The following is a 123833-nucleotide window of genomic DNA, read 5'->3' as shown; positions in this document are numbered from 1 at the left end:
AATTGCATATTTGTTTTGCACGATTACAAAAATATCAGAGTAAGAAACAAATACGCTTAATGCTGAAACAAAGCTAGTTTCGAAATTGTATATTGCATAATATAAATGCATATTTCGAGTTTTTTTGGTTTTAGTGCATGTTTCTTCAATTCTATACGTTAAGATGCATATTTTTAGTAATTTTTCATTTTATCAATATTTTTAAAGTTTTTATTTAATTTAAATATTTAATATACAACCAAAATGATGTTGAATTTAAAATTATTTAAAATTTTTATCATATTAATATGGTTGTTGACTGTTCCCACAGGCATGTTTTTCCTAGAGACACGATTAGATTTATTTTCTGGTTATTAATTGTATTTATGTACAGATATTATTCACTGTATACGATATTATTAACCCGGGCCACGGGGACATCGGTTTCTGACATCAAAATTTAAACAAAATATATTCATACAAATAATCTTATTTTTTAATGCATAATAATATAGATAGTAATTTTAAAATACATATTTTTAATGCATATTTTGTACATTTTATTGTATGTTTGGTGATTTTTTTAGAGCTACAAGTCCTCTGCCCTAGTAATTAGTATAATACTATAACATTGAATATTGATGGGGCACTTATCATGTATGTAACCCTGTTTTGAAATTAGAAAATAAATCTGATTGGGTCCCTTTATGATGGTTATTAGCTATATTATAACATTATTAGTTCTAAATATAGTAAGAAATCAAACTACAATTTGCAATTACTCTAAAACAGTATAAATTGGATTATTCTGAATGTAAAATTTGCCATTACGTTGATTCATCGTTGGAGGTAACAATACATCTTCTTTGAAAAACGACTTCTTAAGAGGTTATAGATAGACAATTTTAACCACACATTAACAACAACAAAATATAATTAACATTTATTAAAATTACCGTTTAAGTCATTTTAATCATTAATTTATAATTGTATTAATATTAATGTAGTCAGAACAGTGTTACAGAAAAATTAACTTTAAAAACAAACATAAATTGTAAAAGGCTACAATATAAGTAAGAAAGGTGATAGCCATTATAACCCCCCCCCCTTTTAGCTGAAGCTTTCAAATTTCCAATGAATACAACTCGTTGGTACCAACTCTAAATAACCCATCTACATCGTAAGTTATAAGTTAAGACTTTAAGTTGTTATGGATGAAAAGCGTTTGGTCATTGTATACGACTTACACACACTCAACATGAATGACTTACATAAATAAACAAAAAATCACTTTCTATTCGATTCCGATTACATCTGACCGGATATTGTAACCCGTGACTACTATGATTATTGCATTACAATATGAAGGCACCTATATTAATACTCATAACAAGAAACGGATACGGATACCTATGATATTACAGATAGTTCCGTTGTGTGTAGATGTTCACGAATGCAAGATTACGTAATATACTGTACCTACCCAATAAACTAATAAATAATAATATAATTTATTACTATTAAATATTAGTTGGTAATAGGTATTACATTCATAATTCATAAAATAATATTATTATTCATTAAAAAGAAATCATTTCGGTGAATGGAATTTTAATGAATGCATATAATGTATGCGACGTACGACTGCGAGTACCTACCCATGTGACGCGCACCTATATACCACAATGCCCGAGCGAGAGTGATACAACTTTAAAATGAGTTACGTAATTATTTAATTTATAAGCGAAATCCGTTATGGAAAATATGATACATTTTATTAATAATGATATTTATACATTATATTATTATTAATTTAAGTTTAATGCACATTCGATGCGGTTTCTATGTTAATTTTTCACCCCTTTTCATTAATACCTTTCGCATTTATTCAAAATCTGATTTTTGAAATTTTCGATTGTAACTAACACTCTACGAGGTACTTATATGGCTATATCTACACCAAGATCATTTTTTAACATTCTTAAGCATTTAGGTTTTCGGTACTATACGTATCTACTTAATGAGTGTCCAGTGGAGATTTACAAGAATACACACTTCTGTTTTTTAAAGGAGAACCTCCCTTCTCTACAATAAAATATTCAGTCTCAGTGGATAATTTTTCATAACATTTAGACATAAGTATAGACTTATCAAAATGAAAATTCGAACGAGTAGTTTTTGAGTTATTTAACAATTACCTAGCTATTGATGTACCTACTATTTAGTAAGGATAATAGATCCATAGTAATGCAATTGGAAGATAATAATATGAAGCAATAATAGTTTGAAAATGTTAGTAATTAATATTATCTAAGAATAATTATAATTTTCAAAAATTATCCAAGCATATCATAACATATATTTTGTTTGTAAAATAATAATTTTTAAGAACTATTGTACTTATAGTATAAAAACATTTTTTATAGCAGAGAAACTATTCGTTCAAATTTTTAGTTAGATATTTAGATGCAACTAGGAACAATAGGATTTTTATGAATAAATCAATAACTGAGTTTTCTGGGAGCTTTTATGTGCAGCTTCTCTCAAGAATAACCCAGACTCGTAACCACTTTCTAAAATAAAACAATAGTTACTTTTCAAGACTTCTTAAAACTGTAAAAAAATTATTCAATGGTTAATTAATGTATGTTTAGATTTAGAACTATAGAACTATAGACCTGCGGTTCCAAACCTTTTTAGTTGTGCGGAACTGCGGACCACCAATTATGTAAAAAAAAACTTTTAGGCATAAGGTACCTACTATACTTACCTGATATACTATACTATACTTACCTAATGTACAGGTATAAAATATAAACACACACAGATAAGATGATAGATAAAATATCGACGTGTATAAAATTATACAAAAATCTGGATTTTGATGCCAATTAAAATGTGCTGACCCTTAAGGTTTAGAGACCAGTGTCCGAGGCCCAGTACCACATTGCCCGAGGTTCACAAGTGGACCTCGGCCCATGGGTTGAGAACCACTGCTATAGTCTATAGAGAAATATATTTTAGTATTTTCAACAACGAAGATGAGGAATTCGTTCAATCAGATTCAATATTATTATTGTGATTTCATCTGCCAATATATTATTTTATCAATTTAAAATACGATAGTAAATAATAAATATCCTTTCACTCCTAGGTCTTTATAAAACGATATTATTCCGTTGTCTCTGTTTTGTTATTATTGTGTATTTGTGTCACCATATTATTGTGTCCATGACTCAAAGTATAGAAGCTAGATTATATACTATGAACATGCAGTCATGCAGATGCTATTATTGGTATGTACTATTTAATGGTGTACGTTTTGGAATTTTATAGTCTAAAACAATTTTTTAAAACCATTTAAATTTGGTACCTAATTTAAATTCAATCAACTGAGTAAATAATTTATTCGAAATTCAAAATAGATAACTTTACTTTTTATAACAATCTTTAGAAAAATGTTTAAAAATATCTAACAATCAATTTTGTTATGTATAAAATATATCTATTCGGAAAAATTATAATTATTTCTCGTAATTGCTTTCGTATTGTATCTATTCAATTAACTTTTTATGACGTCAAGAAATTTCACCGAAACCCGACAAGCGAGCTAAGAAAGGCATATTATTACACATTGATCATCATAAATTGGGTTAGAGTAGTATATTAATATGAAATAATATAATATCCCTTTTCTCTGTATTTTTAATCTTCATTTAAATGTTTTTAAACTTCTACTTGAATGCTATAAAGTATATTTTGAAGCATAATGATCACTATTTATCATATAATAAATTGTTTATTATATTAAACTACTTATCTAATAAATAGTAAAAAAAAAAATGGAAATTATAAAAATTTAGTGTATTTCATTACCAATAACAATATTACATCAAACATATTTTTACAATACCTTTTAATTTTTATTATGTCTGATCTATTAATTTTAATTTTGATTCGACATTATATATTTATATACTATAACCTTTGCTCAATAGTATATATTTATACTAGTTTAGTACTATAGAATATAGTATTATTATGTTTTTGCCGTGTTGGCAAACTTTAAAATTAAACCTAGTATGGCTATATAAACTATTAATTGCATACATTACCTATTTTATTTTTATGACACTATTTAAATAATTACAACTTACTGAATATTAAAATACTGCAGTTGGTGAATATACATCGGTTATTGCTCATTTGAATTTAATGTTTAACTACCTAGTTAAAAATGTGTTAACTGCCAAGAATAGGAAAAAGAGAGTGAAACATGTGTTGGAATGTTAAATAGATGTAAAAAAAAAAACTTAATAAACCCCTTTTCCAATTTTTGTAGTAGAAAGTCAGTAACATCTAGATATAGATTTTTGGTAGCTTCTTTGATTTTTAGGACCTACCCAAAATACTAATATGTCGAGAAGGTATCATTATTGAGAAGAGTTAACGTTTCAATTGAGTACCTATACAATTTTGTGTTTATCTATTTGTGCCGAGTGTTCGAATTAACCTAATATTCAAAGTTATTTCATGAAACAAAAGTTTAAATTATGTATACAATATACATAATATGGTATATGAATTATGCAGTTGGTAACCAATAACTAATAGCCAATTAAAGGTACCTATATTGAATATAATATATAAATACAATATATTATTCTTATGTTATTATTGTTTATTTCTTATAGCCAGGTATCTTTTTTCCTTAAAAAATTGTTTTGAGTGTATAACGTTTGAAATTCGTGGCATGTTGGTTAGCATAGTCGTAGATGCTTACTACCACAGTAACCCACGACTCCCTCCTATTGATTATTATATCCAGATAGAGATATTATGTATGCCAATCTTAGAATACTTAAAGTCTTCCAAAATGAGAAAGAATGCATTTGAAATTTTTAATTATTGTATATTTTAATACATTTATTTCATTTTACTCTTATTGTATAATGCTATGATATTTTTTATCAAATTACGCATCTACTTATAAAGATCATAAATGAACGATTGCTGATGACAATTATTATAATTATGTTTTTTTTAAATAATAATGTCCATAATACATAGATACGAAATATTAAATAAAAAAGTTATTTTAAATAGTACAAATGTACAAAATTGAAATGAATTTTTTTAAATCATGATTTGTATTCAATTAATCATTTGAATTTTATATTAGCTAAAATACATTATATTTTTCTGCAGTAATAATATAACAACAAGCGATTTTCATTAAAAATTCTAATAATATATAAGTAATAAACAAAGTACATATTTGTATGTACCTACTTGTTGGTAGGTACCTATATAAATTTTATTTATTGAAATTAAATATGAATTAGTACATTGTTTTTTTTTTTAAGTTGCGTTTAAAAAAAACTGTGAGTATTCTTGAAAGTTCTGTAGCCTGTGAACTCCATATGCATTAGGCGTACAGTATAGGTAGCTAAAATAAACTAAAATGGAAAAAGTATCATCCTCTGTAAACTAGTGAACTATATGAGAATTTATATTACTCTCGTATTATGTAGATAATTTACTTAAACTAAGGGTTGAAGGATTTTTAAATACCCATCTATCATGATAGATTAAATTTATTGATTTAACTTTTGAAACACAATTAATAGTAGTTTGCAAATATATTTATAAATATACAAACTATAAAACTATAACAAAATATGTGTTTTAATTAAATTTATTTAAATAAAATATATAAATAAAATCAGTAATAACTTATAACAATAAGTCATTTAAAAATTAAAATTACTTAGTGTACATTACTTCGTGTACCTACGATTAAATTTGGCTTTTTATACTTTATACTATATTCGTGGTGATAGAAAATATGAAATATATTACGGTTTACCAATATAATACATTAGGTTAAGCCCGATAAAGTCATAAATACACAATATAACAATAATTAACAATCACTAAAGTATATAATATGTCTGCATATTATAAATATAAATATTTAATACATAGGATAACACATTTTTGCAGATGAACAAATAAGTTATTTATAAATAATTATACATACCTATTCCAAATAATGTAATATAATATATTTCTTAAATACTTATTATGACCACTATTTAATTTTAATATTACTTAGTTATTGTTATATTTAAATATAATACCAACTGGATACTATATAATATTATACTTATAAATATTTAACTATTTAATTATTTACTATTATAATAATTAAGAGGAAACTATGGTGCAAGTTACTATAGTGTTTTTAGAGTTAATTTTACTTTTCTAATTTTACGATTTGTGTATGGTCTTCCATTTGTATAATACACCGACCTTCTGTTTCTACTTAGAGGTTCAGTTTCTTTTTCATTTTTAGTAGCCTTGTTTTCTGTTTGTGCAGGTTGGATGAAAATTGGTTGATATGATCCATTTAATGATCTTTGGAAATCTATTATATCATCATTATTTCTCATTCTTACCACGTCATAATCGAGGTATCTGTAATACATAAAATTAAGTATTAATATTAATTGATTAAAATATGTATATTTTTATAATACAATTTCCTATTGTTATTATTTTTGATTTACAATATTAAGAGTTAATTACAAACGGATATTTATTTAATGTATTATGTTAACATTAAAATGTTCTTGTATCTAAACAAAAAACTGCCATACTGGTACGACCCGAAGGTTTCCCAAAGTATAAAATAAAATACATACATGGGTAAGATATGTGTAATTACGAAATTGCTTAGATCAAATATAGGTACAGATAATTCTTAAGCTAAAAATTCAAACTAAAAAAAAAAAATACATTGAAAGACAAACTACGCAAAGGATGTGTTACTTAAGTAAAGAAATTACAATAGGACAGTTTTTAAATAATATAGCAAAATGTGTAAAATAATATTTATTATAATTGTTGATAAATTGTATACATATATTATCTACTTTTATGCATTTATATTTTGTGTTAATTTTGATTGTTATTAAAATTTTCAATTTATTTGTTTTAAACATAATATAACAATTTAGCTGACCGATGAATGACGATTTATTTAAAGCTAAATAATATGAACATCATGAATATTTTAGGACTACTAAAATTTAAATTTTGAAGAGTACCAACTGGTATTCCACTTTTTAAATTTCTTTTGTAATAAATTCTATGTAGGTACCGTATAAATATTTCGACAATAACTGTTATTTCGAATTAATTATTAAAACCATAGCATTAACATTTTTAATATTATATCTGCCTGTATGATAAAATGCCATTAGTAATTTTTACTTCAATTTTAATCTTATTGATTTTTTTATACAATTCACTTGTCATCTTAACATTTGTATATTTTTATTGTTATTACGATTGACATTTAAATATTTGATATTTTATTCATTTCATAGACCATAATGTTGTCTAATGTATAATATTACATGTACACAATTTTATATTACGTCATATAAGTTACACATTTCTAAATAATGGAGTAGGTAGGTACACAATATTATATGAATTATATTATATACGTACGTCAGTTACGTGGGTTAATAGTTTCTATTCTACGAAAGCAATAATAACTGATTTTCAATTATATATAGAGCTAAACCGTCACATGATAACTGCATAATATTTAGTTTGATTGAAAATAGAAAATTGATGGAGGCGGATAGTTTATACAGGAAAAATACAAATTATTCCGAATGAAACACCGAACGTGTTTAAACAGTTATACTGATCAGTGGGCTGATATTTTTCCCGAGACTGTATTTATACACTCTCAATAATTTGCTTAACTAAGATATTTTATAACTTATAGAAAGCAATATAAACAGTAAGGTGTAACGGTAACCTATTAGTGCATCATGTATACATAAATTCAACGATGGTCCTATTCTAACGGATGGAAAGTGAAACGTGTCCTGTGTTGTTTAACCGTCAACAGCGTTTTCATTTCGATTTCAATGTCATGCTCTGTGTGTTATTTAATACTTTATTTAACCAAAATGTTCAGTCATGCTATCTGTCATTGGTGCTGTGGACGTATTTTAACGATTTCTCTGCGATTGTCCAGTTTAGAGGGAGTCAATATTATATCGTACACTTAAATATTTATTCAATTGATTATCCGGAAAAAGTGAAACCCCGTATTTATGTTTTGTACTTTTTCTTTTTATATTTTTCCTTCATCTCGTCAAAATATTAAACTATTGCGTGTGTTTTATTATTTCACTCGGGGAAATGCAAAACAAGACTATTACTATAGGTACACACATGCAATCAACCATGCGTTATTGTTCATATTACATGCGATTTATGAATGGTACAATTTTATGTGTGCTTGTAAATAAAGGTGTTGTAATTTTTCGGATTTCAATGAACTGTGGAGTTGAACTATATTTTTGTTGGGCATTATTGCAATTGTTAAGTGTTGTTTATTCTTACTCAATATTTTTGTAAACACGAAATACGGTTTTACATACCTACTACAAGTTTTTCTTCAATTCATCACGTTTATACGAAAATATTTATTAAATTTTGTATACAACATTTTGCTGTTGACTATTTAAATTACTATGTTGTAAGTTATAATAAACCAAGATACGATTTAAAATATTGTGCTATCGTCAAATTGGTTTATTTTTTGTTGTATATGTAAAATCGTATGAAACTATATGAATACAATTTTTAAGTTCTTTACCATCTTAGCTTAAATTCACGATATTATTAATTCTTATTCAAAAAATATTGGATCAACTAACCTTCCTACTGCTACTGCACCTAGCCCTAAAGCTGCTCCTCCGGCTACTAGACCCAATGCAGGCAACAAGATCGATGGCGTGGCTACCATACCAAGCTTTTCTTTGACCACATTAGTGAGTTCGCGGTTTCCGTTTCCGAAACCTAAATTTCCTGTTATCTTGTGTGTAGCTTCCACTAATGGATCGACTACCGGTCTCGTTAAATCGGACATCTTATCGAAACTTGTTCTCATTTTATTTTTCATTAGGGTCCAAAACGATGCTTCGTCGTTAACATAGTAGCTAGGGCCATATTTTCCCTGTTTTTCGGGTAAACTATAATGCGGTGTGTATTTCTTGGGAACTTTTACTCTTGATTCTTTTTCTAAGCCAGGTTCAAATGCGTAAGGACTCCTATCCGCGTGAATATCATGCCCAAAATATGAAAGTGCTTGCTGTCGTCTACCGTCTCTTTGGGTTTCTTCTACAGGAACAGGTGCAGGTTCATATTTTGCCGCTTGAACGCCCAACTCCGGATGAGCATACTGCAATACTGGGGTTCTTGCACTTTCTTCAAACGACAACCTTGATACTGTTTTTGGTGAATAGACAGCAGAATTTGGGAAAACACTTATACTTGGTGCATGTAACACACGAGCTTCCATTTTTGGCTCCAACATCCTGGATGTACGGCCATTTCCTAAAATGTTTCCGTTTATATTCTTTATGTACCCAAGGATCTTGTCTGTCATATATTTTTCGTCATACGAATCTCGTTGTGCCGTAAAATGTTGCTGTTCGTTGTTTAAAATAGGCTGAGTCTTTTCTGGCTCAGGTTTTTTTTTGTACACCTGCCAAACGCCATTGAACATTGGAGCAACTGGCTTATACTCTTCCTTCACCACGTGTTGGTTAGTTTTATTCGTATTTGGAACTAAAATACCGTTGATAACTCTTGCGTTTCTCCAAACCTGAGTGTCATTTTCATCATCGGGTTCTCGAACCCCGGTAATGACAGGTATGCCGTCGGAATCCACATGAAAAAGACTTCTAGCTTTTTTTTCTTCCTCTTCTTTTTGATTTTTAACATACACCGAATCAGATCGTATGACGACAGGATCTGGTACTCTAGGTGTATTTTCGTTACTAATTGACACCAACTGTAAGTCTGGTTTGGGTGCTGATTCTGTAAATTGTTGTCTACCATCACGTTTCTTTACAACTATGGTAGCGATGTCTCCCGTTCGAGTTTTCACTTCCAACGTTTCCATAGCATCAGGATCCAGATTTCTGGCTACTTTTATAGATGTTCTTGTCATTTGAACATTATTGTTATCGGAAGCACCATTAACAATAAGAGGTAATATAATAAACAGGAATGGTATTTTCCACATCTGCAAAAAAATGTAATATTATGTACCATTGATTAGTCTTAAACTATATTTCTGCATAATATATGTATTGAAATATATACATATTTATATGTATATATTTAAATTTATTTGACAGTTTTATGTTTTATAACGCATTTGAAATAATTTTAGGTCTATTTAAATTTGTATTCCATAATACGTATTTAAAAAAGCAGGTCAAACATTTAAATCTATTGAATATATTGAATATTATACATGCATAACATTTACAACACCATATAAGTTTGTGACACATGTTTAGTAGTACAAGTTATATTGTAGCTTTATCTATTATAGTACACTCATTGTCGAGGATTTAACTATGGAAAATTCAAAATATTGATAAATGTTAATTTGCTTAGAAAATTATATTTAATGCGTTTGTCCTCATTTTTTTTTTTTTTTTGCAATCGTTCTGAACAAAACAAAGTTAGAGCACACAGAATACTCTAAAGCTTTCCCATCAATACTCCAACATACTCGTACACATAGCCAATAAGGTAACACATATCTACTAGCTTCTACTATATACTCGTACGTGGAAACATGAACCATATACTTTTTTTTTAATGCTCAATTCATATATATAATTGTATATGATGAACTCGAGTCGGAAAGAAATAAAACACTATATGATTATTTCATTACACTTAAACGTTCCGAGTGCCATTGACCTTAGAATCGAAGTTTACTTTCCCTTCTGCAACACTTATTCTAGACAGGTCCCAACGGTGAAACGCACCGTTTCGTCTTCTATCTGATTAAATATATGAATGTTCCGGAATAGCATAGTAAAATTAAAAATGGAAATGATAAGAAGAATATATATTATTGAAAAGCAGACAAACTGAAAAATTGCTGTTGATAAAACAATTTTCATTAAGGCATTGGGCTTTTCAGTTCAATGTTTAAACCTAATGCCATTGTAAATATCAGTAGTTATCACGAGTTTCTCACACTTTCACTTATAGTTTACCGGATGCTTCTGCCAATGTCACGAACATTCGTGGTAATTGAAATTAAAAATAATGTATAGGTAGCGTGAAAACATACCACTAATCCATGAAACTGTGGTTCTAATCACGTTAACATATCATTTTTTATCAACTGAAGAACTCAAAAGTACATTTTTACTGTAATAATTGTTGTAAAAAGCAGTTTGTTATATAATTTAAATTTATAAATTTAAATTTTTTTATTTGTTAAAATAATTGATCATACAGACAGTTAAAATCATATATAAAATATATGCATTAAAATAAATATTATAGTATTTTAAAAATTTAAGAAATATAATATAGATTCGATAAGTGAAATTGTGAATTGTATATCATGTGAATCAATTAGAAATAGAGAGATAATTAAATGGAATATCAATAGGGTAGTAACATTAACTATTAAGTAAGGCAAAATAACATTTGAGTCTGGTTAAATGAATACTTATTTAATACATAGAAGAAAAAATACACATGTGAAAACTTAATAAAATTTGATCTCGTTATTTAATTTTTGTATGATTACATATAATTTTAAACCATTTAGTTTTTTTAATTTCCAAATCTAATTTGATAAATTACATCAAACAAGATGTGATTCTAGTTTGAATACGAAATAGGAATTATTTTTCTCTTCAAATAATTGTATTATATACTTGATGAAGTACGAAATAACTGACACGGATCATTATGGATGTGTGAGAAGTACAATAGGTTGGTATATCTATATATTGTCTGCAGCTTACATGGTTGAAACCAACAGCTAATCTTAATATATTATAATAATATTACCATCATGTTGAATAATTTTGGTGTTTCATTTTTATTTGTATGTTTCTATCATCAATATTATGGTAAAATTATAACAAGAAATGAATCATAATATTATTTTAATGTTGCAGTATGGTTGTTATTTAAATTCATCGTGTACTGAAATTTATTCTAAAAAAGAATCATATTATAACATGACATAAGTTAATATTATGAGAACATGATAATGTTAGTAACGGTCGTCGTAACGTTATACATTTATGTTGTATAGTTTATATTCAAGTAATACCTAATGATTTAAACATTATTTTTATCCTTTTTAAACAATTTGTATATCATAATAGGGATCCGTGTGATAGGTGTTCTTAAAAACCAATGTTTAAACGGGTTTTTGTTTCGACTGTAGCACCCTACGGTTTCTATATTCATCTTATTTTTTTGGGTCCAAACCGGTATTGTAAGACATTTAAATAATAGTCCATTGTTACATCGTTTACCCTTTTTAACCGTAACAATAATATTATAACTATGTGCCATCTACACCTATATATTTACTTTTATAATAGTATAATACTTTTATAAGGTATACTATAATATAATATCGTATATTTTTGTGTTGGTATATTATGTATTATATTATCTGAATAGTATGCATAAATAGCAGTTTTTCAAATAATGGTATTATTTTTATAAAAATTACGTTTTACAATTTTCTGTCTGCATAATAATATGTACCAATATAATATGGCTATATGACTATAATAAATAAATATAATGCTTTTATATGTAGGCTAAATCAACACGTGTGTCACATTATTAAGTGTAGGCATGACTACAGTAATCGCCATAATATCAATAATATCATAATGATATAATACGAGCATAACAGATAAATAATAAAGAAACAAAGAAATATGAATTTATTTTAATAAAGCATAATATATTGTAAATTTAGAATTAGTTGAATTTAATATGTACCAATGAATAAGTGTTGCTAACAATAGTTCGTTAAATTTGACTTTTTTTTACTAATGCCAATCTGATTTTTTAATGAAATTATTCCATAACAGCACGTAACTGCATTTTAAATGCTACACACGGCAATAAAATCATCTTTACGATAACATTTTACTAATGGATAAAATATCAAAAACTAAACTTACCGTTACAATTTGTTTTATTATCCTTTAAATGCACAAAACACTGTATTTAGTGAGCAAACTCTATCCTACAACGTAAAAAAGTGTACACTGGTTCAGTCTTATCGGGATTTTAGTTTGGTTTTGAAAAGTAAAAATATTCACATTTCACTTTCTACAAGCGGCGGTACCGTACTTACAACAAGCCACACAAGACTAACCCAATGTCGTAGTACTCTAGTCGGTACGCACCGATGCTTTCTTTCACTCATTAACTAATTTCCCCTGCTCTCGCTTGGAGTAGTCACTCGTATATCTATATATCTACTACATGATACTATTTGTGCATTGGTACACCTATTTGTACTTTTAGCCAGCCAATTCGATATGATTGTATGAATGAAATGTATAAATGTATTAGGTACAGGTGGGCACAGTATTATATTTGTGTTGGATGACGTATACCTCAACGTGTACCGTGACCAAACCTGTAGGTACGTCATATAAATATATTTTTTATTGACGTGATAAAAATAAATGCATAGACTTTGCAACTTTCTGGGGATTGTTCTAGTTGCACAACCAATTAAGTATGATTAACAAGCGTTCGGTGTGATGCTCGAAATGAAAGCAAAAGTCAAATTTAATTAAAAATTTTGGTTTATAAATCGTGTGATAAAACAATGATTATGATTAGGAAAGTGCAAGAAATTAAACATTTTAAATCTTATAAAATAGTCTCAAGCTATAAGCTGTATAGTTAGAACATTTATACGGAAGTTCAACGGTATTTTAGACCATATAATATACTAGTATTTATTTTTATAGGCAAAGGATTTTTTATGTATATTTTCTATAACAATAAAACATTTATTTTAAATTTGACCAAAAAATTAAGTTTTATTCTTTTTTATACTAAATTGTATTGCACATGGATAAGACGTTGAATACAATGGTTTGACTGTTTGAGCCAATATTCTATATTTTGTGGAATAAGTATCTATTTAAAGTTCTTTAAAACGAAAGGACCTTATATTCAACTCCCGAAAACGAAAACTTAATTTATCTAAACGATTGACGACATTAAGTTACATTAATGTACTGATATTTTAATTCTGAAAATAAATTTGGGTTTAGCAATAATATTAATGTAATTTGTTTAAATAACATTTTTTATAAACTTTTAATCATTTGATATTTTCATAAAAAAATCCAAATCAATTGATTCTATACTATGATATTATTGTATTGGACTTTGGTCAATAATATTGTATACATTGCAAATTTAATTATAAATTAGCTATATTCAATATACAATATTTTTTTTGCTTAAAAAATATTAATTTATTCAACGATTTGGAGTATCATCACTATCGTTTAAAATGATTTCCGATGATTGCAGTTTCTACGTTTGTGCATGTTTCTAAATGTCTAACATAATGGACAATACAGCGAAGACATTACGTTTTTATCGAAAGTGATATTGTAATATTCTTACAATTTAAAAATCCCGTATACATCCGACAGTTATTGTAAAAATACATAAAAAAGAACCTAAGAATATTCTTCAAAAACATATTTATCACCTTGTCTCACGCCGAAGAAAACATGTTTTCGTGATTTTGATGATTCCCGCCTTCCGCCCTGCATCTTCTTGCAATTGACGATTTCCACATAAAACTACTTACAAAGTGCGCGTAGTTGAGTGAATGTGTGACTATGTGTGCACGTGTATCATTGTTTATAGCATGTAAACTTGTAAGGCCTACATATAGTGCATTCACACTTCTGTTGAATCATTTGTAAACACGTGAAAGCTAAATTTTCAATGTAATACAAACAACTATAGGGTATAATATCAAAATGCACTATTTTTATAGTAGTTTTGAGAAACTATACAATACATAATATCTATTTTTATAGGTAGATTTATAGGATTTTTATACGCATATGATTACTGATCATACATTTAAACAGTCGTCCCTCGCCTTGTTAATCGCCCTAAATTTGTTATTTGTTTATTTATTACTGCATGTCTGCATAAAGATGAATGTGCTAATAGTTGTAAGACTCTTTGTATAGTTCTGCTATGATGATATTACATAATATTAAGTTTAGGTACATATTTATAATATAATACTAATTTGTATTAGATAATAATGGAATTTTATAAATTATTCTAGTAAGTTCTAATACTATGCCAATAACTGAAATATTATTTGTAAACAATTTCTAGAAATACTTTCTCTCATTTGTTATTTTATAAGATAAGTACTTACAGAGTCATATAAGGCGTCTACAGACTATAACTAATAAAAACAAACTACTCAAATTATTATAATTTGATACTTAGTTATTATTGTGTGATTGTTTTTCTCCTATTTTNGGCGAGAATGAGGGGTACTCCTGCTTCCTGTTTTTCTCTGTCAAATTGGCGGCATTCTGTGATGATATGTTTGATTGTGAGCTGGGTGCCGCAGCTTGTGCAGATAGGGGGGTCTTCCCTCTTCATCAGGTGTTGGTGAGTCAACGATGAGTGCCCAATTCGCATTCTGTTTTTTCTCCTATTTTAATTTGACAATATATTGAACACTTATTATTAATTACTATATCAACAATATAGTATGGGTAATTTTAAAATTTAAAAGACCAATAAGAATTGAAGAAGGATATAATTTAATTACAAAATATAAAAAATAGGCACAACAAATTTGAAAGAATATACTTATTCCTTTAATGATATATCAAATGTAATATTATATAAATAACTAATGAATCTTAAATTAATATTTCGAGTTCGTATGAGTAGGTGTTGTGTAATTGGAAAGTCAGTTAATCAATGTCTATACTCTATAGTCACGAGATTTCGGGTTATACCGCATATTTTTGTCACCGATTTTCCCATGCCATTAAGTATGGGCCAAATGCAATCGTTTATTGGAATAATAATTTTCTCGTTTGATAAATGGATTTTATATCAATGTACAGTTCAAATATTGTTAACTTTTTTAATATTTATATTTAAAATATCATAATAGTTATTTCAATATTTATACAAATATTATAAATCTTATGGAAGTTAGTTAATTAATTAGTTTACCTTATTATATCATTTGGAGATTGAAGAAAGCTGAAAGAGGAATTAGGAAACCATCATGGTTTAAAAGAAATTTACTTGCCTAAAAAGCCAATGAGAAGCCGTTTTGTACATGAACATAGATTCGTCGGTTAATGACTAATGAGCACTTATCGTTAACATAATGTTACATAGATGCAATTATAAGTATTTACAATCAACATTGAAGATTATGATGGAATTATTGAGTAGGCACATTATAGTCAACATATTAAATTATTAACTCTTTATTCTGTGTTTTCAACAAATGTTGCAATATTGCCGTGCATTAAACATATTATAACTGAATGTCTATATAATATACCTAACTATTTTATTATTATCATTGCGAACGAACAATCTCTAACAATTAATAATATAATATTTAATTTTTATTTTATACTACCTTTTTAAGGAAATTAACAAAAATTGATTTTTTGTTTCTTATGATTGCGATGATTTAATTTACTTGATTCATACATTTGAATTTGAAAAACTGACAAATTGTACTCTCTATTTTTATAATTATATTACAATTGAATTCTCATGCCGACCAAAAAACTCAACTAATCGATAGACAATCTATATAATACTATAACTAAAAACATTAAAAAACAAATTGTTGAAAAAAATATGCACAAAAGGTTAAAAAAAATATTTACTTAAAATATCGGACTAAAATAAAATTCAATTTTCATAACTTATTTTTGGTTTTGGTTAAAACTTTTTAAAAAAGCAAATTTAAACTACGTATGCTTCAAAAAAAACATGAATCAAACAATAAGCTTTAATCGTGTGCATATCTACAGCAAGTTAAATAATGATGATCTCTATGATTTTGCAACTTGTAGAAAGTTATTGCACCACCTCCAGCGAAATTCCAAGACGGCCAGTAGCCAAATAGCTTATGAATTCCTTAAATTACTCAAATCAGATTTAAATCATGATATAAAAAAGTTCGATGGGTTGCATGCGCGCACAACATAGAAATAAGTTACGTGTTACCTTACATGAAAAAATATGACAATCATAATAACATAACCAAAGTTAAAATAGGATTTAAAATTTTAAATACTTTAAAAACGAATTCATTATTTTGTATTATTTGTATTTACCACAAAAGTTTATTTTTCATACATAAGCTATAGAAAAATAATTAATAAATTATGATGATAATTAATGCGTGCATCTCATAACTAATATTGCTTTCAAAATCGTCATAAATTATTGATTATCTGCTTCAACATTATCTGTAGTATAATATATTGAACTAACAATTAGATTTTTGCACAAGAGTCAGAGAGAAAAAATAAATAGTTCACTGACGTCCTCTTACACTATTAGCGAGGGTCCAAAGAGACTATCAGATTTTGAGGGCTGGTCGCAGTGTTCTTCCGCCTCAAACGACAAACAACGTTTAGATGACACAATCAACGAATATAACGAATAAACATAAAAATAAAATATTTATCAAGTATTTTTAATAACTGCCCAGGTATCAAATTATAATTATTTTTAAACTATTTTATTTTATTTTATTTTTTGTACAAATTGACAAATGTTTAACTTTTTAACTTTTTTTATTACGTTATTATTCGAGAAAATCAATAAAAACTTACAATAATAATAGATGGCAACATTGCACAGAAAATCGTACGTAATCGTGTTGTTTTTGGAGTAATTTTGACAAATAATTGTTTGATCAAAATCGTACGGAATCGTGTTCCCAAAAAGGTAAAACGTACGGAATCGTGCTTTACCGAGTTGGTGAATTTGTTTTATAATTCAAGTATATTATTGACGGTGTCTAAAGTATTAACATACAAATTTAAATTAAGTCACGTTAGGTACCTACTACCTATGTATATAATTTATTCTAATAACTACAATAGATGGTATTTAATAATTGATTGTGCTGTTAAAATAATTATTATGAACCAGATAGTTAGTAAAAATTAAAACTCGCGTGTTTTTCGCCTGTCTGTGTTCATAATATTTTTCGCATATTTTGTAAGTTAAAAAGTAGTTGACCTTTAAAAATTAACATACTTTTAACTTATTTTACATGAAAGAGTGAGAAAAAAAATCAAATAATATCTTATATCGCATTTTATACATAACGTTTTCATTGTAGGAATTTCTTCGAAAAATAATTAAGAATAATAAAGTAGGTATTTAAGATAATTATATTCAGAAAGTTGTTTCTAGAATCCATCAGTTTTGGTATAATGGTATGTAATACATAACCATTCATATAACAATGGTAAAATGTAAAACTAAATGAAAAGACTTTACAGAATATTACAAAATTAACAACTTGTAATCTATAAAATACAAATCAATATAGTTTAGATTATAAGATACCTAGTACCTACCCTAACAAATGTATTTATACATATTATGCTCTTTTCATCCACGTGATCGTTCTTAGCGACCTAAATTAATATATTGACAAAGGACAAATGACGTTAGTTCAAGACTATCTTTAACTTTATTACATTGAAGGCATTCCGTAATAAATTAAATCATGATCTTAGAGGTCTTATTACGGGTATCTATTCTTGAACTGTCGAAGGAGACTATATGTAAATGAAGAAATCACTATAATACCCATTTCTAGAAACAGAAATACATAAACAATATTATGGCCGACAAGAAAATATTATAGGCAGGACGTGACGGAGATCCGAGTTACCGGAGTTTAGCACTGACTAAATATATAGTCATTATAGTAGCCACTCTTATCACTATCTCTCTTCTATATTTGAGAGCATAATATTTATCATTAAATAAATTAAATTTGTTCAATATTTTAAATTATGAGTAAAAATGAAATGTATAGGCTTTGCAAGGATGTACATCAACTGTTTTTCTAAGTCAGAGCATTGACTATTAAAAAATTAATGGAACGCACAACGTTAGGTTTTCAATTTAAACAGATTATTGTTTTTCGAATGCGATGATTTTCATTACTTTCAAATATTAAAAATAATATCGAAACACCATTTTTCACCAAAATGATTGAAGCGAGACGTGTGTTTACTTTCTGTATATCCTGCTCAACTTTTTCTTATTTTCCCTCGATGTTCGATGTTTTTTCCTACATTTATTTATAATAACTAAAGATGCAGGTAACTGACCTCTGTAAAATAAAATTAAGTATCCTTATTCAATTTTGATCAGTAGATGTACTTAAAAAATGTTATAAATTATATACTTTACTTATTTTATTAAAAAAAATATTTTTTAAAAACCAATACCAGTTTTAACTAATACGTATGATATTATTTTTTACTATGCTAAGATTAAAAATATAATAAATTCACAAAATAATTTTTTATTCCGTCGTTAGATAATTTGTATAACCTAATCAAATACTTTGTGTAAAAAGGGATGTACTGCTATTAGTTAAGTATTATATTACTATTGGACATGGGTAGTACGATTAACGCAGATATACTAACTACTAAGTATTATTTTAAAACTTTCAAAATAGGTATGTTTTATAAATTAAAATGCATAATTAAAGACTCGTGGTTAGTAAAAAAATATAATTTTTAATCTAGAATAATAGGATGATGAGACGACGTATACATTTTGGTGAATAGGTATTAAACGTTTTATTAAAAACATTCTAAAAAGTTTAACGTCGACCTTAATATTCACTTGCATACACATTGTACGCACTACGTATTATACAAAATATTAAATCATAACGCTAAATCTACAACGTCTGAAGAGAGAGGAATGTATAATCGCTGGAGAGTTATTTAATTTCGCAGTTAAGCGTGTCTGCACACGCTGCTCTTCGGTTTTACTTTTCCTCGCCCCTTACATTAAATACGTTATACTCCGTTAGATGTTTTATCGAATCACTCGACGGACGAAATCGAATTTATGTGCTGCATAATGAATATGTATACTGCAACAACCACATTGCGTTATGTGACTTTTAGTGTTATCAATACCTATATTGAAATTTGTGTCAAGTAAATATTATTTGGCTAAGAATTTGGATTGGACATTGTGTCATAATAATTTTACTATAGCAGCGTAAATAAGCAATTATATTTTGATTAGACAATGATACAGTTAGAGACGATCTTGATAGTTTACAAGAAAATATTTAATCTTATGACAGTTTGATGGCAATGCTGAATGATGCTATTGTTTTTTCGTCGATAATTTAGAGTTAGTTAACCTAGAGTTGAGTATTTCTCCATACATATTCTGTATTAATAACAGCCTTAATATGCTTTAGCACGAAAAAAATGTATATAATAGTGCAAAAATCATACACAATATTTTACGTCTATAGGTACAAGATAATAGCATAATATAATCTATAGACAATACAGTGTAATAAATGATCGATTTCTGCCAAATCATATAATATATGTAACAGTGTGGAAACCGCGACTTTTGAATTTTCATCCGGTTTAAATTTTATAGTAGAAAATATTGTACTTATCTACCGTTGATTAGAGTATATTATAAATGTATTATCAAACCATACTTATTTATTTAATCCAAGTATATGTGTAATATTAATCGTATGATGTCTATTCGTCCACGGGGATCGCTTCAAAAGCCACAAAAGAAAGCGATATCCGTAAAGTAAGAATGTGTCATCAACCACATTCTTAGACGAAAATCATCCAGCAGTTTTGGTTTGTTATTATTATTATTATTTATTTATGGCTATCGTAGAACGAAAGTTCGCCCAGGGCCAAGTCAACTTCCGATACCCAGCCATTAAAACGTGTCTGCATTCCGCGCATTAATGGAATTCTCGCGGTCTGATCGGTACACATAAAAATTGTGGTTACCGTGTTGATATTATAAAAATGTACCTATACATACACAAGCTACCAGGTATATTAAATTATTATTATTATTATTATTATTATTATTATTTCAGACATTATCTATATAGTATAATAAAATATGTATATACTATACATTATTATACATAACGACACTTGAACGCTACAGCGACGCCCAGCTTGTTCAATCACTGCAAACGAATACTTGACACGATTCCGGCTCTGCAGACGCGGCTGCTTTTGCGATTTCGACCATCGTCGGGCCATTGTCCGTGGTCCAGCTGAAAAGAATAAGACAATGATATGAGCCCATAACTTTATACTAATGATGTGTTTACCTATATTAAGAGCACGCCACACCCGCAAATATGTTGCTCCGTACAGCACAAAATCAAATTTACAAATTTAGTCGAACTAATTTTGCGTAGTTAGCTTCATTGCAATAGTAAATTTACTTATCATATAATTTAAAAGTAAGAACATAATCTATGTTTGTGCTTCGGTTTTTACCGTGTTTAAATTTTCAGGCGAGTTATGAATATGTAAAATATTTGAGAATGCTTGTAACTCGTAAAATAAATATCTCAAATATCGTAAAAAGCCGAATAAAAATACAAATAGTATTCTATATAAGCTGATTCACCCTAATATTAAAGCTAACAACAAAATATTTGATCAAATTTGTAATTTTTTACGTGAAATGAAAACAACATATTATTAAGCAGATGAGAGTGTGAGCCCTCAGTATTCCACAGATAACTTCAGACATGAAAATCGAGAAAACATGGTCGCCCATCATCGCAAAATTATTATTCAAGACGTATAATATTTCTGTTTTAATTCAATTACGCAGATCAATGGTAATAATACGTTAAATCGTTTAAAATAAAGTAGGTATCTTAGTAGGTACTTGGTACCTACCCAATTTATTTACACCTATTTGATTATACACCTATTATTATTATTATGAGAGGTTTTTGCAAGTATCACTTAATCAAAATGATCATAATTATTATTTTGTATTAATAGTATACCTACTGCAGGTCAATACATTTTTAATAAACAGTTATCAATTATTTACAGGGGTACTATATTAATAAGTTGTAAGTAGTGTACTATATGTATTAAAATTGTGATTCAGTTGATAATTGGTAACATAACACACCATACATACTGTGTAATAATATGCATGCGCTCTAATGTCATAGACTGTTTCGTACATTTTCGTAATCGACGGTAACAATATTATTTAGGTACATCGTAGTCGGTTGGTGTCTAAGCAATTTAAAACCGTTTAAATAATCTTACTTTAGTTTATAGTTTTGCTGTAGAGTTTCCAATTCACTATGAGAATAGTTGCTCTTTAAGGTGTTGCATATTTTCTTTTTCAAACAATCGTTCAAGTATCCGGGCAATTTGTCTTCCCCATTTGTTTTCCATTCCGTGTCCATCTTTCTCAACGCCCTATACCTTCCAGTAATAACATTTGGATGGTATACCGTCGAATTCTTTTGGAACCTATATGTAAAAAGAATAAAATACAAATATATTACTATTTAAAACGTATAGGTAATAATATAATAAACAAATAACAGCTCTGAACTTTTCTGAATTGAAACGTTTAACCATGGCCACGAGCCATGACCGCATACAGGAGGTTGATCAGACAAAGATGATTAGTCTGCGTATAAACTTAAAATACGCTGGAGCGTGGAAAATAATCGTATCAACTATATAATATCTATGCGCTCTAATTACGTATCAGAAGGATCTTGTAGCGAACTTGAATATTACTCTAATCTAAGCTATGTGTGTATTATAATATGTAGCTGCACCGCTGCACAGCTGCAGCAAGAAATGCGGTTGGTGTTCATCCAATTTTAGAAATATTTCCAAAAAACGTGTCTAATTAGTCGTTTTCACTTTTTAAAGACGCATAGTTCGATAAAAAAATATCTCTGGACAAGTGCACGCGCGCGGCATGAGCACGTTATTCGAATAGCTGAATTATTATGGATGTCTAATATAATAACATCGACCGTCGAACAAGTTTACTCGGTAGAGCATCTACATAATATGAGCACATGGCATATACACAACAAGTGCTAACGAGATGAAAAATAATATTAATTAATAAAAATAGTAATAATAATAATAATAATAATAATAATAGTAAACTCGCGACATGAAATAAGTATACAAATGAAACTACGAAATACGAATGTCTGCAGTAAGTTACAGCGATGACCTTTGTGCAACCGAAGATTTCTCTACAGGGCGCGGCAGCCGTAGCCACGAGACCCGCATCAGTGTGCACGCGAGTATGTACACTATACTGGGTGATTCACTAAGCATCGTCGCCCTATTTTTTCTGTCAATAATATAGTTATTCGAAATTTAATTTTTATGATTTTTTAATATACCTACTAACAGACCACATTTGAAAACTCCTGAGATTTTTGTACTGCTTTTTTGATTAATTCAACAAGGATTATAGCTTCATGACAATGGGTTTGGAAAATAGATTTTAACTATGATGATTTGAAAATTTTAGTAATTAATATTGATTTATCAACATTATTTGTAATTTACAAAAATGGTTCAAGTATAATAAATACTAGATCTAATATCACACCCATTTTATATTTGTGTAAAACCATTTTTAAAGACTTATCCTTATGTATTTTAATAACTGAGAAACTATACTTGACCAAATTTTGCAACAATATTTAAAAATTTTCTAAATAGTTTACATTGAAGATGGAGGGAGGAGAGGTTCTAATTTTTAAGATAAAAGTAGTATCCCCACAGAGTCTATTCTTCATAGCTGGTTGTACAGAAAAATCTCAAGAATTTTGAGAATGATATTTTATCTAAAAATTCCAAAAATCAGTTTGAGTAAATTCATTATTAATAGAAAAACCGGGGGCGAGTATGCTTGATGAATCACCGTATATATGACAGTTGAAAGGCAACGATTATTATTGTATGACGTGTGTACCTATATATACCATATTATAATATATTGTGTGCGGTTGACTCGCTTCTCGGTATATTATACGTATAGACTGACGAGTATTATTTTGTCGTTTTTTTTCAAATCCCATCTGTATGACAGCGTAATCCCACCAACCATACCGCGCGTGCACACACACACACACACACACACACACACACACACACACACACACACACGCACGCACGCACGCACGCACGCACGCACTAATGCACACCAAGCATTCATACGAAAGGAGAAGCTCCATGTGCGGACTACGGGTGCTGCGGTGTGTTATGTTATCGTCGTCAGCTCGTCGTGTGTGAATATTACATATATATATATATTTATATACGCGTAATACCGCGACTGCCGAGACGCTTTCACCCGCGCGAAACGTCGGCGTCGCGCGGAGTCTCCCGATTAGAGAGAACGGTTTACTCGGTCGTCGTCGTCGGGCTGTGCGATCTACCGTATAAGGACGCACTTTTCACCGGGTGCAGCGATTCCGCTATGACCACCTAGTACCTAGATTTCCCCTTTCCCCTCCCCGTTCCTCATATCGGAACCGCGGGCCCCGTGTATACGTCGTGTATTGTAAGTATTGGGTTGAATATAACGATATATATAGATGTATTAAATACCAATGATGACAGAGTAGTAAGACATAGAATAAGTAAAAATGGAGCCTATACCGGCTATTGCTCGAGATGCGGTTAAGTTGTTAGGTTTGGTTAGGTTGTCGAGTACCGCTTTCCACAGGAGAACGATATTACTCACAAAACATACCTATGTCCTATATATCTATGGAACGAAAATCGCAACGCACGAGGAAAAGGGCACAGAGGACCCGAATTTTCAAAGGGGAGTTCTATGCAAGTCGTGCCGTTGTCGCCAATCGTCATACTGTAGTATTTTTATTTATCAGACAGGTTTGGGAAAGGTTTTCCCGAAAAGTATCTAAATACAAAATCGGATAGTTGGAGTATGTTATTACTTTATTAATATACTAGGTACAAGTATCGGAGACAATTAATTAATTTTTTTATCTCTTAGCAAAGTTTGAAACGTTTTAATTAAATAATAACTATTAGGAATATTAATAATTACCTAGTTTATGCTATATTTTCACTAGTCAAACTATATACAGTGGACAATTTATGGCTTTACAAAAAACCTATTAACACGTCATCTTCTTGAAAACTTAAAGTATTAAATATTTGAATCTCAAATCTACGATCTTAACTCATTCGGCACACCAAAAAGTTTTAAAAAATACCAAAAATATTTACAGCAAATATCGTAAGAATTATTCCAGAAAAATCATTCGAAACACGCATAGATAATAATAAAAAGAATATCTCTTTCATTAGGATACCTGACCAAATCAACATAGAAAGAAACGAAAAAAAAAAGTGAAGACAGAAAACAGATAGGATCATAAACCCGTCATGGTCTGAATATTATAAGCTTTATAGATACAAAAATCCAAATAAAAAGTCCATGAAGTTAAAAATTAAAATCAAATGGAAAACTCAATGTCATAAACAGAATTCAAAATTAAGATAAATTATAGAAAAGAAAAAAGACAATAAGAAAATGTACATTATCTGCATTAGTCGTAGAAGACTAAAATCATAGATACCTATTGACGAAAAATGACCAACCAATGTATAATAATACTTGTGAATAGATACTCACAGTCAAACACATTATAACATAAATCAGCTAATACACCGACGGCCTCACCAGCAGTTACAACATACTGAATAACATCGACACAGCACCAGAACGAATCAAAGGAGTCAATTTTATGATGTTTAATATAATAACCTATATTGTTTGATTGTATTTGTTTAATAAAAAAATGTGGCATAAATTAGTTGTATAACTTATACGTTATTACTTATTACAAATGGCCATTTTGTCAATGTCAATTATTATTATTATGATCAATATAAAAAAAGGTATATTACAAACATATTATAATTCTCATAAATTCCCGATTCCTGCATACTATATACTATATTCATTAATGCAATTTTTTGTTTTTTTGCTACCTAACAATTCGCTTCTATCTAACGAAATCTAATGTATTTACTCACTGATAAGGGTATTGCGTGGAATTTACTTTGATGACAGTCGGTGGGAAGGAAGCAAGCAACAGGCCAACCGGCAGGATAGTGGCCAACACCTTAAGCATGCTCTTCCAGGGATCTTTTTTATGAGCAGTCGTGACGCTGTGATGATAGACTTTTGGTGGTTCGTGTATTATGTCTGGATAATGCGACATCTCTTTCACGTGATACTTTCCAAAATGCCTTTCGTAATAGTTGTTGTCGTAAGCACCGATGGGCAGCGTCCCACCGAAATCGTGTTTCATCGGCTTGAACTGCTGCCGAGGTGAGACTTCGGTGAACTTATACGGACCTCTAGACTCCGGTCCGTTAGATCGGTCGTCGTACTGCGAATATTGGGAGTAATGTTCTTGGGTCGCTTGGGGGAAAACTACATTATTGTCACTGGGTTTCGGTGACGATCGGTTTGTTTGATTATCCGGCTTTACAAAGTATTGAGGTTTCAGGAAAACTTGGTTAGCGACTTCTGGACTCGGCCTTTCAAATATAGGGTTACCGTCGGGTCTGTAATAGTTGCTGGGCTTAAAGTCTTCGAAAACCTCGCTCGGCTTGTACGACGAAAAGTTAACGGAAGTATGAACCGACACTGCAGTGGCTTGGGTTACTACTGAAATTTTTTCCAAGCTCTTGAGCTCTTCAGTAGTAGTGTCGGTCGTCTCTGTTGTGGTCAATACGTCTTCTTCGAGCTGTGGCCTCTGATGGGAATAGCAGACGAACATCAATATCAAAAATATAACCTAAAACCATACATTATGGGTATATATTACAAATTACCCACATCGCATTCAATATCGATCAATATAATATAGCTTTACAACATTCTACTTACTTTTTCCATATTCCCAAATAATAATAACGTATTACCTATTTGAGTGTTTGGATTCGTGTTATACTCCTTTACATTGTCGAGCATCGAATTCAAATGAGACAAACGACGACATTTTATAATATTTCTAGAAGCCCGTGCACATTGTTCATACTCAAGACACGGAAGAGTGTACAACCCAGGCTCGTGTTATAGTATAATAATAACAGTGTAACATCTTAATGTGCATAATTCACTTTCTTTATGTAATTATTTTTATTGTCTCTGCAGTGGAACAGAATATGTATATATCTGACGTAACATTGTCATGTATGTACTATTGTATACAGTAATTATTTTTAAATACTTAATACACTCATTTAATTGTATACACATATTTTGTTATTATTTTCTGTCTAGGAAGGAAAACGCACATTATTCCCCTCACAAGTAAATATAATCTAAATATATGTATTATGTTCAGTGGTTTTATTTATTTGGGTTTTTTCCGCATACATTTTTTTTAACCTTTATTTGGAAAATATACAATCTGTCAGGGTAATTTACAATAAGCATATATGCGGTGTTCATGTGTTTTTTTTACGTAAATTTACATGAGTTTAAGTAACTACCCAACAGTAGTACTTATGACGAGAGGGCCATATAAATAAAAGAGTTTTATATTTTTATACGTCGCGACTAAATAAAAACCTGAAATAATTTAACAGTATAGAAATCACTGGTTAAAACTAGTTACGTCAAAGGGTGTCTACCGTCTTGTATTTTTAAGAACGTGTCATTATTAATTATACCTAGATTTAAGTAATTTCATGTTTTTTATTACTACATGACTAATAATAATATTCTTTTAATGTAAAAATTCATTGGTTTCTGTGGAAAAGATATAAATTTACTTTTTACTTTCACTTTTCCTTAATTGCATTAAAACATCAATGAAATGAAAAATTATGTTTACTAGTATTTAAACGATTAATTTATGGAAATTAGAAAATGTTAAGAAATTAGACGTTTAGATTATTTATGTAAGTATATAATTTATAAATATTAGTAAAAAGATATAATTAATTTCTTGATTTCCATCAAAATTCGAGAGTATCTCTACCTAAGATATTTATTAGGTGTATTAACCTATAACATTACCAATACGACTTAATCGACTTATTATATAACCACTAAATTTAATAAACATATTTTGTATTGAATATTTATAAAAAATGACATTTAAGAATCAAAATATATTATTTAAAGTGTATTTAGAAAATAGTCTACAAGTATTTATACTTAGCCCTTATTATAGCCACAAGTTGGTTCTTGGTAGTAAAAAAATTATCTGAAACTTTATTGTGAGTTTGTGACTCAGCACAATTCAATAGTTAGGTTAGGATAGGTATACAGAATAATTTAATTGTTACCATTTGTAAGTGAAAATGTAGGTCCTTAGTTTATAAGTACATTACCTATTAGTTATTTATAAGTTTATAATTTTAGAAATAAGCGTATATTTTACGATTAAAATATTTCCCGAGAAGATTATTTCCTGAATAGAATATATTTTTTTCTTAGAATCAATATTATTTGAACATAAGTGCTGGATTATATTTCTCTATGGAGATGAAAAACGAGAGTGGCAGACTCCATATAGTTTGAAATAGAATTAACACATACTCAGTATATTATAGACATTATATAAGTAGGTACCGTAGAAATGTATATAATGTCTTAATGTTATAGTCTTATGACTTTTCTTTATGAATATGATTAGTATTATAATATAATGTTAACACCATACCTATTTTGTTTCTAGATTACATAGGTACCTAAGCCAATTGTGTTGTCGTAAAATGTAACATCTCCATAAAATAGTGAGATTACAGTTTTGGCTAAAACGAAATTAATTTAAGGTGCGGTTTTGTACATACTGTACCACATTTTGTGACTAATTATCATTGTCAGAAAAACAGAATGGTTATAAAGTATGTGGTAAACAATATGTTAAGGGTCCTTAAAAGTTAAAGGATTCCACACACCCTTGACGTCCTTGGCGATAGTGTTAAAATGCAGTCGGACACGATTTAGTGCAACGCCGCGCACCGCAATTTTATTTTTTTTAGAATAATTTTACGGAAAGTAACTGCTGTAATGTGTGAGGAACCTATGACGTATCATAATAATTATTAATGATATATTAAACGTATTGAAATTTATTTTGATTTTTAACGACTGATTAATTAAAATTAATTAAAATCGTAAAAATTGACATTTATAGGTTTTTAAAAAACTGCTGCATGATGGATCTGCAAACGTCTTGTTGATTTACGGATCAAAATAGATTAGTAAAAATGTATTGAAAAATATAATTTATTGTGAGGTTTTCTGAGTTATATTTAATATTAAGTTAAAAATAATCACCTATTATTTTACAGTTTGTTAGGTAGGTACCTAAAAAACAACTATAAAATACTCTACATATGTTCTCGTTTAAATAAACAACTCAGAAATATTTTTTGCAATTATAATTTTTTTAAAGTGTACTAAAAATGTAACAGCTTCAATTTTTAGAAAAGTGTTTAGTTACTATTATTTATAATTAAAAAAAAAATATTATAAAACTATGACTTAGGAATTGTTTACGTATTTACTTCCATGAACACTCATTTTCAAGCGGTGTGTATCATCTAAGTTTGCATAATAAAGATAAAGATAATAATCTAGTTAATCAAATGCTTAATTATAAAATTAATGTTTTTGAGTAAAAATGTACTTTTCATCACTCCTCAGAAACTGTAATTTTCGATGCTGGTTGAAGCGTTGGAAAATAACCATAAATGTTTTTTTCCGTCTGTGGTATAATGCAAGTCGCCAATACGGAGCGGTCGGACAAGTTAATGTTCAAAATGTTCAAATACATTAGTATAGATGAAACAATCGGATATCGATACGTTTTGTCTAATACTCTAATGTTTCAAATACTTATTGATAGGTGGTTATTTCCTAACCTATGAATTAATACTGCTACTACTTTGGTTATATATGAAAAACTCATTCGTAAGCATAAAATGTTCATAAATACATTTTGTTAATTTGCTCCTGTAAATTGTAAAATAGGCAATTTGAGTACATAGAAGTTAAATAATTCAAATTATACTTATATAGTTGTAAATAATATTATCGAGTTAAATCAAAACGCTACAGCGCGTAGCTCTTACATCGTTTATAATACAATTTAGCACATGTATAATATATTTATATTACCTATGTATTCAGTATTTAAGTATTTTCGTATGAATGTAAAAATAAATAAGTATTTTTTGGACAATATTTACAAAATGATTCAAACCTACACATAGGTAAAAAAAAAGAGTGTATATGATTGTTTTTATTATTTTATTTGTATGCGTATTGAATAACTAAAGATAACTTGTTGGGCAATATTCAATTGTACAAATTTAGGAGGGTGGAAAAATAACGATTTTACGGAGTTCTATATAGGCAAATTATAAGACATTTTTTTTTGATAATAGTTTTTACCTGCGAAGATCCATTCGTAGAAAATTACTAGTAATTTATAATTTCATAGATTATAATAAATGCACTAAAAAAAGAATGACTTAAATATAATAGTTAAACCAAATAAAGTATATATAACCATTTTATAGGTAAAAATTTAAAATAACTTTAATGATTTAATTATATTTTATAGTTCCTGCAATTTTTAATACTTAAATTAACTAAAAAATATGGTTGAAATAGCTATACAATTAAGCACTTATATTAATATTTAAAAGGACTACAATTATCTATAATATATATTTTATTATCACTGGCTTCATTATTCGTACGTACATATATTCATGTGCCAATGGCAATTTTGCAATATATTTATCCAAATATTAATTAAAACATTTATTAGAAATGTATGAAGTATGATATATTGAAATTGGTATATCAACATATATCCAATATTTATTAATAAAAACTTAATTTGTAGTTTTCACATTGTCAATTGCTATAGCATAGATTTTTATATCTACCTAATACAAATTATAATCAAGGTAATCTTTAACTATAATTGTTTATTACGTATAAAATGTGAATGATCTCAAGACAACTCATGAACACGAAATTAACAGGGAATTTAATCGTGGTCCAACGGTTCAACCCTGCATTGCCAATGTTGGGAATCAAGATGATTCAAATGATACCATAAACATTATGGATTAAACAACAGTTAAGATTGGCATGCAGATTATTGTCAACTAAAAATAACTACTATACCATTCCGATTGAAATGACGCAACTTACATTTACCAATCGAAATAGTACCATTAAAGAAATTCCATTGGACATAGATTTGTATAGTAAATACTCAAGCAATTATGATTTGAATAACAGAAAGTTTGGCCAAATTAATGATGATTTTTAACTTAGTTTAGTTAAATTGATATATAACATTTTAAAAAGTTTATATAAGATTAACAGTTATCCTTATTTTTTTTTAACTCGGTGAAGTTTTTAGTTGTATGGAAACTTACGATTAAATTATCAACATAAGTTATTTATTTGTTTTTTTTAAACATATTTAAATCAGTAATATGGTTGAAAGTGATAAAAAGTAAATGTTTATGCAATATGCATAATCAATAATAATTGTATTGTCCTTGACAACCTGCAGTATAAAGCAGTTGGTCCATTTTTAAACTGTCAACACACAATTGTATATCTAAAAAAAAATTGAATTATGCAATAACATAAAATAATGTAAAAGTATAATACTCTTGTATGGCTAATAACATCTGTTGAAGCTTAACTGAGATAAGAAAAAAAAATAATAAATGTATTATATTTATTATTTGATTATTTATAAATTACTACCGTAACTTGGATTTGATTCAAAGTAACTCGTTAATTATTAAGTTTATATCAATAAATATCAGTTAAGTTGAAAATTAAGTTTTATTACTATTTTTGAACGTGAACTCAAAAACACTAATCTTGTTACTAATAGACTTAAAAACTACATCGAAATATTTAAATTTAAATCAACCGTCAAGTTATGCTAGTCGTTTTTAATATATCTCTGTTTGAGACTTTCGTATAAGACATTGTACAACAATTATTGTAAAATGCTAAATGCATATAATAATTATAAGTTGCAATAGAAAATAATTTATATTTGGATATAATTTATAGCTATAGATAAAAATAGTTAAGCATGTGTAGCGAATAATTTGTACAGCGAAAGCATTTTAATACATTTTAAACTTTTAAACAAAACTATTTCGTTTCAGCTCGTGAATCGTGAGTCTACAAAAATATCTGTTACTAGTGTATGACGATCGAAACCTTACTGTGTTCGAAAACAAACAATTCTGAGCGTCTGATGTGTTGTAGTAATAAATAATAATATGTTAATAGTACAACGATATGCTATTCAAACACAAACAATAAGTATGTCTATGCGACGCTTTTACTTTGTCGATCGGCGACTTCTCAAAATCAGCCCTTCGCTCAGCATCACCTGTCATTCGCGCACCGAAGACGATTGCGAGAATATCAGGCTGCTGCTGCTTGTATTCCATTAGTCCATTACACATTTACACTATAATAGTTATTTTTAAATTCTACTGCAACATTACGGATACAACAATATTATTGTACCATATTATGACAATAGTGAGTACACCATATTATAATACCGTATTTTCGTGTAGAGTTAAGGTTTGACGTTTTCTTATTAGATGTACTAATAGTTTAGTAGCTGAAAAAAGATGATATCAATATATTTTAGGTTATACTATAATTAGGTATATAAAAGAATTTAAGAATAATAAAACCATTATTTTTAAATATATTTTTAAAGTATTGAATTTAATTTAGATACCTGCAGTATACAAAATGAAATTTAAATAAATGTAGTCAAGTATATAAGCGAATAAATAAAAACATAGTTTTTTATAATAATTTAAATTACACAGGCAATGTCGACGCTGGTGACCTGGTTCGTGTGTCTACTGCTGTTGGTTACGAGATCCATTTCGGGACACACGATCGACGAACATCGAGGGGATGATTACGAAGCCGACCAGAAAGAGAGTAAACTGCGAGATTTAAAACCGGAGTCTGTGTTAATGGGCATCGCTAAGACGTTGATCGGTGGCAAGACGGCAGCGGCCAGTGGTCAAGTACATATTGAACAATAGGATTTTATTTAATTTTTCGCGAGCATATATATAATACACAAACCAAAAATAGGATTATTTATTTTTTTGTGAAAAATTGACACATGTGCAACGTATTATTATTATACATTTAGAACCACTACTGTATAGATCGTGATGTATACCAGAGATCATCCCGGGGTTTCTGCAAATTGTCCTCTCTGACCACTTTGTCCAGTCCCTGTAAATTTTTCAAGATGGCCAACGGATTTTGTGATCTGCCCGACATCTTGGCTAGTATTTAAAAGAAATAATAATATAATACCCTGTCAGAAAACTTTTCGGGATTCTTATTTCTAAAATTGTACTTGGGTTTGCTTTTTATAATATGCCTGCTATTTACTTCCGCTTTCAATCGATTAATCAAAAAACGACACAACGAAGTATCTATGTATACAATCAAACTTCAAATTACTTTTTTTACTCTTACAGTCTTACTATACTACCTATGCATGTGACTATTATCTGTCCTGTATATTTATCAGCCATAATAGGGCAGAAGACTCAACTCTTAACTGGTCTACTTATAATACATGAAAGCGCTAATAAATAGAAAATATTTAATAACTTATATCTTATGCTTTTAAAAAAACAAGAAATAATAATTTAGTATTACCCATATGCACATACTATCACGAATCAACAAATGCAATAACAAATGCAATACAATAAGTATCTATTTCAGTTAAATATTATTTAAATCATTCATATTTGAAATATTGCATTATTCAAATCGCATTAACACATTTGCAAATATACTATGCAATATTTTTGTACAATAAGTCAGAAAATAAAATAATATGCCTTGATATCATCAAGGAATCTAATTATAAAACAAACAAATGTTCCGGTCTGGCTTTATTATCTTATCACCAAACAAACTAATTTCTCTGATGATAGGTATCTTGTACGATAACAAATAAGCAAATGTTATAGAAGAAGACGTCATCTGCCCTATTTATAACGATCTCTTTATTATATAAATATATTTATTTATAAATTATATACTCGACATTTATGTTGTTTCATGAATACCTATCATGCATGTTATAACTTTAAAACGACTCAATAATAATAATATGATAATTAATAAAATACGGTTGACATACGTTCGTTTTGTTTATAGTCGCTCAGCTTGAACATGTCGAACTTAGTACTGATGTTGGTACTCAGGGGTCTGATATGGGGCGTGTCATACATGCAAAATGGTGGTGGTGTTAAGGAAGCACGAAACGAGGATTCGACCTCGACCGCGGTCGGGGGACTGTTCCAGGACATGGTTACTGAAACTGACGTGATGCTGTTCCTCGGATACTTGGTCGCCGACGAGTCGGGCCGACACGAATGTCTGAACCGCGTGGCGTGCGAGCAACCGGAGCGGGCGGAGAGTTATCTCAGGACCGCCGAAATGGTCTGGAAAACCGCGAAAATGTTTGACGGGTAAGTTGCACTACCCGAGCAAATGATAATATTATAAATATCGTACCTATACTATAATACTATATTTGTATGACAAAATTGGGTGGGGTCTAATCCCACTTGTTTCCATCAGTTACGCCATAAGTTTACTGTATAATGCTATACTATAATATATAATACATCCCTTGATATTTGAGTTAATGATTTCTTAAAGATTTGACCTACATTAAAAATAATACATCGTATTCGAATGTTCTTTCGCTCTCTCATCCCCACCCCCCCACCATCATCCTCAACAATGAGCCAGCGACGTCACTTGAGATTATCTTCAATACCTAATACCTACTTACACAATTTAAACATATTAATTAAATAATACTAATGACATATTAATGTTTAGACTTCATCAATATTGACATTTTCAGTGTGATACCGTTGGACCCGAAGTACGAGAAAACATTGATCAGATTGCAAGAAGCCATCGAGAACGGAATGGCGGTCGGTGATTGCGAGTCGAAATACAAATGCTTCGATTCGACTGTTGCCGATAACTTCAATATCTAGCTGAATTAAATTTAACTAAAAAGACGTATAATATACTTATATACCCGACTACGAAACTACTAACTTAACCTTTATCGCATTTAAATTGTATCATTTGTGGAATTAAGTCTGATCGATAGAGACGAACATGCCGAGCGCAATCTACACATACACTTTTTATATTATTTTACATACCTAGTTGGTAAATACTAAATGTGTAATCACTAATTAACATTCATGATTCAAATGTTTTGTGGTAATTAATTTATAGGGGCTAAAGCAGGAAAAAATTACGGGGGGTTTTGAAAAAATTTTAAATATTTATTAGCGTCATACTATTCACACTGAATTACCTACAGTATGTCCTACATAATTTTTTTTTTTTTTTTGGGGGGGGGGTTAAACCCCCGATTGTCTATTTTATAATAGCATTAATAGACGAAAAAAATGAAGTGAACATTTTTATCATGATATTATTGTTATCATCTATCTCATATGACTTTTATATTATTAATTATTATGTATTAAGTTTTAAAAAAAATTGTATTGTTATTTGTTTTTATTTTGCAATTATTTAATATAAATATATTTATACACCGAATGCGACTTAAAATATTTTATTAAAAACGCAAAAAATTTTGTGCCGTGACCAGGATTCGAACCTGGGTTATTGCGGCCACAACGCAAGGTCCTAACCACTAGACGATCACGGCCATGTACTGACACCTTATTTACTACAAGATATGAATTATTAGCCGTCGTTTGTTACACATACATATTATTGTAATAATAGTTAATACTACCATAAGTAATTCATAACTATCGATTTAATTTAATATGTTTATAATAATATCAGCTACAAATATTATTGTAAATTATAGGTAGTTCTTAAAATGATTTTAGCACCAAAAAATTAAAGAATGAGTTTCTATTTACAATATTACTGTTACAGATGTAAATTAGTATACTTAGGTATCTACAAAGAAAACTTAAAATAATTTTATAATATTATGAATTAATTATCATAATACTATTAGGGCACCTGGTACTGCGTATTTTTGCTTATAACTTTATAAGACTTTGGCTATTGATGTTATCGAAAAATTTGTTTCTAAAAGTATTTATGATCCCTCAATAGCACCACCGTTTCCAACTGCTGGTTTAGTGAAACCGTGGTGACCTCTCCCTATTGCGCTTTACCATTTCTACTGTAGAATCACTATAATGATTAATGGTGCAGGAAAACCCGTGCCAGTATATTGCATCATAAATTGCAGATGCTTACCTAAATAACAAAATATTTTAATTTCATAATTTATTTTTTCTAATTTTTAATTTATTAAAACACAGATAAAAGTGTACCTACCATATTATTACACTTATAAAAAAAAAACACTTAGGTATATTGCCAATTGGCATTATAAATTAAATAAATGAATTTTTCTTCTTTTTTAAGCAGACAATGGAAGCGCATCTCACTCGCTCAGATTTTCCAAACACAAAGTTAAATTTAACTGAAGCTACTATCGACTAAAAAAGTATTACCTAGTTCTAATTTTGGTTTTGATACATCATCATTTTCAGAAAAATGATCGGTTAATTAATTTATAGCGGAAAAAAGAATCATCAATTGGAAAACAAGAGTTTTATTTCCACAAAACATCCTTCAGTAAATTCCTTAACTTGAAACCATAGGCGAGCGCACGTGGGTAGCTGAGTGTGCATTTGCTGCCCCTTACCGGTTTGCATTGATTCGTAAGGACCAAACAACTGTCCAAGCTGAGCCTCCGTATAATGATCAATAGAAAATAAGTTAGTTACTCAAAAAGTGTATTGAATTTTCCTTATTTTTTTTGTTTGAATTTTTCACATCTTTAACACTGGCCAAAGTATATTATTATTATTGTATTATTATTAACATTCATCAAAGACTTATATCACCTATATTATCTAGTATAATTGATCGAAAACTAAAAATAATTAGGGTTTCTCGTGTTCCATATTACACAATGCAGTTCACTCATATTAATTGCATAATCTCCCGAGTTATGTATATAGGCCGTTTGCATAAAAAAAATGGGCCGATAAAATTGTTCACTGCACTTGACTTATTGAAACTTTGAGCATGATTATGTTTGAATCTCACTTACACTTTTTGTTTTGATATAATAAATAATATAATAACCAATAATACTATAATATTATAGCTTTATAGTAAAAAAATAAAAAAAATAGCAAACCTATAATAGGTATATATTAATATGTTTTGCGGGTGGTGTTCTGAATTGCATTTTAATTTTTAGATATACTTAAAAACATGACTTTTTCAATAGCAAAACGATTTTTTAGTCAAAACAATTTTATATTGGTTGAAAAATGTAGGTATTAGAGTTATCTATAAGGTTTGGAATTCCTGATTCCTGTTTATATTTCTTATTGTTCTGCCTATAAAATGCGCGATAGGCAGTTTATTTACATAACAGTTAAATTATTTGCCTATTAATTATACCATTTTATTACATTTACAAGACTATCTATATAAATTTGATTATTGTATGGATATTTATTTGAGATGTAAGATCTGAAGAATATGGTATATAATTAAGTATTTATAATTATTATTATTCATGTTTATTTTGGTGAACACAATATATTCTGTTCCTAAAACAAAAAAAAAAAAAATCATTCGTAAGCATATTTTTAATTTTTTTGACTTTATAATAAATTCAATTTCAAGGGTTATTAACGATCTAATTCAAAAATACTTCAAGATATTCTATTATGTTACCTGTTCTATGAAACGTATAAAAAAATTAAATGTTCACTGATATAATAATTTAACGAAATCGTAGAAAGTGCACATAGTATAAATAATTTAAGTAAGTACTAGTAAGTTTACACAGTTTAAGTCATTCGACAAGCACGTAGGTATAACAATAATAATCAAAACTTAACACACAGTAAACATGAACAAACCAAATTGTTTGCAGCCATGAAGTTTGACGAATAGTCCATTGTGGAGCGGCGGCGGCTGTCTTGCCGTTTATTCTACAGGTTGCAAGTTTCCGCCAACACACACACACACACACACACACACACACACACACACACACACACACACACACACACACACACACAGACACACGGCGTAAACAAACGGTTTCGTTTGTCTGGTTGTTACATGAGTTCTGGTGTAACTTTAATTGCAACGATATGCTGTCGAAGCACGAACAATACTTGACACTTTTACTTTCCCGGGCCGGAGACATTACAAAATCGGCCGTACGACCGTCTGTACCTGTCATTTACCACGCCGAAGACAATCCAACACAACATCGAGTCACTATATACCGACATTACCGTCGTCCGTCCACAAGACTTGAGCACATCATCGATAGTTACGGGTGTATTCGTGTTCCTTGAAACCGGTGAGTGTCGACCGGAATACGTCATCCGTGTTTGCTGCAAACAAATCTCTTACTCCAGTGACTTGTCCGTATTGTGTGGTTACTTGTTAAATAATAATTTTTTTTTTTTAAGAGAATCATGCAGCCAACTGGAGTCGCGTCAGTGTGCTTACTGTTGCTGGCGGGCAGAGCGGTGGGACACGCGATCGGCGAGAATCGCGCGGACTACGAAGACGCTGGAATCGCTGCAGCGGACCGCAAGAGAGACGCCTCGCAGCAGCCGAGGGTTTTGGACATGGAGTCGATATTTGCGGGTTTCGCCAAGTCGATGATCAGCAGGACTGGAGCTACCAGTAGTCAAGTACAAAACAACACATACATTGGTTTTTATATATTTTGATGTTATTTTCTCGTAGAATGATTTATGAAACAAAATTTTTTAAATGGGATTTTAATTTGTCGCTGTTGGTAATAACGCGTGTGCAACGTATTATTATATTGTATATTTAGAACCAGCACTGTATAAATCCGGGTGTAAAAAAGAGGTCCACCGGCCAGGGTTTCTGCAAAATGTCTTCCCTGACCACCTTGTCCAGTCCCTGTCAGTTTTTCAAGATGGCCCTTGGATTATGCGATCTACCTGACATTTTGGCTAGTATTTCATTTATGTATTCAACAAAACTTTTACACCCCCCACCCCCGCCCAAAGTCTTTTCGAGAATCTTATTTCTATGGCTAAAATCGCATTTTGGTTCTACTTTTACTTCAGTCTTCAATCAATTTAATAACAAAATATTTTTATATTGTTCTTGACTCTTCTACATAATGCTGCCTCAACCACTGTGATCGTTTTCAATATACACACACACATACAAACCAAATACCCATATATATACATTATAAAAACATACACGTACCTATATATATTACAATATTTGACTCGAGATGATGAACAACCGGATTCGTCACAATGACACGATGCTTACATATTATGAATTATATATTTTGTATACACGGTGAAAATACGATTATTTCTGTATATATACATTATACATATATATATATAAGTTAACATTTATGATAATAGAAACCCATATTAAATTGAACTATGTATTTCGTCCATTGTCAGCTTATTATACAACGTAACAATTCTCACTTTATTACAACAGTATAACATTTTAAAATGTGCACATTGCTCAACGCGAATCGTATATTATTAAGTACCCATAGGGCTATAGCCTATCATTACCAAGTCAGTAGGGTAAATATAGGGTGGCCTAGGTGACTGAATTCCACTGGCCTCCGGTTATCCAAACTCAAAGTTTAAATTAGTGAGATAAAAAAAAATCAAAATATACAAAAAGACATACATGAAACATATATTTAAAACATTTGTAGCATGAGAACAATTCTAAAAAACGAAATTAATAAGATTCAACCATACGTGAACTAGCAGATTTAATTATAACAAAAAACCACTTATCGTCATCAAGTTTACGCGCAGTTTGCACAGCTTTAATATTATATTTGATTTTTCCAGTTCTGCTAGTGCAGAACGAACGTTTTCAATACAAAATTAAGAACTTTCGGAGGAGTATACTTAGCTACTATATGAACCAAGAGCGTCTACGGAGTTAAGCTTTAATATTGATAGAAAAAATAAAGCCTTGATGTATTAATTAAACGGTTTGCACAGTTGAAACTTTTCAACTTAAAATAGTGAAGAGTTATCTTTTGATTATTTTAAAAATTTTAGGGGCCCCAGGATGTCACGGCCCCTAAAATCCTAGCTACACCACTGGTACAGCCAATACCTGCTGACTACCTTTATGCTGCTGTACAAAGTAGTAAGTACATTAACTCTTTCCTTCTACTTGAGGTACCTACCGAATGACATTATCTGACAAATGTGTTTTTTAAGTACACGCTATGGCTATAGTATACACAGACATCAATAAAGTCCTAGCTTAATCGCACTTTGCCTTTATACGTATTTAACCGTATAATATATTAACAACAGTTTCGCACCCTGGTTTTCACACCTCTTAAATTATCATTTAGAGATTTCGAGTTAAATATTTATATAATAACTGTACAATCCGTTAAAGCGAAATTCATTAAAACACTAAATTACGTTTTCTATTGTTATTATAGTTATCTGTGTACTTATCCGTTATTAGTTATTAATAATGAGCCATAATTTATTCATCATAGTAACTATTGATATTGTATAGCCCGAAAAACGTCTGTTTAACTTCTCTGTATTGAAAATGAATACAGCCCTGCAAGCACTATATTATATATTGTATTAACATTTTATTTGATTTTAATTTTGAAAATTTTTCTAAACGCCCGATCGGTAATTCTTATTTGACCATTAAATACTAAATAGTTACATCCTTTCAAACGAAAACTATATTAAATAACAATTTAAGTAGCCATAAAATGTTTTTCATTCGATTCAATAGTTTTTTTTTTATTGTTAACCATTTCACAGTGTTTCCACTCTGAAAATTACTTTAGTCTATGAAAAATGAAAATCGTGTTGACCAGCTGCGATGGGGCGTATAATTTATCATTCTATCATTCCCTACGACCTCACCTTACAATTTTGGACGGTCACGGAACGTTGAGCTAAATTAAAATTGTATTACACCGTGATACATTTCGGTATTTAAATAAAGCCAAATACTTATACAATTCTGAAATCCACGCATTTTGTAATTATTTAAAGAAAAGTAAAAACATACTGAAATCAATTTATACGATACCGGCATACTGACGAATAAATTCACGTGTATTATAATTTTTAATTAGAAATCAGTAATTAATAAAAACATTTTGCACAATCATTATTGCTCTAAATTATTCAAAACATAATATATAATATACATTATACACGCGCTATATTATACAAATAACAAAATGATGTTAAGGTCTGGCAAAAAAATACTCTCATTCATATTGAAATCGTCCATTCGTCCTGAATTGGTTTATCCTGCATTGATAAATTTACTAAAAGCTTTCGATTTCAAAACTCTTACGACCACACGATCTAAACTTTTTCGTTACTGGCTCTCTGCTACTACCTACACAATTGCAGCGTAGTTTATAACGTAATGAACGATAACTTCCGCATCAGTACTTTACTTGATCTTCACACTATGATGATATTTTTAATTTTTATAAACATTATACGCTAACACATTACCTATGGCTATTTATTATATATTAAATAATTTATATCGCTTTCTCGTCTATGAATATTCCTATACTGTTTACATTGTGTATTATTATATACACGTAATGATTCACCGAGTATGCTTACTCCTATTTTATGCTTTAATTATGCATTTGTTTAAATTCTGATATTTTGGAATTTTTAAGTAGAGATACAATTTATAATTTTTGTATTAAGTAAAGACCATTTTTTAATTAATTATATTTCTTTCACTGTGTAAGGAGTGTCTAGTGGTGATACAAATGTCTTTTTTAGAAATTAACCGTGAATGGTTATTATTTGAAAAATATATTGTATTGCCATACGTAGTTACTCCATAAATTACATAAGTAGGTAATTTTAAAATATTGTTTTTAGTACTTATAGGTAAGTATACTTATGCTGAAAAATTCCAAAAATCAAAATTGTAATAAATACTTAATTAAAGAGAATAACGGGTGTCGAAAACATGTTTGGTGAATCAACTTGTATACCTTCGTCTGCCGCCCTCATCGACGACCGCACTGCCATACTCGACGGTATGTGAACGATCATCGATTATTATACAGTGTCCGTCGTCATCTGTTTGTCTAGATGCTCAGCCTAAACATGTCCAACGTGGTGCTGATGCTGGTTCTCAAGGGACTCATCTGGGGAGCGTCGTACATGCAGGGGAACGGTGGCAAAAGTCGGAAGGACGGACCGGATGCGGCGGGCTTGGGGACCGGATTCGTGGCGAACATGGTCACTGAGACGGATTTGCTGTTGTTCCTTGGATATTTGGTGGCCGATGAGTCAGGTCGTTACGACTGCTTGAACCGAGTGGCGTGTGAGCAACCGGCCAGGGCGGAGAGCTACCTGAAAAGCGCCGAAATGGTGTGGAAAACTGCGAAATTATTGGAACCGTAAGATAACGGCTGTATATGACTATTATAAATAAAATAAATGTATAGATTCCTTACCTTTGTCGATGGGCCACATTAGAAATAATTTACATTTTTTTAGTGGTTCTGCAGGTCGGTTTTTTTGTTTAAATACAATTTAAAACTACAATACTCTCGCCAACGACCATACCACGTTGAATACACCAGTTCTCGTCCGATCACTGAAGTTAAGCAACGTCGGGCGTAGTTAGTACTTGGATGGGTGACCGCTTGGGAAAACACTACGTGCCGTTGGCATTTTTTTGTCGATATTAATAATTAATAACTTTTATTTTAAAACAAAGTTTTAAATAAAATAACATCAACAAAAACATAGTTTTTATGCAACAAGTGGACTTATGTTGAATGTTTGCTTTTTATAATTTGGGAAAGGGTGTAGAGGAGATTATTTTAAGTTACCATACTCATTTAACTATTACTCAAAATCCTGATAGATAACTAATTTTTATTTGCATTTAAAATATTGATTTGCTAATCATGTCATGGCAGTTTTATAATATTTTTATTATTTCATTTATTCATTCATTCATTATATCATAGACAATAGATTACCTACATCATTCCGAAATGGATTATATCAAATCAGTTACATACATTTACGTTGCATATTTTATTATTTTATGTTACATAAAAATCTTAGTCTAGTTAATACCAATTTTAGAGTCATCACTTATCAGTTATCAGTCATATACTTTTGAAAATATAATAAACTATACTATATAGTATAATAGAGTGTAAAATGTTATATTATTAGGTACCTACCTCCCAATCAAAAATCATCAGATAATTCTATAAAAATTATGTTCCATCACATCCATAAACCATTTTTGTTGATCGACGTATAAATGTTTAATAGTTAGTAATTACTAAGTGGTAACCACTCTTGACTTCATCTGTCATCGAATGTATTATTTATGTTCTGATGGTTGTCAATTATCTGCAATTGGCGACTAGCTGCTATACATTACAATTGTTTTTCTATAATAATATGTATTCTAATTACATAGATTATAAATGTACAACTGCACATTGATATAACAATACGAAAAAAAAAATGTAAACACGTTCAGGTCCCCATCGTGGAATCACTATGCAATGATTACTGCGTATTTGCTATATATGGTTTCCTTGAAAATAATAAATGCGTAATTATATACAAATATTATAATGTGACGTGTATAATACCTACTTGCAAATTTTTAATTTGTATAAATGTATAATATATTATTTTTTTTATGTGGTATTGTTTTCAGTGTGGTGCCGATAGACGTGAAATACGAGCAAATGTTGATCAAGTTGCAAGAAGCCATTGAAGACGGTAGGGCGGACGGAGATTGTCAGGCCAAATACAAATGTTCCGATTCCACCAGCACCGAAGATAACTTTAACCTGATTTAAAGCGTAAAGAAATTAAGTGACATCGTAGGTACATCATAGTTTTTTTTTTTGTTTAATATATATTTTGACCAAACGAAAACGCCATGCGCAATCATTCTATGTATTCGATTGTTATTATTGCTTATTTTATTCACACAATAACGCACGTACAATATAGTAGTAAATAATAATATTTGATACTACTATAAATTGTTTTTTTTTTTCAAAAATCTTTCGTGTTAATTCAATCTACCTATAATAATCGTATATTATTTATGCTATTTGATGAACATGACCTCATTCAAAATAAAAATGTTATTATATCTGCTCTTTAATTTCTATCACAGACCATAACGATTAATGTATACCAACTATTGTAACTACTAGTTTCATTAATTTGATTCATCATATCCAAATGACCTATATAAAAGTACTATATTTGAAATACAGATAATTATTGTTTTTTTATGTACTATATAAATGATATTATAATATTAACTTGTAAGTTTTAATTTATAATGTATATTTACTATTTTGTAGAGTTTTGTTGTTATCATTAAAATAATGGTTTGTTAAGTGCTATTTTATTTATTCTTCAGCTACCTCCACTCCAGACGCGTGGTTATTTTCTAGTCAAAACAGCTAATTCCTAAATGATTCATCATTGGCGGAACTCAGTCCTAGATTAAGTAATGACCAAGGGGACAAGTCCCCGAATAACACATATACCAAGGACCCATAATGTTGTTTGCATAACTTTTATTGATGGTCATTATTTACTCATTTGTACTTTTTATAGTAAAAAATATTACGTTTTAAAACAAACTATGAAACAAAGAAAAGAAGAGAAAATTATAATACTATAGCTAGTGTACTTGTGTTAAAAAATAATGTACTAGCATCATCCACACAGTCGTTACCAGACCGAGTTTTTGATTATTGCCTATTTAAAGAAATAGTAGACTTGTAGGGTATTTAAATTTATTAAAAACTATAAATAGATAGATGTACCAATATTATAATATTATAGCAAAGCCTGAAACAAAAAGAACATAAGTGGAATAGACAACAATAAGAGAAAGACAACATGAACAGCTTTATTAAAGCTTCTAAAAGTTATGAAATCATTCAAATTTGTTTTATATATATTCATTAAATATTAAACGGATATATATTATTATGAATTCAGTTGTTTAATTTAAAAGCAAAATTGTATTTAATATTATTAGTATTATCTTCGAAATAATTATGAAAATTAAAAGTTGTACGTTGATAAGCTCATCAATCAATCGACTGGACCGATATGGCTCGTTTTTGTTTTTGTTATATTCCAAATGAAGTTTTTACGGAAAGAAAAAAGGGAAAAGTTGCCTTGAGTCTCAAGAGATTTTAATCTGGGATAAATGGAACTAAGAGGGACTTTAGAGGGCTAAGCCTCTCTTGAGCAACTCCCCGAGTCGGACCTATCTGGTCCAATTGTGAATCTAAACCATCCAGGGCGTCACCCAAACGCATATAAAGAAAAATCATTCAAATCGGTCCAGCCGTTTAGGAGTAGTACAGTGACATACACACGTACAGTAGAATTATAATTATTATATATAGTGAATTCTGTAAGAAATAATTTGTTTAGCTATGTGCAATAATTGAATTATTACAAAATTATACACAAACAAATAAGAGATGTTTAAAAACCCTAAAAAAGTTGTCAGACTAAATACTCCGCGAAAAAGGGATACAAATGTTAAACATATACTAAATGCTTACTGCCTACACATGCATAGAAATATAAAATTGAGTAAAAATACGTATACCTAGGGATACGTAATTTTTCGACTACAAATACGGCTAACTATAGATTTTCAGGTTTCTTCGTAAATTTGCAAAACTACATTGTAACAGACATTTACCGGGGCATTCTTTAAAATAATTAGTTATATGTTACATAATAATATATTGTGTTATTTTATTTTTTATTATCTTTCAAATCATACTCGTTTGTCGGTTTTAAATTTAAAAAAACACATGCATAACACTATACGGATTTCTGTTCTCTATTATTGTATTTGTTTTCTTTTATTTGTGTGTAGACCTATGTATAGGTATAAGTCACAGTACAAATATAATGCGTACATATTACACGTACCTACCTATATGTGTGTATAATAATATTTACCAACAGATTCAATTTTATGTTACAATACTACAAGATATGAATCATAATATTGCACATGATTACATGAAGGAACTATATTGGTTTTGTATTGACGTTGATTTCTTTTCGATGCAATTTTAATCGAATACCAACGTTTTCTCTAAACGCACGCTTATTATTTTTATTATTATGCTGTAAATCGCAGTACTGTATATAATATAATGTATATAGGCGTATGTAGTGCATATATATACATGCAGCACGCAATAAACGAGATACGACCGGAACTCCGTACGGAATATAGTATTTATTGGCTATTATTTGCCAAATATGAATACCGCTGCAGCCATCGGGTATACCTCTAGAAAATTACATTTAAAATTGCAGCAGCTCGTGGACGTGTCTGCAGAAGTCTGCTGCTGCTGCTGCTGCTGCTGCTGCTGCTGCTGTGTCTGTACCACGAGCTCAAGTTTCATTTTTTGCCCCGACGACTCTCCGTAGGCCTTTCTCACGCATTCAATTATTGTTATTACATCGAAGCGTGCACACAATATTATATTATCATATTATCATAAACGTATGTGTTATACACTGTCTTCGTTATTGTGCAAGCGGCACGGCGGTAATATCAAATTATGCTCGAGGAGAACTCGCAGCCACACAATGTGTACACAATATTACGACTTAGTGTCTCTGCTCGCGCACACGACTCGATATTGGTTATTGAACTGCAAAGGTTTAGGGCGACTTGCTGTTTAGGTCCTGGCCAGTTATGACCGCAGGACCAGATCTACTTACTGCAGACAAAATGATAATATGCATTGTTAACGGCTCTCGAAAAATTCGGACCACATAAAGTATTAATATGTATATTAGCTTTTTATATTATTTATACGTATTTTACGATAACGATCGACTGTTATTGATCAGTAGGGCTGTGAATTTGTAGGAAAGAGCATATTTTTTGGTGATTGTGAAACGTAGCTTTGTAAGTACAAAATTTAAATTATGTCCCTACGAATAATTTATGCAACTTTTATTTTGCATTTTTTGACATTTTTAATTGTTTGTGTCATTTTTGTGCATTTTTAGGTCATATTTTCCTTTTTTAGTTCATTTTCCAGTATTTTTTCCAGGTTCGATTGACGAAAAAAATGTTTGAAAAAAAATTTATTTTTGTGGCATGCAATTGCGAGATAACTACATAAATTATTTGTAAGATATTTCTTTCTAAATTTTTTAAAAAAAATTTCAGGTGAATAGCATTAAGTATAATAAATTCAAATTCAACCAACATTTTTACTATTTTTTTTATTAAATGACCACTTTTTATGCATGTAATGTACTGATGTATAATATCCTGTACCCAATATTAATATTAATATAATTATTCAATTAAAAACCATTTTAAATGAATTTTATACTATAATTTTTGGCATTTTATGTTGAATTTTTTGCATTTTAAGTGCATATTTTATTGCATTTTTTTGACATTTTTAATGCATTTTTTAAGGTTCTTTAGTGCATTAAATTCACAGTCCTATTGATCAGTAACTTATTAACCGGTCATTTGCGGCGTAGTTCTACGTTTGTGAGCAAGTTTAAATCACCAAATCGTTTATTTCCATATTGTTATATTGGATTTAAACAGTTTTCAAGTTTTCACCTACGTCGTTATTTTTAATTACGACTACAGAAATAAAAATGAGAGTAGTTTGTTTAACATTTTCATAAGAGACGATACTATAGTAATTAAATGTAATTGAGAGTTTACAAAATGTCGAAAGGTATTGTTACGTTTGTATCTTTCTATTATATGTTTAATAACCGTACAGGTGAAAGTTCTGTTAAAAACTATTAAAAAGACGTATCAAGATCTTTATTATCGCAATATAATCTACAAAACCTCTGAACTGTCAACATCAAAACCGAATTTTGTGAAATTACTTGACTATAATCCAAATAGTTTTGTAAATTTAAATTTAAAAAGCTAGAAACATTTTTTTTATGTGTGGATGAAAAGTACAAAGTAGTTGACTGATGTGAGTTTCAAAGACTACATTGCAAATTGATATCATTATACAAACAAATATGTATTTACTTAATAGTTATAATTTAATTTAGTAAAAATTATGAATGGTATTTATTATTTTAAATTTTATTCTCTCCCTCTAACTTAATAAAATTCTATAACCATCGCCACAGTTTGTCACACAAGTGTAATATTTATTCTATATTTAATTAGGCTATTATAGTATATATGACTCAAATGCTTACGGCTCGTAAAAACACTCAATCCGGGTCTGCAGGTTGTAGAATTTGATTGTTGGCCACTGAATAATCGTAGGTATTTGTAATTAAAAGAAAAGGACCGGGAGAGATTTTAATTTGGTTTTTGATTTTCACGTCTCCCGCGCATTAAAATAACGTTAATTTTCGTCATCGTGCATTTCTATACTCGCATAGCTCTTATATATTATATACTTACGCACATAATGTCGTATTTATTTATTATTTCGTGGGCGGTGAATAGGAGTGCGTCGACTATATACGTATATACCTGTACAAAGAAAACAGAGGTACCTATACCCTATCGTCGTGTAATGTTCGATATTTTAATGGACGTCTTCGGTTCGAATTAAAAGAGAAGAAAAAAAATAATCTTTGTGATGTCGATGCACAGTGTTACGGCGCGTTATCGTGGTGAGAGGGGTCTCTCTACGCAGGCGGCGGCGGTGGTACCCATTCTCGTGGTGGTGGCGCGCGGCTCATGCACTGTTGTCGGAATCGTGTCCGACGTGTCGATCGTCGCGTTCCATTATTATTCGACTTAACACATCGCAAACACGACTCGTGTTGGTTTTTTTTTTTTAATTCTGTTACATTCTGTCTTTTATCATTATTGTTGTTGTGTTTATTCTCGTACCGAGGAGCATTTTCTCCTCGTCTTGTGCGTGTAATATACGCGCATATCACCGCCGCCGCTGTTGCGCCCGTCAATCGGCGCGACCGCATCTCTGGTCGATCGATTCGTTTCGATAATATCATAATAACACCGTCAGTGTTAATAGACGTACCGCGGTTGCGTGCCGTGTGGCTGTACGTGCACATCATACTTGTAACAATCGAGACGAACGACTTTTGTGCTTTTAAAAGTTTTGTGGGTTTTTTTTTTCGTACCACCCGGTGGCCATAGTGTCACTACGTGTATATAGTTCGGCACACATGAACACCAGCGCCGAGCAACGATCGACGAAGACCACGATATTTGGATTTTGCACTCACATATACGACTGTATTCCATTAGTCATTAATCATTGTGCAACATTATAATATGGACGCGAGTGCGCGCTGGACGCGCTTGTAATATTGTTTTTACTGCTCGAAACAGTCACCACTGCAAATCAAATCTCTGCTTCCTACGTCACCGGGTAAGTGATTATTTTATGGAAAAAACTTTTTACTGTAGATTTTGCACACGACATCCCTTTATCACAATAACATTACAAAATAATAATTAATTTTGAAACGTCTCGTTCTTTGTTTCTTCCTGGAAAACCCACATTTATACACCGGTAATTATATATCACTGTGTACACATTATGTTTTTGACTCTTTTTTGTTTAAAAAGTGTTTTGAATAACAACTATCTCGTATATGTTACACGTTGAATTAAAATCAAAACAATTTATGCATACTATTGCATATAGACTCAGACTCCTTATTTAAGAACCTACTATAACTTCTTAGAGTGTAAACCTATAAATATAACTAATACATCTACAAAATATGATTGTTCAGCTACCTCATTTTTTTTACACCTATTGTTATGTTGAAAATATATCAATATTATTTTAATGGCTTTGAGTACCGATATCACAATATTTATAATTAAGAGCTACAGTTTTTAATTATTTTTGGACTATAATCTTATTATTATAAGTAGGTACGTGTAAACGAATATTATACTCATACGTATAGGTGCTTACTATAAGTATCATCTAAACGTAATCATTTTGAAAGTTTAAATACCTATGGATACTTACTAAATAATATAAAATTAATAACTGTAGATATCGAAATATTATGTACAGTACAACTAAACAAATTAATAGACTTAGATTATAAATTCGTTTCAGCCATGCAGTAAAAACGAATATCAATATTTGCAGTATTAATCATACTACCTATTAAATACATTTTCACTTAGTTGTAAAGAAGTATAATACTCATACTTCGTTTTATCAACCAGTAGGTATGGTATTGAAATGTAGTTTTATTCCGAATGTATTAGGCCCAGGTTTGCTCATAATTTATAGGTACATATTTATAAAATTATTGTTTACATTTCTTGGAAAGTCGATGTACGATATTTGCAAAATATACGATCTGTACAGGATTACAAATCTCAAAAGAAAACTTTTGCAAATTCAAACAATAGAGGCTAATCGACGTATGATTAAATAAAATGTAATTATGCGCATGTAGAAGGTGAAAAAGAACACAAAGAACTGAAAGAACGGTTGGCTGCGAATATCGCGGATTCGTGCAAAAAAAAAAATATATATATATACATACATAAATAATCGTAGATTTCGCGTACAGATATAAGCTCGGTTGACCGGAAACGGATATGGCCGAGAACAATACGCAGAGAAAAGTAATAATCGCCTCGAATACCCCGGGTATACCTGCAGCAGCTTGCTAATATAATGTTATGCGCGTAGGATATGTAGAGCAGCGGACCGGGCGAATAATAATATTTCGCATGGTGCCTAATAAAAGGTATTAAAGAACATGTGCGAAACTTTCGAGCCGATTTCGATATAGGTGCGCATTATAACATATATACTTACGGCCGTATTAAAAATAGTACCTATACACTGCTGTATGTGATAAAGGTATGCGGCATGCACACCGCAGCCGAATTCGCAACGTTAATCTGGACGTGTGAGAATATAATATAATATACAAGCACACCGTGTGCCTGCGTATAGGGTATATAAATGTATAATAAACTATAACAAACACACTTGTTCTCTGTCTCCGGGAAGATTTCTATTACGCGGAACACGTATACTTTTATTATTAACTCCTAGAGTAAATCGAGAGTAAGTATTATTATTATTATTATTATTATTAAACGTACCTATAACCGAAAACAAATTCTTACCGTTTTATTCTCGGCCGACGACGCCGCTGTCTATTGTGTCCAGTTTCTAACGCGAATTTACTATTATCGATCGATTTTTAGCGTTCGTGACCGTTTCGTCGCCAGCATATTATATACACACACGCATTATATTATATATTATGTCCTTGTCTCGTGCAGGACGGTTCTATTAATATTTGATAGTAACGAAAAGATCGCGTCGGCGGACGCTGATATATGCTCTCGAAACCGAACTATGTACATGCGATCTATATATGTTACGATGTAGACTTAGTAGAGTTAGGTATTATTTATAGATGCATAACTCCAGTTAATATTACTCGTCATTTCTATAACTCATACTACGCGACTAATAGAATCGGTTTGCGATTTTCCAACAATTGTTGCGCGGAGAAAAATTTCGATTCCAAATAAACGTTTTTATGGGGTTGAAAGTTTGCAACTCAAAAACATTTTTAACGTGCATAATATTCGACAGTTTTCGCGATCAGCTTATATCTCATAGAATATATTTAGCCCGATTGGCTCGTTAGGTAACAGCAAAGTATATTGTTTGTTACTTGCATATGATACGTATATGTATCTAAAATTATACACATACTAGCTGTTTAATCTGACTTCACCCGCTGCCCAAGAAAATATGAGCGAATAGAAACTATGGCTCTATATAGGTGTATCACGGTTTTAGCGAACCAGCGCAGTTCACCGGAAAATCGTCATCGGTGTCCCTCACTTTGTAAACATATTCAATGGAGATCCGCCGGTATAACAGATTGAACATAGTACCTTTTTGGTATATTTTTGAACGTGGCTCAAATTGCTCTTTCAACTTACCTGAAATCTAAGAACAATCGCTGAAATTTTCAACGAAATATTGGTCTTGTAGTTTTTGAGTTGATACTTTATAAGCCACAAACATATAGACGCATTAGTTAATTTATATTATAGATTAAATAAAATTATTTTTTATTACTGTAACCAATGGCAACCCTATGTATATATAAACAAAAAATATTCAATTTTCATGAGCTAAAACTAAATTTCTATTTGAGCCCCTCTATAGCAACCTGGGTCGAAAAAAGAAGCCTATAGGCACTTCGAGAGTCTCAATAGGAATATAGCTAGGTATGTGCTAAAAATTTGGTGCCAATTAGTTCAGTAGTTACCATGTTTATAAGCGCCGTGTAAATGTTCATTCTGCATTTTTATTGGTAGATCTACATAAATCATATTATTTCATATATATAGAATATTGATATATTATTATGTCTAATAACGAATTGTATGATAAGATCGATTCGTAGGTTGGTGGCTGGTAGGTAAATACAAAATACATTTAAGTGGTTGTGTTATGGTATCTTGTTTTTACGCATAATAGCATAATATGTATACGTTGCACATTATTATTGTACGTCATAGGAAGTTCCGGTTTTTAGTGGGGTTTTTAGGCGTTAAACACATGGTATAGTTTTCGTTCTCAGTGAGAGTATAATCAAATTTTTTAAATCTCACAACTGAACATAAAGTCAAGTGTTCTATATTAATGAAAATATATTTTTAAGAATAGAAAAATATGTTCACAGCTAAATACAATCTTCAATATCTAATATTTCAAAAAAAGTGTATCATATATTCATATTATAATGGTATACAAACAATTATTTTTATTTAAATAGTACCTAATATATTCTAGTTCTCATTATATACCATGGGCGTAGGTAGGAAATATTTTCGGAGGGGGTTTTTGTCTAAATCCTAAATAATATGCGAGTTAATAATATTCTCGAACCACTTCACAAAAAGCTCAAGATTGTTTTATTTAATTTCGGGGGGTGTTTGAACACCCAAACCCCCCCCCCTTACCTACGCCCATGTTATATACATAATATAAACGAGTTTCAAATAAACTATGACCCTTTTATATTGCAAAATATATTATTAAACCAAGTGTAATTCCATAATATAGTACTAAATAATACAATGATACCTTTAAATATTGGACACACTCGTTCGCTGAAATTTTATCCACTACGAGGAGATGTCCCCTAAACAGAGGGTTACGTTTGTTGAAAGTATGGTACATATTAGGTTACAATGTCAACTTACTTATGCGATAAATCTAGTAAAGTTATACTGCTAATGAGCCGCTTAAAACGTAGCAATAAAGTGATGGGACTTATCACCTATACGCCTTAAAACTATAATAACTAATTTACTAGGTAATAATATGCTAAGTACAGTACACACTACATTTCGACCCTGTCTTAACTTAGAAACTTTTTTGAATGATATCAATGTATTGATGGAAATTAATTGTTACATTTTTATAACATAAATAAATTATACTATAAGTTACAATAACTTTGGAACTTTTCAATGCCACAGTAGATATGTTTTCTAGACAAATTTACTTTAGAAACAAAGTTGTTGACAGGTACTTCCAGAATGAAACATTGTTATAGTAATGCTCGAGGTATAGCCATATAAAGCGGTGTTAGAGAAACGCATAATTTACCTAAAGTATATACTATATTTAATATATTATACATGCTTATATATGGGATAATAATAATAAGGATATACGACGATGCGTGTCATCGTTTCACGCCTAGAGACTTCAACGACCGGAGGCGCCTGCAAAACGACTGACTGAATGTGATGTGATTTAATCGTATACGATTTCGAATTCGAGTTTTGTGTGGCGTGCATACCCTACACAGGAAATGTAAAAAGGGTCATCCCGCCTAATAAGACAATAATGTACAGTATGTACCCACACTATACCTACCCGGCTACCTATTGCACATAATATTATAGCGTTTTAAAGCGTTTTTTTTCGATATAAATTTTATTTTTTATTATTTATTTACTGCTATTGCTCACTTTTTTTCACCGTGTTTTCACTCATTATGTTGTTCAGCACAACAGACGTATATAATATATGCGGTACGGATCGTGACAATAGATGCGCTCGAGTTGCACGGTTCGCCGCGGATTTATAATAAATCAAACGGAGTTAGAACGCGGCACGCAAATGATACTTGTCATGTCTGCGTGTGGAAACACTGAAGTTATTACGATATATTATACGAAATATTACAATATAATATATTATGGGCAAAAATGTGATTTCGATACAGACACACATCGACAGCACTTGTTACACGTACAAATATAATATTATAATACGCCCGTGTACATCATGACCATCATGACGTGTGTGTAATGTGTGTGTAATATGGATGATATATATTTACCTATGTAATAAATGTACCGATACCTATAGCGCTGTATAGCTGCACAGTCGGTAAAATATTGTAAAAATATAAACGTTTTCGTTATTATTGGCAGCGAAGAGTTTGCCGTTGGTTTTGTTTGTTTTTTATTCTTCGAGTAAGAACAGGCTGAAAAAATATGTATTGTAGCCTACTTTTTTTTCTGATATTTATGTGTTATCCGTTATCGCTTACCGGTATTATTATTATTATTATTATTCAAATAATAATAAATCATTTGTTTTTTTTATATTCAAAAACAATCTTAATCACCTTTGTCCGAGGACTTGGTCCATTAACAACAATAATAGGGTCGTTTCTATACCTAGCTAAGAGTATAATAAAATCCATTTATTACACTTTTCCGTTTAATCACCTGTTAATACAATATTACTTAATGTGTGACATAAATAATATAATATATATATATTCAAAAATCGCATTTATAGTAGGTTATTTTTATATATGTATATTATACCAAGGTTCAGTGTAATAATTATAGATAGTGATGTATGCTTTCGATGATTATTTATAAGTTTAATAATTGTATGCTTTCTAAATATTTGTTTGGCAACTAACTTATTATTACTATTGTTCGATTTATGATTTTGCTAATTTGAAACTATACATTTATAAGAGAGAAAACATGCATATTAACAATTTCAAATTTTCTAGGCTTTAATTTCTATAAATCTACATGATATAAATTGGTTGTTGAATAAATACACATAAGAAATTTACTTTAAATTATAATAACAATTTTCTTATAAGTATCATTTTTTAAGAATCAAATTCTAATTTGTCTTAATCAATAGTCAGTATATTATTTTATCTTAAAAAGTACACCAAATAATATTCTTATAACAACTGGAATTACTATATAATATATACTATTTTATTCGTTGTACATTTCGATTAACTATTTTAATTATTATTGGGATGAGTTCAATTAGAAGATATAAATTATAAATGATTAAGTTGTTTTCAAATTATGGTAGCTTAAATGTTTCTTAATACTTAAGTACAAAAATCTTCAAGTGTTGATTTAATTTACGGCTTGCATTAAATTATAAACATATAATACCCGTCATTAATGTAAGTATATATTACATAATTATTAAAACACGCATACAATGCAATATAAATGTGGAACAACATTTTATTATTGAATCACTGTATTGGGTTGGTCATTTGATTCAATTTGTGTAGTTATGTATTATAATTTATAGGTGTACATTAAAAAATACTACCTATAATACTATTTTCACATTTCCTTATTTCAACCTTCAGGACTATTAATATACAATTTCAAACAGTTATCACTAAATTTCCGGGTTTTTCATTCTTTGACATTTTCACAATTGCAATGAATAACTAATGTTTGCTGATGTATTATTTTAAACATAACTTAAATTATCAATTGTAAATTAGCAGAAGTACCTTCACCGGACGGTTTCTTCTCTCAAGACACTCAGACCATTGCACTTAAATTAAACATACATTATGCTTATTGTACTTTTTTTTCTTTAGTATAGAATATAGATTAAAAAATATCCTAGATTAAAAACAAAAATCGATTGCAAATTAAGTAACATACAATTTATTTCATGCAAGTATTCATAGATTGATATTTTTCGGGAGGCTTTGGGTATTAGTATAACTATTTTATTCAACTCACATTAAAATTATTTGTGTATTAGGTCAACCACAACTTCCAACGATAAATTATACAATGGAACAACAAGGTCAACCCTAACCAATAACCGTGTTGTATACTTGTATAAGATATCCACTAATAAGTTACTTCCAACAAATATAGCAAGATATATAATAATTATGATGTATACGGCCTAATGAGCTGTGATACCATTGCATATATTTTTACAGTAATAATTTTATAGTGATGTTTTCATGTGACCGTGTGACACCAATAATTTCAATAATTGATTAAAAAAATGACAGCCAAAGTCGGTTGTTGAATATTACAAACGGATCGACAGGTGACAATAAGCGCAAATGCACGGTACCGATCTATGTAGAAACCGTGTTTCTAAACATTCTGTTAATATAATTTACAACACGTCCACCCTTGGTTACTTCGAACTGATCTATACGCCAATTTTACTTTTAATAGAAGAAATAATAATAATGTATCATCAAAATGTAGTAAATAAGATATTCCTCTATGTTCTTCATTTTTTTTCTTAAAATAATTGTTTAAATAATTATTGATGTGTTCATTGAAGCGCGTATAATATACTGTACACGGACTGTAATAGCAAATATCGTAGCTTATCAAATTAATAATTGTACACAAATTGACGTGTTCAAGTTGTTATGCGGGAGGCGTCAATAAACCATTTAACTATTCTATTCATAAATAAATATTAGGAATTATGTTTTAATTATATTCGCGTTTTATAAGAGAGAAAACCCGTGTATTATAGTCTCCAACATATTTTTATTCAAGCAAATAATACTTTCACATTAAAGTATAATAGTTTGAAATTTGAATTTCTACATAGATGATGCGTATAATATTAGTATACGCTTATACTATTTACTATTTATGTGACCATCTAGGACCTAAGTAATACATTTTTTACAATTTTAAAATGAATTGGAATTTAAATTCTACCATTTTTTTTTATTAAATTCAAAGAAAAATTATTTACCATTTTATCATATTATTTAATACGGTGTCGATGACGACTTATTACATAATGAAATAGTAATGTATTAATGTATTAATGAGACATTCAGAACAAAATATTTTAATTTGTCTTCATTAAATGTGCAACATAGGATGTAACTACTCCTATAAACCAAATGCAATGAATAATAGTTTTATTACCTAACAAGTTTTTTTTTAATAGAAACATCTTTTAATATAGTATGAGGTTCACTGTTCATTTATATTATATAAAAAAAACTGTGACTTGTGTGTATAATATTTCAACGAAATGATTTCTCTATAATTAGTATAGGTGCATGTAACTACTTTGAACATTATTTGAAGAATATTTTGTAATTTTATTGGTCACTCCGGAAAAAACTCAATTTCAACATAATAATAACGCCGAAGAAGTGCACACGTTTATATAAATGGGATAATTTTTTTTCGAAAATGATGTTTCGCAAAATCAGTGCCGTGGGAAAGTTGAACAGATATTCAAAATGTAATTTAATATAGGTACTCGCGCTGATATATAATATATATATAATATATCAATATATGTATATCAAAACACAATTTTGTACTCGTGTCTAAAACTATCCTTTTTGTTTAGTCGTCGTTAATGAGAGTAACACTTTCCAACGGCATTGACCGAATATAATTTTGTTTGAACAATTCGTTACCGGAAAAGCGATATCAGTAAGAAAACAATCGAGGAGTGGAGTGAATTAATTATCGAAACGATTTTCGCACTCAATCGTATACCTACGTCTATTTGTACATATTATAATAATATTAAGTATAATGCGGTCGGAGCGGACCGACCGAAGGCAATGGTGCAGAGTGTGTACTTCTCATGCACAGCATTACACTGTATAGTACTATATAACAATGTATTGGTCAATCCAATAACCGTGTATTGACCAGGAGGCGTGGGGGGGGGATTACATTCGACAATTAATATAAAACAATATATTGTGTTTCAGTATGAATTACTATCGCACTGATCTACATTCGGTGAAATTTGGTTCCACTGGCGGGAAATCAAGGGGGCTCGTGTCCGAAGTGTCTCGTCGACCGAATGCGAAGACTTCAACTCACCGATTCGGTGGCGTAACGAATGTACCTATTATTAGTTAGTACTAGCGGCGAATTTAAGCATTATAATTATTATATGCCTCGGGGCAACATTTTATTGGCGCCCCCTTCCCCTAACGAGAAATTGACATTACACTTCTATGATTACTATAGCTGTTGATAGACATTTTAAGTTTGCCACGAGCCACCCTATACACTAGTATTAAAACTGCTTTAAATCCTTATTCCTAACAGATAGAGTAGAAACAATTTCTAAGACTGTAAATCGATACGACAGTGTTCCTTAGTTTTTATGTTTTCTTATGCAAAAGAAAATTACACCGACTATACTTTTTAATATAGATTTTGTTACTGCGTGATGGACCGGGAGGGGAGGGAGTAAATAAGTTGCCCCACCAAAGTAATGTTCGTATAATTACTACTGATATGCATTGATCACTAAGTAGATATTTAAATTTCTTGCCCCTAAAATTTGTCACTTCCGGGGTATTCAACACAGTCATCACTCAAAAATTCACCATTAATAATGACTATTATTACTTTTAAATATGATAATATTTTTAATCCTTACTTGCGTGTCTGTGTGTACTATTCTGCAGGCATATACATTATACAACACTGTGCATCACTTGGCTGAAGGGCAGACGGAGGCCTTTGCCCTATCCAGACTTTTAAGGGTTAATAATTATTATTGGTATCAGCCAATTTTAATACGGCTGGTACATCCCAAAGCCAATAATCATAAATTGTTGTAATCTTGGAACACAATAGCAAAAAATATTATAAAATCAAAACTTTAAATAGGTACTATACATAATAACATGGGTAAAATCGGCTGTAACATACTATAAGTAACATGAGAAATTCAGGGCGATGACGTAAAAGAAATTGTATATTCACTTTGAAGGATAAGTCCATGAGTAATATAATGTATTGATTCATTAAACGATTCTTCACAGGAAGGAGTGATGCGAAATCGGTCTCCTCTCATGTGGCCATAGAAAAACGGAGAAAAAAGGGGAAAAGCAAATATTAAATATTTTATTTATTCTATGCCTAATCTTATATCTTTAGGAAGATTAAGTTTCTTCACCTTGTAAAATCGTTGCAGATACATAGTACAATTGTCTTATACAATTTATTTTCCAACATTTTTTCTTAATTACTTTTGCAAATATGTAAATACATATATAGAACGCATTATGTATAAAAAATAAATACCATAATAAAAGCAATTTTCTTATATAATTGCATAATATTCTGTGTATGTTTAGTTGTTAAAATGTATTAGCTATTTTTGTATTCATAAACAACGTTTTATTTTATGCGAAACTCATACACAAACGTCTCGATAAAATTGGTCCGGAAAAGCGAAGGAAAACTATAATGGGCATATAAGGTATCGTGCGCGTTGATTATGCACGCAATCATCGCAATCGCGATGTGCTCCTTAACTATATATTTGTTTCTATTTTTTTTTCATTTCTTTTAATTGTCAGTAGTTTTTTACGCATTTTGTTTTGCTATACGGTTCCGGTACGATTTGGGTTGGACGCAATTATATATATATATATATATATATGTCATATTGTCGTTATTCCCACGATGAACTACTTGTGCGGAGCTGTATTAATTAGTCCGACGACACCGCAACGACGTGTTGGGTGCATATCCTCGAGTGACTTCGTCACCATCAAACAGAGTTATTCGGTCGAGACGCACGCAAATTACGCGCGTACCTTATTAAAATAAATATATAAATATATAATACAATAAGTGAATTCTCGTTGTTATTATTGTTGTTGTAAGTGACACGTCTAGTCGTATAGCACACTTGCCTTAAACAACGTTATCATAATGAAAATATTATTTTATAAATTATAATAGTATAATTTACTCATCTTCGGGATTATTATGCTGTTCCTATGCCAAATACAGAGCACGGGGGCATAATAAACGAACGCTTTTACGCGGGAGTCTCGAAAATCGTTATGTTTCCAAGTGGAATCAATCGATTTTGGACCGACAATAACCGATTGATATGTAAAACGCACAAATTAATGCATGCACATTGTACATTTATACCTATATGTATTTTTGTTTCAAAAATATAATTCCACTTATTATGATTGCGCACAATTAAACAGTCGAAAGCGACTAAGCGAGTTCAAGATCGAATATTTGAATATAATGTTGTATTACTCTATTTATGTATTTTTTTTTCGATTTTTTCGAAACCAATAAATAATACATATATACGAATTAGAATAAGATACGTGCGTGAAGTTGACCCTTACACAATTAAAACGACCGAATTATTTTAATATTATTTTTTAGACAAACTGAACAACTAGGTATTTGTAAATATTGATTTTGGTTCTCGGAGTAAATATTGAAATTGATAGTGTTTTATGAAACAGGGTTGGACAGAGTACTGTGGACAGCTAGAATTGACTTAAAAAGGGACTCATCAACAGCCATAATAAAAAATGATCCACTTAAATTGGATGATATATTTGTTTTCGACAAAAATGGCTAGAACTAAATACAATTTTTGTTCTAATTTATTCAAGACTATATGTCCATAATAATTAATTGATTTTTTTAGTTTTGTAGATTAATCCATACTGTTATTATATTTTAGTACCTATACGGCTATGCCACAAATTAAAATGGATAATAAACAGATGTATACAACAATAAGAAAAGTGATAAAACATATAAATAACATTAAAAAAATAAACTTTATACTTTATAAATAATTTTTTAATATTTACATAAATATATTTTTGGGCTGGATACATTTTTTTTTTTTGTTTTCTGGCCGATTTTTCGTAAGGTTTTGTGTTATGGTTACTTATTAACAAAAAAATATTTATGATTCATAGATTTACCTTGCAGTGGAAAAATATCGAGTGGCGTACTTTAGAATAGTTTTCCAAACATAAAATATTATTTTTTTAACATTTAAAATTTTTATAAATTTAAATTGATTTTGTAACATTGAACAGATTTATTTATTCGTTATTATAATATTACCTACGTGTAAACTTTTTTGTATCTAATATGTTTACAAAATACGAGTACTTTAAATACTTTTAAATGTATTTTAAACCAACTACCTATACAAGTTATTGAATCACTACTCGTTTCTGAATATAGCTATTAGATGGTACTGATTTACAATTTGCATTGATTTAAATAGTGATTTAGTATTTCTATCTCATACTGCAAATTAAATTTTAAGTATTCGAAGTATTTTTAAAATATTATTTTAGTAATTTTGATATTATTAAGTGACATTAACCAAGAATCGTGAATCGTGATTTGTGATACATTATATTTTTGATACCTAGCAATACGTATATCATTGTGCACTGACTACCGTTTGCTAATTTAACCACACAATGTATATTTTATATGTATAGTTCTAAAAATAGAAACTCCCAAAGACTTAAGGCCAAACTGATACTATCATATTTATCAGAATTAAGTAGAGCTAATAACACAAACTTCTCCCTTATGGTCCAATCAAGTAGTAGGCACTACTGCATACAGCACTACTGAGTACTTAACTATAAATCAACAGTTCTTGTTGTATAATTTAAATTATGATTTTTCTGTTTAAAATAAAGAGCCCCCCCCCCCCGTACAATAACACATACAAGGGGGCCTCACGGACTTTTACTTATCTAGAGTACAGGCCGGTTTAACCCTTATGTGAGGCCAAATTTACTGTCAAATATAAAACACTGTCTAATAAAAATATTCATTCAGTCAGAGGAGTCCACGATACTCAGAAATCTCAGTCGATTGTACGATGTTATTATTAATAATATACTATTTTATAGTAGGTAAGTACTTAATTCGTATTGCTTCTATAGCCTTGCATAAAAGAACCATTAAAATTACATAATATGGGAAACTGTAATAAAATTTTTGTTTTTTCATTACAATCAAAAATAGTACAATTCATTTTAATTATATGTTAATAATCATACAAACCTAGAATTTTGAATTCATCATAATTAATAAATGTACAGTTTAAAAATAATTACTGATTAGGTTTTCTAATTTTTTAAAACTGTTATTTTAATTCACAGTTACGTTTTCCAAACTTAACTTTTCTCCAATATATTATTATACTGTTCACTTTTAGTCATGAGAATAATTTAAATTATAAACAATATGGCTATAACATTATAAGGATAAAGATAATGAAATATATGTTTTTTTTTTTATTATGGCTTCAAGTAAACATTAATATAGCTCAACAATTATAATAAAAAGTACATAATGAAATATTATTATGTTAAAAATAATATGATATGAGGTACGTCTAATTAAATTTTAAATTCCTTACTACAAAATAATCATTAACTATAAAGTTTACCACAAATAAAAAATATTACGTAGAAATAAATGCATTAATGTTAAATACTTATTTAATAATACAAAATGTTGAAGTTCCATTTGTTTTCAAAGTATCATTATTATATTTAAACCGTTGCTATGAAATATTTGTATTTATTACATACCACTACGATTTTTCTGACAAATATTGGTTGTAACTCATATTATTATAATCTTTGAAATAAATTGTTATCAATAATTTGAAATTTTGAAATATCCATAAACTATTATACATGATATGTAGTTATTGTAAAATATTGAAGGGTATGTAAACTAGGATTCAGTGGCATGACGTTTACTAGTAAAAAATTGGTTCACATTTTTTAGAATTGGAACTCAAGTAGTTGAGCTAATTGGACTCTACTAACCGGCAAATTTGTATTTACGTAGTGAAGGGTGAACTGATTGTTAATTACCAATATTTTATGTGACGGAAATACAAAATGCAATTTATATTGTTAGTCGTTTCTGTGTCAAAATGTTTTAAAATTTTAGTTCGATTACTGCTACATAATATATTATATTATGTTTCAGTCTGTAATTTCTGTGAACATTTGACGAACCCATAAACGTGTGAATATGTTATAACTTATAATATTTAGTGGCCGAAACTTTGGCACTACCACTCACCCATCAATAACTACCATATCATTGGAATCTGCCGGCGATCGTCTATTGGTGTATATAGCTTTAGGGTTGTTAAACTTTTGTTGTCACGGTTACTCTACACATATAAATTCGGCACCTGATCGCCGTAGAGATCGTAATTTGCTTCCAAGTCAAGTTCTCGGTGGTGTTTTTATTTTCACCAAATGTCACGTAAAAGACGTTCGACCTCCTTAAAAAAAAAATCGAACAACTATTTGCTTCAGCGGCAGCTCCTGAAACGTCTTGGCATTGTAAAAGAAAGAATATCACTTTTCAAGAAATTACCTTTAATATATAGCTAATAACTATTAAAGTGTATTAAATAAAATATCAGTACTATTATCATTTCTGTAAATGTGCGTTTGTGTGTGGGTGTGCAGCGTAGCTGTGTTGGGTACGTTAAAAACGATGTTCGTGCGAGTTTAATTTTATGAACCGACCACGACGGATGGGACAGTATTCAATTAATATCGTTATAGCAAGTGGACAAACCCCGCGGCAGCCTGCAGTACACAGAGGAGGTGTACTACGATGACGACGACGATAATGATAATGATGATGATAGAGACAGTGTTCATTAACTCTGTCGACGTTTGTAATTAGATTCGAAACGACCGACTTGTTGTAGTAGGTAGGTAGGTTGGTACCTATACCGACCTATTGTCGTAACGTGGACACTGCCCAGCCCATACCTCCGTGGTATAAGTAATCAAAGTGAAATCTCCCACATGATGGCAATTTGCTATCTTGGCTTCGCCGATGCTATGAGGTGGCTTTAACAGAGATCTTTTCCATTGTGCGCGTAGAGCGTTTGATTTCGATTCCCCTTAACAAACGCACACTCATAACAACAATGCACCAATATGTTTATTAGCCTAAACATAAAAATTATACGGCTAAACTACAACTAAACTAAATTATTTACCTCAGCTGTCTAATATAGGTATATCATATAGAAACAAAAAAACACAATATAATATACTAATTGATTTTTTATCTGGCACACCACATTTTGATAATAAAATTACAAATTTATATTCGATTTAAGCAGGTTATTTTTAAATCGAAATTTGAACGAGTAGTTTCTGTGTTAATTTTCTTTATGAACCTACTACAACGGATCATTATTCATTAGGTGATTTTTCCCCCAAGTTTAGAAGTTGATTCAAATTTTGAGTAAAATTATTTTTTTGAGTTATTTTTTTAAATCGATTTAATTTATGGTACCTACCTATTAGCTTTTAGCTATAATATAAAATACATGCTAAATTTATAGATAATTAAAATTGTAAAAACGTTTTATCAAATGCAACTCAATATTATAGAATTCATTTATGTGAGTCATATATATTTAATAGGTTAATTAATGTTTAGAATAAAACAAAAATCGATGGTATTCAATAATAGGTATATGTATAGCTCAGATAAACCAAGTTCTTTTATTTTTTGTTAAAGATGTAAAATAACAAAACCGGTACTTATTATCAGTAAATATTAAAAGTAATTATGAAGAATCATGATGTATAATTTGATAAACGAATTTATCTTCGCAGGAAAGAACTTTTCCGTATATAAAATTGCCTACCAATAATATGACGAAAACAATTGCATAGAAGGAGCCAATATAGGCAATTTTATATACGGGTGCAAAAAATTATGTCCTGAGAAGATCCATTCGTCCAAGTATTAATTTACTCAAATTTACTACCAATTAACCATCCTGAAATTTATTTTTAAAACCTCATTGTAAAACCAATACATTTCTCTCTTCGCTTAGAATCTAAAAACGAGTTTAAAAAAATCACTCTGTATTTGGAAATTTAACCAGGTACGTTATTAAACTTGGTCGTACTGTATCGTAGAGGGAAATACACCACACAACGGTGACTTAACCGCCCACTCGTCAGAGATCAAACGAACGGTGAAGTCTCTAACGTTCCAAAAAATTAACTGATATTAAATAAATTAAAACGGATATTTTAATACATTGTCTTGATATTTTTAAATAGTAACTACACTATAGGCTCATTAAACTGGTCGGAAAATGCACAATTCAATTGTGTGATTAGCTACAAGTTGCAACACTGTTGGTATTAGTAAAATTGTGTTAGTATTTTTTTTCTTTTATATTTTTAATTTTTATAAAGTATTCGGCGAAGACCTAATCGTAGTATAAAATATTCAATTATTGAAACAAGTTTTGTTTGATAATAAATATACAACACATAAACAAAAGAACAGGCCCAAACACATAATATTCTAATAATACAACATCAACACGACTGCACACAATTATATTATGAACCACTAAACATGATTAAATATCTACTTTCGTTTTTACTGTAAAGCTCATATCAGTTTATCAGCAAATAAAAATTGAAACGTAATTAATACTATATAATAAAAAATTAAAAACTATTTAATAGCGTACGTCATTCTACTGAAAAAACTTTTATTACTTATTTACATATTTATTCAAGTGTATTGATTTAGTATTTAATCACCCTACGAAATACTACGTTTTTAATATTCATTGATCCTTTACTTATTTTCAAAGGAACGCTTTTTTGAACTTTCAAAAATATTATAAACAATAAAAACACGTTTAAAACATAATCATTAAAATATGTTTTAAACATAGAAAGTACAAATTATGAATTATTTGTCATAAAGAAACGACCGGCGACGCATCACAAAATATAACTTAATGCATCTAGTGTTGCCTACCTTATCCGCCTGAAAATAGATCTTTATTTAGATTAGATTTATTTAATATGTATATATATTTTTTTCATTATTCTCAATATTTATGAATTGTCATACTCTTATGAACATTATATAGGCAATTCATTTTACTTACCTGTCTATGCATTTTTGACATTCATTGGGAGCTATAAAAAGTAAAAACAAATTAAACTTCAATAACAAATTTCAGGAATATAATATAAACAAAAAAATTTTTTGTGAAATTATTTTACGTAATTAATTAAATACGGCTTAAGTTAGTAATTATTTATGCTTTATAATTTAACAATAAAATATTTATGTAATTTTAAAGAAACTTCTAAAAAATTAAAACGAAAAATATAATAAAAAAAATAGACCCGTAGATCTACGTACTCGTATTTTCAGATTTTCAATATTTTTAAGATTTTATAAAAACATTAAAAACATTGAAAAAACCTCTTGTTTTTACGTTTTTTTGACCTGCATAACATATTTATCAAAATGTACAAAACAACATTTTTTCTTCCAGTTATTCATTTTTAAAGCTCTCAAATATTAGGTTTTTTAAAACGTCATTCTTTTGATTTTAAAAATGCATATTTATTCCTTTTACTTACCAATGCATTAGTTAGATCAATTTTAGAACATGGTTTAATTATATGGAGTCCATGCACTAAATCACATATCGATAATATTTCAAAACCGCGTTATGAAATATTATCAACCAAACTTAAAACCTATTAATAACCACAGTTACAACCCAACATTAGATAAAAACTGAATATTCAAACCTTATTAGGTGTTAGGTTCGTTCATGAACTATCTGATATAACCTTAATATATAAATTAAATAACCGTCACGTTTGTTATCCTTCTTTTCTAAACTCTATCCCATTTAACGTTCCTTCTTTAACGTTCTGTTCCACTTTTTCATATTCCGCCGTACAGCACATTTTACCAACTTCCCCTTACCAAGAGCATTGGTATTTTTCAACAAGTGCCCTTACATCTACTTTTTCTTTTGGACATTGTTTAATATTTTTAATTCTTATTGTACTTTTAATCAACATGGTGATTAAGTTGAATTTAGTGCAAAGGTAATACACTTATACTCCTAAGATGAGCACCCCAAAACCAATTTTAAATTTTGCAGTTTAACGGGATTCTTACCTGGGGACTTGTTGCCTCACGAAACATGAATGTTTGTTTGTTTGTGTATAAGGTCACCTTGGTTAAATAAAATGAAAAAAAATGGTTATAACCGGATTTAATTTTAAATCGGTATTTTATATATTTTTGTCAACACCACCCAAAAGGCTGTGTTAAAATCTTAAAAATCTGTGCAGTTTATATTTAACCGAAATAAAGACAGCCAAATAAAGGAAAATATACCGGCATTATTTAATTTGTCACGGACAATGCCGTGCAGGATCAGTTATAATTAATAATAAATACATATATACGACTATACTGTATAAAATCAAAATCCAATTTTCGACCAATTTTCATGACATTTTAGTGAATAGATTCAATAAGAAAATAGTTATTATGATTGAATAAAGTTTTAAACCTGTAATTTATACTTGGTCATCAAGACAACCCAAATAACTGTGTATAGCTTACATTTAACGGAGTTTAAGAAAGAGTAAATCACAGGCACTTAATTTGTCACGGGCTGCAACGCCGTGCAGTATCAGCTACCTAGTATAATTAATAATTATTTTATAATATCAATACACTTCAATATTTATATTATATTAATTCTGTATAGCTCTGTAGCATCACATATTATATATTTTGTATGTTAATTGTATAACTACTTTTTTTGCATGCTCCAAAACTTAATCATAATTATTTTTACTAATTGTTTGAACTGTTAATATACATTATACGTTTATACATTATTAGGTAAACTCACAGCCCCACAGGTTAACTACAGACTATAGTTATAAGTGACATATCTTACAATCGAGTTGATGCTTGAAAATCACCACTAGATAGGTACCTGCCGCTAAATTCTTAGACCTTAATGAAACGATGTATCTTTTGTGTTCTTTTCTGTATTAAATGTACGAGTATAAAGCTGGTTTGACGACTATCAATCAACTGACTCGGTCTTGGAATATAATTATGATTATGATTTGTGGAAACAACGTCCATACGTCAATAACCTGTTAGAAATTTTGTAGTAATTAAAAAAAATGTTCATCATTGAAAAAATATGATATTTATTACTATTGCATGTTATAGGTACTTAATAAACTCTTTAAAAATAGGTCCATATTATAAACATTTATACAATTATACATGTCTGTATTGTATACAAAAGTTTGAAAATAATATCGATGAAACGATCAAATATGATTCATAGTTAAACAATTATTCAATATGGAACACATTTGATGAAGAGTAACTCAGATTTATAAAAGATAAACATAATATAAGTTTGACAGTGACAATAGCGTATTTTTATCAAAATCGAACTTTTTCAATTTTTATATTTGTAACACAACAACTTAATAAAACATGCAATACAATGCAATTGCAAATATGTGATCACATGCAATGTAATTATGCATTCATGATATAATATCTTATCAAATAGTATTCAAAAATTGGATAATAACTGATGTTTATACTGACTTCATAATACCTATAGTATCAGCTATTTTATTCGTATTCTTGTATTCTCTAAGCGAGTCGAAGCGATTTAATTAAAAACGTTTTCACAATATTAATTAAATACGTTCCATTACCGTTACTTTTAGATGATAGAAATATGTGTTGTGTAATTACTCATTACTTAAATTTGTAATAGCCAATTGGTAAAATGTACAAAATAAAATAATTAATTTTGTACTTCCTTTATTCATAAGTAAGTTATAAGTTATAACACAACATGTATTTAAAGGTGATTACTCATTAATTATTGAGTTAGATAAAGTTACCTATTCATTGATTATAATATTCAAAAATGACATCCTACTCCACTAAACCGAGTCACATCAAACATAACACCGGCAATTGGACATTCCCTATAGAAATACCCAGAAAATTTGGAGCTATCCTATATCTAGACTCAGAATCGGACATACTCAAATCTCAGACAGTTTCTTAATGGCCAAAGGTGAACCCTCAAAATACACAGCCTGTGGTGTCCAAGTCATCATCAACCAAATTCTCACTGAATGCCGAATAAACCACAATATCAGAATTAGTCAAAACCTGCCAGAATTACTAGCCGAAATATTCCACAATCGCCTTCAATTCATAGCCAACATCGTCCAATTCATCACAGACTCCAATCTTCAAACCAAAATTTAAAATGAATATGTAGAATAAGTACTCAGAACAATATGTCATCGATTTAAATTATTTGTAAACACAATGGTCCATGTCACCGAGGATATTGTATCAATAAAAAAAAAAATTAAAAAATACAAACAGTTTAACTAGTATAAATAATAATACCAAATTAATATGTACCTTTTATATTTATCCAAAATTGTTTATTTTAATTTACTATTCTTGATACCGACCGTTTTTTTGTTCAAAATCTTATGAGTTACCATATTTTGTAAATCATGCCAATTGACCTATTATTGTGATTTGTGATTCACCAACACTTATGAAACAAAATTTGATGAATCATGCATTTCCGGCCAAGGTGGAATTTCCCATTTTCTTATTGTGACCTTTCTCCCAATATCTCCATTATCTACATCCGTACTCTAACAAAATATTTCACTTTATAATACTAATTATTATTATTTATTACTTTATATTAACATTATGATTGACTAAAATTTCTAGTGATTGCTTGTTTTAAACATTTAAACAAACAACTGGGTAACTATTGTTGGAAAAATATTTTTTGATTTGTCTTATCCTGAATAAAACATTTTGGCACTCTATTCAATTGTCTCAACAGTCTTGATCACTTGTACAATGCGCGTTAATGTTTTATATCAATATAGTTTTGGTATACCGAAACGTATTTTCACCTTGAACAACCATTGAATAATACAAATTGATTTTATCTATTTTAATCTTTTTCTTATATTTTTCATCGATAAATCGGTTGTCCAAAAACAATACGCTTAAACGTATGAGTCACAAGTAGTCTTTAAAATACATAATTTATACTAACATATAATGTTATCGTCTACGTGTTTTGTATGCACTATATGCAGGGCGTCGTAAGGTCATTTTTATTTTAATAAAAATCATATATAAAGTTCATTAACATCGTGACTGGGAAGAACATTCTTTTGGTGTATTTATTATTTATGTATGTATTTATTATAATCAGATGCATTTATTTTATGTACAAAAAATATAATATTAAACTCATGTGTATTTTTGAAACAGTTATTATTGAGTTTAGTCAATTCCTGAATATTTTAACGATATAGTTTGATACATTTCCTAGATGTACTAGAAGATGTGTTACTATTTAATAATTATTCACTGACAGTTAGAATATTATTTTAATCTACTTTTTTTTTCGTTGAACAGTAAATAGTTACACCCAAGAGGTCGCACCCTAAGAGATACACCAAATAAAATATTATTTGTTTCCTCAAAGCTATTTTCTCGCAATAAGATGCTCGAAGTATTGCATACAAATAAAATATATGCGTTAAAAAAAACACACACACAATATACAATGATATTTTATTGACTATTGTGCAACGCGCAATAATTTTTTGGCAGTCCGTCCACGAAATATTTTTCTTATTATGTACATTTTACTGGCAATCGCACTTTTATTCTCTTTCAGATTTGATGGATTAAATGCATGTTAACCGAGAAATATTTTAGTTTCCCATTTCAATTGTTTTCTAAATGATATTTTTTGGAAATTCGCTCCTGCCCCGTTCGTTGCGTAATATTATTTTTGGTAAAGCCGAAAAACAACAAATCATGTAATTTATTTTCGTGATTGCCGACTGGACCACGGAGCTCTGGAACTGTGATGTAAATAATAAAATATTATAACAGGAAAATCGAGTATAAAACTAAAGACGTATGCCGTTCCTCGTTACGCTTAAAATTATGACCCATTGCATAAATGTATACACAATATAAAAAAAATTATTTCTACCCAGATCACAGCTCGCTGCAATACACGTTTGCGTAGCATTATCGTTATCAACTCGTTTACAAAAGCGGAATTAAAAAAATATTGTACTACCTACAGTTATACAGCCGTTACAGGTATTGCGGGTGTCGTGTTATATTTAAAAGCGTATACGATGGTGTCGGGTTTCGTATAAAATATCGATACCGTCTACTGCGATTCGTGTTGACACTTATTAACATAATATACACGTCATCGTCATATTATTCTGTACATAATACGCCGTTGTGGAGTGTAGAGTTGCATTAATTTGATTTTGTTTTTCCAGTTGATGACCTATAATTCCGCCCATCTCTATCGGATAATAACAGGGTATCATCCGTTCGCGACCGAGGCCGTAATTTAAGAACTGCATCGCGAGCGTCATTTAATAATTATATCGTATAGAATTTTTACCGGACCGAAAGGATACCACCGTGCACTGATCTAGGCATAATGTTTTTATCGTGTGTGTATAGGTGCGTGTGTGTGTGTGCGTGTGTGTGTGTGTGTGTGTGTGTGTGTGTGTGTGTGTGTGTGTGTGTGTGTGTGTGTGTGTGTGTAAAACGTGACCCCAACTGTATTTAACTGTATACAGTTATGTATACATATCGTGCATATGTGTATACATATATATACACCAACACACATTTGTACATAATATTATATTATGACTGTATAGTGCATATAATACTATATATACGACGCGTATACATACAATTATATAAATATAGAATTTCACTGCTGTCGCAGTATGTATATATATACTTTGCTACGCGTGTACCTACATACGTTTTATTTTATTTTATAACATAATTTATTAATGTAGGACACATTAGACGAAATACGTATTTTGTTTTATTTTACTACACACAAGTGGATTTTATTAAAATATGTTACAGCGATGGTTATTGGAATTTGGAATACATATTATTATGTTAGTATGCGTATACAAGCTAAATGGTATAATGGTGCATATATAAAAAGAGTATAACGACTTGATGTATTACACTGTGACCGTACGAGTAATGAGTATATATAATATGTTGTTTATTCGTTTGACTAGTATCTACACCAAGAAATTAATGTTCATTTTAAATTTTGAACTTAGGAGCACATTATGAGTTATATGACTTAATACTTATGAGTTCATACTTAACTAAAATAAAAATATATTATATATATTATAATACTAAAAAATGAAATGTGAAACTCTCACCATCATTTTACAACAATTCTCTAGGAAGAAATAATTGAGAGTAGTTCAAATTCAAACTTTGGTGAAATTAATCAAAATAATATAATTACGTTTCTGATAAATTGCCTATAAACACTTCTTACCATTCTTAATTAATGCTTGCCAAATATTATTCAAATGTACAATTTATTTAATACTTACTAAATGTACAGTTCATTTTCTGATAAGACAGTGGCGTAGAGTGACGATAAAATTATTTTGTCATTGGAGGAGGGAGGACATCATAGCTGATTAACATGCGCTATTGATTATTAAAAATATAATTTAACGTTATAAGATCTTAAAAACTATAAAAGCACACGAGGAATGTCATCTATTCCCCGCACATTCTCCCGTTCTATCGCCACTTCAGTGGTATAAATTAAAAACTACATATTAATCAAAATTAATAAATCGCAACTGCCAAAAGCGTGGTAGAAAACGCTTTAAAATACTTGGTAGTTGACGGTTTCTGGTTAGACAGTAGACGCTATACATAATAGTCATTGTTCGCACATATTGTTGTATACCTAGGTATGTATATGTAGGTACAGACGGTACAGTATCGGTAAGAACTAACATGTTATTTTTAGTTAATAGATACTATTAATTATTTTAGCCATAGTATAGCTTCGCGTATGTACACAATATAGATGTGCTGATGTACACGCAGAGTATGCGGTTTTATCCGACTCGTGATCAGAAAAATAATATTAATTATTATTACAACGATGTTTTCAATCAAATATTTGAGTGCGCGAATTCCAATGTAAATGTTTGGAACGTACGCACCGGAGGGATCGAGTATTATTAAAAACGAAGAATGTTAGTAGCGGGCAGGAGTTATTTCGAGGTCACAGTCAAGTCGAGAACACCCGATACATAATGAATACTACTTTGACCTCAAAAAAAATTTCCGGGTTACGCACTCTATGCGATCGGCGCCGTGCTCAGATGATTTTACGTGTTTGCATATATACCTACATAATATATATATATATAATAGCTGCCTCCTACCACATGATATAAATATATAACATGACGCATGCACATAAAGTTATATACGTATTACACTGTGTGTCCTCAAAAAACAGGGTACACTATTTAAGTAAATTACCAATATTACTCAGTATCCTATATGTATTTCTGAATTTTTTTTAAGGGACATGAAACTATAGACTATTAGTTCAGCAATTTCCCGCAGACAGAATTCTAAAATATGTATGGGGCACTGAGTAATAGAGTGCAGGTGCCCAGTTTTCGTGCAGTTTTCTATATATAGCCGACTAAGGTGGGTACACGAAACGTCAAAACGCCTAAACGCTGTTATATACATATTTGTTTGGCTTAATTTGTATGGCAAATTATAATGATAAACCAATGACGATATTATAATGCCATCTTGGAATAAACGATTGTTGAACATTTAATAAATCAACAGTGAGCTAATGATCCCTCTTAAACTTAATTTAGTGGCTCACGATTGGTCCATTACATTTTTGTGAACCACCAAATTAATAAATTTGTGATGTCAGTCGGCGTATAAAAAAAGATTTTTTTTTATTTTAAGTTATAACTCATTTCAGACGACGGAGATTAAAGATTATAATATGATAATATTCGTGCATTATTACCTACAATTCGATAAAATCTCCGTCACGTGCGTGATGCACATGATATCATATTTTATGTATTACATGTGTCATGTGTGTGTACCTATTATATGCACTTCTCATCTAAAAATTGTGATTTTTTCGTACACTGTCGTTTCACGGAAGGAATGGCACCACAACCGTTTGAAAATCCCAAATATAATAAAAGGCAATTTATTTTGGTGTGTGTGTGTGTGTGTGTCATCGCTATACCTGTGTACCTATTACTGCATGTGGGAGCGCTGTTAACGACTGTCGGACAAGATAGATGATATGATTGTGAGAAAAAACCGTTTGTTTTGAATTCGCTCACCATCGAAACGAAATTGGACACTATTCGTTTATGTCAGAAATACCTACTAAATATACCATAATAGCCGCGTAGTAGGACGTGGACAAATAATTGTGTATTGTCCAGTTCTCTGTGAAATCGTTATTAATTTTTTTCACATGTTTACAATGCACATATTATGGTCTACAAAATGTAGATACAAAAATGCGTATTTTACTGTGCGGAAAGTGTTTTAAAAGCAATAATTCACAAGAATACAGCCAACAGTACATGTGCATATTATATATGTGTTATGTTTCGATGATTGCGTGTGTTGCATATAGTGGTAGTAGGGAGTAGGTTTATACCAGTCACAAATATTCTTAAAAGTACAGAAATAGTTAAGTATAATTAAAATAATATATGTCATTGAAATATGAAAATAATTTTATCTAGAATAATTATTTCCGCTGAGAATTACTCTCAGTTATAAGTTATAGTTTAATATTTCTATACGACTATACAGTATATGTATATGTAGATAGCCTACATGTTTAAATTGATTAGGTATTGAATGTAACTAAAATACTTCAATTTTGATGACAAAACACATCAGCTGTTATGGTGACTATCATAGGTTGAGACACTGCGTTATATTATTTAACGATAACTTTGTAATTTAGATAATATAGTAAAATAATAAATTTCTTCCTTGCCCAACAAAAAACGCATAAAGCGTAAAGCACACAAAATTGACGAGCATGGCCAACAACAAACCATTATATTCCCAACAAGCATCATATTTACTTTTAAGTATGTATCTTAGAAGATCGAGGATCTTATACTAGATATCTATACATACATATCTAATGTCAATATGACACATTTCCCAAATGTTTTCTAAAAATGATTTGGATTTCATTACTTATGTCTTCGGTCAAGTACTTAAATATAGGGATAAAGTCACATCATCTTTTTCGTTAGATGGTAAATCACATGGTAAAATTAAAATCGAAAACAAACTTAAAAGTTATTAAAGTAACTTGATGTTTCGGAAACTATCAATTATTATTAATTGTCAAATAATATAAGTACTGGAGTGTTGACTTGTGATAATCACAATAATATAATTGTGTTACCCGGCATTCCGTAAATGTATTATTGTCGGAATTGTAAATATTATACCTTTAAACTATACAATAATAATTTATTTTTATATCGCATGCGTTGAAAGTTGGCCAGTAATTTTAGAAATGTAATTAAGTACCTCTTCAACATAGGTTTTTACTCATCACGAGTCTTATTGGTCATGTTTTAGTAATGCGTAATACATCAAACAAATCGAAGAATTGTATTAGCTAATATAGTAATATAAAATTAATTATTCGTTATATAAAGCTTAATACTCATAAATTGCAACTAGAAACTAAGAAGATATGGGTTCGTACAAGACACAATTATTTATAATCTTTACCTAGTTTACTTTTTTGCTTATTATCAATAAGCAGTAATAATAGGATTATAGTAAAGACGTTACTATAGAATAGCATATTATTGGTCATAAGCACCATATCGAAACGAAAATCCATAAAAGTATACCTATTTACAAGTACCTACAATGGTAAATTTACTATTTGTTATGCCTACGTCGATAACCTACAAATGCAGTGGGAAGATGATAATCTTAAATAATTTTCAACGAATTGTTTGTTTTCGAAAGTAGCACCAGAATGTCATACGAAACGTCGTCGTATATCTAGTCTTATCTTGATGAGAACTGAGAGTTTTTGCAAATGTGACTGACCAAATAAAAGCAAAAACGACTATACGGTACCTACGTATTGTCTGAATAATATAAACGCCATTTAAACAGTTAATTAAACTTAATTTCACAGAACCGCCGTGGAAATTATTTGATAATTATTCATCGTCGGACTACATTTTTCGTGTGGCGTAAAACGAAATTAGTTTTCAGTCCAAAGCAAACCGTTTTACATTCGCGCGTTTCGGCGTGTATCTACTTTATACATGTATATACATAATATTATATTATATGCATCGATGGCGTGTCTTCATCGAGCGGCTACTGCGGACGATATAAATTATAATATACCAATGGGAAATGTACCTATGCATAGTAAAATATACATGCGCTTGTATATATGTGTCGATCACTACCAGATAGTGACTCGGCTCATCTGTACGCGTGACTGATCACAATAATTAATATCGATAAACATTTTCTATACGGACAACGAAATCGATTGTTGCTATATTAATTACAACCACTGACGAGGGTCGACGCAAAACCTTATGTATAAATAGGTACATCGAACATATATAGTAATAAACCTATATTTGCGATGATGCGATGGCAATGACTATATAATATTATAAACTAACACGCGTATTATAGATAGGATATATAATGATTAATAATGTATACGCATATTATATTCTGTGAACGGAAAATTATTTTTCCTCCGTCAAAACAATTTCCCGTTCCATATCTCTGAGTACCATACGGAGTATAATATCCTACTTAATTATTCCTATACAGTATATTATATTAATTAGGTACCTGCAGAAGCGTCTTGCTACAACATAATATTATCCCAGAGTTCGGAAGACGACACGGTTATGCAAATGTACGAAATGATTTTAACCATTACAGCGGAATCGGTTTTTATATAATATTAAATTCCTATAAAATATACTCGTACACTTAAATAGAAAGTCGATATCGAGTATAATGTGACCGTGGTCTTGTGAGTACCTACCCATCCCGTATACATTATTATATGACGATGTCAAAATCACTATAAACTAGATAATCATTCCTTATAGGAAGTCTGTGTGTATTAGATAATATTAATCATCGGAGCCTGTGCTACCAGCTACATATGGTTATCGTTTTGAGGAATATTCTGTTTTTATTACGACAGGCATTATATTAGACTGTTTAAGGTGAAAAATATATACATATATGCCAAATACTCCGGTATTACATTGTAATTTTATTTGTACACTTTAAAGTCACTATATAGGCAAAACAAATAAATACATAATACATCACTTGTGTTGTATTATTTCATGTATGTTCCTTATAAACCAATAATAATAGCTAGTGAATGAAATCTGAGTATTGGGCTTTTATTGTCGTTGCTGTTTTAATAACGGGAACAAAAAACGTTCAAGCTCCCCTTGCTGTATGCACGCAGAAACAATGTCTTCCCACAATCTAGGACACGACTATTTTCCCATCAAAAATCTTACCTAGATAAATAATAATTAACAATAGTAATTTTAATTAGGTTATAACTAATAACTATACATAGGCAAAGGACTACCCATTATTGTTATTACTCACACAACGATAAAACATTAAATATATTCCAAGAATACAAATCACTCACAATAAGTACCTAATAACTTCCTGATGTAGATTCTTTAATGTAATTGTTATATTATGTTTATGTCGATATTGTAGGTGGTCATTGATCATTGCTTTAGAATGACGTGTATATTGTCTCAACATTTGATCCATATGACAATAAATCTAAAATAAATAAATTATAAATTAAATTTTTTTTTCAGAGCCCAAATTCAATCACATTAAAACATCAACCGTGTATTAGATATTTGATGAGAATTCGTTTCCAAGTGGATCATTTAGAGGTCTGTGTATTTAAGTACGAACAGCCGACGAAATAATATATTTTATCGAAAAGTTCAGAAAAGAAACCAATCTGAGATTTTGAGCAAATATGATAATTCAAATCAGGTAATTTATTTATAATTTAATAACAACCTTACTTTTTTTACAATTTTCTAATAGTTTTCCTAAAAATATTCCTATACAAACTATTGAAAATTGCACGATCAATAAATTATACACTTTATTGGGTGTTTTAAAAATTAAAAACCAAATTTAAGTTTAATCGTAATTTAAACGATTTAATACATCACTCTTTCCGTATCAACTATAATACGATTATCAACTTCCAAAAGTAGGTACCTTCCTGTATTATATAAGTGTAAGCAATAAGTAGTGAGTATGTATACATAAATACTCGAGAAATATGCAGTATGATTCACCAAACAAGCTCGACCTCATTTATTTATTTAATAGTCAATTCATTCAAATACTAATTTTTGAGATTTTTAAGTATACTTAAGCACCATGCTTATAACCATTCAAATTTTTTATACTTTCTAAGGAGTGTTCAGTGGTGATATAAACTTTTTTTTTCAAATTGAGAAAAAACCTGTTTTACTGTACATTTTTAGATAGATGATTTTTTTAAAAATGATGATGTATCTGGATCTAAATTCGAACAAGTATTATCTTTACTAAAATTAAATGCCAAGGATAATTAGTCCTTAAAATGAGTTTAAAAACTACCGAATGTGTTAAATTGATAGTATATTTACTATACTCAGTATACTCGGATATATAATGTTTACAAACTATTAAGTGTTTCAAATTGATATATACATACTTATTAATTTATATTGCTAAAATGCTCAAACTCTAATAGGACTCATTATAATTCATACATTTTAAATCAATTATCATGGACTTATACGGGCTATATTACACAAAGTTAAATAACTCAAAAACAACTTGTTCTATTTCGATGTAGATAGGGTATATGATATCGGTACATCAAATAGGTCATCTTATTAACAATTCACATGAAAAAAGGTGGTTCTCATTTGAAAAAAGAAGTTTATACAGCCACAGTACACTCCTTAAATGATGTACAAAATCTAAATATTTTAAAATATAAAATTAATACATTTCGGAATTCTAAAAATCAGAGTTTGAATAAATTCATTGTTATAGAAAAAAAATGGGGTTCACCATTCTTGGTGAATTACCCTGTTTATATATAAATAAAATCTTGTTATTGGAATTAGTATTTACCTTATTTATTGTGATAATATAAATAGACAATAAACATTTAACTCATAAAAAATGCACTTATTTTATATAACCATCAATAGAATACGTGCTTAAATATTTTCCTATTAAAGTATATTGACTGTAATCATACAAAATAGGTCTAGAAAAATATTGAATTAATGTGGGTAATAAGTTTCTATTAAATAATTAATTGGCAGTCATTTATACAAGTATTTATGTCAGCCTATATAATTCATGAATCATATTTTGTTATTACTATTTACACATTAAAACATAACTGAAACGTATTAGACACTCTACAATGAATTGGTATTTGGTATATCTTACGTTACCTATATATTTATTGAATGATATTCAATATAAATTTATTTTTCATGGATGATCACATAAAAATTATTGATCTGAAAAATAATAACGTTATTTATGGTTTCCATCAATAACTATACCCTACTCACGCTTCACAAAACTGTACATCACTGTAATAAAATAATATATTATATTTTATGTCTTGTATAAATTATGACATTTTTTTTTCTAATGTTATTTTTAAAAACACATTTTCCTTGTAAAAAATATTTCATGTACTTACATAATATGACTATATACTACTATTATTAAACACCTTAATTAATTTTGAATAATTAAAAATCATAAAGGTGCAGTATACCTGATGTATATATTTTAACTTAGTAGATTGTAAAATACATTTATATTTATCTATGAAATTCTCATCAAGGTATTCCAGATATGGATGATAAATGTACATAGGTATAGTTGCGCATTTGTTAACGTGTCGCATACAACACAGAATTCTTATAATATTAATATTTAGTTAAGTGGTAAGTATAAAAATGTAAACATAGAGTTGTATATCACACACAAATGTATAAGACTATTATATTTTTAAATATCAATCTAATACCTACCAATACATACTAATAAAAATATATAATTTTAAAATCCATAAAACCAACTTTTTAAACTCACCGATTTTTAAATATATATTTAATGTTTTTCTTGTAGAAATGAAACTCGATGATACTATAAAAACAATTAAGTTATTTTATTCAAATATAATTAATATATTAAACAATATTTCGTAATAATCTATAGATAAGTAGTATTTAAAATTAAAGTATATTACTTAATAATATTATTAAATGAAGTGCTGCTAGCGTTAAAGTCACCAAGGAATATAATGTGTACAGTCTGCACAATAATATAAGTTATATTATAAATACCTAGGTATGTAAAATACATATCACTATAGCTTTTTTTTAATTTTCGTACTTAAAATAATAGTTGTGATAATATATTTCAGACATTTATAATTTTGTGTAGAACTATATTGTTACATAACGTGGATTAGTGGGTGAAATCAAAAATTGTTGTGTTACATTTTTACCAAAATGTAGATTTATAAAAATCATTATACTTTAATATAGTACAACGTTATAATTTTAGTATAAAGTAATATTATAGTTAATCATCAATTTATGTCGAATATTAATTTAGTCTACTGTTCCCAGAGCTGAACTTATAGTTACATGACACTTTGCAGTAGCTTAAAATTAAACTACGTGTATTTGTGTTTACACTGTACACTGTACAGTGTACATAACATTTACTAAAAATATGTTAAATTCTCCTTATTTATCTAGTATCTATTATAATTTCTATTTATTAGTTTTTTTATAATTTTAAACTCCCACAACGTCCGTACATGTCAAATACTGTCGATTGGTTTTTAGAAAATGTATTATAGGTTTGTTATATATTTTTTAAATAATAAAATAATTTTATAAGATAGATAGATTTTATTGTATAAATTAAAAACAAACTACCCAAATAAATACGTTAACATTACGTATGTTGAACATAATTTATTGTTGACAGTATGGTTTCCATAAAGTACAAAGTTACATTAACCCCGAACGTATAATTAAGTAGAATAAAAACATAAAATACAGTCCAACAGTTCAAAATTATAAGTAAATGAAAACTCACACAAACAAAATATAAATTGCTTTGATAGCTGGTACACTGTATATTATAGATGTTAATATAAGAAATCTGTTTTTTATATTATATTGTAGATAAATAGAATAATAGAACGTACAAAAATTAAAATAGGCACACATCTTGTATTGTAGTATCTAAAAACACAACGAGTGTATATACGTAGAATAGATGTATATTGTGTAAATGTAATATTATGTTATACACCGTGTCCGTATACCTACATTGTGTGCAAAAGCGTCGTTCAATTAATTCAATCTATACATAAACAATACGGTATTTCTGAGCATATAATACTATGATAATGAAAAGATAGATGTATTAATTTATGTGTTAATTAAAACTCGACTAGTTTGGCTATTGTATATTTCTTAATCTCACCAAAACCATAAAATAATATTTTTATAACGGACACCACGTATTTATATATTATTGAAATGATTATATGTTTTTCGTAAAATTCGTTTTTATTGTTTTTACTCGCGTAGTGCGGAAAAAAAGTTGTAGAGTTCAATCAGAAATTTGTTCAGTATTCGAAAGTGTTTCAAGCGAAGCGAACTCGACTCATTCGTACAGGTACAAAATGCAAGCAGGCTGCACCGCTGCAGGCAAATTGTAATGTGTGTTGCAGTACTACTATATTATAGCATTATAATAGCCAATAGGTTTAAAATCATACTCACGCCCGGTATGTGCCCCGAACGTCGGCTCTTCCAGTTACTCTGTATATTAAAGGAATATTATTAAGTTCACTTAAACGATATTTATGATATCGAGAATCGACGTTAGTGTGGTCATGGCGACATGGCGCTTTCGTGCGCATACCTACATATTAAAACCGGCGTACGGATATTATCGAGAAAAAAATATGCAGAATCTGGGCGATCGAAAGTCGTCGGGTCGTCATTATATTATATACTATCTATGCATGCGTAATACAAAACGTGTCATTATACACCGGACACGTGTGTAATATATAGGTACTTACACTTATATACACATAATAATGATAACGATAATATACGCAAAGACAACTCGTCGAACTCGGTCAAACCGATCGCGTCCCACGCCATCGTTCGCGAATAAATGTCTTGGCAGGCTCTATTATTATTATTGTTGTGCGTCGTTGCCTCGTTTTTTTCTGCTCGTTTGCTCGCGCACGGATGCACCTCGATTGTAGTATTTTCTTGTCGTCTTGTGTACGCGAAAACTAACTGACCGAGTGTGCGTATATAATATGTATATATATACATACATATACATACATACGAGTATATAAATGAATAATAATATATACGTAATATATACATATATATATGTGTGTGTGTGTGTGTGTGTGTGTGTTTACGACAATAATAATAACCCACTATGGAGGTCACCCTTTCGGCGTTCGGAAATGGAAATGGAAGAAGTCACCTATACGTACGTGTAACCGTCGGCGACCGCGACCGCGGTAGTGGTCGGTGACGGTGAGGAGGAGAGTTCGATGCACCGGCCGCCGGTCTCAGCAGCCGCCGCCGCCACCGCCGTGGATACAATATTATTATTATGCCCGTCGCAGTCTTCGCGTTTACAGGTCAGTTTTCGTAGTTCCGTCCGTCCGTCTTCGCGCCCGCCACGCACTCGCTTACACATTTTCCGTCCGTCCGTCATATAATCATTTAGTAGTCGTTTTTCGTTCCGTTTCTCCCTCGTCAACTGTATCGCGTGTATACGGTGTTCTTCTCTCACGACGTTCGCAACCCCAAAGATATTAAGTGAGTACTTATATATTACGTATTACCTAGCTATAGGTAACTTCTATTAATATTTAAATTTTTAATATAAGTTATATAAGAACTGTGATTAGGGCCAAGCCGGAAACCATGAAAAGGGGTTATGAGCTTTTTTATATTACTATCGGTATCGGGACCCAACTCAAGAGAAAATGTATGGCTTTAAAAAAGTTTGTCGTAAACTATTGCGCTGGGGGCTCGATCACGAGCCACGCTGAGACTGCTAATAAATGATACCTAATATTAAATAATATTATGAAAGTACCGTATTATGTTATGTCGCACATGCACCTACAGGTTACAACTTAAACTATAAACGTATAATAATGTAGGTATTATGGATACGCGTGAACGACTTTCGATTATTATTAATTCATTTTATTTTTATTATTTTATATTATAATTCTGATTTCACGTAATTTATTAACGTTTTAAGTATTATAGCTCAAAAACAAAGTGTACTTAACACAATACAGTTATATATTAGGTGTATGTATATTGTACAGTGCACGTAACTTGTAACGCCTTCCTCACGGTATAAAGCACTCAATATTTAACACCTACACGAAAATTCGCTTAATCCTATACATTTTATAATTTATATCCTAACAAACATATTATTATTTAAGATTTGGCGGATTCGCTGGTGTTTCTAAATGGTAATTAGTCATTATATATTACCGTATACTCGTAAAAATAATATTATTATCGTGTTTTTGTTAAACTCGTTGAGTACATTGACGTGTGGGTTTACGACCTCACTCACACATCATATCATACATGTATCTTGTATGTGTGATCTTACGTCCGACAAAACTGACACGCTGCAATAGTGTAATAATAATAACTGTTCTTAACACATCACGTCACGTCTATTTTCACATATACAAAATCAGTCGTTCCGGTATACAGTACCTATAGATACATGGTGTGCACTCTGCGCATATGTGTGTTGCTAGTACGACGTGTGTGTGTGTGTGTGTGTGTGTGTGTGTGTGTGTGTGTGTGTGCAAAACAGTCATTTTATATTTACATCTTTCGATTAATCTTAGGTACTGCAGGTAGTAAATAGGGTCCGTTATTCGTGCGTAAAAATCATTGTTTATTTTATATTTATTGAATTATTGACAAAATCGTCCGACCGTGACTTGGCAATGGCCTTCCTGTAAACTGACCGCGTTTCGGAATCAGATTGGTTCCCGCAAACGCGTCTTTTCCATAGGAAATTCACTACAAATAAAATTAATAGACAAAAAAAAACCTAATAACTAAAACAATAGGATCCAATTAAAACGACAGCACTCGGATGTATCATAATAATGACAATGATATCTTATATAGAGTGTACTGTATACCTGTACCCATATTTATATTTGCAGCATCATCCTCAACAAATTATAATTATTACAACGTTCAACACGATTATTTTTGGAAAATTAACAATTATCAATATCATCAATCGAAAAACATACCTGAATGTCTGATGTATCATAATATGCACAAGTAACGTGTATAAATAAATACTATATTTCATAAAGTACTATATTATATTTTACTTGGAATGCTCTAAAGTATTACCAAACACGAGACATACAACTACACAAGCGTGGAAAACTTACTAATTTTCCCCCCCCCATAATTTTGTTGAAACAAGATAGAAATCTATATAATGCTCGGGTATAAAATGAATACATTTTTTCTTTACATTTTGATTTTTGCTTCGTGTCCAATCAATGAAACGTGACAAGAGTTATTATAATTTTACATGAACAACAGACGTCCGTGTATATCCTTTATTTGACGTAGAAAATATGCTCGTGTGATTTTTTAACACGTACGATATATGGTTGAAAAAACAACAGTGGTTTTTTTTAAACTCGTTCTACTCATAGGATGGCCCCGTTTTCTTTCTGCTCACTACTCATTACAGATTACTCATGGTGCAAAGATGATGCACATTAACTATAGTTGTACATCAAGTCCATGTTAATTCAACTGGTTATATACTTATATTCATTTCAATTAATTGATTGACGGTATAAATGGTATCTAGGTTCACTTTCTAAATTTAACCATAATCTAAAGCATTTTTTTTTATCTAGCTGACGATTCACGTCTCGCTATTGATAGGCCAAATTATCTGATCGCAAATTGCTTATCCAATAAAAGTATGCAAATAGAGCTCCAAACAATTTGATTGATAGCTAAACGAAACTAAATTATCTGCTTTAATAATCATTAAAACATAAAATTATATGTAATTGTAGGTTCTCTTAGGTGTACGATTGTGTTTAAGTTTAAAGCCTGATTTCAATCAGTAGATAGCTGTAGGTTGTGATAAATATTTTATAAAAACTGTAGATTAACTATAATATGCAAAACTATTTTTATCAATATTGATTATTTGCTTTCGCAGTGAAAATGTCTTCTAAAAGAAAGAATCACATGATGTCATTACGAGTATTTTAGATCTTGGTATTATTTTCTTAGATAAAATATTCAAACAAATAATTAAGTAGTTAGTGTACTACCTTAATGTATTGCCCTAAGACATGGATGTAAAGACGAGGCCGGTTTCGTGATAACAGATAACATTGTATTCTTATAGTTGTATTTTATTTTTATATAATATGTTAAGGTTTGACAAGCAAAACGAAATACATGACATTTATCTATTTCAAACACAATGTATTAATATTTATCCTGAGTGATGTTCTAAATATATTTACCACTTAATCATTTAATATTATTTTAAAAACAAATTCGATTAAAATAATTTGTTTTAAAATTTGTATGTTGTTGTTGAGATCGTGTTTTAGAAGATAATAATTTAATAAATTAAAAATATTTACTTAAATTCATTCTACAGATTTTTTGTCTATACAGCATTTTTAAATAACAAGTAATTAAGTAGGTAGAACATTTATTTTAGCAACAAATCTCAAGACTTATCTCACTAAAAAAGCGATCTACTGATGATAATAATATTACTCAATTTCGTTTATGTTGGACTATATTATGTTATTGATGTAATAATATTATTAGGTTTATTTGTTATCATTTCTATAAGGTTTATTTTATATTGATCTACAACGTCTATTATTAAATATGTAAGGTAGCATCGTTTATAATATTCTAACTCATAAAAATAACGAGCGTCGAACATTTCTATGGAGCTGTGCTTCTTAACATCAATCATATTACGTGTGTACAATATGACATAATATAATAATTTCTGTGGCATACAACACTATACAAAGTTTGACAGTAGGCGAAAACAATACGAAAAAAGTACCTTTTGCGCTCGAGTAGCGAACGAAAAAATACCAATAGGTTTGACCGAATAAAACGTATAGCCGTATAGGTTTCCGTTTACGTGTGTTCGGTGTACTATATACTGTATAGTATTTATCTGTATTACGTTATAATATGTATACGGCCAACACAATTCTGTGACGATCGGAGGGCTTAATTATTATTATTTACGTTGGGCGCGGCTTAAGCCCGAATAAGTTACGGTGGCACGAAACGGCGAAAACGGGAGACTGTCGACCGAACAGGTAGGTGTATGCCTCGGGCCGTTCGATATTATTCTTTCCGCTTTCATGCTTGTCAACAATGACCCACACGACCACTGTCTACCACGTTATATTACATAGAATATACATATGTATTATATTTTACAGTTTACTGCTTAAGCCTCTATTATAAATCACCGTTGTAATGATACGATGGATTAATATTCGATAGTTGTAACATACTTTAATATATGATATAGGCATATAGATTAACATAGTTAATAATTAATTATAATTCCATTTACTCAAGTCTGCGAGACTAAATCCTTCCGGGGATATTGTAACCCGATGATCGGGATAAACGCGGTCTAATACGCGATTATTAAACATTATGGTATTAGCTGCTATAGTATAATACAACGTACATTAAGTTGTACAATATATAACATGCACATTGTACGCGTTAACGCGTGAACGCGTCTTCCCCGCGACTCTTTTCGAATAGGTGCAGAGATGTGACATTGATGTATAACTTAGGTATATTATCGTATATGTATACAATAATAGTGCTATACCATCGTAACGTACAACATTATGAACCTATACGTCGACACGCACACGCGCTCTCCTTGGGTCTGGCCCACCAAACACGTTTAACGGTAAACGCATTCCTTTATTACTAGCGAGCGTGCAGAGTGCTCAAGACTATAATATACAGACACTATATTTGACTGTTTATCGGTTTATTATTATTTTTCACGTGTGCGTGTTTTTGTGCTTTGGGGTGGATGATGGGCGCAAATTTCATGTTATTACGTACTCGTTTATATATGTCTTTATATTAATATATTATTTCATTTTTTCCTGGCCAGAGACTTTAACGCGTGCGTGCGAATAGTCTGGTTTGTGACGCGTTACGTATAAGCATTATTCGTACCCGAGATCAACGAAGTGGTTTTGACCCAAGTACCCAACGGTATATTATAATATTCATTCTGTATTCAAGCTTCTAGTCACTTTACAATGGTCAGACCTGCAAATTTAAATTGACTCAAAACTCATTTTTAGAAGTTGTTCTTTTTGCACGAGGGGAACTCATTTTTTACAAGAACTTCCAAAAAATTACTCTTGGCCAGATCCGTGAAATTAGGACTATTTGGTTTTATTCGATTTACATAACTATATGGTTATATTAGTTTTGTTTTGCTTAGTATTTCGTTTTAATTGGACAGCACGGCAATCGTACGTGATGTCCAACGGGCCACGCACGAAAAATAACTGTACATGTTTTACGTAATACATAATACAGTCATCACGGCACAACGACCGAAATACAGGTATTATAATATTACGTGTATGACGTTCCGAACATGGATACATAATATCGTAGATTTGCTGTGTCATTGTGTCAATACCATGTGAGTGTGTGGGTGTGGGTGTGATATGTGTACCTATACGTAGTGCGCAAATAATGCTCGTTATAACCGCAATTGAACCAGACTTTGTATACAAGTACCAATAATAATTAATATACATATGTGATACAAAAACCAGTACACAGTCAACTATGTATATATTTATATCTATAAGCATGAGTGTGCGTATTATGTTGCAGCTGTACAAAATATGCATAATAATATATAATACCTAGCTACCTAATAACTTTATAGTTTATACTTTATACTATATGTTTTTTTCACGGTTCCGAACCTGCTGAACCTGAAGTACAAATAACTTGAATTATATTACGTCATTTAACTAATGAATTGATAAATGAACCTTATTAAACAAATACCAGCCTTGTAATATTTAATTTACCCATTTAGTGTGATAAAATCATATTATTTTTGAAGATTGCTAGAAAATCATATTCGTTTTTATTTTTTAGTTAAAAAAAAAAATATTATATGTGTAATAATATAACATAATTACATAATATTCACAAACTTTAGATATACCTACTGAAAAAAAACTACACTGCATTATAATATATATGTTACATATTAGGTAAATATCTGGTGATTTATTTCAGCTTTCGCCTTTCTCCGCTCATATAAATATTATCCTAAAAAAATATATATAACCAAAAAATAGCGAACGTGAGACTCAGAACGTATTCAGAGATCTTTTCAAAATTAATTATACATATATACAAGTAAACCTAAAGGTCGTAGGTAAACATATGACACTGATTATTAAAATACCCAGGTACTGAGGTATACACACCATTCACACGTAGAGCACAGTGGAAACCTACATAATACTACCTTCATATAGTATAATAACCGAATGGTATATTTGAAGTTAACTCTAGCGAGTCATCATTATTTAGAACTCTAGTCGATATCAAACAATTATTTCCTAAAATATAGTTACATAAATGAATAAATAAAATGTAGACATTTAGGTAATATATAGGTGTACATACAGGTTGAGGTATTAAAATATAGAGTCACGAGTTTTTTAAAAATCCAATTTAATACTTATGACTTATATGAGTTTAAGGTGCAACTATAATAAATTAAACGGCTTAAATATATTAATAGCATATAAACGTGTACAACCAGAAATATATTTATTGTGTTTCACGTGCATAATACAAAGTATACGGTATATAAATAAACATTCATATGGTTTTTATGTACCTATTTAAAATAACTCTGAAAAATGACTAACAGATCGTTTATCAATCATAAACCTATAATGACAAAAAAGTTTAAAATTCCTAACGGTTCTTTTAAGTAGGTACTCAACATATAGCCATACAGATTAAGTATAAAATATCTCGTGCGATTAATAGAACATGAAATACTCAGTGTGTAAAAAACCTTGCTTTATACATTATTTGTATGAATACAAAATTAAGAGAAACAGTACCTTTTAGAAACAACGCAATAACTCGAGTTTAAAAGGTTTTACATATTATTATATTGCAGTGTATTTAATATTAACTATAATACTATATGTAGTATAGGCACTATACAGCTAGCACTATAGTTGTTCAATTTGATAACACGTTTAATTTAAATAATATTATGATGATATTTAGTGTGCTCTTTCGCAAAAACTGTCAATACTCTTTACTTAAGATTTATTTAAATAATGTAGAATGTGTATAATGGTTGAACATTTTTATTTGCATTATTTTATGACACGCATTTACTGTTATAGACGAAACGAAGAGCTCATTGCAACTTTTCAAGAATATTATTCTACTTACTTTACTTCGTAAATATTTAAAATTATCCAAACATTTCATACTCATACTCACACACAAACTGTATATAATAAATAATAACTGTAATAATATATTTACGTTACTTGCTGCGTCGTGTAGGAATAACGCGTAGGTACCCGAGCATGTACAATCCAGTTAAAAGCAAATGGATTCCATTCATATAAATATATAATAATACTATTACTATGCTCTACCCCAAGCTTAACCTTGTAAAGATTCAATACAGGTGTCATCCGGAGTTCTATCGACCGTAGAACAAGTTGTTAAGGCGTAAAATGGAGAAATTGGTGTAATCATCCTGACGAATAAACCTTTTTATTTAAACTAATCCCAAAAATACATGCTATAATAAAAATCATAAATCAGACACACTTGCCCTGGATAAGTTATAATGATAATAATAATACAATTAATAATAGTACCTATGTACTTACAAAATAATTTGATGAAAATGTCCTAATTGCATTACAATAGTAAGTACTAAGTAGTGTCTAAGACTCGCACTATAGGGCCAATAAAAGCAGGTTATTAGTTCAAAATCATCTAATTTTAAGAATAAAAAACTTTTTTCCTCTAAAATGTAAAATAAGTAAATCTCAGATGAGCCAATAAAAAACAATATTACTTATTTATGGATCGATCTTAAAAAAAATAAGACAGATAAATTTAGAATATATGCTTGTTTAGATAGGTAGGTATAGTAGGTCACAATGTAATATTTGGGGTTCATTATTTCAAGAAAATCGTTTCATTTGTGGGTTTCAAACTTCCAATCCGACGATTCACACTTTAAGCTTCTATTAAATGATAAACACAAAACATTACTTACTGTTACGAGGTGATACGTTTGTATATTATTATATTTTATTTTGATTAATCACCCTCTTAATCAAAGCCTTAAAGTTCAATATATGATTGTTTAACTATAACTACATACAATATAATATTATATACTCATTAAAAGTACAAACATTCGTTAAAAATATATTACTATCACTCGTGCGGTTTTTATTCTTCACTAGATGCTTTTTGTAACAAACAGACTTATACAACATGGCTCCCAAATAGAATTTAGGATATTACTGTTCCTACGAGTACTCAGAAACAACGTATACCTAGTTAAAAGCTTGAACCATCTACCCCGGGGAGTCAGCCGTGTAATGTGTACATATTTATGTGAACATTGCGGTTATAATATAGTGTCTAACGGTCCTTCTTATTTCTGTCACGACCGCGCGACAACGACAATAACGAAACAATTTAGATAGGTATTATTGTTATTATTATTTTTATGATTATTATTATGATCATCGTCGAGTGAACGGTAGCTCTCCGTTGTAACTGTTTATTTCTTTTGGCGTCAAACCACGAGAAAACGTCACATTGATGTGCGGTCATGTTGTTGGAGTATGCCTTTGAAACGCTCCAACTCACCAGCACCGCCACCCCTCTCCAGAAAAAAATACACTATTTTATCATATACTAATGGGTTTGGTGTTCAGTCATAGTTTTATTACCATTTACCGACACATTAGATGGTCAACAGGACCTGTAAAATGTACACACACACATACACAAACACTTGATACTATATTTATTGCTGTTGTGGTGGTAAAAAAATTGATCAATTTGTCAATATTCTCTATTCAAATTATATTGTATTATATTATATGCTGCAAAACTTTATTTTAAACATAATGTCTCTGAGTGCCAAATGCGAGTGGCACGCCAATCATTCTGTTCAAATGAATAAGACACACCTATGTTTAACCCATATATATCCACCGTCAAGAGATTGAAACAAAACGATGATGTAATTTACATGTAGCCATATTATAGGTGGGTGTAATAACTTTTGCTTGGCTAAAAACATATAAAGAAAAAAAGCCAAAATGACCCTATAAAGTAATTATCATATGGTGTATATAATAATACATAATAATAATATGAGCTTTAAGCACCTATTTATGGCTATATCGTATTGTATAAGATTACGCAATTAAAAGGGAAACTTTTTAACTATTATAATATAAATTACAAATAGTTACAATATAATAATCAAAATTATTTTATGTATAAGATCATATCCAAATCCTATCACAATATTTTTTTTAAACTTAATTTATATGTTTAGCCTATGGGTCATGACTCAGATAAGTATTAGCTACCAGTAGTACCTACCAATACTGACGGATGTTTAAAACTAAAAATAATATATTTTAAGCTAATGCCTGTGCTAGGGCGTAGGTAGATATTGTGTAAAACAATGGCTTGCATTATTTTATTTTTGTTTACTTAAAAGTTAAAAGTTTAGAAACATTTTTAACTAAGAATTAATATAAGTTTCGATTTAATGGTTTTCAAACGATTGTATTTATGACAGTTTCAAACAAAATTGACGCACTAATATTGAAAACTAAATACTAATACCAACTACAAAAGTAGTTGTAGTTAAAATTAACTATTGCTTCTCTAAAATAATATGTAAGTATAAGTACGATAAGTACAAATACATTTTTTAACAAATCTATATAACTTAAAATAATAAAATAATTTTGTAATTATAGTAAAATACATTTTTTAACGACGTTAGTTTTTGTTATTATAGTAGAAGTGTATCAATAACTATTTTATAAAACCAATCAAAACACAATTCAAAACGAAAAAAAAACAATTTATCAGATAACACATGCTAGTAATATCCGTGAAAAAATAGTAATTTAATATTATTTTATCTGTCCTAATAACCCAATTTTACGGTAAACACATTAGTAAGTCGAGTAAGATAGAATTAGAGTATACCTACCATGTTATGATTAAACTATGCTGTTATATTTATTAACAATAAACGTGATCATCATATATTTTTTTAGATTTGAAATTATATGAAAAATAATGGTTTGAATTCTAAACTAGGTCTAAAATGAATCTAATTATTAATTTAGTAATAGATGTTGTAATTTAGTATATATTATGATAAAAATGATAAAATAGGTACCTACCTAAATTGAGCTGGATTACAGTACCATTGTTAACTTCAATATTTTAATCACGCGAAACTATTAAGAAGTGATTGTTACTCAAAATATAATATAGATATACTTCTTATAACCTAATATCCCTATGGTGTAACTAAAAAAAAAAATTTGAACCTTAAAAACATCAATCAATTTACTCTATTTTTAATATCATTACAATTCTTTCGTCCTACACAACGACCTGTTGACTGTTCTATACTTCTATACCATATTTCTAGATCTGCACTCATTGTGAATACGAGAAACCACTTCGCTGTTATTGTACGTCAATACCTAATTGGACAATTATACTATCTATGTCTATATTATTATTTATTATACGAAATTCTTTTTATTAATTTACTTTTGCTGTTATCGAACTCTATTAGATACTTCATATTATAATCATATTGTTCTTGGGCACCAGCTTATATGGTTGTGATATATATGTATTATAACATTTTTGCTTTTTGTCCATCATATTTATTATTGAAATCTATCACTTATAAATATAAATAAATTGAGTTATACAGTAAGCTCTACATTTTATTCACAAAATGTTTATTTTATTTGAAATCGTGATATCGTTTACAATATACAAAGAGCGCGGTGTGGATAAAATATAATATAGACATTATAATAAATATTATTAGTACCTAATACCTATATTAGGGTTGTAAATAATGATACATTCATATTTAACTATATTAAATTAATATCCACGAATATAAAGTTTATTTAAAATATAATTTTTTTACAATAATTGAATTTTTTTTTTGGAATAAAAAATCAAACAAAAAAAAATGATATAAAATATTAAGATAAAGTAACTGTTATTCATTGGTGATAAGAATCTTGGGATTAAAAGTCACCCCCACTGATGACAATCCTAATAAATCATTATTAATAATAATATTTATAACCAAAGTTAAATATTATACTTAGTATAATATATGTTTCTATATGAATTTATACACAAATTAGGCGAATAGAAATGTAAAAAAAACGTTTATGGTACAATTGTGTACAAAATTCACTAACTTTTTTTTTTTTCAGATCGGTGGTATTAAAATGAGAAGAATCAACCGTCGGTTGGTTTTGTTATCGATCGTACTCGTGTGTGACGTAGTTAGTGTTTTCGGGAGACCTCAAGAGCCAAACTCAGTTAGCAGCACGTTAAAAGGTAAAATTAAAAAAATATATATATTTTATATACATTACATGTGGACAACAAATGTTCTTGGAGTTTAATATCAATAACGAGTAATCAATCAATAATCAAAATGTATAGAAAATAAGATAAGATTTCAATAAAAAAAAATTTAATATGCTTGAGTAGTGATTAAATTCTGTGGTATTTTTTGATAGTATACAATTTAATAATATACGCTGTTTAAAAAAATAAATATTGTTATTAAAAATTGCCCAAAATTAATTAATCGAAATTATTATGTTGATAAAATATATGATTCAGGTTAGTGCCTGAAAATGTAATGGCATGACATTCATACATGCTGTATATTTGCCTATTCATAACGCCGTCACACTTGATAAAATAATTTAAGGCTAAACATTTATAAGTACTACATAATATGTACCTACTTATTTTCAAATTCAGTGCCATAGTTTTATGAAATCTTATGTTATTATTAGTACTAATAAATTAGTATGATTAAAAAACGTTTATCACTTAAATATTCAATTTTGATTTAATGATGTTATTTTCCGCTGACATTTTGTTCCACAATTTACAAGACCAAACATTAATTTCAATTTTTAATACTGTTTTATTTTTATATGTTACAGATGATCTTGTTAACAGGTATACAGCTTTTACTACGGCCACTCCGAGATCTTTGGAATTTGTGGAAAGCTACTTGAGCACGTCTAAAAACCAATACGCATCGAATGTCATAAACAAAAAAGAAGACACCCGTTACGCTGAACCCGATCCTTCACTAAGACCCTTTTTCCAATTCCTTTTAAATTCAACTAAAAGAAAAAAACGAAATTTAACTAAATCATCAGATAGTCGGCTAGTAGAAAACTTTATCAATTACTCTATTAATAATCTCCGAAACCCAGTCCGTGTCGATTCATTAGATTCAATTATTCTCATGCATAATATTGGGGATCACTCGTCATATAAACATGAACCTGAAACTCAATATTTGCCTGTACCAATTTATTCAAAAATTCCAAAACCAAAACCTATAAAGTATGATTTATCTTCTTCTGACTCTATATCTGGATCTATATATCAAACTTCTACCCAAGACCCATATAAAAATTGGCAAGAAACGCCCTTGATTTTTCCAAATAGCAATAAAAAACCACTCACTGCTCGTCCACCTTATATCTCATCCAACTATTATCAACCTAATTACAATTTCCCAGTTATTAATAACGACCAATCTCCAACATTTATAACTCCTATTGAACTACAAGCCCCTACATTTATAACGCCAATTGAATACCAAGGTCCAACTTTTGTAACACCTATATCCGTCACTCAAGCACCATTAACGGATGGGAACCCTCCACCAACAATAGTTATATTAGAAGATATAGATACGGCAGTAGAACCTCCGTTAAGTGATCCTATAGTGGAACAAGATCCGGTGGGTGCGGGAGGTTCTGGTGCGGGTAGTGCGGCAGCGGTTGGTGGTGCAGCTGGAATCATAGGCGCTGCAATAGGCGCAGGAGCCGGGGCAGCTGGAATTGCGGGAATTGCTGGAGGGGCAGCAGCTGTTGCAGTGGCTGGTGGAACTGCGGGAAATGGCGATGGAGGGGGTGGAGGAGGGGGTGGAGGAGGGGGTGGTGTGGGAACTCTAACACCAGCGGACGTAGCGCAGTGCCGGTCGGGTGGCAGTGCTTCAAAAGTGTGTTCTGAGTTAATAACGACTTCAACTTCTACTTCAACTAGTTCTGGTTTTATACAATTTTTAGACGACTTAATATACTTGTTCACTTCTCTAAATTTTATTGGACCATTGATGATAACTTTTTGGTCGATTATTTTTCCACCTATGTCTATTATTTTGACCAGTGGTCTAGGTGTTATATCATTTTTGTTCCCTTGGATAATGCCAAGAATATGGTTTGGTCGTCAACTCATGCATGAGTTTAATATCAACCAATTTGACCAACGTTTTGACAATACAAATAACTATCATCAGCCATATTATTACTAATATTTTTATCACTGTGTAAAGTATTTGATTATTTAGTTTCTTTTAAATTATTTTAGTATTGTTCATTACACCTATTTCCTTTTCCTCGGTCGTGAGTTCGGCGATCACGGGTGTACATCTTAATTAACTGTATTTACGTTGCTTTTATAAATTACATTATTTTAATTTATTATTAAAAGTTAGTTTTAATTTCCAGGCTGTGACGTCGTTATTATAATGTTTTTGTACAAATTAATATGATAAAATTATACGTTTTAGGATAATTTATAATAATTTATGCGTATAATATATTGTTATACGTAATAACTAGATCAATAAAATAGAATCATCATATTGCAATCTGGTTTTTTTTCATTGAAATCCTAACCAATTAACCATATTATATTTAAATAACCTGAATAATTTAATTAATTTTTATAGGAAAGATGAAGTGGCAACACCGATCGTCGTGTTTGCAGAGACAGCCATCAATGCAGGGGATGCCCGGGCCCATACTACTAAGCCTCCGCTGATGGATGATTCTGTGAAGTCAGTTAGTGATCAACTTCTTCAAACATCTACATCTAGCAATATGGTTGTATCTTCAGAAATTAGAACAGTTCAAAAAAATGAATCACCTGTAAAAGGAGAAGCAGTGCCTGTGCTAACTGATGAAGATGTACACGCCGTAGGCCCATACAGTTACAAAATATCATCAGATGGACCCACAAGACCAACAGGAGATTTGTCAACTTGGATTCTATTGGGTGGTGAATCCTCACCAGCACCATTAAATATGGCTACAATTAAAAAAGTACCGAAACCAGCTGATGCAACTACTTCTTCACTTTTACAGTCGTATGAAACAAGCACTACAAGAAAAAGGAAACCTACAACTGAAAAAATGACTACAGTTCATTCACCAGTCACCGAATCCCCGATCAAGTTACAAGATTCCAAATTTAAAAATAAGACTCCAGTCATTGTTGGAAAAATACCTACTACAACTACAGTGAAAGAGAAAGTTGAAGAAGTGACCACTCCTCTTTCTGAATTACCTACTCTGGATAATAATACTAGATTTGGAACTCCTGTTGTCACATTTCCTCATGTACCACCTAGACAGAGACCATCTGCAAATAATACTAAGAAAACAGAAAAACCTCTGACAACAAAAATAACATCTACTGCCGTCGTTATTTCTAAACCTTTAAATAACACAATGGCATTGTCTTCTACTACTGTACCCACGGTTACTATTACTACATCATCTTCTTCCACAACAGTATCAAACCTTAATGTAACTGAAATTGCAGATAATGTCACAGAATCAAGTAATTCTACTACACAAAATACTTCATTAAAAAAGAAGAAAAAGAAGAAGAACAAGAATAAGCGTAAGCCTGTTAAAGTTTCAAATGACGACGCTCAAAGTAAAATTGATGAACAGAGTACTAAAATAACTCCAGGTCGACCATTATCAACTCGAATTTACAACTATTTAGCTCGTGAAGTTATGCCCAATGTCGGAGTTGGTTTAGTTGGCTTGATGTTAACTGCTGGTTTAGCAGGGTTACTACTATATTCACCATTAGGAGGAGCTGCTATACCTTTAGTACCATTAAGACGTACTGATTCTCACGTACATGGCCATAGTCATGGACATGGTCCTGGTTATGTTCCTCCTGAAACTGACAACTCTCAGCCTGAAGAACAAGTGTTCGGACAGGTGCTGTCTGGAATGTCTTATGGTCATAATCCGTATGGTAGAGAACGTCCTGATGCAGTTCCTAAGTACAAGTCATCTTATCAACCATCTGAATACCCTGCCGTTCATGATGTACCAAAATACACCACCCATGACACTAATAAATATTCTGCTCATGATGTAACTAAATATGTTGCAGCAGCAGATACAACTAAATATTCTACACATGACGGAACCAAATACGCGGTTGTTGAAAGTACAAAATATTCAGCCCCCGACACTAGTAAATATTCAGCTCCAGATACATCAAAGTATTCGACAATTGATGTAAGTGCTACTCAAGATAAGGTACCATATACTCCTTTAGATGCATCCGAAGGACCAGCATTTGAACACACACAAGACAGCCAAGATGATACTTACCAAAATCACCATTATGATGAACTTAAATTTGATTCGTCCAACGCTTACGAACAACCTAAATATCAGAGTACTTCACAGGTTAAAGGAGTGTATAAAGAAGATCAATCTTCTTTTGAAGCACCAAAGTATCCAGGATATGTTCAAGATGTACCTAAAGAAGAAGCAGTAGCCGTAAATTACAATTTTGATAATCACCGAACAGATGAAAAAGAAAGCTCTACCACTTCATCGTCAGATCCGACATTTTCTGCACTACAAGGTATTCCAAAATTTTATGAACAAAGTGTGAACCCTGAACAAATATCCGTTAATGTACACCAAACAATGAAGATGGAACACGGACCTCGAAGTTTAAGAATAAGGCGTCAAGTAGACGAACATAATGAAATTGATGCCCAATTACCAGATGAAACTACAGTAAAGCCTACCGAAAAATCTGTCGATAAGAGTACTGAAAATCATACAATTGGTGATATTGCTTCTTCTACAACCACATCTACGTCACCTGTCTCAACTAAAATACCCGACTCTTCAGAATCACCTACTGTGAATAACAACCAATTTTCATTAATAGATCTTTTAAGAAGAGTAGCTGAAGTCAAATTGAAAATGGGAATTGAAATCCTAAAAAACACAGCAGCTAGTTTCACACAATATGTAAATGCTATCCAGAGAAAAATGACACACATGGTTAGGAGCCTACAAAAGTCCAATGACAGACAACAGCCAGATAACAAACAGGAACAAAATGTCAAATCAGATTCAAATGTATCAGATGAGAAACGACAACGAAGATCAATTAGACATAGGATTTATTCAAATTAGTTACTTTTAAGTCGAGTTAAAATAAGTTTGGTGATATGATGGGAATGTACAATGAACTGGGGAATTTCTCTGATAATATTTTCAAGACTAAAAACTTAAACTAAAAAATATCCATACAATATTCTATGGATTTTTTTTTATGATCAAGTTTTGGGATCTACAAACATATTGTAAATTGAATTGATTTGTAATATGTTTTTGAGAGAAAATAAAATAATATGTATTTGTATTCAATGTTTAAATACATATTGTAAGCTTAAGTGATTGGTACATTGCTACTATTGTATAGCACATAATATGTACCTATCTGTAAATATTAATTTAAATTTTATATTTTTTTATACGTAACAATATACAGTGTTTTATTTATCGAATAAATACAATGTGTGTTTATTTTTATTTCACTTTTACCCAAAATATTTACTTAATATAAAATAAAATGTGATACTGCGTATCAAATTACAATATACAGTATACAAGCACTTAATAAATTAATTAAATACAACTGGATTAATACTATTACATTAAATAAATAAATAATTAGTTATCGTGTAGTTACATAACAGTGCTCAAAAGGTATTAAAGGTATTGGCAACGACATCAAATAAACATTGAGCGGAACGCAAAAAGGTGACGATTAAAGAAAAGAAATTACAGGTAATTTAGAGTCAATAATTATCTAGGATATACGTGATGATGCAGTACTACTTCTGGTCTAGTCGTAAGATCCCTGCGTTTTCTGTTAACCATCATTGGGAGGAACATCGCCATGGTAGCAGCTGGTAGCATTCCAGCGCCTACTGCGGCCAGCATAGCTCTTCGCTCGTCGTTGGACTTTGCCGACCTGTCGGAAAACACTTGCACATCATTTTCGCTTTCTTTAAGTGCTCTAGCGGCAAACTCCCTTTGTTCTTGATCCACAGATTTCCTTGAAATGTCCACTTCGATCATGCCATTGTGTGATGTAGTAGTATTTTGTGAATCTTTATCAGGTGGCAAAACCATTAACCGTACAGTTCTCTTGGACGATATTGGCCGGCTTACCGTCTCTGCTGATCGACCAGTCATTTCATCTGATCTACTTACAGTTTCAACCGGTCTGTTGACCGTTTCTATGGATATTGATCTTCCTTGTAGGCTCCGGTTAGGTCGATGTGGGATAGAATAACCTTTAGTGCTAGATAAAAGCACCCATTGTCCATCCCCTTCGGCTTCCGTGGGTCTCGGGCCACCATAAGATGTCTGTCCATAGTCACCGTTCCATGGTTTGTGGTAAGCGTCGGCAGGAAATTGCCCAGGTTTTCCGTCAGTAATTATATCTTGCTCTGCGTTGTTCCATCCATAAAAGCTCTGAGAGTTATGAGGTGCCGACGGTTTTTGATAATTAGACGCTTGTGATGGCTTGGACGAATAGTCATAAGTGGGTCGAATCCAAGGGCGCTCAGTGGTCCAATCAGATTGCTGCTGTTGAGGCTGATGATAATTATTATTACTGGGTCGTTGTATAGGTCTGTTACTGGCCCATGGAGAATAGCTGGCTTGTGTGTGCTCTTGGGGTGGTGGCGGCCATGTTGGTCGATTGTTTGGTTCCCATTTCTGGATGTGTGACGATGACCAAGCCATTGGTTCCAATGTGACCCATCCGCGTCGATCGTCATAAGGGTTTTTTGGACTCTGTTGTGGATCCACCGAATTCCACGATGCCTTGGATTTATCTTGATTGCCACTATCTTCGTACGTTAATATTTTGTCAGACGATTCAGATTCACTGTCCGCTTCGCCGTAACGTTTGAGTATTCGATTTAGTTCATCCTGGGTATACGGTTTGAAGGTGGCGTCAGATCCTCCCAGCTCAATCCCCGCGCACTCGTTGTTATCAGTACACTCTATTGAATATTTCATCTTGGCAGGATCTGATGCTCCGATAAGTGAAGCTCCGGTTATCGTGTCACGTCTCCATTTTATCGTTCCCGCGTTTGCGTCATCTCTAACGGTGAATGGCTTGGATGTGATTATATAATTAGTTTGTGTGTTTGGCGCTGAGTTATAGGACCGTGATTCTGTATTGGCTGACACTAAGATTACCGGCAATACGGCAACAACCCAAATGTACATTGTAAACATTTTTTTATTACACCGGTATGTAATGAAAGATTGTTGACATCCTTTGAAAAGAATCCTTCAGCTATGTACTGCAAAAATAAATAAATAAATGCATTACAATTAAATTAAATGACTAAATTATATTATGGAAATAAAAATTATAAGTATAATTATTGAGAGTAACTTTGTTTACGTCGAATGATGGCCGTCAAAATATTTTAAGTGCACCTATACTAGTAACTTACTAGAAGGTATGTGTAAAAAAAAACATTTCTACTTTCCATCTCATCATTCACAATTACGATGCTAATGACTGGGTATCGCTAAATTACTTTTTAATCATTTCACTTTCATAAAGTCGTTTTATTTTATAATAATCTGTGACTAATTTATCAAAATTTCGTTAATACTTCATAATTTATTACCTTTATGTACTCCCGCGATTGTATAGCTTGTGCACAGTTTTGTAATGCACTATTGTAAGGTCATAGGATTATTTTTAAAAAAAAATGTTATTTATACGTTGTTATGATTTTTGATGTATATAATATAAAATACGAAAATGTGTTATTCGTAAACACTCCGGTACTGTTCGCGACCCACGTGTCACTGTGCAAGACAACATTCGGATGGTTCGAGAAAGGATACGGTGCAATGAAAATTCGTTGGTGGGTTCACGCGGTTATTGAAGCGCGGAAACGGTGAAAGTACTTTCTATTTCTGTAACTGTAACATATTATTCCCAGTAAAAAAAAAGAAAAAGAATTCTCGATCTCGTTGACTCTGGAAATTTTCAGGTTACGCCAATTAGAGGGGTTCGTTTTTGTGTTTGATTTAATTTGTTTTGAGCACATACGTCTCCGATAGTAGATTTAACATCTGACAATACAGTAGAAAATCAAACGTGAGTGTTGACTGTCACGTATCCACATAGAATCTTCATGACAATAGGCTTTGATATTTCACAAATGAATATTCTACCTTACTAGATTTTGATATTAATTGTATTGTACAAACAAAAATCCTATTCAAACCGTTAAATGTTTGTCTAATAGTCTAGGTTTACAATTATTCAAAATATGCAACAGTATGTATAAAATGTGACACTATGAATTATTTGTACATAATATACTTAGATAGGTACATTCGTCAATTATTTGTAACTAAAACCTATTTTATATTTAACTTTCTTTTTGTCATCCTAAGAAACCAAAATAAGTGGAAGAACAAAATATTATTTTATTTTATTTTTCTATTTTCGTACATTTATTTTTTAGTTCATCATTGTTTTTTTAATTTAATTATAAAAACACAATAAAAAAATATCACGAGTTGATTACCTAACCTAAAACAATGCGTAACGAAAGAATTTATCTTGTAAACGGCATTCACCAATGAACTTGAACTTCATAATAATTTCGTAGAAATTATCAAATTAAATGATCGTTCATAGATATAATATTATAGTTGGAGATCTAAAAAAATCGATATCCATTATGGACCATGATATATAATATATTGTAAATTATATACTACACGAGTCATGTATTAAGTATATTAAAGACTTGATTATGTTACAAATAATTTTCAAAAAATAAGAATTTATTTAACTGTTAGTGCAAAATACAATATCTCGTCTTAGTTATTATATTTTATATTTCCAACCAAAGAAAAATACTTACATTAATATCTATTTGGTATGATTAAAAAGTCATATTTTTTGCCAAGTCTCAACCTGTCATACAGTTTTACGAAAAGTGTAACAATTAATGCCGCTGGTGGTTTATATGCTAATTTAATCTTTGTAGAACATTTTTTGTTTGCCACCAAGACGAGAACGTAGTATAAGTCTTCCACCCCATTTAATTAGTTACAAAAAAAAAACTAACCTATCGTAAAGAAATAAATTCACACATAAATATGTGACTATGAGACAAGAAAAATTGACAAAACGTTATTCATAAGTTTAAGTGTTTTTGAAAATATATAATAAGTACTTATGTAATTATTTTTGTACGGCCATTTCGGTTTATTCGAGGAAAATCACGTGTTACCATGTTACACATAGTTGAGTATAACCGAGTAAGACACGGACGTTTTCCCTTCAATAGCCTAACCTAACCTAACCTTGTTGAGGTAGAACAAACTCGGTGGTAAAAAAAATTTATAAAGTCCCAGCGGACTGTTAATATTATGCAGGTGAATGTTTACCTTCTCGGCAGTGGTCGGGAACAAAAACGGCAGTCAAATCGATGGGACCGGAAGCGACGGAAGTCCGTTTCGGCACGTCAGGCCCCGACGGTGAGATGACTTGCAATGACACTGGTGCGGACACACGAGCAGACGATAATATATTATTATTATCATACACACTAACATGAAACGACTTGCGGAGTCGGCGCGCGCACGTTTGTGTGTTGTTTGTTTGTTTGTGTGTATTTGTCGGCGTAGTGCCACGGCGGCGGATCGCTTAGTAGCCGTTTAATAACGCACGTCCGATGTTTTATTAGTCACTGAACGGGCGTCGGGATCGCGACTCGCGGGAGAGAACCGCCCGGGCGGCGCCGACCGGAGACGGCGGGCCCCCTCGGCCGCCGGCGGTGGAAAACCATTGCGTGGACCGTGACCCCCACCCCTCGCACTGCCGAACGAGAGGACCACCGGACCAGAACCGCAGGAAAGTTTCCCGAAGCCATCACCTCTTAGGATTTCTTCTCTTTCTTCCGTTGTTTATCTCGGCTCGCGTTCTCTCCGTAGTACCAGCACACACACGACCGTTTGTGTTATTATTATTATTATCATTTTTTTTTTTTAATGCAAAAACCGATTTTCTTCTTTTGACAGTTTTCACTCGTTTGGATCATTTGTGCGGCGATGATGACGATTGTTTGTGTATGTGTACACTCTCTCACTCGCTCACTCGTTCACTCTCTCTCTCTCTCTCTCTCTCTCTCTCTCTCTCTCTCTCTCTCTCTCTAACTTTCCGTCTCAGTCGCGGCGGCGGCGGTGGTCTCCGGCCGGGCCGCTTTCTACAGTCTCTGCACGACGTCTTTATTATAATACACACTCATAATATTATATTGTGCATTGTCGCCCTGCGCGTCCTGTCGTGTTCGGTCTTCCGCGTCCGCAGACACACTCGCACTTTTTTCCGCCTACCCGCGCCCCATCATCTGTTTTTGCAGGTCTTACCGTTTATTTTATTCCCTCATTAGTCATTACCCCCGTTAAGTCTTACACGTATGCGGCAGACGAGCCACCATAGAGCAGCATTTCTCTGGTGCAGTTAACGAATTGCGTCCCGATAACATTTACCAACGTTGCACTCATAATAACCAATTACGTCTGTAAATGTTTAAGTGACTATATAATTATCTATATATTTAGTAGATAACACGTTTATTGCGATAGTCATTTACCTGCCAATAATATACAATATTTTATATCATATTGTTGAAGGTAGGTTAAAAATATTGTTTTCCGTCATTTCATTTTATACTCGGATATTCTATGCAAAAATATTGGTCCAAATAAATTTAACATTGAGAATTGAGATTTCGCATTTTCTGACATTTCAAGTCTTATCTTAACTATTTGACTAGGTACTACTATTTTAGTACTTTGTGGTAATTATGTACGAATTTCAGTATTTCAATATAGATAATATATATATAGATTGATATTACGGTGAACAGAGTAAAACATCCCGTCCAATTTCTATTGGAAACCTTCACTACTTAAGTATGGTAACAAAATTCAATCATAATAATTACAATCCGGACCAAATCATATAGTCATTAGTATCCTGGAACGCAACTATTACTGATTCAGTAACATTCAGAATTCAGGGGCGTAATTTTAATGAAAAATCTGTGCTGAACCCTCTATTTTTTCGTTAAGTTTTATGGTTCACACAATGAGCAATTTCTCTCCATAAGAACTAATAATAACACTACTGAGGGTCTTCCTATTCGAATATTTCATAATGTCATATAAACTTTGTCATCATACTTACTGATTATTGTAAAATAGATTGTAAATATATGTTAAAAAAAAAAAAAAAGAACTAATAATAATTGATCATACAAGCATAAATTATGAAGGTGCTGATTACAACACTGGGAGTGCTAACCTCCTATAAACTTCAGCCCCTACCCCCTAAAAAATGCATCTATGCGCGTTCCTCCACAATACATTTTTACCAAACCCTTAATTTTTTCGGAGGAAGAGAGTTTAGAGGTTTAAAAAAACATAACAATAATTGTTATTGTTAGAAAATAATACAACCAAATTTTATTCTCTCGACGATGTGCAATGTTTAGGAAAAAAATTATTTTAATTCACCATTATATTTTTTTTATTGTAGACTATGGCGCTTGAAAATCATCTATGAAAGTACACGGCACTGTCGACAGGTTTTCACCATATATGCACTCTTGCATTCATTCAACCAATCGATGAAAAACATCAAAACCGTCCGTCGCGTACTCTTATACTTAAACGTACATGCCTAACATATTAGTACAATTGGTACCTTAAAAGTGGATAAATTAAAAATGAGAGTTGATTGGGAACAATGTTGAGAATTTAGCTAAATGTATAGGTACCTATATATTTTTTAACTTATTATTAAGCCAGCTTTTCGGAATTGCTTCTATTCACACGCTTATTTTACAGTGCGCATGCTATTATTATAATACAGTTTATTACATAACCTTATAAACACGCGGGAGAGTTAGTCCGTATGCGTGATTTCGTCGGATTTCGTCGGATTTCGCCGGTCGCGTGTTACTATCGTAACGTATTTAGAAATTTAGGCACATCGCGTCATGTTCAAATAATATAATTGTACAATATCTCCAACGATATCGCCACCAAACACTTATAAACGGGGAAATAAGGAAAAAGAAGGACCGGTTGTCAGGCGCTCGGGAGCTCAGAGGTATGTAATAATAATGATCGTTACTGTAGGTAGGTAGTAAATAATAATCAAAACAATAATAACAGTAATAATATAGCAACTTAACACTCACGGATTTGCAGGTATACTCATATAGGAATTTGAACTGACCGACTGGTCACTGCGCTTTTTAATCTATCTTATTCTATCATATAATAGGTTTAGGTACATTTTACTCTATAATTATGCACATATCTACGCGATATCAGCATGAAATTTAAACGATGAAAGTGCATATTTTTAAACGTCGTTTTTACTGTTGAAAGTTATGATTTATACAACAGTGATATTATATTAAATTATTTATAGCTGTATACAAATGTTATGATTTTCAAATACCAAATGGTATAGGGGGTACTTGTTTTCGTCTTATATGGTATAGGTATAAATATATATATATTATATAGTCGCAGCATATATTTTGTGCATAATACAATTAAGGACCATCAAATATGTTTACTATTGAGTGTAATTACATAAAAACATACCTAGAAGTTACACAAAAACAAGTATAGTTTAATTTTAGCAAGTTAACAAAAATTATTATTTAACATTATTTTTTTTTTTCATTGATTAACAGATCTTAAAAATGTATCAAAATTAAATACTTTATACATTTTATTTTTATGACTGCCATAAGTCAATATGTATAGAAGGTATCTTTGGGTGAAACTTTTGTCTACAGTTGTAAGGTTATCTCACATAAATTCAAATTTTTCACCATTAAGGCTATGATCTATGATGGGGCAAAAATGAAGGTTCTTACTTTTCATAAGGTACTTAGGTAGATACCTAATTGACATTTTAATATAAGAATTTTGAAATATTTTTATTTTGATGAGCATTTTGTGGAGAACATACTTAAGTGCTTAAAATATAGGAAATTGTTATTTCTTATTTCTTATTTCCTCAATCTATATTTTAGAAAAAAAAGATTGGTTTTCTATAATACGTTAATGCTCCGCTCAGAATCTATTATTTGTACAATGACATGTTATTGTTATCTGTCATCACCTTTTGTAAAAATAAAATGTTCAACTTTGAGGGTGGTTCCTAGTAGCAAATTAGATCTTAGTTATTACTTAGCCGGGGGGGGGGGGTCATAAGTACATTTCTGGAACTTTTTAAAATAATAAAAAGTATCAAAAAAAAAATTGAACCTTTATGGATATGGTATAATACTATAATAATGTTAAAAATATTTTATCTCTATTTATACTATTTATAGATATTATTATTATATAATATTATGTTCGATGGCATTTTTATTTTTCATCGATTTACGAATGATAATTTTAATCTTGGTATAAGTTTAAATTTAAAATTTAAATTTTGATTCAAAACATTTTTAATATTTAATATAATGAACACATAATTTAATATTTTTTCTTACAACAACTAAACATTATAATTTTTTTATACACGTTTCAATCTTAAATTTTTACGTTATTGGATATTTAAATGAAAAACTACAGTTAATGTATTTTATTTTGTTTTATTCGTGAGAATATGATACTTTTTCCACTGCATGTATTATTATTCATTATTTCATTATACTTACACGATAAAATTTTCGAAATATTAAGATTAATTTTAAGCAATTAATACCTTAAACCAATTCACACCATTCTATATGGCACGTTATTGGTACTGACTTATAAGTTAATAACAGATATTAATATTAGTTATTTATAATAATATAGATACAATATAATATGTATATGAAAAAGAGTGTTTATTTATATTGGTTTGTAACTTAAAAACTACTGGACCGTTTTAATAAAAGGGATGCCAATAGATTTATTAAGATTCTGGAAGGTTTTTTCAAATATGATTTTAGTTTTGGCTCACGGAAATTGAATATTGTTAGGTTTATTTAAATGGTTACCATTCGTTACAGATAATAAAATAGCTATTTTGATTGGATTTAATTTTCTGTGTTGTATTCAATTTTGTCATTTAGGCTAATAAAGCATTTTATACAAATGTAAAATTAACAACTATTATAATATATTAGAGACAAAGTGTATGGTTGAAATTTGAGTACTGGAAAAATACACTACCAATTTTGAAAGAAAAAAGATAATTGAGTATATTATTTAAACTAAAGCAATATACGAAAACCTTATATTTATATATTATACATATATACTTTAGATATAGACATCGACTGTAATAGATAGTCAACTAATATAGATATTATTACTTATTAGTTAGGTTATAAATAAATGACTCACATAAAAATCCACAATTTTTTAGTAATTTTCACCAAATTTTTCAGACATATTATTAAGGATCCCTGGCTTTGTATATTGTTAAAACTCATATACAATCAAAAAATACTCGATGAATACTTATGATTCAAGAAAGGTTTAGGTAATAAACTCAACCAGTTATTTTAGGGTGGCTTACCCGCTATTACTAATATTTCGATTATAACGGCAAATCCATTTATTTTTTTACTGTAACTGGTTTCCATAAGCAAAAATGTTACTATCATATTACTATCCACCAAAAATGCATGGATTGCTTATATCTTGTTTTAATTTACGCGGGTCAAGGTCGGATAGGCAATAAAGCTAGTTACCACAAAAAATATGCAATTTATTTTTGACCAAAATTAGTTCAACATATATAACTAATAGCAAAATAAATACTTACAATTAAGAGGACATTACACAGACATTTGCTGTCTCTACTTTCCGTCTCGCAAGTAACATAGCAAATTTAACGCTCAGCAGATTAGCTTCATTAGTTTAAAAATTAGAGTGAAATTACCTCTTATCAAAATTAAAGGTAAAATTATTGTCTAGGGTATTTCATGAGCTTTTCACCTATTTTATTTTTAAAACAAGTTTTTAAATTGCAAATTATTTGTACATCTTAAAATACTCGTAATATAACTAATAGCAATATAGGTAAATATATCATCAATATCCTTAGAAATATATAGGCTGACAGTTAAGTTATAGTGAGTTCAAAAAAATTAATTAATCTAAATAAATTATTAAAATATAAGATATTGCAATCAATTATGAAATCATAATAGATGTTTCTAAATCAAAAAACTTTTGTATCATATATTTTTCACTATTTTGAATATTGATGTGGTAAAATGAATGTAACATAAATTTTGAATCGCCCTGAACTACACTTACTACTTATATAGCTATAAGCATCTCTACTACTTAATACTTACAGAGACTGACAACATTTCTATTCAGAACCGTCTTTGTGTGGAATGATTTATTATTAAATTAAAATATAACACATCATAAAAAAAAATCACCCAATGAATGCATTTTACCCCTTAGTGAACTTTAAATCAACCCTCCAAATGAAATTCTCCACCTTACGGTACATCTTAATAATCCTGCCATTAATCACTTATGCCTGCCCAATCTAGGCAGCAGATTCTTCTACTAAAATCAGCAAACTCCAAATCCTTCAAAACAAATTTTTGAGAATATTTCTAAAAGCCCCGTGGTTCGTGAGGAATAGATAAATTCATAGTGATACAGTCATCCTTCTTCTCCAAGACTGGATAAGAATCCAATTCATAAACTTTCACGCAAATCGCAATACATCCGATGGCGCACGGTTCTACAACCAGGGAAACGAAACGAAAAATCGGCGTTTAAAACCAAGTTTTACCAAAGATCTTCTTGTGTCAGATTTAAGTGAAGACGATGATCAACCTTAAATTAATACTAAAATTACCTATTAACTAATATCAACATAAAAATGTAACTATCACAATATCACAAACTTATTGTAATTAGTAATTGTAATTTGTGATTTTTCACTTGGACATAAGCAAACTTGCAATAGCTTGCAGTATGCTGAACAATTTTAATTTTAATAAATAAAATATATAATATATATATAGCACATCAATTTTAGTGACCTAATAAATGACGTAATATACTCGGGCCTACTATATATAGGTGCAGCAGAACAATTTTTCTGTTTGTTTTTTTTTAAATAAAAATGTTTGATATTAGTTTTATAAACTGTATACGATTCGTGACATATTCGAACCTTGGGGGCGTTTAAGTTGTACCTACATGGCGCATTGTTAATCCGTCACAATATGATTAACAGAAAATTTTAATTTTAATGCGTCTTATTGTTATGGACTTTCGTGTATAATATTTGTATTTTATAGACTGTGCACTGGCAATTCTCAATATCTGTGGGTAAGTTTTCCCTGCAGCTCCTAGATACAGCGGACAGTGGAACTTTACGTTCATACTAGTATAGTAACCTCTAGACCAGCCGACCAATTATTATATTTTTTAAATTATGGAAAGAGCCAAATATTAATTTTGAAAATTACTTGCAGACCGTATACATTAATTTATACAAGATATTAATCGACATAATGATAATTTTATCAATTAAAAGATTAAAAAATGTATAAAAATCATTAAATTAATTAGCATAATATAAGAAAAATTATTATTGCATTGATTTAATGTTTTTGACGATGGACGACACTTCTCTGTATTTCTTGCAAAATGTTTGGATAATATAATAGAATATAATTTTTTTTTGTGTGTTAACTTTAAATTGTCTAATACTTTTAATGTCAGTGCGGGCCGCACACCTGTATATTTGTATGACGTCAGCTTAGACGATCAGACAACGTACTTTAAATATCAAAGTTTTTGAACATTTGTTATTTGGTTATAATCTATTAACTGAATAAGTTTGTAATTTTTAGCTAGACAATCTCCCTTTGTTTGTTTAAATCCTCTTGACCATTATAGTTTAATAATATCTGTATTATGCCTATATCGGTTATATGTATATGTACATAAGTATAACAACTGTATTAATATGGCGTATATATTCTATGTACATATAGGTATATAAGATATAACAGTATTAATAACATTGTGCCTGTATATTGTATTGTTTTTTCATTTTAACAAGTCGTATACTTCGTTATTATTAAATGTAAGATTTCTTTAAATTATACTATTACAATGTACACATTTTCGACGGAAGTGGATTGGCGTTTTGATAATTATTGTCCAAACAATTCCTTGTCAATAATTATTTGCTGCGACTTGTGACTACAATAATAAATAGTAGGTAACAATATAAAAAGTATTTCTATTTTCTATCAATGTTATGATTATCAAAGATAAGATGTGATTACAATGTATCAAAAGAAGTTTCTAATCGATTGTTTTATTTTTAATTTGATATAAAATATTCAAAACAACAAAAACTACTTTAATACATTATATTTCATGCCTATATTGTATTGATGGTACCCAAAATACGTTATATAATTTATTCTTTCTAATATTTAATTTGGTAAAAATATTTACTTATTACATTTACTACCGTAACAAAATATTTGTGATTTCAATAATAAATATACATAAATAAGGTAATTCTTTCAAATTAAAGTAATAGTAGTTAATACTCATAAAAGTCAATAAACTAAAAAAACCACAAATATATAAACTAAACTCGTATTATTAATATATATAATTAATATATTAATATATATAATATAATTTATAATCGATTATTATAAAAAAATATTATACTAATATACATTTTTATTTTTATACATTAATTGTAATGGTATATTTTAATTTTGTGCTAATTGTCAATTAAATGTTCACAGTTCATTCAAATATAAGTAAAAAGTGTTTTTAATTTAAAATTGCATCGAATGTAAATTTAAACATAATATTATTACGGCACTACGATGCCGCAGGACTTCATAATGATTTGATTACAAGCATTTTTACTTACACATGCCTACCTAAATAATATCTCATTGATGATTTATAATACATCATACATAAGAATTTATTTATTATTTATTATGTACCTACATTATATAATATATATAGTTACAACCGCAGTGTTGATAAAATTTAAAATGTACGTTGAGTGGTATAATGCTTAAATAATTAATTGTTTTTAATTTTTATTGAATTAAGCATTATACAATGATATATGATTCCATCTTGATTTCATATTTTATTATGATACATTCAAACTTCAAAGAACTTGTACAGTAATTATTTTCATCCATCGTGAAAAACACAGCGCTTATATCATTATTTCACTTGTAGACACAGTGAAACTACGTTGCTCAATTAAGGTGTTTTTCATTTGAGTAGGTACTAAAAAATAAAACCAAGCAATGTGAATATTTCACTCAACAAAATTATCCGTGCATAATTATTATCTGCGGTTGTAGATTTGTACACTTATAATAATCAGAACGTGACATTTTAGTAAAATGTCACGGAAAAACTTATAATTTAAGTGGTGACAATAATGTTTGAAAGGATTATAATTTTTAACATAACGTTTTATAACAAACAGCACAATGTATCAAATCCCGAGATTTGCGCTATTATTCATTTTTTAGTTCTAAACTAGTTTATTCATATTGATACGTATAATTATAATGTATTAAATATTCATAAAAGCCTGGCAAGAACATTTTTGTTAAGTTTGTATTTTATATAGACATAGATATGTCGGTTACAATACAAATATATTTTTTTATGGAAACTTGTGAATGATAAGCATACACAACTACTTAATTATAATTTGATATCAATACCGTTATAGCTGTTTGAAATATAATACAGACGGCTATTTTTCACGGCACTATTGGGTATCTGATAAACTCAACGGACTCTCCAGTCCATTATTACAAGTACCTACACATACACTCTCGTTTTTAATAACGGCAACATTATAAAATGCATGATTAATCGATTTTCACCATACCTAGTCTTTTATTTTCGATTTTAGAAAAAAACATTGATTTCTTTTAGTTCTACGAATGCATTGTCTTTATGCAGTCAAGAAATTACATCGTCACTTTATTATTGAAACACTATTATAAAATGAGATAAAGACCAGTTTGAGTCAATTGGATTAATAAATCAAATAATCATATTAATTAACAAAATATATACAAAATAATAAACATACCACTGTACAAATAAAAAAAAATATGAATACAGCACTTTAAAACCCCATTATTGGATTGATTCGTTTTTATCTGAGCTGTAATGATATTATTACATAGAAAAAATAAAAATAAATTCAAAAAAAATACGACTTGACATTTTTTTATAACCATTTTGCAATCAAAAATATTTTAGTCCATTTTTTTTTATAACATCCAATGAGTAATTAACATTATTTTGGATAAGTAAGTCAGGAAAAACTATTACAGATATAGGTACAAACATTTTTAATTTTAATATGTTTAATACTCATTTTGTTGTTCTCAAGGGATGTTGGTAATTATGAAGGAATTGATTTACTATGAGTTTCTTTTACTGTAGAGACTCTATTTAGTAACATTTTAAGGACAATTTTAAAACACATGAATGATGTTTTTAATAACTCTCCAAAGAAAAATTGTTGTTTATTTTTAATTCCTCACTACATAATTGTTTCAACAATCTCTTTGTCATGTAGCATTTTTTTCGTTTTTATCATTTGGTATTCAAAAAATAACATTTTTCCAAGTTAACATGGTCTATAAAAGTTAAAATAATAAATATATAGCTGTAATATGCCCTATTCAAGTAGAATAATCTAACACTGAAATGTGTGCGCGATAATATAATAATAATATTAACAATCATAATTCATAATATAATAATAATAATAACGATACTCTAACAAAACGACAATAATATAGAAATCATCCAATTACGATGACAATAAGTAATAGGAAACAAATATATATATATACGGCGGCAGGAGCCCTTTGTGCACTTTGATGACGAACAACAACAATGACGATAATAAAATAAAAACAACAATTTCTCTGATTCGCATAGAGCGTTGTGGTGTTGTACAGTTGATGATCGATTCGATAACCCTTTTTTTCGTCGACAACCGTTTCTCTACGAACGAGCCACCAACGCCGCCGCGTGGTCGCGCTAACTTGATCATTACGTCCTACAATTAGAAAGAGAGAGTGATTCTTTTTTTTACTAATGTTTTTCTTATTTCTTATTTTATTTTCAATAATGATAATAATTATAATAATGTATGCGGTGTAACATCGAACAAAAAGATAAGAAAAAAAAATCAAAACAAAAAAACTTGATGGACGGCGAAAGTCGTAGGCACTGTGCTGTTATTATATTATTATTATGCGTATATGTATATTTATGTTTAGGTACATATTTCGCACGTGTCAATTACCGCTTTATTATCGCGATTGTATATAATACACAGACGTCAGACATACTCGCGGCCACGCGCTAATATTATTTTATAACGGTGTGGTAGAAGATAATAATATAATGATTTGCACAAAAAAAAAACTCATAGGCGCCTCGTCATTTGTGCATATTAAACGCAGTTAAATGCTTGTCAATTATAACATTATCGTATACCTGTCATGTGATGATGCCTGCAGGTTACCGTTAAAATAATTTACCATCATTTTTGTAACGCTTATAATAATCAATATAATTATTATTGGGTAATGGGTATTGAGCATGAGATATATTTTATATCATATGATCACGAATCATGATCGTTTTTTTTTCATGAGCCATAATACAGTGTTATAAATTATAAGTATCTATAGGTATACTCGTTATGAATTTGAAGGACAGATCTACTTCTTTGGACGGTTTAGTTCATTTTTTTTGTCCGGGTTTTATCCTTTTTTCGTATACTTAAAATAATATTATGTTTTGAAGCAAAAAACTATACATTTTAAAAAAACCGGATGCAATGATTTTTTTTATAAGTAGTTTGCGGACAGCTGACCGTGTAGGTCATGGCTCACTCGTCGCCCTGCTTCAATGTCAAGTTAAATTAAATAATTTTTAACATTTCAATAAATTCTTTCAAAGTTAATTTTTACTATATTTACTATATTTATCATATTTTTAAGTTTCCATCATCGGTATGTCGTTGAAAAAACACGTTATATACTCAAATGCGCATTACACAAACGTCTCAATATTTGTACTGAAACTGTTGATTTTTCGTCTATTGACTATTGGCCTATTGCAGCGATCTGTGATTTGAAAACACAGCTACATAAGTACTTATAATTTTTACTATAACATAGTATTACATATTTTATAATTTTTATTCCTCGTATCTTAATCATGTTTGAAAATTATTTCCTATACATTCTCTCTTTTTCCCTCTTTAGAATAATCGCATTTTTTTGTAGATACCTACACTGCTACACATATCCCTATATAGTCATTATAGTCACTGTAAAAAGCAATTTTACACGACTTTTCAATATAATATTATGTACTACAAAAAGTTTAACAATCAGCGATCGATTATTATCGCGAAGATGTGTATAATACTATTCTCTCATCCACAAGTCTAGATGCCATACAATTGTACATCAAAACCCATGTACAACGACATTGATTCGCCCTTCAGAAATCGCTTTTGTAATAACATCTCAATTCGAGCACTGTATGTGTATTCGGACATTTGGTATAATATATAGGTGTTGTATAAATGCGTGACCAAGCCCAGTATAAAAAGCGATAAACTTGGAAATTGGTACTACGAAAGCCAACATTGTACAATAATGATAATAGGTCCGTCGTAAAAGAGTACATAATACACATAGTAAAGACGTTCAACGGTTTCCCTTTTTATAATTTCCCGATGATTATTATCATGATGATGATCGTCTGAACCCGAGTCATCCTCGACCGAGAACAAATGTGTACAAGTTATTATCAGTACAATGAGACTTACACCCGTTTCTGAATTTCTCCACTCGTTCCTCGGGAATGATAATTGTCTTCTTTTGGGTGGCCCAATTTTTTTTTTCATTTTTCACACGACTTTTATAACAGTGCAGTCTCTCACGGTCTCACACGTCTTAGTACTGAAGCAATACGAACGTATCAATAATGTATGTGTCGACGCGTACGTAGTCTGTTCATTGTCGGTGTATACCATAGACCTTATACTAAGGTTAGGTTAGTTACTCACACTCGAGGAGTACTAGTTATCTCCATAAATCTTTATAGAATGATAACAATAATAATATAAACCTACCTAGGTACCTATTTTTGTACAACGGCGGGTACGGTTCGTTAGAACCAAGACCTGGACCAAGTCGTAGCACATAAGTAACCTAAGTACAGATAAAAAATAGTATTCTCGTACTTGAAATCAGACAACTGAAGTATATGCCGTACACATTATATAGTAAAATTAAATTACTAATTACATTTTGATATGAAAATGCTATAAGAACACCACCAGATAATTCTTAAATACTCGTATATTGATTTTTGTTCAACGAATATCCGAAAATCTATGAATGTACCACAACGAATATTTTTCTTTTATGTACCAAATTATACCAATATACGCATTTTATTTTTATCAGTTAAATACTTGAATCGTGAATACTGTTATTATTTCTTATAAACAATATTAATGTATATGTTACGGGCAAAATTCGAAATCGGGCAAACCTCAGAAATGCCCTGGCAAAACGCGAACTGCCCACAATCCTTGGGCAAAATGTCATATTTCGGCTTTTGACCGGGCAAACCTAGTTATGACCAACCTAATTTGGGAAAAACCGTATACTGATTTTTATCGTAATGGCAAAACCATAGTGTCTTATATACGTTCGATAATATTAAATATAAATAATTGTAAAATAAATATTATTATACAGATATAATTGAATTAACTTAATTAATACATTTAAGCCTCACTTGAGCCAAACCGTAGCGTTTATAATCCTGGTTAGCTCGCTCAACCCTCCCCTGGCTTTGCGAATGACGTGACTTCTCGTGTACAATTTTTAAACCATCCCTTTGACAAAAATCACTATTTATATTTAATATTATCGAACGTATATAAGACACAGTGGCGGTCAAACGGGGGGGGGGGATGAGGGGGATAGATCCCCCCCGTGAATTTTTTTTCAATACCTATTTATAACAATTTATAATAAAGCATTACATATTGTTCTATTTTTTTTTCTAAAAATAAATTTCGATAGAATGTCGGAATATTTTTTTATGACAAGACTATAATAATATTATTATCTAGACTCAAGTTTTGGAAGTGTAAAATTTTAATTATAAAACATTTATGATAATTTATTATTTGATTAGAAAATGGCTGAATTCTTGGATTTCGATATTAAAATTAAACGAATTAACAAGAGACAGATATATAGAGATAATTCTATCATAAGAAATGATGGTTCTACGCCTGATTCTGAGGAGTATTTTCGAGTATCCATATGTGTCCCTTATATTGACTTCTTTATAAGTCAATTGGAAGAAAGGTTTTTGGCTCACCGTAGTATTTTTAAAGGTTAATTTCCTATTTAAATAAATAATAGTTCAATACTTCATACTTGAATAGTTCTATTTTAAAAATTAAATAATCAAATAAAAGTAATATATCATCTAATTTTTAAGTTATTTCAAATTTAATATATTTATTGCAAATTTAGTTTAATTGTACTTAATATTAACTTTTCAAGGTTTTCAATGTTTATTTTCAAATGATTTTGAATTAGAAGGTTTTGAGGAATTAGTAAATTTTTACCTTTCTACTGATATTGAAACTGTGAAAGCGGAATTGAATTTATGGAAAACAAAACTTTCACGCATAGGTAAATCTCCAAGAACAGGACTTGATGCTATAAAGTTCTGTAGACGTGAATTATTTTCTAATGTGTTTGATTTATTACAAATATTTTGTACACTTCCGGTATCAACCGCAACACCAGAGAGAATGTTTTCATGCCTTAAACGGTTGAAAACATATTTAAGAAATAGTATGGTAGAGGTAAATATTCTGTATTGCNTACCTCCGATAGATGTTATTATCATCGGAGTATTAATCAATTTTGAAAGTGATTGCGACTAAGACATTACCTACCACAAAATGTCAACGTAACAACGATTTTCCATTAAAAAAATCATTTTCATTTTTCAGTCGTGGCAAGTCAATGAATTTCCTTAGATTCACAATCACAATAAATTACTAATAATTCGTGTTTTTACATAGGTATTTTATTCTGATAAAAAACATTTATATAAACTCAATATAATAATGCTAACGATTCATTCAAATTGGCCGCTGTTAAAATGATTATAATTCAATTTCGTCTGATGATTATTTTAATAACACAATTTTTACCAATACCTACTTGATTATATACCTAGAGTTTCAGTTTTTTTCCAGTACAAACAATAAAATGTGAAACTAAAACATATTTTAAGGAAATTTCTAAATTTTAATAGATAGGGATCTATTAAATATTAAAATGCAATAATAATAAATATTTGTATGATATTCAATGATAAATCATTGGATATATGAAAAACGATTCTGAGCAGAGACATTGCGTCATCCTAGCGGCTAGCATACCTACTTATATAAATAATCAAATTTAATCATTAAATAAAAATTAATAAAAATATCTTATGGCTATTAGCTCAAAATAGAATCGATGTTTTCAAAAACTACTTAGAACTTTCAATTTTTACCTCTTAGAGGTACAAACTAGATTCACTATTCTGTCACAAAAGATTTAACATCTTATGGTAAATACTAAATACAATACATTTGTTATTTAGTTATAAATTTATGAATATATTTTAAATTTTAGGTAGCCAGGTAGGTATAGCTAAGGATTGACGATTTAATACAAATTTCTTCAAAATTTCTTATAGAGAGTTCAAAAATATCCAAAATACATTTATACCTATACACAATTTTTTTCATAGACATTCGACATTTTTTTAATTATGACAAAACTAATAATATCAATTTTTCCTCCGATGATCTTAGTTATAATGCTAAAAATACTAACCATAATTCATAAGAACTTGAAACTTTTCGCTATTAGCCTATTGCGTAAACATACCTTTTATACACCGGGCCGTATTTAGGGGGGGGAGCAAATAGGAACATTTACCCCGGGCGGCCAAATATTGATCTATCTAGGGGCGGCCGGGCCCCCCTCGGGGCCGAGTAACAACTCGGTGTAATATTGTATCAATAATTATTTTTTTTTTAGAAAGAATGTGTACTACGACTCGACCCTTGTGAACTTAACAGTGCGACGATAACGGATAAGTGCTAGCGCCTAGCATATAATATAATTAATATTATTTTAACATAACCATGGTTGTAGATAGAAAACCATGACTTAACCATAAAGAATTATAACTAAAAATGTGTTAAGAAAAATCAAAGAAGTGGATCTATTTTTTGTTGGAGGGGACGTAAAATTATGGTTGACCCAGGGCCCAAAAATTGTAAATACTGCCCCGTCTATACACAATGCAATTTTTAAAATACTTGGAGCATACATATTATTCAGATTAATTTAAAGCTATATTTAATACCTCATTAAAACTACTCGTATTACTCACCGTTATTTACGTATGCGGTATCTACCGGGTTTTAAATTGGGTATGGACTTATGGTATGAATGAGGAATAACTATATTATTATAATATTATATAATGTTCAGTGTTTTCAACAAAAATAAGGTTATGTTTAACTAAGTATATAAAACTAAAATAAATTACGAATAGTAATATGTAGGAATATTAACAAATTATAAAATATCTTTAGAAATAGACACATTTTCCTCACTCAAAATCGTATTTCATATGCAATGCCGCAATGGTTAATCATTAAATTCAAATTTAAGATTTAATACATCTTTTACAGATCTCTAACTCAATGACGAGATAGGTACACTCGAAAACTATGACACAGTAGAACGACTTCCCCAGTTATTAAAAATGAGTTTCATATTCTGTATTTGGGTTTTGTAGCGTAGTAATACAATAAATGAATACTGTGCGTATGGGTACATTAACCTCGTAAAAATAACTACACACAAAATATGCTAAATTAAATAATACAATAATAATGAATAACTATTATGATATTTGAATGTATTCGGACCAACCTATTATATTATTATATGTTTGTAGTAGACATATGGTTGAAAAATGACGGAGGTGTATAATTTTGTTGCAATTCTATATAGTCTGATTATTTTGAGCATGCTACCTACTTATTGTCAAGATAGGTACTAGGTACCTAATGTCTTGCGTAAACAGTAAACACGATAATTAAACATGTCCACTTGAATTAATAATGAACACCAGAACACCCAACAGTAGATATTTCATATTCATGTATATTTTACAGGCATTGGCCCAAATATAGAGATAGGGGCAAGGGGTGCTAAAAATATGTAACTTAATCAAGGCGTAATAGTAAAAGTAATTCTAATTAATAATTATAAATAAACTTTATTATTTTATAAACCAAAATAAATTCAATACAATTTGAACAGTGTATTTTAATAAGATTTTTTGAATAGATTAAGATTTAAGAACTAATATGTGAAGTTTTAACAAAGTTATAACAACTTAGATACACAATTTAGTTTTAAATCCAAAAAAGAAAATACAATAAAATATTAGAATGTGAAGACATATTTTCATAATGTAATGTACATCATTCAACATCGTTCTGCTCAAAATCTAAAAGAGTGACACTTTCAGTATAAGAACCTACCACCTACCTATCTTAAGGTTTAAATCACATATTTTGAAATTTGTAATTGTCCTTAAAGCAACTTTGTCTAAACAACCCAAGCTCTAACATAAAAAATACTATGTGCTAGTAGGTACTTAATAGTATCCATTATTTTAATTTATTTGTTAATAGTTAAATGATAAAGACTCAAATTATTGCAATATTTATATAATATTGGAAAATTATTTTTATAATAAAAATTTGCAGTAGAATAAATTATTCTCATGAAATCATTTTGAGATGTTATATTATATGTTATATTATATGTATATGTTATAGGTATGTGCCGCTACCCCACCATATGGTACGTCGGTACTGAACGAATAAAATATGTGAGTGTTGCAACTGACAATTTATTGACTCAAACATCCTGTGATCAAACCAATGGTGAAAAAACATGTTTACTGAACCATCTAATTTCAATTGTCTGCAGCAGATCAGCACCGCTTAGTGTCGGAAACACCGACCATGATCGAACGATGAACAATAATATAATGTCAAGTTTAAAAGCTGCGCCGTAACAATTTTGACTGAACTAAAACGGTTCAAAAGTACAGTTCAGACACATCGATATCATGTATGAACCGTTTAAAATTATGAGAAACCGACACTGAACGAAAATGATAGTCTAGCTATACTTTCAAAATTAATTACATAGGTACGTATTATTTTGTACTGTTTTAATTTTAACTACCTACTCAAAATAGTCTTAACTAAATAGTGATAATAATAGGGAAAAAAGTGTTAAAATCGGCGGTCATAACAACACACTTTCAAAAAAAGGTCGTCGTTCAAAACCGCACACTATTATACATCGATTCCGTACATTTTTCTCAAAATTACAAAATAATAAAAATAAATAAAACATTCGCAATTATCCACACATGTATTCCAATCCAAACATTATTTTTTTTTTCACTAAACAATTTATTTTTCCTTATTATATTATATTGATTTAATTATAAATAAAATCATTTTTAGTTAATATGAAAATTATGAAATTATTTTCATGCCGATTTATTTAATATCAATAAATATGTTTAGTTCTTAACCGTCAATCAAATGTGTGCGGTGTTGAATTATCGACCTTTCAAATTTTCTTTTTTAACAACAGACAAAATGTGTGATGAGGTGTTGAACTGTGTACAACGTGTGGTTATGAATGGTAAGTGTGCGGTTTTGAACGACGCCCGTTGAAATACTGGAACTAGTCAGCTGAGGGTGCTAAAATTAAAATATAGCATTATAGCACCACTCCCCCTTTCCAGTTATCATGGGCTCGATCCACACCTGCAATGTAGCATTCTAAAGCAACTAACCCTCTAACTAACCAGGGAAAGTATAGTTTTTTCAATGTATTTATATATGTATTCATAAATGTATTTACAATGAAATAGGTACCACCCTGTATAGTTCTTTATACCTAGGTATATACTTATAGGTACCTACCTAACAATATGATGCGTAGTATGTATCCGTTCGCGCGTCGAGTTTTCATATTATTTTCTATGCGGTTTTTAGTACACATCGCATTTATACTTAGGTACATACATGTACAATATAAGAGGCCAAGAGGATAATATAAAACGTACCTATATTATTATTGAATGTAGAAATATATAATGTTTTTGTTGTTCTCGTTGAGTCCCGCACTGACGACGTTCACGAATTGATTTTAACGAAATCGAAACATAAAACCATACGGATGACTCGCAAAACCACATACCATGACGTATACCTACGTATAATATATTTAATAGGACTATAGGTACGTCCGTGGCAATTGGCAAACCACGTATATTGTTGTTTTTTTTTTTTTTATTGTTTGCAGATAAACAACACATTGATTTCATACATTATTATTACTACATTTCCTCTTTGCCTTCGAATTCTCCCGAATCATGCTAACGAAAATCAAGAGTGATAATACCGATTTGTATGTAAGTCTGAGTTAGAAAGGGAGAGTATATTATTATTATATTACCTATACAAATGGTTTTTATTTTTTGTGTTTATGTAACATGCCGTTACCTCTCAACACAATATGCTCTTATGCGTATAATATAATACGTATGACGACGACAAGTCCGCATCACTTTTTATCCGGATTTCGTGTAAAGAAAATTACTTACAACAGACAGTACAGACACTAGACGCATAAGTAGGTACCTATACCAAGTAGTACGTAAGATGTACCTACATAATATACCAGCTATACCTACTATACATAGATAATAATATTATAGCATGATATATTGATATTAGAGTTTGGTTAGCGTTTACATTATGATAGGTGCATAGATATTAAAGGTAAAATTGCAGTAAACTGCAGCATTGGAGTTTGTCGGTTAAAAGTAAAACATAAAAACATAAAAAGTCAAACTGCTGCAGGATATAGAAACTAGGTGTGAGCAAACACTTGTCTCTCTGCAACACGCTGCACACATTTAATTATTCATCCATCATATCACCAAAGAGCAGGATATCGACGTATTATTATTATTAATTAAAACAATAGAAATCTAATTTACTGAGTAGACTGTATATCCTATAAACTGGATGGTAGCTGAAAGGTAGGTATTAGACAACAATTCTTTATTCAACAAATTTTCGTAAATCGTCATAATATTATTGGTATACCATATAAGTAGATATAATAACCATTATTATGATTAATTAGTAGGCATATAGTTAATATATAGTTAAACGTTTTGTAAGATAAATACTTAGGTATACATGAGCAGTTCAAACATTGTACTGAAAGCTGAAATCTCAATATTTATCCCCCATAGTAATTAGATGCAAATTAAATGAGAAAAAATCTCGAAAAATGGGTCTAATACAAAAACCGCACTACTTGGAACTAACTATTAATACTCACACTTAAGGAATCTAATGAGAAAATATCTAAAACAAATTACAATACCTATACAAATTCAATTGACAGATAATTTAGGTGCCATCACCAGGAGTCATGTTCCATAGAACAGCTCCTGCTTCTTGTAGAAAAAGTGATAATAATCATATAATATATCA

The 123833-nt window shown here is 30.1% G+C and overlaps 6 protein-coding genes and 1 non-coding gene across 9 annotated transcripts; 3 read left to right on the top strand and 4 right to left on the bottom strand.

Moving 5' to 3' along the window:
- Positions 1 to 6104: 6104 nt before the first annotated feature.
- On the bottom strand, positions 6105 to 13262 carry LOC111035524. The gene is made up of 3 exons (XM_022317169.1): positions 13050 to 13262; positions 8730 to 10102; positions 6105 to 6459 (listed from the first exon to the last, which is right to left on the bottom strand). Exons 2-3 carry the CDS (start codon positions 10100 to 10102, stop codon positions 6216 to 6218), a joined length of 1617 nt encoding a protein of 538 aa, XP_022172861.1. The 5' UTR covers positions 13050 to 13262; the 3' UTR covers positions 6105 to 6215.
- A 6434-nt stretch (positions 13263 to 19696) lies between these two features.
- LOC111035533 lies at positions 19697 to 27047 on the bottom strand. The gene is made up of 4 exons (XM_022317184.1): positions 26929 to 27047; positions 26067 to 26836; positions 22275 to 22484; positions 19697 to 21247 (listed from the first exon to the last, which is right to left on the bottom strand). Exons 1-4 carry the CDS (start codon positions 27010 to 27012, stop codon positions 21151 to 21153), a joined length of 1161 nt encoding a protein of 386 aa, XP_022172876.1. The 5' UTR covers positions 27013 to 27047; the 3' UTR covers positions 19697 to 21150.
- Positions 27048 to 32903: 5856 nt separating this feature from the next.
- On the top strand, positions 32904 to 35578 carry LOC111035523. Its single transcript, XM_022317168.1, has 3 exons — positions 32904 to 33107; positions 34270 to 34583; positions 34988 to 35578. The coding sequence occupies exons 1-3, from the start codon at positions 32904 to 32906 to the stop codon at positions 35124 to 35126; spliced, it is 657 nt and encodes a 218-aa protein (XP_022172860.1). The 3' UTR covers positions 35127 to 35578.
- Positions 35579 to 35746: 168 nt separating this feature from the next.
- On the bottom strand, positions 35747 to 35818 carry Trnah-gug. The gene has a single exon. It is a non-coding gene; the product is annotated as a tRNA-His (tRNA).
- A 2599-nt stretch (positions 35819 to 38417) lies between these two features.
- LOC111035531 lies at positions 38418 to 44497 on the top strand. The gene is made up of 4 exons (XM_022317182.1): positions 38418 to 38533; positions 38646 to 38873; positions 42327 to 42637; positions 43930 to 44497. Exons 2-4 carry the CDS (start codon positions 38652 to 38654, stop codon positions 44072 to 44074), a joined length of 678 nt encoding a protein of 225 aa, XP_022172874.1. The 5' UTR covers positions 38418 to 38533; positions 38646 to 38651; the 3' UTR covers positions 44075 to 44497.
- Positions 44498 to 49330: 4833 nt separating this feature from the next.
- Positions 49331 to 99356, top strand: LOC111035516 (mucin-5AC-like). 2 transcript variants are annotated; one of them, XM_022317160.1, is made up of 5 exons: positions 49331 to 49639; positions 78099 to 78285; positions 94055 to 94181; positions 94805 to 94820; positions 96613 to 99356. In XM_022317160.1, exons 3-5 carry the CDS (start codon positions 94070 to 94072, stop codon positions 99125 to 99127), a joined length of 2643 nt encoding a protein of 880 aa, XP_022172852.1. In that variant the 5' UTR covers positions 49331 to 49639; positions 78099 to 78285; positions 94055 to 94069; the 3' UTR covers positions 99128 to 99356. The 2 variants fall into 2 exon arrangements, with proteins under 2 accessions (XP_022172852.1, XP_022172851.1); XM_022317159.1 differs by lacking the exons at positions 49331 to 49639; positions 78099 to 78285 and adding an exon at positions 82989 to 83207.
- Positions 99357 to 99371: 15 nt separating this feature from the next.
- Positions 99372 to 103744, bottom strand: LOC111035517. 2 transcript variants are annotated; one of them, XM_022317161.1, is made up of 2 exons: positions 103442 to 103744; positions 99372 to 101319 (listed from the first exon to the last, which is right to left on the bottom strand). In XM_022317161.1, the coding sequence occupies exon 2, from the start codon at positions 101249 to 101251 to the stop codon at positions 99803 to 99805; it is 1449 nt and encodes a 482-aa protein (XP_022172853.1). In that variant the 5' UTR covers positions 101252 to 101319; positions 103442 to 103744; the 3' UTR covers positions 99372 to 99802. The 2 variants fall into 2 exon arrangements, with proteins under 2 accessions (XP_022172853.1, XP_022172854.1); XM_022317162.1 differs by lacking the exon at positions 103442 to 103744 and adding an exon at positions 101656 to 101851.
- Between the last annotated feature and the right edge of the window lie 20089 nt (positions 103745 to 123833).

Source organism: Myzus persicae, unplaced genomic scaffold (assembly GCF_001856785.1).
Source record: "Myzus persicae strain clone G006 unplaced genomic scaffold, MPER_G0061.0, whole genome shotgun sequence".
Lineage (NCBI taxonomy): Eukaryota > Metazoa > Arthropoda > Insecta > Hemiptera > Aphididae > Myzus > Myzus persicae.
Note: the sequence above shows the minus strand (reverse complement) of the source record. Positions and strands in the feature narration are given on the sequence as shown.

Coding starts and splice junctions, on each gene's coding strand:
- LOC111035517 (XM_022317161.1), bottom strand. CDS start 101,251: ATGTTTACAATGTACATTTGGGTTGTTGCCGTATTGCCGGTAATCTTA.
- LOC111035531 (XM_022317182.1), top strand. CDS start 38,652: ATGCAGCCAACTGGAGTCGCGTCAGTGTGCTTACTGTTGCTGGCGGGC. Junction 38,874..42,326: donor CTGGAGCTACCAGTAGTCAA/GTACAAAACAAC, acceptor CTGTTTGTCTAG/ATGCTCAGCCTAAACATGTC. Junction 42,638..43,929: donor ACTGCGAAATTATTGGAACC/GTAAGATAACGG, acceptor TATTGTTTTCAG/TGTGGTGCCGATAGACGTGA.
- LOC111035524 (XM_022317169.1), bottom strand. CDS start 10,102: ATGTGGAAAATACCATTCCTGTTTATTATATTACCTCTTATTGTTAAT. Junction 6,460..8,729: donor GGTGCAGTAGCAGTAGGAAG/GTTAGTTGATCC, acceptor TATGTATTACAG/ATACCTCGATTATGACGTGG.
- LOC111035533 (XM_022317184.1), bottom strand. CDS start 27,012: ATGCTCGACAATGTAAAGGAGTATAACACGAATCCAAACACTCAAATA. Junction 22,485..26,066: donor TCCACGCAATACCCTTATCA/GTGAGTAAATAC, acceptor TTTTACATATAG/GTTCCAAAAGAATTCGACGG. Junction 21,248..22,274: donor CAGCAAAACTATAAACTAAA/GTAAGATTATTT, acceptor TATTCTTTTCAG/CTGGACCACGGACAATGGCC.
- LOC111035523 (XM_022317168.1), top strand. CDS start 32,904: ATGTCGACGCTGGTGACCTGGTTCGTGTGTCTACTGCTGTTGGTTACG. Junction 33,108..34,269: donor CGGCAGCGGCCAGTGGTCAA/GTACATATTGAA, acceptor TTTTGTTTATAG/TCGCTCAGCTTGAACATGTC. Junction 34,584..34,987: donor ACCGCGAAAATGTTTGACGG/GTAAGTTGCACT, acceptor TGACATTTTCAG/TGTGATACCGTTGGACCCGA.
- LOC111035516 (XM_022317160.1), top strand. CDS start 94,070: ATGAGAAGAATCAACCGTCGGTTGGTTTTGTTATCGATCGTACTCGTG.